Source organism: Ranitomeya variabilis, chromosome 2, assembly GCF_051348905.1.
Source record: "Ranitomeya variabilis isolate aRanVar5 chromosome 2, aRanVar5.hap1, whole genome shotgun sequence".
NCBI classification, from domain to species: Eukaryota; Metazoa; Chordata; class Amphibia; order Anura; family Dendrobatidae; genus Ranitomeya; species Ranitomeya variabilis.
Window position 1 is genome coordinate 1,006,639,410 of NC_135233.1, and position 144,179 is coordinate 1,006,783,588.

Genomic DNA, 144,179 nt, shown 5'->3' on the forward strand with positions numbered 1-144,179 from the left:
GACAGCGGCATCAGAGGGGTTAAATGCCCGCGATCGGCGACAGCGCCGATCGTGGGCATTGCTGCGGGGTGTCAGCTGTCATATACAGCTGACACCCGCACCCGATCACCGCGGCGCTCAGCGCGAGACCGCGGTGATCGAGCCGCCGTACTAGTACTGCGGCTGGCACTAATGCAGTGCCGGCAGCGCCGTACTAGTACGGCGCATGGCACGAAGGGGTTAAGGGCATGAATATTCAAAGTTGGAAAATTGCGAAATTTTCTAAATTTTTGCCAAATTTCCGTTTTTTTTAACAAATATTTGCAAGTCATATCAAAGATATTTTACCACTAGCATGAAGTACAATATGCCCTGGCCTTCAACCTTTAGCCCCTGTACAGGCTACAGGGATCTGGATGTACCACAAAGTCAGCTGCTGTTCGGTGGTGCAAGCTGGCAGAAGGATAGTCAGGCAGTCAGGTCAAATCCAGGCGGTACAGGAGGCACAAAATCATCAGGCATGAGAAATGTCAATAAACTGGCGGAGGTGAGGGAACATGATAAATCAGGAAGAAACACCATTGGCACAGCACACAGGTAAAACCAGGCAGCACAAACATTGATGGGCAGTGTAGACGGCCTCTATGGGGTTTATATGGTAACAGCCTCACACAGAGCTGACAGCAGATAGAAACCCAAACAGACAGGATTCATGTCATAGGTTCTGGACTGGCTCAAGCCACAGGTCCCAGGAATAATATGGGATTGATGCTGTCAAGCTTCACCTGCAACAAAGGCAAAGCGCCACCTAGTGGCTGAAGCAGAAACCAGCACAGATGTTACAGACTGCAGATCATATCGCATTATATGTACTCAGCAGAGGCGTAGCTAGGGGTTCAGCTCAGGGGGGGGGGGGGCGAAACATGTGAATGGGCCCCTAACAGGCGGACATATCATTAGTGCAAACTATGCGGCAGCACATGGGCCCAAGAGTTAAGGAGGCCCATTTCTACCTCTAAATAAGGTGCAATTTTGTATTTTTAGAAGTTCTTGGGCTGCAAAGGGCCCATATATTGTTCTTGCACATGGGCCCTTTTCTGTCTGTGTCCACCTGTGGCCCTTAACCAGGTAACCATGACTGTATCTACGGTGGGTATAGGGGAACCTCAGGAAATGACCACACTGTTATTGAAAATAAATCTCTATACAATAGCCAGCACTGATATTACCGCCATACGGTAATACCATATAGTGGTAGATACCAGTCCTGCATGACATAGAGATCACAGTACAGTTATAGATGGTGACTTACAGAGGACGCTCTTTCCGGTGGAGCCATTTACTTTTCCCATTTTTTCCACCTGGCCCAGACTGACAAACTGTGTATACTATTACTCCAACGTTTTTCAGTCACCGCTCTGTGTATAGAGAGCGGCGGCTGTAACTGATGCCCCGGGACAGACTGACAGCCGCTACAGCACTATCTGCCACCCAGTAGTTAGGCTTCAATGCTTCGTAAGTGCCTACTTAATATTTAGGAGTCCCCCTATGTACAGTAATAATGGCCCCAGCATCGCTCATGAGAGCAGGAGGTCATGTGACGATTTTCTTCTATTGAGAGAAGTCAAACTTGTCTAGTCAACACATGCAAATAGCAAACGTGGTCACATGACCGCCTGATCACACCGGTGGTCTTGGGGTCTCATGACGGCAGGTGCACCCCATCATGATTTGGCAGTCTGTAGAATGACTGCAGACAATTATCCCAAGCCTTTAACCCCTTCACCCCCAAGGGTGGTTTGCACGTTCATGACCGGGCCAATTTTTACAATTCTGACCACTGTCCCTTTATGAGGTTATAACTCTGGAACGCTTCAATGGATCTTGGCGATTCTGACATTGTTTTCTCGTGACATATTGTACTTCGTGATAGTGGTAAAATTTCTTCGATATAACTTGCATTTATTTGTGAAAAAAACGGATATTTGGCGAAAATTTTGAAAATTTCGCAATTTTCCAACTTTTAATTTTTATGTCCTTAAATCACAGAGATATGTCACGCAAAATACTTAATAAGTAACATTTCCCACATGTCTACTTTACATCAGCACAATTTTGGAACCAAAATTTTTTTTTGTTAGGGAGTTATAAGGGTTAAAATTTGACCAGAAATTTCTCATTTTTACAACACCATTTTTTTTTTAGGGACCACATCTCATTTGAAGTCATTTTGAGGGGTCTATATGATAGAAAATACCCAAGTGTGACACCATTCTAAACACTGCACCCCTCAAGGTGCTCAAAACCACATTCAAGAAGTTTATTAACCCTTCAGGTGTTTCACAGGAATTTTTGGAATGTTTAAATAAAAAATGAACATTTGAATGAACACTTTTTTTCACACAAAATTTATTTCACCTCCAATTTGTTTTATTTTACCTAGGGTAAAAGGAGAAAATGGACCCCAAAAGTTGTTGTACAATTTGTCCTGAGTACGCCGATACCCCATATGTGGGGGTAAACCACTGTTTGGGCGCATGGCAGAGCTCCGAAGGAAAGGAGCGCCATTTGACTTTTCAATGCAAAATTGACTGGAATTGAGATGGGACGCCATGTTGCATTTGGAGAGCCCCTGATGTGCCTAAACATTGAAACCCCCCACAAGTGACACCATTTTGGAAAGTAGACCCCCTAAGGAACTTATCTAGATGTGTAGTCAGCACTTTGACCCCGCGAGTGCTTCACAGAAGTTTATAATGCAGAGCCGTAAAAATAAAAAATCATATTTTTTCACAAAAATGATCTTTTCGCCCCCAATTTTTTATTTTCCCAAGTGTAAGAGAAGAAATTGGACCACAAAATTTGTTGTGCAATTTGTCCTGAGTGCGACGATACCCCATATGTGTGGGTAAACCACTGTTTGGGCGCATAGCAGAGCTCGGAAGGGAAGGAGCGCTATTTTACTTTTCAATGCAAAATTGACTGGAATTAAGATGGGACGCCATGTTGCGTTTGGAGAGCCCCTGATGTGCCTAAACATTAAAAACCCCCACAAGTGACCCCATATTGGAAACTAGACCTCCCAAGGAACTTATCTAGATGTGTTGTGAGAACTTTGAACCCCCAAGTGTTTCACTACAGTTTATAACGCAGAGCCGTGAAAATAAAAATTCTTTTTTTTTTTCACAAAAATGATATTTTAGCCCACAGTTTTGTATTTTCACAAGGGTAACAGGATAAATTGGACCCCAAAAGTTGTTGTCCAATTTGTCCTGAGTACACTGATACCCCATATGTGGGGGGGAACCACTGTTTGGGCGCATGACAGAGCTCGGAAGGGAAGGAGCGCCATTTGGAATGCAGACTTAAGTGGATTGGTCTGCAAGCATCACGTTGCATTTGCAGAGCCCCTGATGTACCCAAACAGTACAAACCCCCCACAAGTGACCCCATATTGGAAACTAGACCTCCCAAGGAACTTATCTAGATGTGTTGTGAGAACTTTGAACCCCCAAGTGTTTCACTACAGTTTACAACGCAGCCGTGAAAATAAAAAAATATTTTTTTTCTCACAAAAATGATTTTTAGCCCCCCAAATTTTTATTTTCCCAAGGATAACAAGAGAACTTGGACCTCAAAAGTTGTTGTCCAATTTGTCCCGAGTACGCTGATACCCCATATGTTGGGGTAAACCCCTGTTTGGGCGCACGGGAGAGCTCGGAAGGGAAGGAGCACTGTTTTACTTTTTCAACGCAGAATTGGCTGGAATTGAGATCGGACGCCATGTCGCGTTTGGAGAGCCCCTGATGTGCCTGAACAGTGGAAACTCCCCAATTCTACCTGAAACCCTAATCCAAACACACCCCTAAAACTAATCCCAACGGTAACCCTAACCACACCCCTAACCCTGACACACCCCTAACTCTAATCTAAACCCTAATCCCAACCGTAAATGTAATCCAAACCCTAACCCTAACTTTAGCCCCAACACTAACCCTATCTTTAGCCCCAACCCTAACCCTAACTTTACCTCCAACCCTAGCCCCAACCCTAACCCTAGCCCTAACCCTAACTTTAGCCCCAACCCTAACACTAACTTTACCTCCAACCCTAACTTTACCCTCCAACCCTAGCCCCAACCCTAGCCCCAACCCTAACCCTAGCCCTAATGGGAAAATGGAAATAAATACATTTTTTAAAATTTATTATTCTTCCCTAACTAAGGGGGTGATGAAGGGGGGTTTGATTTACTTTTATAGCGTTTTTTTATATCGGATTTTTATGATTGACAGCTGTCACACACTAAAAGACGCTTTTTATAGCAAAAAAGTTTTTGGGTCTCCACATTTTGACACCTATAATTTTTCCATATTTTGGTCCACAGAGTCATGTGCGGTCTTGTTTTTTGCGGGACGAGTTGACATTTTTATTGGTAACATTTTCGGACACGTGACAGTTTTTGATCGCTTTTTATTCCTATTTTTGTGAGGCAGAATGACCAAAAACTAGCTATTCATGAATTTTTTGGGGGGGAGGCGTTTATACCGTTCCGCGTTTGGTAAAATTGATAAAGCAGTTTTATTCTTCGGTTCAGTACGACTACAGCGATACCTCATTTATATCTTTTTTTATGTTTTGGCACTTTTATACGATAAAAGCTATTTTATAGAAAAAATAATTATTTTGGCATCGCTTTATTCTGAGGACTATAACTTTTTTATTTTTTTGCTTATGATGCTGTATGGCGGCTCGTTTTTTGCGGGACAAGATGATGTTTTCACCGGTACCATGGTTGTTTATATCCGTCTTTTTGATCGCATGTTATTCCACTTTTTGTTTGGCGGTATGATAATAAAGCGTTGTTTTTTGGCTCGTTTTTTTTTTTTTTTTCTTACGGTGTTCACTGAAGGGGTTAACTAGTGGGACAGTTTTATAGGTTGGTTCGTTACGGACGCGGCGATACTAAATATGTGTACTTTTATTGTTTTTCTTTTTTTTTTTAGATAAAGAAATGTATTTATGGGAATAATATTTTTTTTTTTTCTTTATTTAGGAATTATTTTTTTTTTTATTTTTTTTACACGTGGAAATTTTTTTTTTTACTTTTTTAGGCCATGTTCACACGATCCTTTTTTTTATCCTTTTTTTTTCAGGTCCTGATTTGGAAAACCCGCAGTGCAAAACTGCACTGCTGATTTTCCTGCAGTTTCTTCTGCAGATTCCTCTGCGGGTTTTCAACAGCACTTTCCTATTGGTGCCTGTTGAAAACAGGAGCTGAATCCGCAGAAAGAAGTGACATGGTACTTCTTTTTTTCTGCAGGCAAATCAGCGCGGATTTGCCTGAGAAAAAAAGGATAGTGGGCACAGCGGTTTTTGTTTTCCATAGGGTAACATTGTACTGTACCCTGCATGGAAAAAGGATGCGAATCCGCAGCCTGAAAAGCGCTGCGGAACAACAGCAAAAAAAGGATCGTGTGAACATAGCCTTACTTTGTCCCAGGGGGGGACATCACAGATCTCCGATCTCACAGTTTGCATAGCACTCTGTGAGATCGGCGATCTCATTCATCGCTGCAGGCTTACAGAGCTGCAGCTGCAGCCTGCTCCTGACCCGGAAGTCCTCCCTGCAGGACCCGGATGCAGCCCCGTGGCCATTTTGGATCCAGGGACTGCAGGGAGAAGACACTCGGTACAAGGTGAGTACATTCCCTTGTACCGATCGTCTCAGGGAAGCCCGCAGGGAGCCCCCTCCCTGCGCGATGCTTCCCTGTACCGCCGGTACACCGCGATCATATTTGATCGTGGTGTGCCGGGGGTTAATGTGCCGGGGGCGGTCCGTGACCGCTCCTGGCACATAGTGCCGGATGTCAGCTGCGATAGGCAGCTGACACCCGGCCGCGATCGACCGCGCTCCCCCCGTGAGCGCGGCCGATCGCATATGACGTACTATCCCGTCAGTGGTCATACGGGCCCACCCCACCTCGACGGGATAGTACGTCAGATGTCAGAAAGGGGTTAATAAAAGGGAACCTGTCACCCCCCCCAGGGCCTATTAAGGTGAAAGAGCCACCTTCTGCAATACTAAGGCTGCATTCTGTGAAGGTGGCTCTTATGTTTTTGATCCCTAGTAACGCTGAAATATTCAGTTTTGTAAATTGTGCGCCATACCTGTATTGAGTCCGGGGGAGTCCTGACTCAGCCGCCTCGCAGCCGTTCATCGTACCACCGAGCACCGCCTCTTTTCTGTCTTGTGCCGTCACTGGCACTCTCCAATTATGTCTCGGGCATGCGCCGTGCGCGCTGCCCTGGAACTTATATCAAGTGAAGTAAATCACACCTGCGCACAGCGCCAGATTCCCAGCCCCGCTGTGTGAATAAATCATAACACACTGCAGGCGGGATCTGGGTCCTCCGCTACACGCAGGCGTGCTATCAATACATCAGCTAATGTGAGTTCCAGGGCAGCGCACACGGCGCATGCCCGAAAAATGAGAGCCCAGGCATCGGCGCCCGGTGGGATGATGGACGGCTGGGAGGCGGTTGTGTCCGGGGACAAAAGACGTACCGCCCAGACTCAATACAGGTATGGCATGCAATTTATAAAAGTGAATATTTCAGCGTTATTAGGGATCAAAAACATAAGAGCTACCTTCACAGAATGCAGCCTTAGTGCTGCAAAAGGTGGCTGTAATTATAAGTAATGTATTCTTATAACATAGAATGCAGCCCGTGGTTACTGTATTGTTATACTTGTTAGGGGGCAGACAGACGGACATATTTCCCATGTGAGGATCACATCGCAATCCTCGGACTGACCGTCGGCTCTCCTGACCTGAGGCTGACAGTTGCATAGTAATTTATCACGCTGTCACGCTTATGTCAGGAGAGTTGTCAGGGCCAGTCCGAGGATTGCAATGTGATTGTCACATGAGTTATACAGTGTCTGTCTGCGCCCTTATGTTAATACTTATCCTTGTTATAGTAATATTAACCTTCTTTGCTATGCTTGTTTTACTAATACTTATAAAAGACCCAGCTCGCAATAATAAAAAGCCCCCGACCTCCCCTTCTCCAGCCCCCAAGACAGCAACTATTAGGGTAGGTTTCCAAGGGGTGTATTGCTTGGGTTTTTGCTGGGTATTGGACGCTATGTACATCCGCAGCTTCCAGATGTTACAGCATAGTGGAGAGGATTTTATGAAATCCCATCTCAACTATGCGTACATAGACGCAGGTGGCAGACCTGCGTAACCGGACATGTGGTGCGTCTTTCTAGACAGCAGCATGTCTATTTAAGGCTACGTTCACATTAGCGTTGCGTCAGGCGCAGCCGCGGCGACGCATGCGTCATGCGCCCCTATATTTAACATGGGGGGCGCATGGACATGCGTTGCACTTGCATTTTGTGACGCATGCGTCACTGTGGTGCGTGCATCAGGGCGCAGAGGATGCTGCAAGATGCAGTTTTTTCTGCGCCAAAAACCATGCAAAAGTGGACGCATGCGTCACAAAACGCTGCGTTGTGCATGCGTTTACATTTGCGTTGTGTCGCCGACGCTGCACCACACAACGCAAATGTGAACGTAGCCTATCTTGTGGAGATGCTCCGTCTCCACAAGATAAATAAAACAGTTCATGAATAGGATGCGGTGATTCCACCTGAATATACGCGGAATCACCGCGCGTACAACAGGGGGCAGCGCTTTGGGCGGAGCGGGGTATCTGCTGCGTACAAAGCGCTGCCAATACACCTGGAGGACACATACCCTCACATATGATGGAGTGACGATCTCATAACATTAAACAGTATAATACTAATCAGCCCCCCAGTGCCCCCTCACCCACGTCAGCCCTCACAATACCCTCAAACTCTCCCATTCACCCCAGTACCCTGTCCCCCTCCCACAATACCACCATCCTCTCACTCACCCCCACAGTGCCCTGTCCCCTGCACACCCACAATAACCCCCATCGTTTCACATTTACCCCACAGAGCCCTGTCCTCCTCTCCCACTTCAGCCCTCACAATACCACAATCCTCTCACATTCACCCCCACAGTGACCATGATATGCCTGAATTACTCTAATAAATTCCATCCCCACTTACTGATGAAGTTTTCAGGCAGACAGTGAGGAGAACCAGGAAGTGTCCAGATAGATGCAGGGAGGGCACTAGGACCCAGCGTGCCTCAGCCAAACCCAGCGTGCACACACTGCACAGCCAGAAAGGAACTGCAGCTGCTGCCAGCCGGGAAGAGACTCCTCGGGTGAGACCACATGCACTCTGCACAGAGGGAGGCTCTGCAGCCGCCATTGTGCTGCTCTCTCCCTGACACCTCACACTCGGCAGTGGATCTCCCGGTGGGCCCCTTCAGGTGACTGGGCCCGGGGCAGTGGCCCCCTCTGCCCCCCAGTAGCTACTGGTCCTCAGAGTTGTGATTGTGTTATATGTGATGTTATACAAGTCCCAGCTACTACACTGCCTGTACAGAGATAGTTATCACTGTGTTATCAGTGGTGTTACATAGGACTGCAGGTAACATCTACTGCAATGTTTGTACTCAGAACATGTAGGGTATGTGCACACGCTGCGGATTTTGCTGAGGGTCCGCAGCAGTTTCCCATGCGTTTACAGTATAATGTAAACCTTACGGAAGCGAAATCCGCAGTGCACATGTGGAAAAAAACGCACGGAAACGCAGCAGTTTACATTCCGCAGCATGTCACTTCTCTGTGCGGATCCCGCTGCGGGTTTACACCTGCTCCAATAGAAACTGCGATAAATCCGCAGGAAAAACAACAGCCCTCACAGATACGTGTGCACATACCCTTACCATATGTGTACGTTATCACTGGGTTGTTATCCTTGATGTTACGTGGGACTGCAGGTAACGTCGCCTACGGTTAGACAAAGGACACTGTGCCTTTTAAATTTGGTTATTGTTACTTTTATTTTAGGCATAACTGGTGAGGCCTGCCCTGTTTGTTCTGCCTCTGTAGGCAAAAACCCTGTTTCTTATTTATTTTTCTTCAATATTTCTATGCTAATATTTCACTAAACAGTTACAGTGAATCATAAAGAAAGCAATTTCAGTTTTAGTAAAAAAAAATTAAAAAAATGACATTAAATAATACAACTGTAATAGGGGCGGACACAGGCAGGAGAGGCCCCTGTGCAATAATAGGGGCTCTTTACAGTCCAATAGCTCCACATAATCAACCTTGTTATGTGTCTGGGACAGAAGCTCCTCTCTGCTTAGGGGGTGGAAGTGGCCCCCTTACCCCCTGGGCCCCTGTGAGGCTCCGTACGTTGCACCAATGATATGTCCGCCCCTGATCTGCATATGTGCACAATTTGATCACTTATTATTTACTTCTGTTATTTTCTTTCTATATAGATGTATGATAATGAATCCTTCCTGCAGTCTTGTTCACTGCTGCCCTCTAGTGGATTCATTAGAAGTTGTCATATTACTGGAGTTTTGTAGTGTTCACAATGTAGAATGCTACATTATCCCCTGTGCAGACTTGTAAAAGAGCGTTAGAGCAGAGTCTGCCACACTCTTACAAAATATCATTACTTGTGCTGCTAGCCAAACTCCAGTGTGTTCTGGACTGTCAAGTGCTTTCATACCCTTTGCTGATGTCTTACGACCTTACGCAACAAGCTCTTTATTTTTACTTTTTGTGTTTTGTGTTCCCCCTCTTTCCTCATAGATTTCCAGCTTGCGAGCAGGGCCCTCACTCCTCTTGTGGTTGGTCGAATTATGCGTTACGCTGTACTTTATTATCTTGTTTGTACAAGTCCCCTCTGAAATGTAGAGTGCTACGAAATATGTTGGCCCTATAGCAATAAAAATGATTATTATAAGTTACTTAGGGATGGACCGAGCCACCGGGAAACCAGAGAACAGTGCTGAGTTCAACTGAATGTCTGTCCTTGGACCAACAATTCACAGCACCCCATTTTTGCAAGTATCACAGCTTGTAAATGCTTTTTGTAGCCTGACAGGAGGGATTTTCATCAATTTTTCCTTGGAAAGTTCTTCCAGTTCTGTGAGATTCCTGGGTCATCTTACATGCACTGCTATTTTGAAGTCTAGCCACAGATTTTCAATGATGTTCAGATCAGGGGACTTTGAGGGCCATTGTAAAACCTTCAGCTTGCACCTTTTGAGGTAGTCTGTTGTGGATTTTGACTAGAGATGAGCGAATTTGATCGGGTCAGGGCTTATTTGGCAAGCTATAGCGCTTACCGAATAAGCTGCTGAGGGAATCTGGCTTCCTTGATTGCTCCTGCTGATCAGCTGTTCACAGCTCCACAGCTGCATGTGTCGCGGCTGTGTGACAGTCACGGCACATGCATGGAGAGCCCAGCAAATAGGCTCATCTCTAATTTTGACGTGTGTTTAGGATCATTCTCCATTTGCAGAAGCCAACCTCTTTTCAACTTCAGCTCTTTTACAGATGGTGTTATGTTTGCATCAATTTGCAGTATGATTGATCTACCCCCATGCTTAATAGTTGGCGAGATGTTCTTTTCCTTAAATTCTGTGCCCTTTTTTCTCCACACATACCTTAGATCGTTGTGGAAAAAAGTTATATTTTAACTTAATCGGTCCACAAGTCTTGTTTCCAAAAGGCATCAGGCATGTTTAAATGTTCTTATGCATACTTCTGATGCTGAATTTGAAGGTGAGGACGCAGGAGAGATTTTCTTCTGATGACTCTTCCATGAAGGCCATATTTGTGCAGGCGTCTCTGAACAGTAAAATAATGTACCTCAATTTCAGAGTCTGCTAAACTTTTCAGGTCTTTTGTAGTCAAGTGGGGGTTCTGATTTGCCTCGCTAGCAATCTTACAAGCAGCTCTCACTGAAATTTTTCTTGGCCTTCCAGAACTTATCTTGACCTCCTACTGTTCCTGTTAACTGTCATTTCTTAATTATATTTTGAACTGAGAAAAGGGCCACTTGAAAACGATTTGCTATCTTCTTCTAACGTTTTCTGTCACCAAAGAGGATAAATGGATCAAGGGTGAGACATCCGACCTCCCGCTCCATTTTAAAATGGGAACAAAAGTGCCCTGTCAAGGATATAAATTCCCCATTCTTCCAATCAGTGCAAGTTCCAATGGTTGGTCCCCACCAATAATCAATACGTTATTAACTATCCTGTGGATTGGTGATAATTTTTCATCAAAGAACCCTTTAATGCGAACTACCATAATTGTACATCAGAGTTATGATGAGGACACAGTAGATGTGCAGGAGCCACCTGCATTTTACAGTTGCTGCTGCACTATAACGGGGATAACGGCTAACAGGTATTTGCATATAGCTGTACAGTGGTCCCATAGAGTCTGTGTTGAGGCTATATAAAAAAGCTACATAAAGTAACAGTCAGAGAAGTAAATGGACGATAAACATCTATTCTCAGCTGTAGCCACTAAATCGTGTACAGAACTGCAATGTTCCACTTTGATCATTGCATAGATCAGACCTGGGCAAAGTGCGACCCGCGGGCCAAATCCTCAGGATACAGATAGTGGTGAATATAGCGATGGAGGATGGAGCCGCCAGCTCTTCCATCCACCATTCAGCGTGTGCAATCGAGACAACAGACGCTGTGAAGTCTCTACATCGTGTCAGTGAACACATCAAAGACGGGCAGAGCATCGGGGGCAAGCGAGCAAAGTCAGTATGTCGTTTTTGTCTTTATATATATCTGTGAATTTGTCTGGGATGTGTTTCTGTATACAGAGGGGTATGTGGGACTTCCTTCTATGTAGGGGACTATGTGGGGCCCATACTGTATACAAGGGCTACAGTTGTGCTCAAAAGTTTATATACATAGAATTTTTGCTTTCTTGGCCTTTTTTCAGAGAATATGAATGATAAACTTTTTCTCCACTCATGGTTAGTGCTTGGGTGAAGCCATTTATTGTCAAACTACTGTGTTTTCTCTTTTTAAATCATAATGACAACCCAAAGCATCCAAATGACCCTGATCAAAAGTTGACGTACCCTATTTCTTAATACAGTGTATTGCCCCCTCTAACATCAATGACAGCTTGAAGTATATTGTGGTAGTTGTGGATGAGGTTCTTTGTTTTCTCAGTTGGTAAAGCTGCACATTCTTCTTGGCAAAAGGCCTCCAGTTCCTGTAAATTCCTGGGCTGTATAGCATGAACTGCATGCTTGAGATCTCCCCAGAGTGGCTCAATGATATTGAGGTCAGGAGACTGAGATGGCCACTCCAGAACTTTCACTTTGTTCTGCTGTAGCCAATGACAGGTCGACTTGGCCTTGTGTTTTGCCGGGGTATGTAAACATTTTAGCACAACTGTATGTGAGTATTTATACTGTGTATAGGGAGTGCTGTGTGTGGGCTCAAACTGTATATAGCGAGGCTTTTTTTGGGTTCATATTGTATATTGGGAGACTTTGGGAGGACTCTTACTGTATGTTATATAAGGACTCATACTGCATATAGGGAGGCTATGTGAGGGCTCAAACTGTAACTAGGGGACTGAGTCTGGCTCATACTGTTTAGAGGGACAGTCTGCGGGCTCATACTGTATATAGGATGCTATGAGGGGGCTCTTACTGTATATATGGGGATTTGCGAGGCTACTACTGTATGTAGTGGGAATGTGTAGGGGGTTCATACTGTATACAGAAGGCTATGTGTGGACTCATAGTGCATATAGGGAGGCTATGAGGAGGCTAATACTGTGTATAGGGGAACTGTGTAGAAGCTCATACTCTATATAATGAGACTGTGTGCGGGCTTATACTGGATATAGTAAGGCTATGTAGGGATCATATCGTATATAATGGGACACTGTGGGAGTTCATACTGTATATAGGTGGCTGTGTCGGGCTTAGGCTGTATATAGAGAGGCTGTCTGGGGCTCATACTGTATATAGGGAGGCTGTGTGTGGGATTATACTGTATATATGGGACTGTATATGGGATCATATTGCATATAGGGGCTGTGCGTAGACTCATAGGGAGCTGAGCATGGCTTCAAACTGTATGTAGTGGGCTGTGTGTAAGATCACACCGTATATACAGAGACTAGATGGTGGCCCGATTCTAACGCATCGGGTATTCTAGAATATGTATGTATATAGCAGCCACATAGTATATAGCACAGGCCACGTAGTATATAGGGGCCATGTAGTATATAGCAGACAAATAGTACGTGACCTGTGCTGTATAGTATGTGGCTGCTATATACATACATATTGTAGAATACCCGATGCGTTAATACAGGCCACGCAATATATAACAGTGGCCACGCAGTATATAACACAGCCCAAACGGTATATAACACAGCCCACGTACTATATAACACAGGCCACGCAGTATATAGCAGCCACATAGTATATAACACAGGCGAAGTAGTATATAACACAGGCCACGCAATATATAGCACAGGCCACGCAGTACAAAACACAGGCCACATAGTATGTAACACTGGCCATGTAGTATATAGCAGCCATGTAGTATCTAACACTGCCCACGTAGTATATAGTACTGCCCACGTAGTATATAGCAGCCATGTAGTATATAGTACTGCCCACGTATATAGCAGCCATGTAGTATATAGTACTGTCCACGTAGTATATAGCAGCCATGTAGTATATAGTACTGCCCACATAGTATATAGCAGCTATGTAGTATATAGTACTGCCCACATAGTATATAGCAGCCATGTAGTATATACAGTCATGGACAAAAATTTTGAGAATGAGACAAATAATAATTTTTCCAAAGTCTACTGCTTCATTTTTTCTAATTTCAATTTGCATATACTCCTGAATGTCAGAGTGATCAGCTTAACAGCAATTACTGTACTTGCAAAGTAAATATTTGCCCAGAAAATGAACTTTAACCCCCAAAACACATTTCAACATCATTGCAGTCCTGCCTTAAAAGGAGCAGCTAACATCGTTTTAGTGATTGATCCATTAACACAGGTGTGGGTGTTGATGAGGACAGGGCTGGCGATCAATCAGTCATGATTAAGTAAGAATGACATCACTGGACACTTTAAAAGGAGGCTGGTGCTTGGTATCATTGTTTCTCTTCAGTTAACCATGGTTATCTCTAAAGAAACACGTGCAGCCATCATTGCACTGCACAAAAATGGCCTAACAGGGAAGAGTATCGCAGCTACAAAGATTGCACCTCAGTCAACAATCTATCGCATCATCAAGAACTTCAAGGAGAGAGCTTCCATTGTTGTCAAAAAAAGAAAGACCAGCAAGCGCCAGGACCGTATCTTACAACTGTTTCAGCTGCGGGATCGGACTACCAGCAGTGCCGAGCTTGCTCAGGAATGGCAGCAGGCTGGTGTGAGTGCTTCTGCACGCACTGTGAGGCGGAGACTCTTTGAGCTAGGCCTGGTTTCAAGGAGGGCAGCAAAGAAGCCACTTCTCTCCAGAAAAAACATCAGGGACCGACTGATATTCTGCAAAAGGTACAGGGAGTGGACTGCTGAGGACTGGGGCAAAGTCATTTTCTCTGATGAATTCCCTTTTCGATTGTTTGGGACATCTGGAAAACAGCTTATTCGGAGAAGAAGAGGTGAGCGCTACCACCAGTCTTGTCTCATGCCAACTGTAAAGCATCCTGAAACCATTCATGTGTGGGGTTGCTTCTCAGCCAAGGGAATCGGCTCACTCACAGTCTTGCCTAAAAACACAGCCATGAATAAAGAATGGTACCAGAATGTCCTCCAAGAGCAACTTCTCCCAACCGTCCAAGAGCAGTTTGGCGCCCAACAATGCCTTTTCCAGCATGATGGAGAACCTTGCCATAAAGCAAAGGTGATAACTAAATGGCTCATGGAACAAAACATAAAGATTTTGGGTCCATGGCCTGGAAACTCCCCAGATCTTAATCCCATTGAGAACTTGTGGTCAATCATCAAGAGACGGGTGGACAAACAAAAACCAACAAATTCAGGCAAAATGCAAGCATTGATTATGCAAGAATGGACTGCTATCAGTCAGGATTTGGTCCAGAAGTTGATTGAGAGCATGCCAGGGAGAATTGCAGAGGTCTTGAAGAAGAAGGGTCAACACTGCAAATATTGACTTGCTGCATTAACTCATTCTAACTGTCAATATAACCTATTGGTACTCATAATATGATTGCAATTATATTTCTGTATGTGATATAAACATCAGACAAACACTAATAAAAACCAGAGGGCAGCAGATCATGTGAAAATATAATTTTGGTGTCATTCTCAAAACTTTTGGCCATGACTGTAGTACTGCCCACGTAGTATATAGCAGCCATGTAGTATATAACGCAGCCCACGCAGTATTTAGCAGTGTGGGCACCATATCCCTATTAAAAAAAGAATTAAAATAAAAAGTTACATACTCACCTCCTGGGATCCAACGGCGCGCTGGCAATGTGCGCGCGGCTGCCGCCATCTTCCGTTCCCAGGATGCATTGCGAAATTACCCAGAAGACTTAGCAGTCTTGCGAGACCGCTATGTCTTCTGGGTAATTTCGCAATGCATCTCTGGGGACCGGAAGCTGGCGGAAGGCGCGAGCGCATCCTCGGAATACGGAGGGTGAGTATAGCAGGTTTTTTTTTTTTTATTATTATTATTTTTAACATTAGATTTTTTTACTATTGATGCTGCCTAGGCAGCATCAATAGTAAAACATTGGGGACACACAGGGTTAATAGCAGCGGTAACAGAGTGCATTACCCGCGCCATAACGCGGTCCGTCACCACTTGCATTAACCCTGTGTGAGCAGTGACCGGAGGGGATTATGGAGCGAGCGGGCGCCGGGCACTGACTGCAGAGGAGTAGGGAGGGACTAATCGGACTGTGCCCGTCGCTGATTGGTCGCGGCAGCCATGACAGGCAGCTGGCGAGACCAAACAGCGATGCGGGATTTCCGTGACGGAAGTTGCCGACAGAAAGACAGACAGACAGACGGAAGTACCACTTAGACAATTATATATATAGATGTCAGCATACAGTGCCTTGCGAAAGTATTCGGCACCCTGTAACTTTTCAATCTTTTCCCACATATCATGCTTCAACCATAAAGATACCAAATGTAAATTTTTGGTGAAGAATCAACAACTAGTGAAACACAATTGTGGAGTTGAACGAAATTTATTGGCTATTTTAAATTTTTGTGGAAATTCAAAAACTGAAAAGTGGGGCGTGCAATATTATTCGGCCCCTTTAACTTAATACCTTGTTGCACCACTTTTTGCTGCGATTACAGCTGCAAGTCGCTTGGGGTATGTCTCCATCAGTTTTGTACATCGAGAGACTGAAATTCTTGCCCATTCTTCCTTGGCAAACAGCTCGAGCTCAGTGAGGTTTGATGGAGATCGTTTGTGAACAGCAGTTTTCAGCTCTTCCCACAGATTCTCAATTGGATTGAGGACTGGACTTTGACTTGACCATTCTAACACCTGGATACGTTTATTTGTGAACCATTCCATTGTAGATTTCGCTGTATGTTTGGGATCATTGTCTTGTTGGAAGACAAATCTCCGTCCCAGTCTCAGGTCTTTTGCAGACTCCAACAGGTTTTTTTCAAGAATGGTCCTGTATTTGGCTCCATCCATCTTCCCATCAATTTTAACCATCTTCCCTGTCCCTGCTAAAGAAAAGCAGGCTCAAACCATGATGCTGCCACCACCATGTTTGACAGTGGGGATGGTGTGTTCAGGGTGATGAGCTGTGTTGCCTTTATGCCAAACATATCATTTGGCATTGTTGCCAAAAAGTTTGATTTTAGTTTCATCTGACCAGAGCACCTTCTTCCACATGTTTGGTGTGTCTCCCAGGTGACTTCTTTAAACAACACTTTTTATGGATATCTTTGAGAAATGGCTTTCTTCTTGCCACTCTTCCATAAAGGCCAGATTTGTGCAGTGTACGACTGATTGTTGTCCTATGGACAGACTGTCCCACCTCAGCTGTAGATCTCTGCAGTTCATCCAGAGTGATCATGGGCCTCTTGGCTGCATCTCTGATCAGTCTTCTCCTTGTTTGAGATGAAAGTTTAGAGGGACGGCCGGGTCTTGGTAGATTTGCAGTGGTATGATACTCCTTCCATTTCAATATGATCGCTTGTACAGTGCTCCTTGGGATGTTTAAAGTTTTGGAAATCATTTTGTATCCAAATCCGGCTTTAAACTTCTCCACAACAGTATCACGGACCTGCCTGTTCTGTTCCTTGGTCTTCATGATGTTCTCTGTGCTTCAAACAGAGCCCTGAGACTATCACAGAGCAGGTGCATTTATACGAAGACTTGATTACACACAGGTGGATTATATTTATCATCATTAGGCATTTAGGACAACATTGGATCATTCAGTGATCCACAATGAACTTCTGGAGAGAGTTTGCTGCACTGAAAGTAAAGGGGCCGAATAATATTGCACGCCCCACTTTTCAGTTTTTGAATTTCCACAAAAATTTTAAATAGCCAATAAATTTCGTCCAACTTCACAATTGTGTTCCACTTGTTGTTGATTCTTCACCAAAAATTTACATTTGGTATCTTTATGTTTGAAGCATGATATGTGGGAAAAGGTTGAAAAGTTCCAGGGGACCAAATACTTTCGCAAGGCACTGTATTTAATTCTACTCAATATTAAGTGATACAATTAATATTAATATAGAATAATAATAAAATGTAATAAATTAATATTAATATTGAGCAGTATTAATGTTAGCCTATTGGTTCAGCCCTCTACAGCAATCATGGTCTCTCATGTGGCCCCTTGTGAAAATGAATTGCCCACCCCTGGCATAGATCCACTTCCGGATTAGGTATCAGCTGATGGGTGGGGGTTTGGGAGTTTGGACCCCAACCAATCTCATTCATAGGATAGATAATAAATAGAAATGATCGAATTGATGTGATATGAAATGAATTTGTCCAAAATTTTTCGAATTTCACTGATCACGGCAAGTTTGAAAAATTTGTGATTCCCAAATACAGAAATTGCCTTAAATACCTGCTACCATATAACACAATGTAGTAGATTGCATCAGCCAGAACGCAGTAAAAGTGCAATTTGTGAGTGCTGCCTACTGATAGTGTGTGTGGCAGCATAAATTGTGAAGAATGTTAACATGTGGGGAAGAGAAAATAATGTCCTACATGTTTTTATATGCCAGGAGAGCTGGGCACGCTATACTGCCATGTGGGGGTCCATTATGCTTTAATAAAGAATAAAGATCACCGCGCTGCAATGCAGATATGTGAGCCTACGAAGTACCTGGGGTGCATATATAGTAATCGAGGGACTTGGCTAGGCTTGAAAGGATGCTGGTGTGCTACACTGATGGCTGGATAATGGGCGCACAGAGAGGCCAAGGTGTGAGGAGCGTCCACCCGTGGTGGCAACTCTCGCAAGCCTGGGATCCGGAGAAAGAAGGTGCACGTGTACCAGGTCAGAAGATAGCAGCGGGCTCTGGCTGGAAGCGCCGCCGCAGTGAAGCAAGTTTGCCGATTGCAGAGGGAACGTGACGTCATGTATAGCAAGGACGGGTGCGTGGAGAGGACAGCAGTCGACCAACGTGTTTCGAAAGACAGCGGTCCTTCATCAGGGTTTCGGCTGCTGTCTAAAGACTGTCCATATATTGTGAGTCTCGGCAAACTGGTGCAGCTGCTGGCTAATGATCTGCTAATGTGACTAGTCAGCAAGCTTGTTGGAACCTGGAAGCAGCACATGTTAGAAGGGGCTGGAGTTTATAATAAAGGTTTATTATGGAAAAAGACTTTATTGTGCTGTGTGTGATTTGGCCCAAGATGGATAGAGATAATAATAATAAAGGTGCAATGAAATTAAACTATTATATATTATATAAGACAGTGAATTGCTTGGGCTCACCTTCTTTCTCCGGATCCCGGGCTTGCGAGAGTCGCCACCATGGGAGGACACTCCCCACACCTTGGCCTCTCTGCGCGCCCATTATCCAGCCATCGGTGCAGCACACCAGCATCCTTACAAGCCTAGCCAAGTAAGTCCCTCGGTTACTATATATGCACCCCAGGTACTTCTGCATTGCAGCGCGGTGATCTTTATTCTTTTATTGCAACCACATTCATTGCTCCTTTCACCTGCAGCTTCAAAGCTCTAACTCTGTTAGTGCACCAGTGTGTCCTCTATTGTATCTTCATTTTTCAGTCACTCCCTAGGTGCGCCAGTGTGTTTTTCTGTTGCATTATGCTTTGTATTATTGACAACCCCCCAATCTATAAAGAAACAGGCAGGAGACTTTGTAAATACATATAAAGGTTTATATATAATTTACATACAAATATATTAACAGTTTACCAGTATTCGGTTATAAGTGAAAGCAGAACAGAATGACTGTAATATTTACCAGAGCTAAAACATGGGCTTTGTATCGCCCCAAGGGGTCCATATTCTACACACGCCCTGGTACACAGTATTTACAATGACATCTCTGCACGCAGGGAACGCCTTCACCTCTTTTTTTTTTTTCACTCTTATATATACACGCTGTAGCAATAATCCCGAGGTAGGAAACTTGTAACCTGGTTTCTGACGCAGCTGAAATGGACGGTTCTGTAAAATGTTATCCTGATGTGAGCAAAAAAACACATCCTGCATGTTCTATACAATAAAGGGGGAAATCTCCTGTTTCAGGATTTCCCCCATTTAATTCCTTTTTATGATTTCTTTTGATACAAGCACAACTGCAGCCCTGACGGAGCAATGTGGCGGAGCTGGATTGGCATGCTGGGTGGGCTGGAGGCGAGTTTTGGCCTGAACTGGCTCTTGATCTTGGAGAGTCACAAGGGCGCAGGCTGCGAATATTCTGTTGGAATGGTGAGAAGAATCAGTACAACCCTTTGGATGACTTTTTAGTGTATTTTACATAACCTATTGCAGATAATGTGGCACTGCTGGGTGTTCGCATGATGGGTATTTATTGCAGATGTGTGGAGCGTGATGCTTCACAAATGTTCAGAATAGATTTTTAAATGGAGTGTGTCACCTCCAAACTCCAAATTCAGCTAATTAAATACTTATATAGGCGACTTTGCCACTATAAAGGCACACCAGTAACATACAGTTTAGTTGAAGAAGAATTCACTTTTACTCCATATGCAAATAAGAGTGCTCTGATGCACCCTTGGCATGGCCAATAGTTGGTGCACCCTTGTCATGGCCATTAGCTTGGTGCACCCTTGGAGTGGCCATTATCTTGGTGCACCCTTGGCATGGCCAATAGTTCGGTGCACCCTTGGCATGGCCAATAGCTTGGTGCACCCTTGGCATGGCCATTAGCTCGGTGCACCCTTGGCATGGCCAATAGCTTGGTACACACTTGGCATGGCCAGTAGCTCGGTGCACCCTTGGCATGGCCAATAGCTTGGTACACACTTGGCATGGCCAGTAGCTCGGTGCACCCTTGGCATGGCCAGTAGCTCGGTGCACCCTTGGCATGTCCAATAGCTCGGTGCACCCTTGGCATGGCCAATAGCTCAGTGCATCCTTGGCATGGCCAATAGCTTGGTGCACCCTTGGCATGGCCAATAGCTCGGTACACCCTTGGCATGGCCACTGTCCCTCAGCTTGATTGACAGTGATTCTTACCTCACAGCAAGTGGTCACTAAAACCTGTTCCTGGCTTGGGCACTAACACTTGAGGAGCCAAGCAGCACACCTTCAGTGTGGATATGGGCATGCTCTTATCTCTGGCTCCTCTCTGATGCTGCTCTCTGCACCTCCATGTGTAGTGAGCAGCAAAGACAAGGAGGAGCTGGAGATCAGAGTCACACCTGGTGATTCAAAGTGATTTTTTTTTTCTGTAACTACACTTCTGAAATCTATTTTACCAGTATGTTTTTAGGGCTCACTCACATGATCGTATACCTGTTTGAAGTTTTGTCACATTTTGGCCCAGTCTTATACTATGGGGCAGTGCAGATCTGCGTTTTTTTTTTTACACATACCAATTCGGTATGAGAAACAAAATCGTGGACTGCAGCGAGAGACTCCGATAGTTGGATCAGGCGCACCTAATGGTAATTAGCTGAATTTTCAGTTTGGGGGTGACAGATTCCCTTTAAAAGTGATATCTAGCATGTATACTATATAACCTTTTTGGATTTCTTTGCACATTTACCGTGAACTTCTTTGCAGGGATTAGGTGGTCTGGTTTTGAGTTTTGTGACTTGTGCTTTATTTTCTACTTATTATTATCTAGGGTTCTTATAGTAGAAGCACCAAACCCTTAAAGAAATGGACAGAGAGCCATTCAATAAAGGACTTGTAACTGCAGAGAAGTCCCTCACAGCCTCACACTTTAGGTCTCCTATGGACTATGAGCCCTGACCGCAGACTTCTGAGTTCTTCTTACGTCACAATGACACAACCTGCAAGTTCGTCCATTGCACAATGTGACGTGCACTGATCTAGGGAATAATATGACATATATTACACATATTATATTTGTCTGTCGGTAATCTATCATCCATGTTTAGTTTTAATGGATCATTCATAGCGGTCAAAGGCCACACAGTGAAACATACGCGCTAATGATAGCACCGCTATAGGGCAGGGTGACAACGGCTTATGCACAAATTACGGGTGGTAATGTAGAAATAAGCAGAAAAGCACAATATTTTGTACGTTTCTATTATATGACACTTGCAAACCACGGGCCTGATTCAACAGTTACAATTTTTTAAGTTACTTTTTGTATTTGTGTTATGCGCAGATGGTTTTTTTTTTGCCACAAATTTATCAAAGTGGCACACACAGTTCATGAATTTTGCACAGAATGATAAAAATCATCTTTATTTTTGTCTTTAAATTATGCTGTGACTTTTTAAGCGCGTGAAGCATTAAAATGACATAAAATGTGTGCTAAAATTCTAACTGTATGTCAAATTACTCCAGCAGGAAGGACATTTGTAATAAACTGTACAACTTTTCAAAAAGTCGCAAATGATGATTTAAGCAAATACATTTTAAAACCCCTAAACTTGTCCCATGATGGCAATGAAAAAAATATATATATAAGAAATCACATGTAAAATAGACTTTAAAAAGGCACAAATGAAAAACAGGTGAAAAATATAAAAAATTAGACAAATACAATGATGAAAAAGGCCCCATGTGTTTTGTTTTTGATTTGTAGTTTTCTCTGATCCTATCATTATAATAAATATATTTTTACCTTTTAAGAATTCAGATGGTAAATTGCTTTTTTGTTAGTATTTACTCTTCTTTATTACAAAAGAAGAGAAAACCTTTTTCAGCCTGCCAGCCGAATATCATAGAGAAGGAGAAGCTAAGCAGAATGATCTATAGATTTATTGGAGAGTAGTCCAATGGATGGTGTCCGCCAATAACTGAAAGCTGGCCTGGATGAGTATGCCTACAGAAATGATAGCAATCGATTATTAGTACCGCCCACTGGACTCTTAAGCATAGACACTGAAGGGCTTTTAATCAGTAAATTACAAGTTATACTAGATCCAGCCTATAAATATATCTATCAATCTGCTCCGCTCTCTCTCTGCGCCATAACGTTCTGCTGGTAGGTTGCACATTATCCACAGCAGCACAAGACTCTTTCCTGCAGTCTCCGAGATTGTGATTACGGAGAAACCTTTCACGTTTCTGGCAGACGGAATCCTGAATACGAGCCTCACATCTGTCTTTCATAATTCCCCGGCTCTTGGTCTTCCAGGCTCAGCTTTGGTTACAGCCCAGCTTTTCTCCTTATTTTCTAGTTTGACCACAAGTCTGGATGCAGTTTTTCTGAGATGTATAAGAGCCTTAGATCAGACCGATCCTTCCATGTTTCCACTTCGAATGCTCATGAATTGTAGAATAATTTTGTGGCAATGACGGAATGAATCCAATTATTCCACCTCCTGCACCACAATTGCTCCCATTCACATACACTGGATCAGGATGGATGGCTTATATATACATATTTGCGACTACAAGTACAATGTCACTTGTACGTCTGTGCGTTCTTCTCGTCATATCATGTATACTGAGCTGCGGAAAGGAGACTTTTGTCTTATTTTCCAGGTTGGATTGTCATCTCCTTGTAATTGGGAGCATGTCGTGCTCTGCTGATCATAACCTCAGCTTTGTACTTTGTATTGCTAGGAGGGGCTCTGGCAGAGTCCGGCCCCTGAGGAGTACAGTTTTAAGGAAAAGGCTTTAGTCCAGCAGCCTGAGCCATGGAGGGGAGTAGCTATGCCACGCCAGAATCCTTCTCTTGTAAATCGTATTCTCTGCTCTTCTTTACTTTCCAGGCAATGCAGCTAAGCAGCAGTAATCCCAAGCCTTTGTATCCCATCTGAAGACCAAGATACCTATGGAGAGAGGATTATTAGCTCATCCTAACCCATATCTTTACATTCATGGTACATGCTTTCCACTAGGAGACATGGAGCAGCAGACGCTACGTTGCCAAATGAAGTCATTGAATTATTGGTAATGTCTGTTGCCTGCAGCCCAAGTGGTAGAATCGATGCTCCATCACTGGCATTGTACATTGCTAAGACAACATAAAGCCCTGTTATTTTTTGCTTATCTTGCCGCTAACTCCATGGGGCATTGAATCTTACATAGTATATCATTGGGTCTCAGACATATTGCAACTTAATAGAAATAACTTTTGCCCATTTATTCTGTTAGAAAATGTGAACTTCATAGAGTGGGGCTTACATATCGGACCCACCCCCGAGGAGTTAGTTGTCCTAGAATGGAGGTTATTTATGAAGAGCATTAGTTCAATAGTTAGTATGTAATAATGCAGGCCAAAGCATGGTAAATGTGTGGCCTGGCACAGCTTTCTCCAGCAATAACAGATGACTACGGAGGGCACCGTAGTTTTCATGGGACAATCCCTAAAAATGTATTTGGATGAGATATAATACATTGCCTATGAATGTGATATTTCTACATGGCATGGCGGCCACTCCTGACATATTAAGTTTAGTAAATACCTTTAGTCCCAATGAAATAATAATTCTGGAGCTACTTAACCTATTCCTACAAGAATGTATAGAAATATGCACAGCTGGGTGTTACCAGTAGGGAAGGGTGTCTTTACATTGTCCAATCAGCACGTACCATACTGTTTATGGACACACCTCTTTGACTATTTATCCATAACCTACACAATTATGAGAAAAGATGTTCTAGTATTGTTTGATGGGGAACACAAATATTTACCAAAACAGGTATGGCAGAAGTCGTGACTGGTCCTCTTTAAAGGGTTTTCCCAGTAAAATTATATTGATGACATATCCACAGGAAAAGCCATCAATATCGGATCGGTGGGGGTCCGACACCCTGCACCCCAAACAATCAGCTGTTTCCAGTTTGGCAGTATTTGGATGTAAACAATGTATCGTGCAGAACACCACAGCTCCAGTGTTTAGATACACTGTGTAGTGGCCGCTAGGGTTGAGCGACTTTTGCTTTTTTAGGATCGAGTCGGGTTTCGTGAAACCCGACTTCCTCAAAAGTCGGATCGTGTGAAATCGGCCGATTATTGTGAAAAGTCGGGGGGCCGACCGAAACACGAAACCCAATGCAAATCAATGGGGATTTTTTTTTTTTTTTTTTCTCTCTCTCTCTCTCTCTCTCTGTATAATTTTTTATATGTCATCATACTGAGCCTTAAATATGCTCACAAGGTGTAACAATTGTGACAAGGTTTTTGTGAGTAACGTACAAGGAGTCTAAAGTCCTCTGGTTGTGTTTAGAATCAGGACCTCCGTGCTGTATGGCCAAGCTAATGAGCATTGTATACTAAGTCATTATAGTACCTGTTCCTTAGAAGGTCATTGTCATAATATCGACATGCTCCTCTTTTCAGGCTGGAAGATGTAGACCACTGCATGCAGGTAGAATCAATGACCAGTCCAAAAATGGCTGGGGCTGGGAGCCATGCTGAGAAATAACAAATAAATACAAAGAGGTGAAGTCAGACGTGACATCAGATTATTTGAAAGCATATTGATACTGGATGTACCTTATTTATAATTTTGATGCATGTATTAATCTCATCCTTTTGTTATTGAACTTTTAAAGATTATCGCCTTGATAAAGGCCAATTGTGGCCGAAACGTTGGCTTATTTTGACTGTATGTCTGGTCTACAATAAACAAATATTTTTGTTGAAAAATTGACTTTTTTGATGTCCTCGGATTGATGTTTAATATTATAATTTTTTTCCTGAGGACAATATTTTGACAGCTCTCTGATTCATTGAATTTGATCCCCTTGATCTTTTTCTATCAGATTATTTGAAGTCCGTTTCGACTATAGTTATGGATGGATGACGTCTGCCCGATTGCTTTCAAAATTTTGATTGGCTGCTCATGGCCGCCGACCAGAGTACTGAACAAGTTCTCCTATCTGAAGGAATCGCTGGCACGTCTTCAGATTTATAGACAAGGAGTGATGTTGGCAAGTAGGAGGAAATTAGGAAGGCTCTGGTTCGGCCAACCTATTTTATCTTCTAGTTTGATTTTTAGAGGTTGGTTGTTGGCCATTAATAGTTGATTATCTAAATGTGCATGTCAAAGTAAAATCCGGAAATGATGACCTATTTAAAGGAGTTTTTATACCACCATAGGTTGGTAAAATTGCAAAGTGCTTGCAAAACCAAGCAGGAATAGAGGGCTTTTTAATTTTACGGATTAGAGCTTGTTGCCAAAGTTACCGGCTACCTCTGCGGTCTATGGCTTCCTAGGCAAGGCATGAGCTTGCAAGTTCTTTGCTATAGGGCTTGCAATCACGGGCTACTGAAGCTGGCCAAATCGCAGTGCTATAGAGATAAGGAGACCTCCAGGGTGGACAGTTTGTGGTCTGGGTGTGGTGCACGGAGTATATAGTGGTCTGGCTTCAGGTCAAATAGCTCTCAATGGTCCAAAATGGGATGTTCTCCAGCCCCATAGAAAGTAGTTCAAACTTAGCCTGATTAAAGGCTAAGTTTTATCTACTTTCCTTTTGTGCCGCAGAACATCCTTTTTGGAGGATTGAGAGCAGGGCCCCTGCTGCCAACCCACAAGGAGCACAAATCCTCTTCCCCCTCCCTCTGTCAAACAGGAAGTGGGGACTCCGAGGAGCAGTGTGTTCCAAAGATTGGATAATGAGACAAAGTTTTTAAAAAGGTTCAGTGAAGGAAGACTGAGCTTTGCTTTGTTCCTTTTTCACCATAACTCACCTAAAAGTCTCATCAGTAGAAACTGAATTCCGATTGCGAATGATTTCTCCTCCTGCGGTACGACCCTAAAAAAAAAGGGACAATGGAATTAAATGGGTTGTACGTTTTCATGAACATCCATTTTGTCCTCTATCTTTCCTACATACCTTAAGACCATCATATAAAGAGGATTATGGGACAGACAGGCAATAAGTCCAGCAAATGAGAGGAGGAACATTACGGGAAGCAGGAGATGGGCACAGCTCACGGGGCAGGAGCCGGACTGTGCTGTTCCCCCAGTATCACTGCCATCACTGATGCACGAGCAGTTTGTATATACCTGGATTAATAAAGAAGGCAGCCTTGTGATGACCAGGAACAGAGTAACATTTCTTTAGAAGCGAAAGCATTACACAGAGTAAGATTCAAACTCCCACGTAGATGGACAGCCCATGCATTTGTCATAAAACCACAAATTAGTAAAGGGAATTTGTCAGACGGTTTACGAATCCGGCGGCAGGAAAAAGTAGTGACGGGGGATCACTTGCTGGTTTTTTTAGTGCAGTTTTCATAAAAAGACCCTTTATCAGACACCTGACATTCCATCACAGACGGATAAATGAGTAAGAAGGATGGAGCATATTTAATTGAAATGCCCAATCCTTTTGTTCTCGGGGGAGATAAGCCACTCCCCTACACTCATTGAAAACGCAAGAACACTTAGGCAAATTTGCAGATTGGGGGCAAAATGTTGTATTTTGTATATGAGGCTTATTGTGCACAGTTTTTACACCTTCACAACCAGAGGTTTTTCCATTTTTACATTTTCATTTCTCGCTCCCCTCCTTCTCAGAGCCATAACGTTTTTATTTTTCAGTCAATATGGCCATCTGAGGGATGTTTTTTTGTGAGACGAGTTGTACTTTTGAAAGACACCATTAGTTTTAACATATTATGTACTAGAAAACGGGAACAAAAATCTAAGTGCAATAAAATTGCAATAAAAGTGCAATTCCACAGTTGTTGTTTTTTTTTTTTTTAGAATGTTCACCAAATGCTAAAACTGACCTGCCACTATAATTCTCCAGATCTTTGCGAGTTCATAGACACCAAACATGTCTAGGTTCTTTTTTTATTTAAGTGGTGAAAAAAAAGTGTGGTAAAAAAAATGGTTCCATTTTCTGACACCAGTAGCGTCTCCATTTGTCGTGATCTCGGGTTGGGAAAGGGCTTATTTTTTGCATGCCGAGCTGACGTTTTTATTGATACCATTTTTGATCACCCGTAATTGCATTTTATTGCAATGTAGCGGCGACTAACAAAGCGTAATACTGACGTTTTGACTTTTTTTCTCGTTATGCCGTTTAGCGATCAGGTTAATTCTTTTTTAATATTGATATATCGGTCGATTCTGAACTCCACAATACTAAATATTTCTATATTTGATTTTTTTATTGTTTTAGGGAGGTGATTTGAACTTATATATTTTTTATTCTTTTAATCTTTAAAAAAAAAATTTTTTTTACTTTTTGTCTGTTTCAGTAGTCTCCATGGGAGACTAGAAGCTGCAGTACTTCGACCGCCTCTGATACACACAGGTGATGATCAGATCGCCTGTGTGTAGCAGAAATGCTCACTTGCTATGAGCGATGACCACGGGGCAGTGCTCATAGCAATCCGGCAATGACAACCATAGAGGTCTGCTTCAGACCTCTGGTTGTCATGCCCACCAATCGGTGACCTGCGGTCAAAAAAGAGGGAAGTCTGAAATCGGCGTACTATTACGCTCGATGTCGGAAAGTAGTTAATCATTGTTTTTTTTCTAAAATATAGTGCAGACAGGTAGGGCATTTATGCACCAAATCCCCAAAAAAGAGGTTAAGACCAGGTGTCAGGTGGTTGAAACCCCAGAGTATTTGGCCATTTTTTTCCTTCCTATAATTTGGCCCTAAACCAAAAATCTTGGCATAGTAGTAAATATAATACTTAAAAACTTACAGGAATATAATCAGTGTGGTATGGGTCACTCACCGATGAATAAGTATTAAACGTACTGCATCCGGCATGGCAGGGGGACAGGTATTCCACTCCATTAGCCCCACACACTGGGTGAAACGCGTGCTCTGGGCAAGCACACTGCTGAATGCAGGTCATATTCGTACTGAAAAATATCACAATTTTTTGGTTGAACAAACTCATAAAAGTAACATTCATGACTAATTTATAAAAGTATGTGACTGATGTCTGTGTACTCATCACGGGGTATTCCGCCCAGTCCAAATTTTTGACAAGTAGTCCTGATTGCCTTATCGTAACAGTGAGCAAAATACACACTGTTATTTGGCTCTGGTTGCAGCGGTCGTCACCTGACTGCATACACTGTGCAGAATTATATTTGAATCATTTTATGCAGATTTTCCAACTCTACACTGTATAAACTTCAATGCTTATTGGATGAAGCAGACCAGGTGATGTGTATTTAGGTAATGACGAGAGTGAGGCCTGAGGATACAGCACCCTTTATCAAGGTGTGTAGAATTATTAGACAGCTAACTTTCCTCTGGCAAATGGGTGAAAAAAGAGATTTAAACGACCCTGATTAGTAAAAAATTGTTACCAAGTCTTATCGAGGGAAGCAGCCAAGATATTGGACTGTGATAACAGAACCATCAAAAGTTTTGTTGCAAATAGTCAACTGGGTCGCAAAAAATGTGTTGCGAAAAAAAGACAGACATTGACTGCCAAAGGTTGAAGAAGAATCAAAGGTGAAGTGACCAGGAAGCCATAACTCTCTAGTGCCGTCATATTCCAGGATGGCAACCTCCCTGGAGGCCAGAAGGTGTTCGATGTTCAGAGACGTGGCCAAGGTAAAGAGGCTGAAACTAGACCACTACTGAATTGGACACAGAAGGTGAAACGTTAAGATTGGGCCCAGAAACAACTGAAGCCAGATTTTTCAAAGGTTTTATGGACTGATGAGATGAGAGTGACTCTGGACAGACCAGATGGATGGGCCCGTCGCTGGCTCAGAACCAGGTACAGACCTTCACTTCCTCTCAGACACAACGAAGGTGGTGGTGGGGTACTGCTGTGGGCTGGTATTATTAAAGATGAGCCAGTTGGACCTTTTTTGAGGTTGAAGATGGAATCAAAATCAGCTCCCAAACTTACTGCAAGTTTTTAGAAGACTCTTTCTTCCATCAGTGGTTCCATCTGGGCCTTTCTTAAATGGGAGATTTACACTTTCTTAAAAATTCAGGCTTATTAGTCTTTGGATTGACCAATTGCACAGGAGTTGTTCAGAAATAAAATTATTCATTAAAAAAAATATATCGCCTTGAATTGTGCACGGAGTATGCTGTATATGTGACTTGTCATGTGTCGTCTAGATTCTCATCCATTTCTCTCAATATTACACGCTGCTAGGATTCCACATGCGGCTGTATATGCCAAAATCTGCACTGGGTTGGACAACCCCTTAAGTATATTCTTAGGTTAAAAAAACATGGAAGGGAATACAATTTTATTATAATTAATGTTAAGTATGGTAGATTGTGACTGCCAAATATTCTGAGGCGTGTTGCATTTGAACAAATATTGAAATGTTGAAGAAGAATTCAACCCATAAATATCATTTATAGTGTTTAGATAGGAGACAAGTATCTACAGATATCAACTTTTTAGCTTGTTTTGTCAGCTACTAGTTCACACGGCATAACCTAGGTTTATTCTCTAAAAGTATATTTACGCAAGGTTTTTTCAGTCGGTGAAAAATGGAAACTGGTTCAGGGAATGCTGACGAATTCTTGGTGGTTTTTTGTTGACATTTCCTGATATTTGCTAATGTATTTCTTACTCATTTTATGAAAATATTTTATACCACTTTTTGGGCATTTTTATCGCCAATAAGCAGAGAATAGCGAGAAGTGCGTATTAAACACGCAAAGTAACGCCCAGGCGTTTTTCTCCCTTTCCCTGTGGCTTCTACTGTAAAGTATGGAGTGGCTTCATAGCAGGAATCACCTGAAGAATGGGCAGGCCACTACTTTTAAACTCTGAGTCTTTATGGAAGCCCGAAGCTAATTAAAAAAGATCAAAAGCCGTAATGTATGACCAGCAGGTTGTTTTTCAATAGAAGTTAATAGAAAGAGTTTTTCAGGCGATTTTGAGAAATTTTTCAGGGTTTTATTTGGAGCTGATCCATTCTAAAACCACCTGAAAATATATTCCTTGGGAAAATCCTTATAAATAGTCCATCATCAAATATCATGTTCAAAACTGATCTAACATCAGATTCCCGAGATAAGTGACTTTATCTTTGTCCTACACTTTATGCTGACTTCTTCCATGGGTTGGCCCAGCGCCTCCTGCAAGCCGGAGAATCAAGCCCAACTCGTAATCCACACCTTGTGCTTTTCCCATAGATCTGAACTTCTTCTGGGCTTCAGCTCTATGGTAAAGCTCCAGACAGCATGGGGTGGATGATGTAGAGGTAAAGGGGCTGGATTCTCCAGCTTGGAGGAGGTGCCGAGGATGGATTTGGGCTATTGCATCTGACAATTCTATGTTGAGTTGCAAACTCATGTTGTATGCAGTCATATTTGGGAAGTGTCAGAAGTAACTGTTGTAACGAGAAGAAATCTCCTGTACTTGAACATTGCTGGAACATGAAGTAAGTTTCCCTGACTAGATCCCAAAATATTGAAGCCATCTGGTAAACCTCTCAGGGTTGGTCTCACCACTTAGACCATATTCATTTCTTCAATCATAGAGGGTTTTGTTTTTTTTCTTTTTCTCATCACTAGGGATCACACTACTAGGGACCCCCTCGAATCACAAGAACACGGACCTTTGTACCATTTTTGAATGTGGCTGCAGCTGATTCTTGGAAAAGCCCTTTAAGTGACATGGCCAATAAATGTCCCGTGTGATTGTAGTAGGCTTCAGTACCTGCCGCTATAGGATCCCAGTTTCTGTGTGGAGCAGCCCATGAAGAACAGAGGTACGAAGAGCAGGACCGAGGTGATCAGAACAGTCAGGGCAAAGCGAGGAATAGTCTTGGCAGAAAAACAACATTTCTTCATTATGATTCCTCCTATTAGCATTCCTAGGGCCGCAGCTGGCAAATTTACAGCACCTGTGTACACAAGACGTATAGGCTGAATTTATAATGGGTCACTTGAAATAAAGCATACATTAGATATGGGTATATCCTTCACAATCCTACAGATAAACATGGAGCGACGAGTATCCATGCTGCAGTGACATCTCCATCACCACCCTCTATGTGCCGATACGCCAGTCACAATCAGTGGACGGGCTACAGAGTTGCTTCCATTGGTTCTGTTTCTTCTTGTGGAGACCACAAAGCTGGGGTAAGGAAATGTGGAGGCAATGCTTCCTGGGAAAAAGTTATGTAAATAAGCTTTTCCCAAGAATCAATGATTGTTAAAGAGGATCTGTCATCAGGTTTTTGTTGTATAATCTGAGAGCAGCATGATGTAGAGGCTGAGACCCTGATTCCAGCTATGTATCACTTACTGGGCTGCTTGTTGTTGGTTCAACAAAATCACTGGAGATTATCACTAGAGGACTAGTTGTCTCATGTCATGTAGTCCTCCTGCTCTATGTAACCCCGCCCCCATCCCTGATTGCCAGCTTTGTGCCTATGCACAGTGTAAGGGCTTGTTCACACGTTCCTTTTTTTGCTGCGGATTTTTCAGCTGCGGATTTGGAAAAACCGCAGTGCAAAACCGCGGTGGTTTTCACTGCGGTTTTTTGTGCGGTTTCAACTGCGGATTCCACTGCGGGTTGCCAGCTGCACTTTCCTATTGGTGCAGGTGGAAAACCGCTGCGGAATCCGCAGAAAGAATTGACATGCTACTTCTTTTTTTCCGCAGAAAATCCGCGCTGATTTTCAAGCGGAAAAACGCAAAGTGGGCACAGCGGTTTTTGTTTTCCATAGGGTAACATTGTACTGTACCCTGCATGGAAAACGGCTGCGGATCCGCAGCTGCAAATCCGCTGCGGATCCGCAGCAAAAAACGCAAAGTGTGAACATAGCCTAAACAGAAAGCTGCCAATCAGTGGGACACAGACAGCTGTGGTGTGCGCCGGTTATACACAGCTCAACAACTGAGCTCTGCGTAATCTGCAGCAGAGAAAACTGTCACAACTGTTGTACCCAGTAATCTAAGTGATGCATCACTGGACTCAGGTTCTCTGTCCCTACATCATGCTGCTGTCAGATTACAAAACAAATTCCGTTTACCTTAAAGGGAACCTGTCACCCCCCCTTCCCCAGGCGTTTTTAACTAAAAGAGCCACTTGTGCAGCAGTAATGCTGCATTCTGACAAGGTGGCTCTTTTAGTTATTGGTGCTGTAACTGCAGAAATAATCTGTTTTGTAATTTGTCCTAAAATACCTTTCTTCAGTCCTGGAGGCAGGCCTTTCCCTCCTGCTGCAGACGCCACACAGCCGTCACTCAAGTCTTCTTGGCGCCGGGCGCCGCCTCCTCACCGCTGTTTTGAAATCAGCCGGCGCCTGCGCTCTTATCTCCTGCCGGCGCCTGCACCAGGCAGGGGAAAAGAGCGCAGGTGTCGGCTGATTTCAAAACAGCGCTGAAGAGGTGGCACCCGGCGCCAAGAGGATTTGAGTGACGGCTGTGTGGCGTCTGCAGCAGGGGGGGAACGGATTATTTCGGCAGTTACAGCACCCAGAACTAAAAGAGCCACCTTGTCAGAATGCAGCATTACTGCTGCACAAGGTGGCTATTTTAGTTAAAAACGCCTGGGGGGGGTGACAGGTTCCCTTTAAAGGAGTGTTTCACTACTATGATATTGATGAGCTATCCTAAACAGATGATTGACCTGTACTGTCCAGCTTCTAAACTGTTTACATCCGGCCACCCCCGGAGCTGATGACAGCTGGTCAATGGAGGTGTCACTTACTATTAGTCTATAGGAGGGTTTTAGAGCATCTTATATGAAATAATCAAGAGATTGGTCTAACACCTAATGGCGTGCAACAAGAAATGCACCCAACTTTTGCACACATTTCTGGTACAAAGGAAGTCAACGGTAAATTTAGACCGGATAGTCTACAGATGGTCTACAGATAGTCTACAGATGCACCATATTTATCATCTAGCATCAACACATATGTTACCTCTGGTGCAGTTTAACACTATCGAGTTTACCCTCTGAAATTCAGCAATTTTTAATAAACCTACCCCATTGAGTTCATGGATGGAAACTTACTTTACAGAAAAATGCATTTAGCTTTTATTGTCCTCCCTGGCAGACCACCACAGCGCATCTGACCCCAACAACATGTTATATCTGCCTCCAGAAAAGATGGAAATTATTATTATTATTCTGTTCTGACATTAACCACTTCTAAATACTAATTTGGAGAACAATGATGGGTGTTTTACTTGTTTAATCTTTTTTTGAACATGATTAAACTGCGTATTTTCTACTAAAAAGATATGTGCCTAGTAAAATGTGAACTTTCCCAAGATTATGAAAACGAGAACACACTGCCAGTTGGTCAAGGGTCAAAAAAGAATGAAGATCTAGCCCAAGAAGCCTGTTTCTCCCCATCCTGCCTCCTGCATGTTTATATAAGGAGAGACCTGTCATCTGTCCAGCTATCGCCCAATATCACTGCTCCCATTCGCTTCCAAACTCCTGGAGCAGCACGTCTACGCTGAACTTTCCTCCCACCTCTCATCTAACTTGCTCTTTGACAATCTACAATCTGGTTTCCATCCCCATCACTCAACTGAGACGGCTCTGACCAAAATTACTAACGACCTACTTACAGCCAAAGCTACTGGACAATACCCTGTACTCCTCCTTCTAGACCTCTCCTCTGCTTTCGACACAGTTGACCACTGCCTCCTACTACAGATCCTCTCCTCCTTTGGCATCAAAGACCTCGCCCTATCCTGCATCTCCTCATACCTTTCCAGCGTCTCCCACTCCCACACTACCTCCTAATCCCACCCTCTCTCTGTTGGAGTCCTCCAAGGCTCTGTTCTAGGACCTCTACTCTTCTCAATCTATACACTTGGCCTGGGACAACTCATAAAGTCCCATGGATTCCAGTACCACCTTTATGCTGATGACACTCAGATCTACCTCTCTAGCCCAGACGTCACCGCTCTGCTGTCCAGAAGCCCAGAGTGTCTATCAGCCATATCCTCCTTCTCCTCTCGCTTCCTCAAACTCAATGTGGTCAAATCTGAACTCATCATCTTCCCTCCACCTCATAGATCTTCCTTACCTGACCTATCTATCACTATTAATGACATCACGCTTTCCCCTGTACCGAAAGTCCACTGCCTCGGGGGAATTCTTGACTCTGCCCTGTCCTTCAAACCGCACATCCAAGCACTTTCCACCTCCTGTTGCCTCCAGCTCAAAAATATCTCCAGAATCCGTCCTTTCCTTAATTGTCAATCTACTAAAATGCTTGTGCATGCCCTCATCATCTCCCGCCTTGACTACTGCAACATCCTTTTCTGTGGCCTTCCTGCTGACACCATTGCACCTCTCCAGTCCATCCTTAACTCTGCTGCCCAACTAATTCATCTTTCTCCTCTCTACTCCTCCGCTTCCCCCCTCTGCAAATCTCTTCACTGGCTCCCATTCCCTCAGCGTATCCAGTTCACATTAATACTAACCTACAAAGCGATCCATAACCTGTCCCCTCCCTATATCTCTGAACTAATCTCCCGATATCTTCCCTCACGTAATATCCGGTCCTCCCAAGACCTCCTTCTCTCCTTTCTATGTAACCCCTGCTCATGTACAGCACCATGGAATCAATGGTGCTATATAAATAAATAATAATAATAATGCATCACTTACCAATGAGAAAGTTGGCATATGAAGTGCTGGATCCATATTCCTTCTCTAAGTATTTGTTGAGGAAGGTAGATAGAGCAGCAATGACCGAGGAGAAACTGCACTGAGACAGGACCAGGATCAAAAAGAGTGGATTCATGAGCAGACGTACAAAGTGTCGTGGGAACTCTACAAATGGGGAAAGCAAACATTCATATGTAAAGTATAATACATACGTTTATCCATAGACATATCTGGGACATATACAGATACAGCATATCTATATACATAATATGTGTATATATATATATATATATATATATATATATATATACCGTATTTTACGCTTTGTAAGACGCACTTTATTTCCCCCAAATTTGGGGGGGAAATGTGGGTGCGTCTAACAAAGCGGATATACCGCTTACCATTGCAGGCTGGGATGAGGGGGTGTCCGCCGCCGCTGTCGCCCGCCGCCGCTGTCGCCCGCCGCCGCTGTCGCCCGCCGCCGCTGCCGGGGATGTCCGCTGCTGCCCCGGGTGATGCTGGAGGCTCCGGTGCTGCGGGGGGCTCTGGCGACATTTTGTGAAAGAGCAGAGCCCCCCCGGCAGTTCGTCCATGCATTCCAGTATGACTAACTCCGGGAAAATGGCCGCCGGAATCTCGGGAGATGAGATTTCAGCACTGAGATCTCATCTCTCGAGATTCCGGCGGCCATTTTCCCGGAGTCAGTCATATAGGAACGCATGGACGAACTGCTGGGGGCTCTGGTCTTTCACAAAATGTCGCCAGAGCCCCCCGCAGCACCAGAGACAGCCCTGGAGACAGCCCTGCAGCACCAGAGCCAGCCCTGCAGCGCCAGAGCCAGCCCTGCAGCGCCAGAGCCAGCCCTGCAGCGCCAGAGCCAGCCCTGCAGCCCCAGAGCCAGCCCTGCAGCGCCAGAGCCAGCCCTGCAGCGCCAGAGCCAGCCCTGCAGCGCCAGAGCCAGCCCTGCAGCGCCATAGCCCCCTGCAGCCCCAGAGCCCCCTGCAGCCCCAGAGCCCCCTGCAGCACCAGAGCCCCCTGCAGCACCAGAGCCCCCTGCAGCACCAGAGCCAGCCCTGCAGCACCCCTCATCCCAGCCTGCAGCACAGCAGCCCCCATGCAGCACCGAAGCCCCCCTGCAGACCCCATCATCCCAGCCTGCAGCAATGCTCCACTCCTGCCTCCAGCAACGACCCTGGGACCCTGATCCACCGCAGCCACAACCCCTGGTAAGTAATAAGACGCATGGATTATAAGACGCCCCACCAATTTATTAAAAAAAGTTTTTTCCTATTTTTCTCCTCAAAATGTGGGGTGCGTCTTATAATCCGGAGCGTCTTACAAAGCGAAAAATACGGTATATATATATACAGTACAGACCGAAAGTTTGGACATACTTTCTCATTTAAAGATTTTTCTGTATTTTCATGACTATGAAAATTGTACATTCACACTGAAGGCATCAAAACTATGAATTAACACATGTGGAATTATATACTTAACAAAAAAGTGTGAAACAACTGAAAATATGTCTTATATTCTAGGTTCTTCAAAGTAGCCACCTTTTGCTTTGATTACTGCTTTGCACACTCTTGGCATTCTCTTGATGAGCTTCAAGAGGTCATTGGTCATTAAATGCTTAGGAAGCCTTTCCAGGTGTTTCTTGTTAATTATTCTAATTTACTGAGGTAATGACTTTTGGTTTTTCATTGTCTGTAAGCCATAATCATCAACATTAACAGAAATAAACAATTGAAATAGATCACTCTGTTTGTAATGACTCTATATAATATATGAGTTTCTCTTTTTGTAATGAAGAACTGAAATAAATTAACTTTTTGATGACATTCTAATTTTGCGAGAAGCACCTGTGTATATATACAGGTCCTTCTCAAAAAATTAGCATATAGTGTTAAATTTCATTATTTACCATAATGTAATGATTACAATTAAACTTTCATATATTATAGATTCATTATCCACCAACTGAAATTTGTCAGGTCTTTTATTGTTTTAATACTGATGATTTTGGCATACAACTCCTGATAACCCAAAAAACCTGTCTCAATAAATTAGCATATTTCACCCGTCCAATCAAATAAAAGTGTTTTTTAATAACAAACAAAAAAACCATCAAATAATAATGTTCAGTTATGCACTCAATACTTGGTCGGGAATCCTTTGGCAGAAATGACTGCTTCAGTGCGGCGTGGCATGGAGGCAATCAGCCTGTGACACTGCTGAGATGTTATGGAGGCCCAGGATGCTTCAATAGCGGCCTTAAGCTCATCCAGAGTGTTGGGTCTTGCGTCTCTCAACTTTCTCTTCACAATATCCCACAGATTCTCTATGGGGTTCAGGTCAGGAGAGTTGGCAGGCCAATTGAGCACAGTAATACCATGGTCAGTAAACCATTTACCAGTGGTTTTGGCACTGTGAGCAGGTGCCAGGTCGTGCTGGAAAATGAAATCTTCATCTCCATAAAGCATTTCAGCCGATGGAAGCATGAAGTGCTCCAAAATCTCCTGATAGCTAGCTGCATTGACCCTGCCCTTGATGAAACACAGTGGACCAACACCAGCAGCTGACATGGCACCCCACACCATCACTGACTGTGGGTACTTGACACTGGACTTCAGGCATTTTGGCATTTCCTTCTCCCCAGTCTTCCTCCAGACTCTGGCACCTTGATTTCCGAATGACATGCAAAATTTGCTTTCATCAGAAAAAAGTACTTGGGACCACTTAGCAACAGTCCAGTGCTGCTTCTCTGTAGCCCAGGTCAGGCGCTTCTGCCGCTGTTTATGGTTCAAAAGTGGCTTTACCTGGGGAATGCGGCACCTGTAGCCCATTTCCTGCACACCAGACTCAGTCCACTGCTTCCTCAGGTTCCCCAAGGTCTGGAATCGGTCCTTCTCCACAATCTTCCTCAGGGTCCGGTCACCTCTTCTCGTTGTACAGCGTTTTCTGCCACATTGTTTCCTTCCAACAGACTTACCATTGAGGTGCCTTGATACAGCACTCTGGGAACAGCCTATTTGTTGAGAAATTTCTTTCTGGGTCTTACCCTCTTGCTTGAGGGTGTCAATGATGGCCTTCTTGACATCTGTCAGGTCGCTAGTCTTCCCCATGATGGGGGTTTTGAGTAATGAACCAGGCAGGGAGTTTTTAAAAGCCTCAGGTATCTTTTGCATGTGTTTAGAGTTAATTAGTTGATTCAGAAGATTAGGGTAATAGGTCGTTTAGAGAACCTTTTCTTGATATGCTAATTTATTGAGACAGGTTTTTTGGGTTTTCAGGAGTTGTATGCCAAAATCATCAGTATTAAAACAATAAAAGACCTGACAAATTTCAGTTGGTGGATAATGAATCTATAATATATGAAAGTTTAATTGTAATCATTACATTATGGTAAATAATGAAATTTAACACTATATGCTAATTTTTTGAGAAGGACCTGTATATATATATATATATATATATATATATATATATATATATATATATATATATATATATATATATATACGTATATATATATGTATATTATCTCTCTCTCTCTCTCTCTCTCTCTCTCTCTCTCTCTCTCTCTCTCTCTCTCTCTCTCTCTCTCTCTCTCTCTCTATATATATATATATATATATATATATATATATATATATATATATATAGATACATGAGACAATTAGGCAATTGGCGTACTGTCAATAATATTGCAGTATTTCCAACCTAATACAATGGGAATCGAGTGGTTCTGTTGTCATGGTCTGGGGATAGGTCTTGTACACTATTAGCTCAAAAAGCACAAAAATATTCATCTGTCTTCCTAAGATTGCATCGGACTGTTACCTTTGAGTCCACAGTATTATCGGGAGGAGCGCTCAGTACAGTAGTGTTTTCCATGTGGGTTCTACAATTTTCTCATATATTTTATTAAATTAAGTCCTGCATAGGATAAATAGATTTTTCAAGTTTTACACGTTTTCTGACGGATATCTTGGATGCTAATATGACATATTATATATGGTTTTGTTCAAAATACAATTTTGCATTCTCTCCCTGTAATATTTTTATCTTTTGAAGCAGTTTTGCCTAAAATTATTGCAACAATATGGGAATTGAAAGCACAACTAAATATTGTGCAGCTCAGATCCAAAATTAGCCAATCACAGATGAGGTTCTTGTGACCAATCATAACCTGGATATGGCAGCCAATCTCATTGCATTACATTGCATCACATCTGCTGCTTTGTTTGTTTGTTTTATCTGTTGGTCTATCTAGTGAATCATACTGTAGAGTTTTATGATGGGAGCCTTCAGATTTTTGTCAGCGGAGGATCGTGTGCGAGTTGTGGTGCTACATGGAGAGGGTTATACTGGTCCCCAGATCGCAAGGAAGGTCGGCTGTAATCAGTACAGTTGTAAGAATTTTGCAGAAACATAAGTAGCTTGGAATTACCCAGGACAGGCCCAGATCTGGTCGACCCAGAAAGTCAACTAAAAGGGAGGATTGAGTACTGATAAGAACATCCCTTGCCAATTGAAAGCTCACCTCTCCTCAGCTTCTGTGAGAATGGCAAGAAAAGTGCAATAGTGAGGTAGCAACATCAACTGTTAGGAAGAGATGTTTGGAAGCAGGATTGAGAGGGTGCAAGGCCCGAAAGAAGCCATTGATGACATCCATACAAAGACAAAGGTGAAAACTGTGGGCATTGAAATATTTAAAATGGAGGAAGGAGGAGTGGGAAAAAGTGCTATTTAGTGATGAAAGCACTTTTTGCATTTTAGGAAATGATGGCAAGTCTTATGTGAGAAGGTTCCCACATGAAGAGTACAAGCCAGAGTGTTTGAGCTTCTCTGTGAAACATCCGATGAAAGTAATGGTCTGGGGCTGTATGGCAGCCAATGGTGTTGGAAGAACAAGGTGGCTACTATTGACTGGCCAGCTCAGTCCCCGGACCTCAATCCAATTGAAAATTTGTGGCACAAGGTATCATTAGAGATATCTAGAAAACAGCCAAGGACCAAGAGTTAGTTGATTGAGGCTCTGATACAGGCCTGGAACCACATCATCACTCGTGAACATCTGCAGAAGCTTATTCACTCAATGCCACAGAGATGCAAGCTGGTGCTCAAGAGCAAAGGCTGGCCAATAAAGTATTAGAAGCTAAAGATGCACTCAAAAGGCCCTTTGCAGGACTCTGAATTAAATAAAAAATAATAAATCTTAAAAAGTAAAATTTAAGTCTGTGTGAACTTGCATTGGAAGTTAATGAACTTAGAAACCTGTTCACCATTCTACACACTGTACTGGTGTAGGTATGGTTATGCTGCAAAAAAAATTATCAAAAATGCGCATACCATAACAATTTACAGTGGGGCAAAAAAGTAGTCAGTCAGCAATAGTGCAAGTTCCACCACTTAAAAAGATGAGAGGCGTCTGTAATTTACATCATAGGTAGACCTCAACTATGGGAGACAAACTGAGAAAAAAAATCCAGAAAATCACATTGTCTGTTTTTTTTATCATTTTATTTGCATACTATGGTGGAAAATAAGTATTTGGTCAGAAACAAAATTTCATCTCAATACTTTGTAATATATCCTTTGTTGGCAATGACAGAGGTCAAACGTTTTCTGTAAGTCTTCACAAGGTTGCCACACACTGTTGTTGGTATGTTGGCCCATTCCTCCATGCAGATCTCCTCTAGAGCAGTGATGTTTTTGGCTTTTCGCTTGGCAACACGGACTTTCAACTCCCTCCAAAGGTTTTCTATAGGGTTGAGATCTGGAGACTGGCTAGGCCACTCCAGGACCTTGAAATGCTTCTTACGAAGCCACTCCTTCGTTGCCCTGGCGGTGTGCTTTGGATCATTGTCATGTTGAAAGACCCAGCCACGTTTCATCTTCAATGCCCTTGCTGATGGAAGGAGGTTTGCACTCAAAATCTCACGATACATGGCCCCATTCATTCTTTCATGTACCCGGATCAGTCGTCCTGGCCCCTTTGCAGAGAAACAGCCCCAAAGCATGATGTTTCCACCACCATGCTTTACAGTAGGTATGGTGTTTGATGGATGCAACTCAGTATTCTTTTTCCTCCAAACACGACAAGTTGTGTTTCTACCAAACAGTTCCAGTTTGGTTTCATCAGACCATAGGACATTCTCCCAAAACTCCTCTGGATCATCCAAATGCTCTCTAGCAAACTTCAGACGGGCCCGGACATGTACTGGCTTAAGCAGTGGGACACGTCTGGCACTGCAGGATCTGAGTCCATGGTGGCGTAGTGTGTTACTTATGGTAGGCCTTGTTACATTGGTCCCAGCTCTCTGCAGTTCATTCACTAGGTGTCCCCCCCGCGTGGTTCTGGGATTTTTGCTCACCGTTCTTGTGATCATTCTGACCCCACGGGGTGGGATTTTGCGTGGAGCCCCAGATCGAGGGAGATTATCAGTGGTCTTGAATGTCTTCCATTTTCTAATTATTGCTCCCACTGTTGATTTCTTCACTCCAAGCTGGTTGGCTATTGCAGATTCAGTCTTCCCAGCCTGGTGCAGGGCTACAATTTTGTTTCTGGTGTCCTTTGACAGCTCTTTGGTCTTCACCATAGTGGAGTTTGAAGTCAGACTGTTTGAGGGTGTGCACAGGTGTCTTTTTATACTGATAACAAGTTTAAACAGGTGCCATTACTACAGGTAATGAGTGGAGGAAAGAGGAAACTTAAAGAAGAAGTTACAGGTCTGTGAGAGCCAGAAATCTTGATTGTTTGTTTCTGACCAAATACTTATTTTCCACCAGAATATGCAAATAAAATGATAAAAAAACAGACAATGTGATTTTCTGGATTTTTTTTTCTCAGTTTGTCTCCCATAGTTGAGGTCTACCTATGATGTAAATTACAGACGCCTCTCATCTTTTTAAGTGGTGGAACTTGCACTATTGCTGACTGACTAAATACTTTTTTGCCCCACTGTATATACTTGGAACATTCAAAAATGAGTATGGCATACAATGAGGGATTACAAAAACATATATGTTCCACCATAGTTTTCTTCACGCCTATGCAGGACTTTTGAACACCATTATATATATATATATATATATATATATATATATATATATATATATATATATATATATATATATATATATATATATATATATATATATATATATATATATATATATATTAGATAGATAGATACATGAGACAATTAGGCAATTGGCGTACTCTCAATAATATTGCAGTATTTCCAACCTAATACAATGGGAATCGAGTGGTTCTGTTGTCATGGTCTGGGGATAGGTCTTGTACACTATTAGCTCAAACAGCACAAAAATATTCATCTGTCTTCCTAAGATTGCATCGGACTGTTACCTTTGAGACCACAGTATTATCGGGAGGAGCGCTCAGTACAGTAGTGTTTTCCATGTGGATTCTACAATTTTCTCATATATTTTATTAAATTATCGCTATTTTCAAATTTTTGTTTCGCAAACATCTGGTGTAAGTTGTAAGTTACACCATTTTTTCCTGGCACAAATTAATTTTGACACACGTGTTACTGATTTTCATGATAATGAAAAGATGTGTGAGCTTCACTAGACTTAGCCAAAGTGAAAAAGAGCCGTGAAAATTAAAAAATACATTTTTCTCTAAAAAATCTTGATTCGCCACCAAATTTTTCAATTTCACAAGGGTAACAGAAGAAAATAGACCATTTAATTTGTTATGCAGTTTTTCCTGAGTACGCTACTGTTCGGGCACACGTCAGGGCTAGGAAGAGAAGGAGAGCCAATTGAATTCTAGAGCACAGTTTGGGCTGGAAAAGATTGTGGATGCTGTCACATTTGAAAAGCCCATGATATGACAAAACAGCAGAAACCCTCTCAAGTGACCCCATTTTGGAAACTATACCTCTTGAGGAATTCATCTAGGGAAGTAGTGAACATTTTTATGCCTCAGGTAATTCACAGAATCGTATAACATTGGGTTGAGTTAAGGGAAAATTACCATTTGTTTCCACTAAAATGTTGCTTTGGCCCCAGGTGTTTAATTTTCAAAAGAGGTAACAGGAGAAATTGAGAGGTACAATTTGTTAAACAATTTCTCCTGAGTACGCCAATACCTCGTGGTCAAAAACTACTTTTGAGGCACAGTGCAAAGCTCAGAAGGGAAGAAGCACCATATTGGAGTTCAGATTTTGCTGGAATGATTTGAGGGTGCCATGTTACATTGGCAGAGCCCGTGAGATGCCAGAACAGTGAAACCCCAAATAAGTGAACACATTTTACAAACTACACCCCCCAATTACATAATGTAGGGGTGCAGGGTACATAATGACACCACATGTGCCTCACAGAATTATATATCATTGGGCGGGGAAGAAAGAATAATTACATCTTTGTTGTTTTAACCCAACATTTTTAATTTTTATAAGGACCAATAGGAAAAAATTAACCTCATAGCTTCTTGTACACTTTTTCCTTAGTGTGCCAATATCCTACATCTAATACTTTTCAGGCATAGTGCAAAGCTCAGAAGGGAAGGAGTGCCATATTATCGTGCAGATTTTACTGTTATAGTTTGTGGGTGCCATGAACCACTGGAAGAGTCCCTGAGGTGCCAGAACAGAAGAACCCTCCACCCCATGTGTGATCCCATTTTACAAACCACCTCCCAATTCCCAATAAACTCATCTAAGGGTGCAGTGATCATACTGACACTAGGGGTTTGTCACAGAATTGTATACCATTGGATAATGAAGATAAAATAATAAAATTTTTATCACAAAAAATTATTTTAGCCCCAGATTTTACATTTTCACACTGGGAAATGGGTAAAAATGGCACCAAAATCTGCCTCACAATTTCTGCCAAATGTGGAAATACTCCATATGTAGCTGCACAGTACTGCTTAGCCACACAGCGAAACTCGGGAAGGACGGAGCGTTATTTGCCTTCTTGAGAGCAGATTTTCCTAAAATAGTTTGCAGACTGCATATACAGAGCTCCTCAAGTGACCGCATTTTGGAGGTTATACCCCCCTGGGGTATTTATATACAGGTGTAGTGACGATTTGACTCCATGGGTATTTTCCAGAAACAACCAGCAGTGGATGTTACTCAGTAAAAATTGAAAATCTGCCAATGTAGGGTCCAGTATGCTGTAGTACCCAGTACATTATGCCCAGCTCGTGCTTCTGGAGATATTCACCCATAAATTAAGCGGGCTGTCATTGCTACAGAAATGCCAAACATGTAGACACTAAATGTGGTTTCGGCACACTGGGGCTCAAAAGGGAGGGGGCATTTGGGTTTAGGAGCGCAGAATTCACTGGATTTATTTTGCGGGAAAGGAGCCATTTTGCTTTTCCGAAGCCTTTGTGCTACCACTAATGTGGACACCCACTATTTTTCTGTTAACAGATGACAGACTTGAGTGGTGATTTGCTTTTTTGTGGATTGATTTGATGATTCACTATAATGAGGCAACAGAGTTACTCTGGGCTCCATCTGGCCTCTGTTCAGTGGTGTCCTTCTTTTCAGAGGTGCACAAAACTGTGTCGGACCGTGCATTCATGCACACTTAAAAAGACAGACCCCACCGTATCATAGGCCAGACAGAGCCAAAGTGTTTCCATCTAGCCCATGATAGGGAATCTTTCCCTGTAGTTTTTGTCTGAATCATGTATTTCAGAGATTTACACAGAAATCCTGGTGTAAGCGCTCAGTGCAGAGCGCAGGATAAATGTGAGCCGAGCCTTTCTGCGATCTTTGGGACGGCAGAATGAACAAATAAACAGCAGGTCAAGAATTTGTTCTATTTATTTTTTACGCTTTTTATTGTGCAGCATAAGTGATTAGACTACTTTATTCTTTGCATCTGTGCGATACCAGATTTATATAATATTTTTATGTTTGGCTAAGAGACCTTTTTGCAAAATCAAGTTTTTGCTTCACCATATTATGAGAGCGATAATTTTTCTATATTTCTGCCATGTGATGTGAGAGCTTGTTTTTTGCTGAACGAAATGACGGTTTTACCAATTTCGGGTACATAACATTTTTTGATTGCTTTCTATTCTGATTTTTGGGAGGCAGAATGAACAAAAAACAGCAATTCAGGAACTGTTTCTTTTTTAATGCTATTCATAGTGTGGTAAAATTGACAAAGTAGCTTTATTCTCCACTCCTGGCAGTGAGAGCCAGGTGTCAGCTGTCATGTTAGCTGAACACCCACTGGCGATCGCACAGGCACTGCTCCTGGCTGTGAGAACCGTAGGTTGGCTATCACTTAAAGGGGTATTTCCATCTCCAAGATCCTAACCCAATATGTAGTAGGTGTAATAATAATAATATTAGCAAATACCCCCACCTAGAAATGTAGTTTAGTTTTTCTGATTTGCTATGACTCTTTCCTCATGTGCAGGCATTGCAAGACCTTAGGTATCCCAGGTTACGACCACTAGCAAATAGCTAACTAACTGTCACTATCAGTGGTCATAACCATGGATACCTAAGGTCCTGCAATGGTAAATGGTAAATCCATTAAGATGTGCACACCATTGTAAAGAATTTTACACATATATGGGCTGTCCGTGTGCCAGAAAAAAAAAATCTATGTCAGATTTCAGTTACATTGTACACCAGTTTTATGGCATGCATTATAGTAAATTGGTAAAATAAAGAGAGCCATGCTCCCTTTTGCTAAACCGGCACCCCCCCTACTTTCTGCTAATTGCAGAGTAAAGCAGAAAAGAGAAAACAAATCCAGAAAATCACCTTGTCTGTTTTGGCAAGATTTATTTTGCACATTATGATGGAAAATAAGTATTGGTCACCTAAAAACATGCAAGATTTCTGGCTCTCACAGACCTGTAACTTCTTCTTTTAAGAGGCTCCTCTGTCCTCCACTCATTACCTGTAGTAATGGCACTTGTTTGAACTTGTTATCAGTATAAAAGACACCTGTCCACAACCTCAAACAGTCACACTCCAAACTCCACTATGGTGAAGACCAAGAGCTGTCGAAGGACACCAGAAGCACGATTGTGGCCCTGCACCAGGCTGGGAAGACTGAATCTGCAATAGGCAAGCAGCTTGGTGTGATGAAATGGAAGACCACTGATAATCTCCCTCTATCTGGGGCTCCATGCAAGATCTCACCCCGTGGGGTCAAAATGATTACAAGAACGGTGAGCAAAAATCCCAGAACCACAAGGGGGCATCTAGTGAATTACCTGCATAGATCTGGGATCACCATAACAGAGGCTACCATCAGTAACACACTAAGCTTCCAGGGACTCAGATCCTGTGATGCCAGTCGTGTCCCCCTGCTTAAGCCAGTACATGTCTGGGCCCGTCTGAAGTTCACTAGAGAGCATTTGGATTATCCAGAAGAGTATTGGGAGAATACCATATGGCTGATGAAGCCAAAGTAGAACTGTTTGGTAGAAACAAAATTTGTCGTGTTTGGAAGAGAGAGAATGCTGAGTTGCATCCAAAGAACACCATACCTACTGTGAAGCATGGGGGTGGCAACATCATGCCTTGGGGCTGTTTCTCTGCAAAGAGGCCAGGATGACTGATCCATGTACATGAAAGAATGAATGGAGCCATGTATCATGAGATTTTGAGTGCAAACCTCCTTCCATAAGCAAGGGCATTGAAGATGAAACATGGATGGGTCTTTCAGCATGATAATGATCCCAAGCACACCACCAGGGCAACAAAGGAGTGGCTTCGTAAGAAGCATATGAAGGTCCTGGAGTGGCCTAGCCAGTCTTCAGATCTCAACCCCATAGAAAACATTTGGAGAGAGTTGAAAGTCCGTGTTGCCCAGCGACAGGTGCAAAACATCCCTGCTCTAGAGAAGATCTGCATGGAGGAATGGGCCAACATACACCAACAGTGTGTGCCAACCTTGGGAAGACTTACAGAATACGTTTGACCTCTGTCATTGCCAACAAAGAATATATAACAAAATATTGAGATGAACTTTTGTTAATGACCAAATACTTATTTTCCACCATATTTTGCAAAATAAATCTTGACAAATCAGACAAGGTGATTTTCTGGATTTGTTTTCTCATTTTGACTCTCATAGCTGTGGTCTACCTATGTTGTCAATTACAGACCTCATTCATCTTTTTAAGTGGGAGGACTTGCACAATTGGTGACTGACTAAATACTTTTTTCCCCACTGTAGAAGGGATGATTAGTTACTTCCAGCTCTGTGCGCCACTGCCATAACTTTGGAGCATTTTATAATTGCCACAGCCAAGTTTAGGCTCTCTAAATATTAGGCAGTATTACTAAATGTGAGCTACGGTAATTAATTTTTTTAATTCTCTGAGAAAACGTAACACCCCATAGCTGTTATTCTCCAACTGAAAGGGACGACATTTTGGTAGTTAAACAGTTCATCTGTGCAATTTCTTATCTCAGGTTGGATAAGGGGCACAATAATCTTCACAAGGGGCAGCCCTGCCCAATAAATTCTGATCTTCCAGTATAAAGAACTGCAGGGAATTAACTGTTCCAGATCAGTCTTATCTGTGATGGGCACTTGACTTCCACCCAACTTCCCGTCACTAGTCAAGGTGCTTGGTTAAATACTGATAACAGAATGGCCGACATCTGGCAGCTACTTGCCTGCTAGGTTCTGAAGTGCGAATGGCGTCCTGCCCAAAGAAAATACATTGTACTCAACGCATGTCAGAACTGGGTTCTGTAGGGTCCCTAGGATCAGAGCTTGTCCTGAAAAACCCTACTAATGTTTAACAAATCAGTTTACAGTAACTCCAGCCAAGTGGAAACCGAGCTGTCAAAGTATCATTGCAAGGTTTACAAAGTCATCTATAAAGTCTGACATGTGAGTGCAATAACTGCGTGTACTCGGAGCAGCCAGCCGAATGATGAGAGGTGTAGTTTTATTAGTTTTCAGCTTATTTATTTACTTCTATTTTATCTTGAGAAAAAAAGTCTATAATTCCACGTATTCTGTCCTGTAACTAAATGCTCCGGGACATCAGTCAGTGCTTACTGACTAACGCTGCCAAGTTGGATGCATATTTCAGAGCGTTCTTGCCAAAAATTCTTTTTATTAATGTTCCTGAGCGGCTGCGTGATTGACTATGAAGCGTGCCAAAAAATTCTTGGAAAACTTACGGTCATTGCAGCAAACAAGAGAAGCTTTGTGCGAGACCCGATACACTCGTAGTTGGAGGTAAAACCTTACACTTTCCTATCCTGCGCTAATCACTTCAATGCTCGGAGTAAATCTTCTCAAAACCGCTGCCAAGCTATAAACCTTACCTGTAAAGCCACGTAAATCAAAAAGCGTATTAACTCCTTAATCCCGGCAATGACCTGACTTCAGAGTTTACTCTATAAAGTTATACTTTCTACAATACAAGCTCAGTGCACCTATTACATCAAATATATGAGTATTTATCAAAATGGTTCAAATACCAGAGCACTGATGTTTTTCTGTATGCAGCTCCAATGCAGATCCATGTGTCTCTACGGGTATGGGCTAAAATCAAACGTGTGTTGTGTGATTCTACAATCCCATGTTTATCTGCCCATATATTAGTTGTCCCTCAACAATAATAATGGATAAGTTATTAGCGTATCTTGTCAATTTCAAAAACTGTTGGCTCTTGGCTCATTCATGGATAATCGAGTTTGTTTCGATGTGTTTTTATCCTGCCCCTTATTTTTTTTTCTTGGTATTAGCACGGCATTTGGCCTACTTTAATTAGTCTGTTTGGTGAGTTTTTGAGATTTGTTCGCCAGGTACTGGTGCTATGTAGTGACCATTTCTGCTGTGGTGCTGTGTCTGTGAGTTTGTGTGGTTTTACCTGCCACCTCTTGGCGATGGCCACCATGCAGCATCAAACGTAAACGGGTATTTCCATCCAATAATATTCGCAAATACCTCTAATGAAAAAAGCAGTATTGGTCTACTGATAGCTATGTCACTTACCCCATGTGCAGGGCAGTGCAGTAGCTTAGGTATCCTGCAATGCCCTGCACATAATGTAAGCAACAAAGCTAATCAGAAGACCTATACTACATTTCTAATTGGAGGTATTTGCTAATATTATTATTATTATTACACCTACTACATATTGGGATAGGATCTTGGAGATGGGAATACCCCTTTATTAGAATAGGCATCCATTACACAGTTCACTGTAATGCGTCAGTGGGTTTTTACGCTTTGATCAAAATGTTAACCAAGAACTTCATGTTCAGTTTTGAATAGTTTTGTTTAGCCGCAGTAGATCGATGCATAATATTGTCTTTTTTTCAACAGATATTGTGAAATAATGATGATGCTTGATGGAAATGATCGGGTCATGAAAATTACCATTTGGAAGTGTTTTGAAAAGTCAGTCTATGTAAGGAAACCTTTACAATGACCATAAATTCCAAACTCTTCCTAGTAAAAACCATGCCATTGGTGCAATCTGCCAATCTTCCAGCCGCACAGGGGTCTAAGAGGTAAGGGGGCCACAATCTCACCTAAAGCAGATGGAATTGAGCTATTTGACTCCAAAGGGCCCATATAGTGTTCTTGCATGACAGCCTTCTTCTGTCTGTGTCTGCCCCAGGTTCTACATGAATATTTTTGTTAGGGCCCACACAATGTTGACAAGAAAATGAATTCACTATTATTGGCCATGGCCAGCCATATCTAAAAAAAAAAACCATAAACCCTACATGATCGTTACAAAGTCACCACCAGTCCCAAAATATCAAAGCTTGGAGCACTCTGACAGTAATTGTATGATGATGAGTTAGATCACCATTGAAAAAAGGAAAATAACCATACAATCTCCACCAAATGTGACCAATTACGGTAAGTTTTGCATGTAAATTACAAAAAAAAGTTATAAATGGTGAAAAGAAATTAGAGTACAACTTTTCTCATCATCATACTCCAAAATTGAAAATTGAATTTGGTATCAAAGGAGTCATAATTTAGGAAACGTTTTTAAGGAAGCAGGTTCTTAATTGTGAACTTTTACAGCGCTGCATCCAGTCTTGTAGGTTGGGCAACATTTATCTTCCTAGTCATGAGATTTGTCTTATTGTTTGTCACTGAAGTGTCAAGGACAAAAATTCACAGCGCTCAGCATTTGACTTGAGGAATAACATGTGCTCAGCCCTTCCTGTGATATGGCTGGCCGTGGTGTCCCTGTGGTGTTGTCTCCTTACTTTTAATAAAACCGGATAGAGAACTTTCATCGCTGGTGGAATCCGGGACCTTTCTGAGAACGTTCTCTTCTGTATTTGACTTCTGACACCGAAAATAAAAAAGAAACACAGTTAGAATCTTTTTGCACTTGGCCAAAAAAATATGTGGAAATCTATGGTTAAAAAATGCAATCTCCATGTACAAACACTTGCTGGAGTAAAAGTGAGGAGTCCATGATGTTGTAGGACAAATTAGGAGCTCTCCAAAAAGGCTGATTCATGAAATTTCTCCATTTAATAGATCTGCTCCGATCCAAGCTATGTTCACACGTTGCGTTTTTGCAGCTTTTTTAATGCATTTTTTAATGTAAATTCAAAGCTGATTTTTACAGTAGCAGCAAAATCTATGAGATTTCAGGAATCTCCTGCACATGATTGCTTATTTCTTTTTCCTGACTGAATTGGAAAACTGCTGCACTTTGGAAAACTGTAACTTGTCAAATCTTTTAGTGTTTTTGCAGCATTTTTTCACCATAGAAAGCAATGAGTGCGAAAACGCTGCCAAAAAAACCCAACCATGCGATTTTGCTGCTTTTACGTCACTGAAAGTAACTTTATCAAGCCAGTATTGTAGATGAATGACACATATAATCTGCAGCAAAAAAGTAACAGCAGAAGCGCAGCAAAACCTGCTTTTCGTAAACAGCTTTTTCTTACTGCCAAAAGAGCAGAAAAAAAAGCAACGTGTGAACATAACTATAGAGATTGAAAATTACAGGAGAAAATATTTACAAGACCTCTCCATGGTTTATGCAAAATTATTAACTAGTCCGAAACTACACAAAAGCTGTTGTAAGTTTGAGACGTCATGGCTGAGTACACAAGTCATCATCAATCGTAACCATCAGCTAGAGTAAAAACAAAAATACATGGCTATTGTTCTCTGGGACAATAGAAAATAATTTTTAGGAGTATCATGCTTATTAATCTGGCTTCTCCAGCTCTAGGAAAGATCAGGAGAACATTTCCTACATGAACCTGTAGAGCTAAATGTAAAGTTTAGTTTATCCACACTAGGGAATTCTTTCCTTTCCACTTTTGGGCAACTGTGTGGAGAAGGACTGTCTTGGTATGACAATGTCTTATGTATAAAGTAAAATACCATATAAAATAGTCGGTGTGGACATTCTTGGTCGGATTGTACAAAGCTCTGACTTTTCTTCGTTGAACACCTCAATCTCGCAAACTAAACGTGTACGCACCAAAGAAATGCCAGTGATTTCAACCCCCCGAAATATGAGGTTGTGAGAAAAAGAAGGAATTAGACCTATTAAATTTAAATTAAATTTCATTGCCAAATGTTTTTAATCTTGGAGAAAATATTTCTGTGGTCTGAGGGAGTATTTGGATGATTATTCTAAGGTTTGGTCATCTTAAGGCTTAAGGAGGACATGTCACCAGGTCGAAAAAATGTGGCCAGTATTTGCTTTTATTTTATTCCTGCTGTTCCCATGAATGTTTTATTTTCCTTTTTTTTATATATAAATCTGCCATACAGTTGAATAGATATGGGTTTTTTAATTTTGTGCACCAAAGTTGCCAAATGTTATGGTCTTTACCAAGGAGGCACTGCTCACAGTCTTTAGGCTGTTATGCATACTTACCCTGTGAGCAACGCCTCATTAGAAATATCATGAAAATTTTCATATTGGGTGCACTAAATAAAATGTCCATATGGTGGATTTAAAAAAAAAAGTAACAGAACAGAATACTCAGAGAACAACGGGAGAAGACTAGGAGCTAATGCTGGAGAGATTTTGAGCATGTGACAGGTCTTTAAAGGGAATCTGTCAGCAGGTTTTTGCTACATCATCTGAGAGCAGCCTGATATAGGCAAAGCGAAGCTGAATCCAATGAGGTTTCACTTAGATTATTGGGTCCAGCCGTTCTGACACAATCAGAGCTTTTAGCTTCAGCAATACAGCAGAGTTGAGAAAGTTAACCCCGCCCACGCCAGACTCTCTGTGTACAAAGTCCATAGACAGTGAGGTGCTTATCACAGGAGGGGGAGTTGCCGGACCAAGAGGTATGGTTGCTGTGTCCCAGCAACGATAAGCTCCTGGTGCTAAAACAATCATTGCAAGCAAGCAAAACCATGGAGCTTGATAAGAGTTGATCCCTGAAATCTGTGTTTTAACCCCTACAGCATGCTGTCTTCAGATTGCATGGCCAAAAACTGCTGACAGATTCCCTTAAAGGCTGTTGTGTCTGATTGGGAGCCCGTGAAAGTATTAATCATAATGGACAGGAGAGAATCTAATAAATTGGATTCTTTTCCCATTATGATAGTAAAGAAGGGTAAACATTCAAAAAACACTTGGATATTTAGCTATTAGTGGGCCATACACACTAGATAAGTGTTGTATGACTTTGCACATTGAAAATGTTGCACTTCAGCATATCCAATCATTTTTCTCTTGTTGTTTGTTGTTGTGGGAGAGATGTCTGACCTCCATATGCTTTAGATTGCTGCCTGATCCTGCTGAGTAAGCTGTGACCACATCTTGTCTAATGTGTATGGGCAGCTTAAAGAATCACTCCAGTGCTTTTTTTGTTTAGTTTTTTTAATTGCACCCCAATTAGCCATTTATAATGTATGTACAGTGTGTGTATTAAAATACTTACCAATCACTTTCTTCTGCCATTTCCAGCACTGATCCAGTCCTCTCCTGCATCATGTGATCACAGCTCCTTCTTGATTGCTCACACCGTAAACCGTTCCTTTCTTAAGTTAAGTCTATGAGAGCCTCATTCTGAGTCTCATAGACGTATATTGAAAAAGTGACTTTCATTTCAATTTGAAACAATATGTCTTAGTTGAGGTCACATGATGCAGTAGTTGACTTGAGAAATGCTGAAAACAGCCGAAGACGGGAACCATCAGAATTTTAATAAACACACTGTACACACATTACTGATGGCTAACAAGGGGGGTTAAAAAAACCAAAAACGCTAAAGTGGTCCTTATAGTCAACCATTGGTTGACTATAGTCGACCAAAGGTTAATGGTCAAGAGCTCAGCATTAGACATCACTTGGTCATTAATACAAAATGAAAAGATCAAGAAATAGATTAAGTTTTAAATATAAAAAACTCTTTCAAGTTCAACCTAATTTTCTTCGTTGTTGATCAAGAGAAAATCATGATTCATTTTATGAAAGCAAAATTAAAATTTGTTGACTTGAAAAGTTAATTTTCATAAATCGCCTTCAAAATGAGTAAGTGTAGAAAATGTGAATATGTATTACCTTAGTTGTCATGTTCTTTGGAAAGAAAAAATAAGGGATGGATGTAATCACAAGGCATCCAGATGCTATGAGTAGACCTAGCCACCAAGCTCCTATCCAACGAGGGTCATGTGGGTTAATGTCAACCGCCCCTGAAACCATAGAAATAACAGTTAAAATTAACAAATTAGATAAGTAGCAACATGACAGAAAAATTCATTCATTTCGAAAATGAGAACAGAAGAGTTTGTGATATACAGTATGTGCAGTTGTTCCTGTTTCTGTTTATCTAGTTAAGAAATGTACCATTAGTACAAGTACATAGGGTATGTTCTCCATCTCTACTCACCAGGGTCAACTCTTCCAATGTCAACAAACATTCTCAAGACCATGGAACCCAGAAGATACCCGAACGCTGGTCCGAAGACTGAGATTGCAAACAGAATGGCTGTGGAGAGACAAGCAGAAAGGTTAGATACGTACATGAGAACAATATCTTTAATTCTACTTATATTTAATCACTTACCAATATACAAAGGTGAATTGTTTGGTTCTGAAAAATCATCTATGTAAGAGATACCAAAAGGTTGTATAGGAACAGTGCCAATTCCAGCCAGCAACTGCCCCACAACCATTATCGCCCACATCTTCCCGGAGTCAACGTTTTTCATTTGAGAAGGTTCTTGGCCTTTTGTCCTTGTATCATACATAGTCCTATTTTCTCCTGTGCATAGTTCATGATGAGTCTTATTTCCTGTCCAATAAAACCACATGTCAAAATAAGTCAAATTTTATTGACTATGCTGCCTATGAGTTAACTACCGGCCTTGTCAGTTTCTAGGTTAGGCTCTGATCTAGTCATGCTGTGTTTACTGCTCTAAATGTCTATTCCAGTAGTGAGGTTAGTTGGGGTGCAAGAGAACGTACATAATTGGGTCCTCTTAGTGCTCCAGATCCCCTGAGCGTTAATTTCATTTGTATAGGCATCAACAGGATACCAATGTAGTTGAACCTTACGGCTGAGCAGGAAACTGTTGTCTCTCTCCCCTAATATTCTCCATCTTGCAGGTAGCCTACAGCTGACAAGATTCTGAGGCCGTGATCAGGTCACTCCATTGCACCCCTATCCTATTCTGCCCTTATCAACATTGAGATCGACTGACACAAGGGGAGGTTTTAATACTAGAGACAGGATAGGACCATCCCGAATGGGTGCACCTTGTTGTCGTGGGATGGCTTTTAAGCTTTTTTGATTAAAATACTGTTAAATAAGTCCCCTATGTTATCTACATGTATTATTACTATTTATTTACTTACTACAGGATATATGCTTACTTTGGTTTTTTTTTTCTCGTATGCCAACTTATACTCCGGCTCATTTCTTTGGTTTTATTGACCTACCTGGGTTCGGATAGGAAACTCATGAGCGGATTCCTGTTGGTTGGGTTTAAGTTTTTTTATTTTTCTGTCTTGGGCACTCAAGAGGCATAATTGCTTTTAAGAGGGCAATAATACTTTTTGGGTGTGCATTATGGGGACATTGTTTTTTTTATGGAGCATAATTTTGAGAACATTATTGGGATAATAATTACTTTTAACAGAGCAATATGGGGACATATTAATATTTAAAGAAGGCATAATTACTTTAAAAAAAGGGAAGGAACTAAGGGGCACTTTATTCTTTTTTTAAGGGGCAAAAGTAGTTTGAGAGGGCACAAAAAGGTATAATTACTTTTAAGAGGGCACAATGGGAGCATTACTACTTTCTACTTTTGGGCAAGAGTTAGGAAATCCTCTCCACAAATTAGATTATGAGCGATAGTTGGAAACCACTTAAAGGGAATCTTGCAGCAGGTTTTTGCTATGTATTCTGAGGACAGCATAATGTAGGGGTTAAAACACAGAATTCAGTTTTGTGTCGCTTATTAGTCTGTGTGCTGTTAACTTACAGTGAAGGTTTTATTACCAATATATTATCACTTCTGGACTAGGTCTGACATGACTGCTAGATGCACGACACCCCCTCTTGTGATTAGCAGCTTTCTGAGCTCTGCTTCATGCTACATCTAAGAACTCTAATTGTGTCACAACTGCTGCACCCAGTAATCTAAGTGATACATCCCTGAAATCAGGGTCTTTTTCCTACATTATTTTGCTCTCAGGTGAGGGAGCAAAAACCTGCTGACAGATTCCCTTCACGAGGCTTGTTTTCTGTCTTCTTCTGGATCAGCACGGCATTCAGTGCAATTAAAAAGGTCTGATATTTTCCTAGATTTTTTAAGTCATAATATTAATAATAATATGCATTAAAATCAACTTATAGTAATACAAATAGGTTTTGAAATACTGAGCTTTCTCCTGACAGTGAACATACCGTGTTCTAGGGATGTGTACTGATACCTCTCTGAGAGGAAGTGGGGTACTGTCAGTAGGAATGTCCCAAGGGCGAGGAGTAAGGCACCAATGCCAATAATTCGAGGCCGATGTACCCGACATCCAAAATAGCTTATGAAGATAATCAGCACAGCATTACTAATCTGAAACAGAGGAAGTAAAGATCAGCACATTGTGAACATAATTATATTGATCAAACCACAAGTCACCCCTGTCTAACAAATTATAAGATGAAATCTACGATAATGGTAAAGTAGGAGGGTTCATACGGTTATGTCACGAGAGTCTATGATTACTGCTTTTCTTGTAGGAACAGTGCCCCTCCTGGGTGTGGGATCTGTCTGGTATTGCATCCCAGCCTCATTGATTTGAAAAACAGCTGAAAAATGTCTCTGAGACAAATACTTTGAATGTTGGCAAATTATGTTCGACCTACCTCATGGATACTTGAGAGAAGACCAGAAGAAGAGCTGGAGAGGCCAAAACGTTTCTCAATTGTGGTCAGGCTGCTCTTAAAGTAAGCGCTGTAGAGGAGCTGCGAGAGCTGCAGCAGAGCGTGGCAAAACACAAAAACCTAAGGATAAAAAATACATGCAGTCAATATTTTCATCCTGAAACAGAAGTTCCAGGTTTCTCTTTCTGTACATAGGAGGTCCATATAAGAAAAAAACTCTTTATGGTGTCTGTTTTTTCTAATTTCTGTTTTCTATTCTCCTCTCATGGTCTTTCTGCCAACTCATCTCCCTCTTATTTGCTAACAATGAAGTTCTTCTGATGAGGGGAATACTGCCAACTAATAGCAAAGGGCAACGCGCCAAGCAGGCTAGGACTTCTCTCTTCAAGGTCTCCACAACAGCCGCCTGGTCTTTTGATATTATGTTCTCCCTTATGCACTCTCTTATACTTTTATCATACAATACAACTTGATTTTTAGTCTCATTAGACAAAACAAATAGCATTCATATAAACGGTGTGGGTTTCTAGATGCATTGCGAAATGATTTATTGAAACTTTTCAGGAGCATGTGGGATGTTCTAAGAAGTCCGGTAGCTGTGGGGGGATGTGAGATATGTAGATGTCACACCAGGGGGTGTTTGATGTCACTCATCTAACGCCAGACATGGATATTCTATTTCTGGGACCATGATCAAAATCAGAAAAACAATACAGGCGGCTAACGAGTAGCATTGAGGAAACTTTCGGAAGTGTAGATCCAGAATTGACCATAGTAGATGTGCCCAAGAAGAACTACTAATGACTAATCAAAGGTGTACAATTCAACTGTAGATGAGATTTAAATGCAGTAAAGTATGTTTTTGCTGTCCTCATTTCCCACAGCAGGGTAAAAATGTTTTTGGTGCATACAGCAGTCTAACATGTCCAAGAACTGTTCTGGTTCTTATGATTTGTAACTTGCCATCCACTTTATTTTGAGTGGGTGATTCCTCTTTATCAGTTTAACTGTCCACACTTTAGGTACAGGAACTTTCTTTCCCTCATTTTCCAGCATGGTTGTCTAAGGGCTTGCTAGCCCTGATCTGAAAAAAGCCTGCCTACCTGACAGACAGGAGATGAAGAGCAGAGACAAAGACTTGCCCTGCCCCAACTCTCTGAAGGACAAAAGAGGAGGAGCAGAGACAGACACATGCCCTGCCTCACCTCTCTGACAGACAGAAGAGGAGGAGCAGAGACAAACACATGCGCTGCCCCTCCTTTCTAACAGACAGAAGAGGAGGAGCAGAGACAGACACATGCCCTGCCCCAACTCTGACAGACAGAAGGGGAGCAGAGACAGACACATGCCCTGCCCCACCACCCTGTCAGACAGAAGAGGAGGAGCAGAGACAGACACATGCCCTGCCCCTCCTCTCTGACAGACAAAAGAGGAGGAGCAGAGACAGACACCTGCCCTGCCCCTCCTCTCTGACAGACAGGTGAGGAGGAGACAGAGACACGCCCTGCCCCACCTCTCTGACAGACAGGTGAGGAGGAGCGAAGACAGACACACACCCTGCCCCTCCTCTCTGACAGACAGGAGAGGAGGAGCAGAGACAAAGACTCACCCTGCCCCACCTCTCTGACAGACAGGAGAGGAGGAGCAGAGACAAGGACTAGCCCTGCTCCACCTTTCTGACAGACAGGAGAGGAGGAGCAGAGATAGAGGCATGTCCTGCCCTCCCTTCCTGTAATCTGTCTGTGTCTCTGCTGCTGAAGACGGATTACAATTTACAGCAGGCAGTAGACAGGTTACACAGGGCAGCTAGTGACCATCACTTTGGAGTACTTTCTCAATGGAATGTAAAATCTAAACAAATTAATTTGCAGAGAACATTATTCGGGTAATAATTACTTTTAAGAGACTAGTATGGTGTTAGGGCTTGCAGAATGCACCAAATAATAGAGGTAGATATGAGGTGCGTTCGCAGCCCGGGGTCCACCGTGCAGAGATGACACCTGCTGCTGAGTAATGGCGGATGGACACTTGCTCACACGTGGGTTAGACTTGAACCAGTGTGTATGGAAGCGAACTCTGTTGCTTTACAGAGTCGCCAAAATATGCTGCACCCTAGTGGGGTGACATTAGTGGGATCCCTATGAATCACCCCCACTAAACTGGTGATTGGACTCGCTCTGACCCTCAGTGGCTTTTGAGCCTGCGCCTGAGGACGCCCCGAGTCAGATGCAGAGTCCAAGCGGGAATTCCCACCCTACACTGACAGGCTGTCAGGAAAGCGCACTGATTGAGCCGGGGCCGTACAGACAGGCACTGAAAAAAGGCACTGTAACGTGTGCTACGTGTGCAGGTATCACTGTCGGGCTCTAGATAGCTTCCACCATTCGCGAGCAGTCAACAACACAAGGAATGGGAATGATTAAGGAGCTTTCAACCATCGACAGTCATTCATCTACACACATGTTATCAAGTTCATACTAGCGCATGGCCGTGCAGCCATGAGAACCTTTTATAGCGGAAGCTCTCCGGGACCTTCCTAGTGATCCAATAGGAGCTGCTACAGGACCTGAGCATGTGACCCAGACCTCCAATGAGAGGTCGTCCCTTGGGCATGCTCAGTAGAGGAAAAGCAGGACTTCATCCCAGGAGCGTCTGCTCGCTGCTGATCAGTGCTGGTTACAATGGCTGGACCTGGAAGAGCAGCAGTAACCAAGTGCACAGTATCTGCCTGAGCCAGACGCTGGGACCGACGTCTCCGCTGAGCAGGCTCCACTGAGGCTGGAGAAGAATGGGAGACAGCAGCGGACATGGTTCGAGATTCCCCCTGTGCAGCGGCGGGAGCTCAACACCTAACATATGGGTTCCTATTAATATTTACAAGAGGCAAAATTCATTTTAAAAAAAGGGAAGGCACTAAAGGGGGTATTATTATTTTTTTAAGGGGCATAATTACTTTGAGAGGGCACAAAAAGATATTACTTTTAAGAAGGACATAACTACTTTCTACTTTTGGGCAAGAGTTAGGAAACCCCCATACAGGATAAAACTGTTTTTGGTGCATATAGCAGTCTATTTAGATAGATAGTCTATTTGCATATTGCCCGGCAAAATAGATCAGGTTGTTTGAAAGTGCAGAGGTCGTTACTTAACAAATCTAAAAATCTGAAAGCAATGTATAGCCCAGCATTAGTGTGAACATGGTGCAGGTGCCTACATGCAGCTCTAGAAGACACAGAGGTGCCAGTCTCATATGGATGAGCCCCTATCCCAATAGGACCAGGATCTCCTCATTACGACTCAGCTTTTATTTAGTCTCTGCTTTTACTCGGAGCTGATAAATGAACACTAAGTAGTCGGCAAATGACTAGTAGATGAATATCAGTCTACTGCAAAAATAGTATCTTCTCTCTCAAGATCTGACCTTGTGTGACGGCATCTACCCGCATTATGTTATTACACAGCATCATACCCCGAGGAGCCTCTTGTCCTCTTTATTTATTATCACCTACTTTATTTAGTTTTAATTTATTTCACATATTGTGCCCCCCTCCATAAGGCTATAACAGTCCTTTGGGGAGAATTTCAATGTTTATATGCTTTTACCTGATTTCCCCCGATACATTGACCCCAGTTACAAGGAAAATGAGTCACTTTTCAATTTCTGACAGTATCATCTAATTGATATGACTGCGTAGCACAATCTTTCCAGCGCTCACCCTTCATCCATCCCCCCCAGACACAATTACGGGAGCTAATGGCTGCCATCTGAATAATTTTAATATATATAAATATTAAATGAATTATATAAATAAAAATGAATTGAAAAATGTTTTAAAAATATCAAACTTTAAATCCCCCTTATTTCCCAATTCAAAGATAGAAACATTTAAAAAATATAGTATCATCACTTCCATAAAACACCGATATTTAGAACAATATCAAATTAGTTAACCTGCATGATAAAGGATGTAAAGAGAAAAAAAATGGCTCCTATAGGAAAGAGTTATACTTAAGTCTATGATGTCTATGTATGGGACACTGGTCTTTGTATATAAAAAACCTCGGTAGAGATGTATTAAGAAATGAATTGGTACAGAATCTGTCATCCCATGCATAGTCTATAATATCCCATGAGGATCCCCTGTCCGCTGGCTGCTGCCAATCACTGGTGACAGTGGTCATGTAACTGAAAAATGGATCTGTCTGGACTAATGGAAACTGTTGGAGCAGCCCAGTACTGGAGTGATGAGGGTTACAGCCGGTGAATATTACATTACTGCTCTTACAATTTTACAACATTCCCTGCTTTTTGAAAAGTTTATGTTATAAGTCGGACAAGTTTTATAAGCTCAGAAATGTCCTATGTCCATCAAGTTAACTCTTTCTCAAACCTAAGAGTAAAAATCGAACGGACTTTCATTCATGATTTCTTGCAGCTTGTGCTTCATTTGGTGCCTACATACAGACACGTGAGATACATGAACTATATACCTGTGTTCCAGGATTAATTATGGGGGGACTTTTCAGCATCTACAGCAGAACGTGTTAAAGATCAAGTAAAAATCAGCAAATGCAAAGAAATCCATCAATAGAAAATGTCATTCCTGCGCACAGTCCCCGGCACACAGGGCCTCTCTGGCAGGAGAAGAATCAGGTCACATGTTGCTGTTTGTTCACTTTTTCCCCAGCAAGAGCAAAAATCTTGTCCTCCTAAAATGAGGCCAAGACCTGCCTGGTACACCACCGTTTGGCACAGTGTAAGGCTATTAAACAAATAGATCCAAGGCAAATAATATCGCAGGACAAAATGTTCAGTTTGGACGCCAACATTAGTGCCCCCTCATGTGGATCCCGATGGTTTAACTCTAAATAGGAAAACCTTCCTGTTTGCATGAAGAAATGTTGTGTATATCCAATGCCAGAGGGCAGAAGATCCCTCTAAGGATTTTGTGAGCAATGCCCCCAGGACAAAAACAGAAAAAATAGCACCAATTTAAAAAACAAAATTAATTAAATACTTAGGGGAGCAGTGAGAATAAAATACGTCCACTTTTACCTGGTGACAGATCCTCTTTAATTACCTGATTATACGATGGCATGTAAAAGTTTGGGCACTCCTGGTCAAAATTGCTGTTATTGTGAGCAGTTAAGCAAATTGAAGATGAAATTATCTCTAAAAGGTCTAAAGTTAAAGATGACACATTTCCTTTGTAATTTAGGTAATATATGTATATTTTCTTCTTTTACATTTTAAAAATTACAAAAAGGAAAATGGGCTGATGCAAAAGTTTGGGCACCCAGCATAGTTAGTACTTGGTATCACCCCATTTTGAAAGTACCGCAACTTGTAAATGCTTTTTGTAGCCAGACCAGAGTTTTTCAAGTCTTGTATGAGGGATTTTCATCCATTCTTCCTTGGAAAATTCTTCCAGTTCTGTAAGATTCCTGGGTCGTCTTGCATTTACTGCTATTTTGAGGTCTGGCCACAGATTTTGAATAATGTTCAGATTAGGGGACTGTGAGGGCCATTGTAAAAACCTTTAGCTTGTGCCTTTTGTTGTAGTCTAGTGTGGATTTTGATGTGTGTTAGGCTCATTATCCATTTGTAGAAGCCATCTTTTCAGCTTCAGCTTTTTTACAGATAGTGTTATGTTTGCATCAAGAATTTGTTGAAATTCATTGAATCTATTCTTCCCTCTACCCATGAAATGTTCCCCGTGCCATTTGCTGCAACACAACCCCAAAGCATGATTTATTCATCCCCGTGCTTACTGGTTGGTGAGATGTTCTTTTCCTGAAATTATGTGCCCTTTTTTCTCCACACATACCTTTGATCATTTTGACCAAAGAGTTTTATTTTAACCTCATCGGTTCACAGGACTTGTTTCCAAAATGCATCAGGCTTGTTTAGATGTTCTTTTGCATACTTTGATGCTGAATTTTATGGTGAGGACGCAGGAGAGGTTTTCTTCTGCTAATTTTTCCACGAAGGCCATATTTTTGCAGGTGTCTCTGAACAGTAGAACAATGTACCACAATTCCAGAGTCTCCTTTTTCAGTCAAGCGGGGGTTATGATTTGCCTCTCTAGCAATCCTACGAGCTGTTCTCACCAAAATTTTGCTTGGTCCTCCACACCTTATCTTGCTTAACTGTTCACAATAACAGTAATTGTGACCATGGGTGTCCAAACTTTTACATACCATTGTAGGTTAAGGTTAATTCCAGATTATACAGTAGATGGCAGTGCCATTTGGTAAATAAATTGCAAACTGGTGCCATCTTCAACATTTTGTAGAATTCACTAACGTTTTTAGGATGACTAAATAGAAAATAAGTAACAATAAGATTAGGACAACGTGGCGACTTTGGCCCTAACAGCCGTTGTGTAACTGAATTTTGTTTGGTGCCCCTGTTACATCACAGCTCTATAGTAGTAAACGGGGTTGTATTGCAACACCTACACTACTGGGATAAGCAAGTCGTAAAAATGTGACCTCATTTACTGATTTAGTGCCGCGATGTAGCAGTAGTACCCAGCAAACTTTGGTCATGTGATGACTTTTGCACCCAAAGTCGCCATACAGCCCTAGCTTAAGTAAAAATTAGAACTTCTATGTACATTTCTTTGGGTGGTTCTATGTCTATGGATGTTCTTAAAGACAGGCAGTAAAAGAAACCTACTTTGCACTGATAATCCAACACTATTGAAGAGGATGATAATGTCACTGGACATCTACTGAATTTTCACAGAACTGTATTGTTTAGGGAACATTTTTTAGATACTTGACCTGTCATAAATACTAAGACATGTCTGTAAACAATTTGCAGACGTCACTCACAAATACTCTCCCTCGAAGCAAATATCTGAGCTTCAGTTGCACATTGATTTTCTTCAATTGGATGGGAATAATGCTCTTGTGAGAAAGGATTTTCTCTGATGGTCAAGGTCATCGGTGGAGAATCTGGATATCCACCTTAAAGATCAGATCAGTGCTTCCCACATTGTTATGTGATCTTCACTCATGAGGAGCCTCCTGTTGTTGATGAGGTGCAGCTTAGGAAGCAATTTGGCTAACTTTTCAGTTAGCCAATAAAAGATAGCAACCACTGAGGACTCTCAATTCTAAATATTTTTATATGCTGCTAAACTTTCTTTTTGTTCTGTGCTTCACTTAACGTTCATTCAGACGTCAGTGATTTTTCTCGCATGCAAAAAACGGTCCGAGTCTCATTAGTGTTTTTGATCAGTGTCATCAGGGTTTGGTCAAAGTGTCAATTTTTACCATCAGAGTTTGGTCCAAGTTTCATCAGTTTTTCTTGGATGAAAATGATATGAGAAGTTTTAAACAGTCCATGAAAAAAGGGCAGCACATGGAAGGCATCCGAATACCGTCTGATTTTTTTTTAAAGAACCCATAGACTTGCATTGGTGAGATTGATCAAAGATTTCGATAAAAATTGGATATGTCCCTGTGATTTTGTACTGAACACTCGGTCTGTGAAAATACAAGGACGTGTAAACAGTGCCATAGACTATAATAGTCATGATAAACACGGATAGAACTTGTACGTGAAAAACTGATGTCTGAATGAGGCCTTAATGTTATGGGTTCAGAAGGTAAATGAAAGGAAAAGAAAACTACAAACTGGCTATTGTATTCACTCGAAGTTGTACAACGTACAATATGTTCTCAAATACCTACGTCACAAATGAGTCAACATCACTACTATGACTCCCAGGTGAAACTTGGTAGTATTTCAGTTAATTATCCATAAAAATATTTTGCTGTCATTTTTCAGGCATTGTGACAATAGAAAATTCCATTGTGGGGCATAGCGGGCTTGTGTGCTCACATTTACTCAATTGTAGATCTTTCATGAAGGCGCCTTGACACCTATTTCATCATAATAATGTGCCTCAGGGTGCTATATAAACACTGCATGTTTCCTTTAAAAATAGTCCATATTTTCCATATTTTCTCCTAACTGTAAACTCCATTGAACTTTATCGAAACTCCCAGATGTAGAGTTTTCATTGCTAGATCCTTTCTCATGGTAGAACGCATGTTGAGATTGCGTTATGTGGCTAAATCATGGAACAAACTTAGAAAAGATTAGCAAGTACTATGTAGTAGAGACCAAAAATAAGTATGTATTCAGGGATGGTGTTGGTAGGAATCCATAGTTTGCTATAATGACTGAATACAATGCAAAAGGCTGATACCAATAATCTTTTTTTTTCTATACAAAATTGCATTTATAACATGTAATACAATTTTCATATTTTTTAGTTGCCATTTGCCACGCTTAGGATGGAGATTCTGGACTAAGTCAGTGTACTTCCCCTTCTGGCAGCTGACAATATTTAAAAAATAGTGGCTTGCAGCCAAATTTTAAGATTAACTAAACATTTTAAAAAATATGAATAACAGTGGGTTCATCCCAATGAAAGGCAACCTCCCCATTAGTATTCCAACATTATATTTATTCTGATAAACATAACATAGATAACTCTCCAAATATATAAGTAAATGTGCAAAAATATGTAAAAAGTGAATACCCAATTAGTAAGGTGAACAAAGAAAACTGCTTGGTATCACAGTGCAAAAAAAATGTAATTACTGGATGAACTGTACTCAGAATTGTATATGATACTGACATCCTACAAATAAATACATAAAGAAAAAATATATTTACTAGGGACAGAAAAAAGTATGACGCCATATGGAGATAGAAAGGAAAGCTTTTATCACCTTTCCAAATGGCGACTTTGTCAGGGATAATCTAATGTGACTACAACCAGTCTTTACTAGGTCTTCTATATAATTACAATTATCAAAGTCATTTGTGGTATTGTTTGTACATATACAATTCTGACCCCTCCAAATAGAGATGCTTTTAGTCTGAGAAAGATATAAACTTGACTTGTTTATTTTGGACTTAAATTTTGTTCTATGACATAATCACTTTTTTTAAAAACATATTTTTGGGGGGCAAATGTCAGGTACTGCAGTGGGGGCATGATGTGCCCCTTTCTATGGCAGTCTTTTACTGGGTTGATGGGAATGGATACACATGTTCATATCATCTTACTATAAATGGGGACTCATGAAATGGTTACATTTTATAAATGAATTTTGTTTTTGTGGACAGGCTGAACAGGTTGCTCTTTAGATATACAGATTATTTTTTAATTAATGACTATTCCTTTAATTTCTAATTCACACATACTATTTCTGATTCCACAGCAGAGATTTTTTTGGATCTTAGTCTGAGATTGATTCACTTTTTACTTCTTTTTTGTTCCACTCTTGTGTTCCAGTTATTTTCCAGGCTTCTATAGAGTTTTTGCCTCTCCCTTGACAAACAGGGCAAAAAGCTATTAATAATGGCTGCTAATTAGCTGCTATTGGCTGCAATAAGCAGAAGGTCATTAGGCAAAGAACCTTGGAGTGGGGAGAGTGGCTGAGCATGTGTATCTACCAGTACTTAGTTTATTAGGTGGACTAGTACATTCCTTACATTTTGAACATCAGGAGGAACTTTGTTAAAAAAGTCACACTTTATTTGACTCTTTTTGACTGTATGTATATGTCCAATATTGCATTTTTATGATTTATATAAAAAAGTATGACTTTGTGATAGGTGCAAGTAAAGGAGAGATGTTATGGACTGGTAATTTAGGAGCGACATGCGACTAGCTCTGAGCAGGTGGTAACTATACAGACCGCAGTTCCTGATCTTAACACAACACTAGCAGTAGCCGTGGGATGTTCCTGTCACTCCCTGGACACCTCGTCACAGCCGGAGAACTAGCTACCCCTAAAGGTAGAAACAGGAAAGCTATCTTGCCTCAGAGAAAATCCCCAAAGGATAGGACAGCCCCCCACAAATATTGACTGTGAGAGGAGAAGGAAATGACATACGTAGTATGAAACAAGATTTAGCAAAGGAGGCCAGTTCTAGCTAAATAGATAGTAAGGAAAGAACACTGTGCGGTCAGTAATAAAAACTAGAAAAAGTCCACCGCAGAGATATGCAAAAATCTCTACACCTGACTAAATGTGTGGAGGGAAAAATCTGCAGCCCAGAGCTTCCAGCTTAGCTGAATAGATCATTACTGATAAGCTGGACAAATGAGCAAAACATAGAATGTGCTGAACAATCAAGTCCACAACAAGTGGACTGCAAAAGGACAAGCAAGGACTTATCTTTGCTGAACTGGACAGAGTGTCAGGGAAATCCAAAATAGCAGTGGCTCCAAGCAGGAACAATTGACAACTGGCATTGATTGAGGAATAAGGCCAGACTAAAATAGCCGAGCCAGAAAGACGATCAGTGGAAGCAGCTGCTCATGCTAAATCCAAGAAGCAGCTATACCACTCAAAACCACAGGAGGGAGCCCAAGAGCAGAATTCACAAAAGTGCTACTTACAACCACCGGAGGGAGCCCAAGAGCGGAATTCACAACAGAGAGAGTAGTGTGGTGGATCTTGGGCGTTGCCAAACTTCCAATTTATTGCAACGTGATTCGGAATATAATCTACTACTTCCTCAGGCATGATACCTGAAGAAGTAACTTCTATTCCGAAAGGCGTTGCAATGTAGTGACTTTTTTTAATACTTACCAACTGGATGAAACTTTGTCAGAGGCATCGCCCGGGATCCACCGCACTACTCTCTCCTTTACTTATAGAATATAACATTATGACCAGTTAGCTCCAATCCCAAAAACCAAGGTAACAATGTTTTTCTTTTGGAATTTTGGTGATCTGATCAATCTTCTGGCTAGGAACAACAGCGAATTCAAGTGAATGAGGATTTGCTGCAGTTCCCAACATAGTTTATGTCCAATAGTGATCCTGTGCAGGGGAACACTGCAGAGAGGTCACATCACTATTTAGATTCCATCTAGGGATCATTGGAATTCTGGTGGTCTGACCCCCACCCACCAGGATGTGATGCTATATCCACTGCCACCACCTTCTACTGTGAAAAAAACACACTTAAGTATATAAACACTCACAGTCTGCTTTGGTATTCAAAGAGCTCGGACCGTGACCAAGTAAATTGCAGAGTTTGATTAGCATTTAATTTTTGGACCTTTCCTTTTATTTTCTCCATTTCTGTTTTGTAATGCATTATGTTTTGCACTCACTTGACCCTTGTCTTTCATGTACACTAATTCAATCCCACCCATATGACTCACTGAACAGCTTAATGTGATGGAAAAGGCAAAATCCTCCAACAAACCGCACAAGTCTCACATCTTTCAACCAACTCATTTACGTTACATTTTCTATCATCATTTCTTTTAATTATTGTAATTCATGGTTATATCATGTTATCAGAATAATTAAGAAGGGCCTCGAGGGCAGACGAATTATGCAATAGTTTTATCATGAGTATTGCAGCCTTCCATTATAACATTAGGTCACAAAAATGAATGAGTCTTTAAATGTGTCGGAGGCATTCCTTCAACATCATTTGGAATTTTAAGGCGTAAAATTACGTTGATGTCTTTGACAACTGAACAATGGGTTCTAAGAGCCTGAGAAATTATTTGACACATGTACCTGTGGTTTTCTTGACCCCTTGGGTTGCATTTGCTGATATTTCTAAGACAACCAGAATGAAGGGTCAAAGGGCAAGCCTAGTTAATGCTTTTATGAGAAATGGAGCATATAATTTTACATTTGGACTACAATTTAAGGTCTGGAAGTCACATACATTCTCTGCTTGAATGAAATATGACAAAGTCAAGTCAACAGTGAAGGTCAATCAACAAGATTCCGTCTGATGAATCGAAATCTTTTGCAATGCAGATAATGTTTTAGCAAAAAGATTCTCGTAACACACATATTTGCAAAAATAATTGGTAAAATTCATATCTCAATGCTCTCTACGAACCAGACAGATTCATGGCACTATAACAATGTGGTAACTCTCCAACGCTAATATACATAGCCTAGAAGAAAAAGCAACCACTAAATTATTCACAAAAAGATCAAGTTATTAGAAACATATCTAAAAAACCCTATCAAATGTATATTAGGTCTTCTATAGAGAGATTCCACAAAATTGCAACCACAGAAACACTATGCCAGCACATCCCTTTAAATAATAATAAAAAATAAATTAGGGTAATTCATAATAATGAGTGCTAAGGTAACCACATATAACAGGAAAGTTCCATATCAAATCTACCATAAAATGCCAAAATTAAGTTAATAAAGCATACAGAGATAATACTATAGCCTCAAAGCACTTACCCATAACAAGAATTATGTGACGTCCCCTGAGGAAGCTATTAGTCTCGAAACACGCAACTCTATATGCTTCATTAATTTTAATTTTGGCTATTTCTGGTACAAGTTGTGATGGAATTTTCTTTTTATATGTTGTTACATTAGCTCTTATTGTTATGCTTTATTCATATTTATGTATTACTATTTAAAGGGAATTGGTGTCCTAGGGTCTCTGTGGTTGTAATTTTGTGTAATCTTTTTATTGAAGAATTGGAAGGAATTCAATGCAGCATTTTCATATGTGTTTCCACAATATTGATCTTTTTATAAATAGGGAAGGTACGTTTATTTTTCAGCCTAGATAAATATGTTTGCTAACTTGTCAACTCGAGCACATTATAACTCAGTACGAAAATTATAAAATAATTTACTTGCCCCAAACCAAGATTTGTTTGATCTATTAATAACATCAGGGGTTCCTATCAGTGGTTACTTTAAAGCAATAATTAAGACAGAAATTACTTAGTAATGCTTAAAATACCGTACATTGTTTTATTAAAAATAGAAATAGACAAAACTACCAAGTGACCAATAGTCTGAAAAATGTAAGATCCCAATGTTTGGAAACATTGAGAACTTTTTATGGGACCTTGAGATAATAGTGGTTTTAGTTACAATTGGATACACTGGTGGGTGTTAAAAGGGTCACATTCGAGGGATACATTTTGTGTATTAATATTTAAGGGGGGCTGTTAGTTCATTCTGTACAATCTGTTATGCAGTATTGGACTTAATTTTAGAATCCATAGCTGAATAAAGCACATGATTGTTCTTTGTTTTTTTTTATTGCCAGTTATGCTACTTGTACTACCAACCTACTCCTCACATGATATCACGATCGACATTTCTTCCATGTTAAGGAGGATCTGCTATTTTTCTCAAGAAAAAGGAAGAGCTACCACCCACTTTTCAGCAAGTGAAGATATTTTCTGATGTCTGTGCGGCCACTCTCCATTTCCGCAGACTCATGTATCCTATCAGCACAATATTCAGGGAGAACTCATCGTGGTTCCCCATGAAGCTTCTCATCAACTACAAGAATACTTGACATGCCATTACATCGTTCGAGGACGGCAGAAATCTTTTGCGTAAATGGAACCTCATAGTGCCTGAACACGTTGCACCCTCAACTTGTGGGAAAGGACTGGCAAGTCGTTTGCAAATGGGTGTTTGTTGAACCCATTAATTCTTCTCGGCTACCCCAGATTAACATTTACTGTTCTGTGTTACTGATTACTCAATCTCACAGAATAAGTTGGTCCAATAGTAGACTTGCAAGTCAGTTATTTGTGTTTCTTTGGGGGGTTTTATGCAGTTTCTCGGGAATACACTGTATTCAAGATTGGCCGGTTCAAGCAATGCCTTGTGGGCTTAGCCTGTACCCGTGTCTCAGGCTGCTCTAACATTCCTGCCTCTATATGATGGTAATCGAAATCTGATCTTTAAATGTTAATGAACTAAACAGTCCCCAAAAGCGATCATCCATGTGGAAAAGGGCAGTATTTTCTGCGCAGAAGAAACACATATTACAGAGAAAGATGTTCATGGTTTGAAACCTTTTCCCACATTCACACAAGCCAATTTCAAGAAAAAACAGAGAGGCATTATTTTGGCGGTGAGCAACTCTGTGGCTTTTTCTCCCATTCGTTGGAGACTGACCCATAGAGGAGTTATATCATCCAAACAGGCCCCATCAACAACATCATCTATATGATTGTGGTAATCTATGAGCCTAACAACTTCCAGATTGGGTTTCTTCATAAACTCCAGAAAAAGGTCAATAGAGTGAAACACAGTCATGAATTATATTGTGGGGATTTCAACTCTCTTCATGACTGCACACTAGATATGTCGACACAAAACTGTAGACATTCCCCTCAATTCTCGTCCGTAATAAACAAGGAAGATTTATATGACATTTGGCGTATCCAGCTCGACAACAAAAAGGATTACACCTTTTATTTCTGTTCATGACATATACTCCCATATAGATATATTCCTCATATGTAGGTACCTTCTAGACAATGTAGTCTCCTCCTCTATAGGATTAATTACTTGGTCGGACCACGCCCTATTAACGTTACTCATAGAGGAAAACCATTCCATCCCACCTATATTCCCTTGTAGAGTTAACTCCTACATTTTAGACACTCCGCATCATGCATCCTATTCTCAAAATAGCCTCCATGAATTCTTACAGATGAACGGAGGCTTGGTGGAACTTGCATAAAGAGTACATATGGGGCATCTTTATTAAACTGGGACATAGAGCCAAACAAGAGAGAGGAAGAAAATGTATAGACATTCTCTCTAAACTTCAAAATCTAGAAACTTTGGATAACGCTCTTTCAAGGCAGACCAAGCAGACACTCTCCGTAGTCTCATTCAGCTGAAAGACTTTTTACTATATAAATACAGAGAAAAATTTGCAAAAAATCTAACTCAGAGCCCACTGTTACAAGACAACAAAGTGGGGAGACTGTTAGCCAACAGACTAACATCTCATACAACTAAGGCTAAAATTCCTTACCTCCAAAATTACTCATAGCAACAAAAAAAGAAATTGCATGTAAATTCAAGGAATATTATGCTTCATTATACAACTTAAGCCCAGATTCACCACCCCTGGAAATTCAATCCTTTCTATTTAAACTCCACCTCCTCTCTCTCTCAATCTCAGATTCTCTAAATGCCCCTCTTGCCAATTCCAAGTTATACAAGGCCATCAACTCTCTGCCAATGCATAAGGCTCCGAGCCCAGATAGCTTGTCTAATATATACTGCAAGATGTTTATGGATCAATTAACCCCATTTCTCCCAGATGCCCTACAACAAGCAATCACTCAGTCTCATTCCCTAAAGAGATGCTTGCTGCAACTGTCATCACACTTCCAAAATAGGGCAAACAACCAGACATACCTCAGAATTTCATACTTATATCTCTTCTGAATACCGATCTAAAGATATAGGCCAAGTGCCTTGCCTCCCGCTTGGTCCCTATTTTACCGTCATCAGTGTCACATGACCAGGGTGGTTTTGCACAGGGCAGACAAACCACCGACAACACTAGAAGAGTCAAAAATCTGGTTGACACTATTAATAAATGAAATGTTCCCGCCGTTCTGGTCACCCTTGATGGTGTTTCACAAAGTAAAATTGTCTTTCACCTCCTTGGTGCTGGATCAGATGGCGTTTGGGGGTCCGATCATGTCTGCCACAAAAGCATTTTATTCCTCTCCCTCATCGAGGATTTTGGTAAATGGCATTATGTCAGAAGAATTTCAAATAACTAACGGCACGAGTCAGAGGTGCCCTCTGTCACCCTTCATATTTGTGCTCTCCATTGAGCTGTTAGCTCAAGCCATGGGGCAAAATCCCCAAATGTTGGGGGTTAATGTCCAAGATTGCTCACATTGCATCTCCTTATAGGTGGATGATGTGATTTTGTTTTTGGAGAAGCCCGAAACGTCCCTGGAAGAGGCCTTAAAAACTATAAAATTATTTAGTAGCCTGTCATAATATAAAGTTAAGGAAAGTATAACTAAAATCATCCAAATTAATATTCCTGATAAATCTTTCAAACACTTACAAGAGCAAATCCCCTTTGAATGGCAAAAAGAACACAATGCGTACCTTGTGATGCCAGCTACCCCTCCACATTATCCCTCTATAAGTCAAAATAGTTCCTTCTACTAAGCACAATAGACAAAGACCTGAAACAACCAGAAACTTTTGCAATATGAAATTTCATGCATAGGGCATATTGCAGCTTTTCAAACATTTATACTTATTTTGCACAGTCCCAATATGTCTAAACCAGGCCTTCAGTGAAATCCATAAACTATTAAATACAACCATCTTCTTAAAAGACAAAAAAACTAGGAGGGTTGGGTCTACCTAACATACTAGACTACTACACAGCGTCACAGCTAGATCAAATTAAGGGATGGTGTAGAGGAGACAGAACCTGCCATTGGGTTCTGACTGAATCTAAAGGCCCCGTCTCACACAGCGACGCTGCAGCGATACAGACAACGATGCTGATCGCTGCAGCGTCGCTGTTTTGTCGCTGTGTAGTCGCTGGGGAGCTGTCACACAGACAGCTCTCTCCAGCGACCAACGATCAGGAGAACGACTTTGGCATCGTTGAAACTGTCATCAACGATGCCGAAGTCCCCCTGCAGCACCCGGTAACCAGGGTAAACATCGGGTTACTAAGCGCAGGGCCGCGCTTAGTAACCCGATGTTTACCCTGGTTACAAAAAAAAACAAACAGTACATACTCGCCTTTCGGTGTCCAGGTCCCTTGCCGTCTGCTCCCTGCTCTGACAGTGCCGCTGTACACTGAGAGCAGAGCGCAGCGGTGACGTCACTGCTGTGATCTGCTCTCACTTTCCGGCCGGCAGTCAGAGCAGGAAGCGGACGGCAAGGGACCTGGACACCGAAAGGCGAGTATGTACTGTTTGTTTTTTTGGTAACCAGGGTAAACATCGGGTTACTAAGCGCGGCCCTGCGCTTAGTAACCCGATGTTTACCCTGGTTACCAGTGAAGACATCGCTGGATCGGTGTCACACACACCGATTCAGCGATGTCAGCGGGGCCTCAACGACCAAAAAAAGGTCCAGGCCATTCCGACACGACCAGCGATCTCGCAGCAGGGGCCTGATCGCTGGTACGTGTCACACATAGCGAGATCGCTACTGAGGTCGCTGTTGCGTCACAAAACTTGTGACTCAGCAGCGATCTCGCTAGCGATCTCGCTATGTGAGACGGGGCCTTTAGTTCGCGACTTCAAAAAACCTCCAAGACTTGTTCAGTGCTTCTTTAATGGCGCCATTAAATTCTATCGATACCTTGCCTCTAACAGCTTCTTTACTCTCGTGCTGGAAGCTTTTTCATAAAAAACGCTCCAACTCCTCTACTCCGATTATATCCATAGACCCTTTGGAAACACTGGAATTATTATTGCCTGACCTCAACCTACAGGCGTGGGGTGGACATGGAATTACATTAATCAAACATGTTTTGGAAGCCACCATTCTCCGTCCATTTGAATATTTCCACCACAACTTCCAAATACCTAATCACTAGTGATGAGCGAGTGTACTCGTTGCTCGGGATTTCCCGAGCACACTCGGGTGACCTCTGAGTATTTTTTAGTGCTCGGAGATTTAGTTTTCATTGCGGCAGCTGAATGATTTACAGCTACTAGCCAGGCTGAGTACATATGGGGGTTGCCTGTTTGCTAGGAAATCCCCACATGTAATCAAGCAGGCTAGTAGCTGTAAATCATTCAGCTGCCATGATGAAAACTAAATCTCCAAGCAGTCATAAATACTCGGAGGTCACCCAAGCGTGCTCAGGAAAACCCGAGCAACGAGTATACTCGCTCATCACTACTAATCACGAGTCCTATCAATATCTCCGCACACATTACAACACACTCTTCTCACTTCAACTAGAGTCAACTCAGGCCTACTCCAAGCTCTGTCAACTACCCTGCCCACAAAAAGGCCGTAATCACACCACTTGATGCAAAAAAACTATTTTATCAAATCTACCCCATTTCTGTCATGGGAAGGTGACCTTAAAAATGACTTTTTTGAATTCAGACTGGTCTTGCACACTTTCTTTTACAACAAGCACATGCGTCTTCCATTTTACATGCCATATGAAAACAGTCTTACGGTGGTACTACACTCCCGCACCACTCCGTTACAGGTTTCTAAACACCTCCCACCTTTGTGTAAACATGGACGTGTGAAGGAGGCCTTAACTAGATGTTTTTCCTTAATCAGGAGAAGAAAGGAATAAATCGGGTGGAAAGTTCTAACTATATAACAAGATGAAACATTAAGCTGCAATATTGATGTTTGCCATTGGACAGATGTGGGTATGTCCCAGAAGAATAGTCATTTGGGAGTTGGGCTAATATCTTTATGTTCTTTTACACTGATGTCTAGACATTCTCAGTGTCTAGTTACTAAATAAATGAAATTAGTTCCTGGAGTGGTGAAACTTGCTCTTAAAGTCCATAGTATTCTCTCCACTCGAGCTGTTTGTTAATTAGTGAAACCTCTGCTCTACTGCCAGCTATTCTTTAGCAGTGTTCACATTTGGAAATTGTAAGAAGTCGATGCATTTTTTGCAACGATTACAACCCCTGGAAAAATGTAATACAGCCACGATATGTAAACGCTGTTTTAAAAGGAAATTTTCAACAGGTTTTTGCCACCTAACCTGAGAGTGGCATGATGTAGAGACAGAGACCATGATTCCAACGATGTCTCGCTTGCTGTAGTTTTAATAAAATCACTGTATTATCAGTAGGAGGTTATCACTGCAGGTCGAATTAACCTGTTGCCATATTCTTGCATATTCTGTATAACCCCACCCCTTACTCCTGATTGGCAACTTTCTGCCTATGCACAGTGTACATAAAATCTGCCAATCAGCGATGTGGGCGGGGTTAAACAGCTCTGCTAGATCTGCAGCAGATACAACAGTGATTTTATCAAAACTGCAGCTAGAAGCCCAGTAAGTGACACATCATTGGAATTAGGGTCTCTGTCTCTACATTATACTATTCTCAGAAGGGTTAGCAAACACCTGGGGAAAGATTCCCTTTAATGACCACATGTAATTAATAACTAGTAGCTATAAATAACAGCTTGCATAGAATATTTAGCCACCGTAGACCATTCGATGGTCAGCCGGTCTAGCTGAAATCAGCGGGCTTGGCCAACATTCAGAGTATCTATAAAAGTGGTCATACCTTACATTAATTTTGCCCAATTCTGACAACTTTAGTCTGACCAGCCAACCGTTTTTATGTGTACAAGTCTGTCACTACTTTTCCCCAATGACTGAAGTCAGGGTAAAGGATCAGAACAAGAATCATTTTTCTTCTTAATGGGGTTGTCCACAATTGAGTCCAATATTAACTAAAAAATAGGGTCCCTCCTCAGAGACCCACAACTATCACTATAACAAGGGTCCTCCGACCTCCCATTCCAACTGACAAGTGTGTTGGGTTGTATTTGTGACCCCCATATCAGAGAATGGAGAGCGCTGCCACCTATTCGGTCTCTATGGCCGGGCACCCTTCAGAACACGGGTTCTGAGGACCACTTTTTTGAAGATAGATGCATCCCTCAGGAGTGGAACTTGCATCTAATACTCATTCATGCCAAACCCTGTGGATATGTAATAAATATATGTCGTGAGACACCCCTCTTAAGACAAGATAAAGTGTCTGGCAGTAGCTTTCTCCCCTCTCATCATTCAGAATACATACACGCTCAGTTGAGCCAATCGTGCATGTGTATGAAGGTCAAGAGAAATCTAAAAAGTAATGGCCAACTTAATGAAGTGTAGAGTAGGTGACCTGAGCTAATATTGACTAAAAAGAAGTTATACGGAAAGTCGTTAACTGATACATTGACACTTTATAGGAAGTCAGCCATGTGGTAAGGGAGGAACAGTTTGAGGTCCACACACAGATCCACAATTTACCTGTTCACCGCCACTGAACTTGTTCTTAAGTACACAGAATACAAAGAAATTACAACACTGACTTGTAACTTATTGGAACAGATCCTATGTAAATAAATCAACAGAAAGCTAAACTAATGTGTATGATGCTTCCCAGGAGGTTGGGCAACATCCCGTCTTTTCCTATGTGTTGTAGTTACAGCTCACCGCATAATGATCATTTATATAATCTCATTGCACCTACGTCCTAGTAACAAATCAAACAAAATCTCCGTTTTCCCAATCAGATGTTCTCTTGGTAGCCATATGTCGTGCCACCATGTGGGAGATGGAAGACTAATCGGTAATAGGTAGAGGGGCACCGGAGAAAAATCCAGAACTATTATTTAACTGCAGCATTTTTTCCATCATTTGAGCAGGATGTCCATGCAGTGGCTGTCCCATCATCCTTCTACTTATTTCCCTTTTAGATGTTGTGTCCTAACTTATGTAGAATGGGCATAATAAGGCCTTTGGCCGGGATCACACTTGCGAGTGCAATTCGAGAAACTCGCATGAGTCTCTCGTATCAAACCCGGCACTGCCACCGGAACTAGGGGCCTGAGCGTTCAGCTGCATAGAAGTACATGCAGCCGCACACTCCGGTCTGAGTGCCGGAGGCAGTGCCGGTATTGATGCGAGAGACTCGTGTGAGTTTCTCGCATTGCACTCGCAAGTGTGACCCCGACCTTTCACAGACTCACTGAGGCTCAGGGGTTAGCATCGTCTCAGCAATAGAGTCCTCGATTCTAATCCCTCCAGAGACAAAAGACTCGGTCCATTATTACATTTGCACCTTTTTTATCTAGTTTTTGGTGTTTTTTGTCTGTTTTTCATTTGCACCCTATTTTTATTTTCTTTTAATCTGCACCTTTTGCAAAGCGTATTTTTGCATGTGTTCGCCTGTTTTCTTATGTTTGTTATTGTGGATTTTTGGTTTATTCATCATTTATGACTTTTTAAAAAGTTGTTAAATTTGTACACAAATATTCTCCAGCCTTTACACCCCCTATTCCCTGGATTGATTTTATGTACTCTTACATTTTTTTGCCCAAATGTTGCCATATTTGGGCAAATATGCCAAAATCTTGTATGGCATATCTTGCCATACAAGATTTCTCTCGCGTATCACCCCTACTCTGGAACCCTGTACCACAACATATCAGATTCTCGTCTACCATCGAAACCTACAAAAAGAGCCTGAAGACCCACCTCTTCCGACAAGCCTGCAGTAACCACCGATCGACCAAACCGCTGCATGACCAGCTCTATCCTCACCTACTGTATCCTCACCCATCCCTTGTAGATTGTGAGCCTTCGCGGGCAGGGTCCTCTCTCCTCCTGTACCAGTTATGACTTGTATTGTTTAAGATTATTGTACTTGTTTTTATTATGTACACCCCTCCTCACATGTAAAGCGCCATGGAATAAATGGCGCTATAATAATAAATAATAATAATAATATTTTAGAGGAATGTGTAACCTAAGGAGAGGTCATCAACATTAAAGTAGTGGAGAAACTCTATAAAGATAAAAATGCAATTGATGAATCAGTCCCATTTTCTCCAAGCCACAAAGTCTGTCTTCTCCCCGTGTTATAAGTTTCACTTATTGAGTTTTTAGCTGGATTTCCCTGCAAACATGTGATGAGTGACTTCATATCCCCCGTGGCTTTTCTGCATCATGTATGATATTAATGTGTACCAGACTGCTAATAATGAGGTCTGCATTCTGGGGTCTGAGTGCAGAGAAACACCTCCATTGATCTAATTTAACACTACTCGTTATCATACAAAAAGCAGTTCTTGAATTACATGAATTATAAGCATGCAATATTAGGGTTTTGTCACTTATACCTATGCCATCGCTTTTGGGGATGATTCTGACAACAGTATTTAAAGGATTTGTTTGAAATTATAAAAACATTCCTGGTTTCTCCAGAAACACTGCTTCATCTGGTGTTACAGCTCAGCTCCATTGAAGTAAATATAGTTTCGCTGCGATACGAAAAAATAGCAGTTCGGTAATGGAGAAAAATGTAAGATTGGTAAAAACAAATGTATGAGATGTGTTGGAAATGTGTCATGAGTTGTCTGACTTCTGAACACTACACTTTGGTTCTGTGCATAGCCATTCCATGCCCTTCACGCCAGTCAAGGGGCAAAATCTTGAGCTACACCATATGCGCGGCATTTCATATTCCTGGTAATAAAGGCTAGTTAAACTCATTATCTATCTTCGATTACTTTCTTACCCTGAATATAACAGATAAGGGAGTTAAATATAGCAGACTTGTCGTGCCAATGTGTTATTACGTGGGATATTACATCACAGGATCACGGCTTATACTCCGGTGCGAAGTGAACCCAGGACAGGAATCAGGGAGGGTCCAGCAGCCCATTATCAGAGCGTTAATGACTGTCACTAATGCACAATGTGTTATCAGCTCGGTTTCTGTAAGCACACAAGCACTGATAACTTTGCACTGATATCATGCTGTGCTGTTGGGAGAACATATTTGCATAGGTTTTGTTCTATCAATGTAGGTAAAACGCTAAAAAACCTTAGAGGGCCATCTATGGAGTGATGGGAACAAAACTGAGCCATCAAGTCACGACTGTGGAAAGCGATGTAAGCAACTATGGAGGAGACGAAGTGAAGCACAATCATCTGGTGAAATAAAAACGTCTTTATTCTTAACCCATAAAAACAAGAGGATACCTATAAGGAAAGTGTAAAGACTGAAGATTTTCTGGTTCATACTATAATTAAGGGAGTTTTGCTCCACAAGTGCATCAGTTTTTACACATACTTGTACCGATCCACTTGTTTTAATGGATGAAGAATAAAGAAGTTTTTATTTCCCCGGATGGTTATGCTACACTTTGTCCATTTCTCATCCATGGTTGCTGTGCTTCACCAGCAGGACGCGGCACCTACCGGCACCAGGTATCTCAGCTTCGAGCATACTAGCTAGCATGGTGAGCTCATTACTTTTTCGTTTCACTACACAAAGTAAGCAAGTCGGTAAACGTAAAAAAAAAGTGGTCATATGTGTACAATAGAAATTATTCTATTTCTAGCTATTATACAACTTGTATTCTGCATTTTCACCAATTTTCCCCTCTCGAGTTTTCACTTGTGCGTGGAGACTAGCTGCTATAATTTCTCCCATAAATATTAGACACACAAGAGGGTTTCCTCCTCTTTTTCCTCCATAAAATTTATAGAGAAGCAAAAACAGTGTAGGGAAAATTATAAAGCACTATGGAGCAGTGTGGATGTGAATCCAGCACCGAACTGAAATAACTTTTCACCTGCTACACTCCATAGAGTTTAATAGAAACTGTAACCTGATACCGGAGCAAACTGGTAGCCCATTTTTCTTTGTCCATAACAGATTTGAGCAGTTTTTCACAGTACAGTGGTGAGTTTAGGAGGCAGGTGGGTGGAGATGAAGTGGCTCATAAGTGAAGAAAGAAACATATTTGTCTGATAAAATATGTTACAACATTTCTTACATTTGCTTGTACAATCAGTTTATGCAAACACCCATGACCATTTAAGCTTACTCATACATTAGATGCTCATTTATCCAATAGATATCTCTTTCCTTACCCCTCCTTTCCCTCATACACATGCCCACTCAGTTCAGCTGAGCATACATGTGATTTGAATAGGGAGAAGGGGGTAAGCCGCTGTCAGACACCTCTAGCAATGGATAATTAGTCCACAGGAACAGAAGCCCATTCCTTCCCACCCCGACAGAGCTGTGAGGTCCCTATACCCATTAGTCTGCCGGTCCCATAGACAGATGTTCTAATTGCAGATATACTCTGTCTTCCAGCTCGGTTTCTCAGGAAGCACAGCTGGCGGGACGGGGTACTGTCTGTTTACATACATACTCACGGAAAAGAGATATATACATAAGTTCCTAATCCATATCCATGCACATAAGTAAACAGAAAACCCACAGCCTGCAGCTGCAAAAGAGAATATGTGCAAATATTTTGAGCTTCTCTAATTGAGACATAATTCTGTAGCCCTGTAATTCCCATTAGACATATTACCCTATCAGTATAATGAGCGTCTATGGTTGATGTTAGCAATAATTCTATATATATTTTGAAATTGGGGCCAAAACCCAACCATATTCTCGTATATCTAGTTCTACACATATACATCTCCATTATTCAGAAGCCAATAAAACAGTGTCATGGACATAAACCACCAGCCATACCGAGCTCTGCTTATTGTGAAATGACACAGCTGAGATTATCAGCCTGTTCCTACATATTATCCTTCTGAGGAAGAAAACTCCACGAAAAGAGACGGAAAGCAGATCACCATGTGTTCCCCAGACCAATATCTGCAAAATCACGCTGAATTCAGGTCACCTCTGCAATGCTAGAAGCTTCATATATGGAAACCATAAAACACAGAGACCCCTGAATGACTCCTTCCAAGGACCTTACAAAGGACCAGGGGCCATTCATTACCTGTGAAAGAAAGGCGATTCCGGCAGCTAGATAGGAAAGGGTTCTTTACAGTTAGAGCAGTCAGACTGTGGAATGCCGACCACAGGAGGTAGTAATGGCCGACACTAGAACAGCATTTAAGAAAGATGCTTTTCTCAGATAAATAATCTAGATATAGAGAGGGTATAACTGCTGGTGAGCTTGATGGACCTGTCTTTTTTTAACCCATGGAAACTGTATTATAGACAGTACTTAGATGATCTTCTCGAAGAAGATGGGTCAGCTGTAATATAGGTAGCAACTGAAAATCTATCTGGTCTGGATAAGGGGTCTTCTTATCTTACAATTTTCTTTTGAAGAAGTTTTTACCGTATTTTTTCTTCTATGGAAAACTTGCGACAACATGTAATATCACAGGAGGGGTGTCTGAAGTTAAAATAAGTCTAGTAAAACTGTAGCAAAACTTCACGAACAAGAAGATGTAGGACGTTCATCTTACCTTGATGTTGGTGAAGATCCCCTTGCAGCAGCTACCTATGGACCTCGCTTGAGATTTGTTATCTCCCAGTTTCACTCCCATTGTGAGAAGTGTGAAGAACTCCAGCAGATGTGTCTAGGAAGAGATAGTGCTACAGGTCTTTGGACTTCTACCTCTGCGGTGGTCTCTGGTGGCCTTCACAGAGTGTCTCTTGTGCATTCCCTAGGACAGGCAGCTGAGCAGAGCCTTCTTCTTCCCTCACAGCTCAGGTGTCTGCAGAGGTTTAAGTAAAAGTGGGAGGATTTATAAGTTTTCCACTATGACAGATTCCTTCTCTCTCCCTCCTCCCACTTTTCAAACAATTGGGAGAAGAGAAAAATGGGACGAGAGTGAAACCCAACAAACAATGAATGTGAAAATAAAATTTAAAAAAAAGTTGACTGAGAGAACCGGATACAAAGTCCTGTTATTGTGTCACCATTCCCGGCAATGCTGGAGGGAGCGTGGCACCTTGGACTGGTGACATTGCCTCCGGCACCGTCTTATATACTGTTTACAGCCTATACGACATCCCTGGCTTCTCTCCCAGCTGCGGCTGAAGTATATAGCACACAGTGTACACCAGAAGCACAAACCTGTCACTGCAGGAAAGGAGACTTATAGCAATAACATACTGTCAGACCAGCCAAAGACGTTGCCTGCAGTCTGACAAAGGGAAATTAGTGAGCAGGAACATGTGCTTATTGTATGTAAAGTGAAATATAAAATCTGGATATTAAATAAAAATTACAAATATCTAATCATTTTAGAATAGGCGTCAAGTGGGACAGGATGCAAGTTTCTTTAGAAATGCGATATTCCACTCTTTTCCTCCAGGTGGCGCTCTTATGCGGTGGACTGAACAGCAAAGTTACAATCTCTCCTAATTGCTGCCAGTTTACGAGCACACTGTTGCACCAACTTTCTGTATGATATGATACATGCTGATTTTAAATATCTACAGAGCCGGCAAAATCAAAATCTTTACACTCGTGTGGTAAAAAAAAACTACATGTAAAATCCACCTCATGATTTCACTTCTTAACAGTGCACACAATGGGGGACATAATCCAAAACGGTCTAATAGCAAAACTGCCTCAGTAAAATGCAAATACTAATTAATGAAATTAATGACGAATTACTAATTGTAATGAAATAGCCACAATAAAACACTTGAATGTTAAGATTTTCTGGTTTAGTTTAACTTGCAAAAATTTTTTTTGCTGACACTGCATATACCTTTTATACATTATCTATGACAGTATTATACAGAGCAGCTGGTAGCTCATGTAGTGCCTTAAATCGCCACCATAACTTTAAATAATAGGACCAACCAATATTCCTATAACCAAAAAGTACCTGTCTGAATAAGAGAGATAATAATAATAATAATAAAACCTTATTCTAATATATTATAATAATCATATATAATAAAAATAGACTCTAATAATAATAATAATAACCTAATAATAAATAATAATGCAAATGTAATAATAATATCTAATAATAATAATAATAACTCTTCTTCTAATAATAATATAATATAATAATAATAACACAATCTTAAAAAATCCTCCCCCCCAAAAATAAAATTCTATAAATGATTCACTAATCAATTTACATCCACAAAACAAAAACTAAAGTAACTAAAATTCATGAAACATGACCCTAACATGGCAAAATAAAAGACAAATTAAGACAAGTCAATTGGCAAAACCTGAAAAATGGTTCTGCGTCACTAAGGACTGAACAGGCACAGTCTTTAAAGGGTTACATTTTACTGTTTCCTTGTTCTTAGAGTTGTCTTGTGCCCTGATGGCAGCGCTTTAGTCAGCAGTATATTTGCTGTTGGTATCCAGGTTTACCTGGCAGGTGAGCCTGCGGTTTATAAGTGTACTCAGTGTTTGTTCTCCCTCCTGGATCACTTACATATCGTGTCAAACACAAGTGTACAGCACCTAGGTCCTCCATGATACGGTCAGGAGAGCGGAGACAGAGTGTATGGTACACAGATATAAAGCATATGATATATCTCTATAGGACACAGACAGGAGAGGCCCCTGTGCTAGGACACTATGTGGGCACATCACAGTCCAATAGCTCCTCATAATGCACAATCCCACCTGCTTTTGAAGTGGTAGTGGCCCCCTCATCACTTGGGCCCATTGCACTGGTTTCACCAATGATATGTTGGCCCCTAATTGAATGTATAGCAAAGCAAATTTTCTATATCCAAATGAACAAAATGCAGTTTTTGTAATCAGTATGCCCAGGGTGGATTATTAGGACATATTCAGTATTTGGTGAGTTTTTTTACCTCAGTATTTGTAACCCGGAGTGGATGATAAATACAGAAGTGGTGACATGTTTCTATTATACTTTTCCTCTGATTGTTCCTCTCCTGGTTTTGGCTTACTGAGGTAAAATACTGACCAAATACTCAACGTGTGAACGTGGCCTAAATGTCTTAAGGTACCGTCACATTAAGCGACGCTGCAGCGATAACGACAACGATGCCGATCGCTGCAGCGTCGCTGTTTGATCGCTGGAGAGCTGTCACACAGACCGCTCTCCAGCGATCAACGATGCCGAGGTCCCCTGGTAACCAGGGTAAACATCGGGTAACTAAGCGCAGGGCCGCGCTTAGTAACCCGATGTTTACCCTGGTTACCAGCGTAAAATGTAAAAAAAACAAACAGCACATACTTACATTCACGTCCCCCTGCGTCCACTTCCTGACTGACTGAGCGCCGTACAGTGAGAGCAGAGCGGTGACGTCACCGCTGTGCTGCTTTCACTTTCACTTTGCGGCGCTGAGTCAGAGGAGGAAGCAGACTGCAGGGGACGCAATGTGAGTATGTGCTGTTTGTTTTTTTTACATTTTACGCTGGTAACCAGGGTAAACATCGGGTTACTAAGCGCGGCCCCGCGCTTAGTTACCCGATGTTTACCCTGGTTACCAGTGTAAAATATCGCTGGTATCGTTGCATTTGGTGTCAAACACAACGATACACAGCGATCAAACGACCAAATAAAGTTCTGGACTTTATTCAGCGACCAGCGACATCACAGCAGGATCCTGATCGCTGCTGCGTGTCAAACTAAACGATATCGCTAGCGAGGACGCTGCAACGTCACGGATCGCTAGCGATATCGTTATAAAGTCGTTTAGTGTGACGGTACCTTTAGTCCTTCAGAAGCCTTGCTCAGGATGCACATGGCAATGTTTATTATCGCCTGACAGCACAGGTGTTTGCTTGTCCTAGTGCTAACATTAGGGTTTATCACCTGGCCAGTTGGTCCACATTCTGTAGGATTAATGCCATGTGCTAACAAATGATAATCAGATTGTCACATAAAAGGCTAATTAAGGGAAGATATATGGCTTTATGATCTATTGTATGCATATTGGAGGGATAATCAGGATTGTTGTTATTATTGGAGAGTGAAGCAACCAGCCAGTTGGCCTCAAAACAAGGGGAGAGATGGGATGTTCAGGTTGGAGGGGAGCACATAGCAGGAGGGCTAGAATTGGGTATAAAATAACCAGGCATGGGTCAGTAAGGGGAGCATTAAGGAAGTCCTCCTTGAGGAATGGGGTCCCAGGAACAATGAAGAGGGCCCATCCAAGGAAGGAACCATTCTAAGAGAACACTCCAGAGAGATAAGAAGGTCACACCAAGGTAGAAGAACAAGGAGGCACCAAACATGATACCAGGGAGCTGTAGATCTGGATGTGTGAATGGTTCCTTTCTGGTAGCGATGACAGTAGTTCCTCAAGTTTACACCCATATCCATTCTCTCTTTGTTACATCATGTCCATTTTCTTATTTATCTGCTTTATGAATTATATACTGCCCATTTAACTTTGGAAATAGAACAATTTCTATTTATGCAACATGTAGGTGTGATTTCATTGCTGAGCGTCCCCTAAAATTTACGTAAGGATGTTGTTGTTCGATATTCTTAGAGATTGGGATTGTCAAGAATACTATTTCTTGATGTTGTTTTACGGTATCCTTGTCAATGAATAATCATACTGTCCACAGTAATAGTATTTCTTACAAGAAGGTGTCACCTGACATCTAAGACTTTGTTCATACCACCCTTGAGGTTTCCATTTTTAATGGAATAGTTAATGGGTTCTGTCATTTGGACAAGAAGAATAATGCTTCATGGTGTGCTGTTCTTCCTATCGTATTTGATAAATCTGTGCTGGGGCTACTAAAAGAGCATGAACATGGCCTCAAATGTCAGGAAATCTCCTGGTACAATTTCAAGTGTTTCTGGTTGTTCCTTCCTGTTCCCACAGGTCATTCATGGTCTGATTTGGTCACATATGGCCTGTATGAGAAGGAGGGAACAATTCGGAAAGACTAACAGGAAAAGGAAGAGATAGTAGATAATGGGGGGAAAAAGCCAAAAATAGCACAGAGATAATATGAGAAGAACAGGGAAGACAAAAAATAGAATACATGAGATAAGAGCATCACATAATAAGCCGAGCACTATTGAGAACCAGTAGGACATTGTGTGACCGTGACTTACATAATGGTAAACACCCATCTTATGATGCACGCCTCACTCCATGTGCCTTATTGGTTTATATCAGACCAAGTGTAGCCTACAGCTTGTGAGTAAGGCTGTGTTCACACTTATGTTTGGATATTCCATTTGTCAGCTCTGTGTTTAGGAACAGACAAATGGAATTATACTCCAAAACGGATTTGTTGTTTAAAACAAAAAAGAAGGGCATGATGCATTTTTTCTTCTGCACCAAAACTGGATAAATAAAAGAACCCAGACAAATCCCACAATGGTCAATCGGTCCCTCCGCTTCCATTTGTATCAGTTATGCGATGGATCCATTTTGGCCATGAATTCTATTTGTCCATTCCTAAAAACAGAGCAGACAAGCGAATTTTATTCAGTCCCATTGCCACATGTGGATAAAATATAGTCGCTAACCATGCAGTACTAACATTTGTGGAAGACAAGTGTGAACGTAGCCTAAGGCAATGTCCACTTGCAGTGTTTTTGCATTTTTTTTCTGCAGTAAAAACATGCTCTCTTGGCATTTAAAACACTGCATTTAAAATGCCCCTTTTGCTGCATTTTCGCTACCATTTTTCACAGCATTTGTGACTCGTTTCTTTCCACCTGTGGATTACATGTGCGCTTTTTCTACAGGGCAATTAATAAAGATAGTTTTATTCACCAAAAATGCAGAAATGTTATTTTTTGCGGGTTTTTTTCAGCGTTTTTTCCCTTTCTTATTGTTTTTTCTGGATTAAAAAACTCCACACAGACACAGCAAAAAAGAATTGACGTGCTGCAAGTTCTCGAATTCAGTCAAGGAGAAAAAAAGCAAGCTGTGTGCATGAGATTTCTGATATCTCATTGCTTTTGCTGGTACTGTAAAAAGCAGCTTTTAATTTGCATTAAATAATGCTGCAAAAACTCTGCATGTGAATGCAGCGCCCCAGAGTCCTGGTCGTTGCAGTACTGTGGCTCCGCCACTATGGGGAGCCATGGTGCGTTCGATGGCACTGAAGGAGTTCATCTGATCAGGTATCACAGACACCAATACATTTCACCGCAGGGCCTCCGGGGGGAGCTAAGGGTGCTATTCATTAGGCCACTCCCCACCATAGTGGGTAAACCGGGGGTCAGGCAGGAAGTTAGATCAGAAAGCTGACTGGATTGGACGAAGCAACACTCAGTGGCAGAGGGTGTTGTGGAGGAAGAGACAGTAGGGTCTCTGCCAGGGGTGGGATCCTGGCAGAGGCTTGGCATTGGAAAGAACGTAACGGGACCGTGCCTGCTCAGAATAGCGGCGGTGCCCTAAGAAAGGACTAGAAGCGAGATAGATTGTGCTGAGTGAGAAACGAGATCAAGCAATAGGAGAATTCCAGTAGGGGTCGTGCTGTAAGACCGAAGCAACACCCTACTGAGGCGCACTACCGGTGGCCGGAACGCCGAGGGAGTAGAATAACATTCAGCTTCAAGCAATACTCCAAACAGCGGCAGGACAGTCAGTTTAAGGCGGGCTGTCTAACACATATCACCTATGAAGTCTTGGGAGGCAATTGCGGGAGAGGGGCGTCTCTAGGGTCCCGGAAGAACTCCAGGCCTACCCGACAAACGGGTGCCGTTCTAACCGTAACATCAGGGAGGGACGGACGATTAGAAGAACATCATTTAATCGAGTTGTGAGGGAACTTAAGAAACAGACACAACAGTTGTGGGGTACTTTCCGTAAGCACAGCAGGGGAGGACTACAACACATAGCGCTAAGAAGGAAGGCACCGATTTCCACCTGTGAAGAGAACTCTGGAAGTGCCATTGGACCGGCCGGACTTGCGCAGCCTGGTGAACCGTATTCTGGACTGAGGACTCAGAGATCTCCAGTAAAGAGGTAAAGAGACTGCAACCTGGTGTCCTCGTTATTTACCGCGACCTGCACCCCACAACTGCACCGACATCCACACCGATCATTCACTGTGCGCCCCACGGCAGGGTCACGGACCGGGGCCTAGCCGCCGTGACAACCCCAGAAGCAGAGACTCAGAGGCCCGGTACCGGGTACCCCTCGGCCCTGCGGCAGTGGGGGCGCTACAAACTTGGCGTCACGAACAGGATCTACTTAAGCCTGAAGAACCAGGTCATGTGTGCCTAGAGACTGTGATTTGTTGTGCTTGGACTGTACTTTATTGAGAGGACTGTGTGTTGTGCCATTTGCCGCCAAACTCCGCCGCCATTGTAGCGCTGAGGAGAGCGCAGGAAGAGAAGAGGGGCGTGAAGGGGGCGTAGGCAAGCTGGAGAGCGCGAACAGCAATGGCCGCCCAGTCTAAGTATTTCTGTGTCCTGAGGACGTGCCCGTCAACAGCCGAGGTCCGCCTCCTGATCCTGGTCGGAGGGTGGAGACCATGGGGACGGGGCCGCCCACGAAAGAGACCGCGGGAAGAAGACACTGCAGAAGGAGCAAAGATGGCGACACCAAGAATCCCGCGGGGGACTGATCCGATTCAGCCTGAGGCTGCACCGTCTGACACAGCCTCAGATGCACCAGCGTTGTGGGGACTGACCCTCACGGAGCTACCAATGGGCCGACCCCCCTTGCCACCATCGGAGGAGTGTGTAGCCGCAGCCGAGGCCCGCCAGATAGCGCGCCGCATGGAGGTCGATGCCCGCGTGCTTGCTCGGCTGGGTCGGCCCACGGAAGTCCACCTATCTCCGGTGTCCCCTGCTCCTTCCCACCCGGCCGCGGCTGAAGGTACGCTGCAGGCACCGGGCATGAAGATCCTGCCAGAGGCTGAGCACCTGCGGCGCTTGATGGCTGCATGGCGGAACCGACCACAACCGGCAGCCCAGATCGAATTAACCGCCGTTGCGGAGCCCCCCTTGTCTCATTGGGGTGTGGTGGTCTCTTTCAACCCTCAACATGGACGCGGGGTCATCCAGGAGATTGGGGAGCCGCTGCCAATCCATGTGGAACGGGAAGAAGTGGAGCCCTGCAGCGGAAGATTTCCCCGCGACCTGGAGCCAGGTGATGCGGTGACGTACACCCGATGGAGGAGGGCTACGGGAGAAGCTGGCTGGGTGGCGCGAGGTGTTCAGCGGTGCATTGCCCTTCAGGCTGCTGCTGAAGCACCGGAAGAAGGTGATCCCAAGGGAAAAGCAGCGGAGCCCGGCCCCGCGGAACCACAAGAAACCCGACCCCGCCGTGCCCCGGAGGAACGTGTGCGCCTGCCAGTAAGAAGGGCCTCCCGGCGAGGGATTTTATCACTGCTGGGACCGGAACGGCGTCCTGGCTCACCAGTGCGATCTGTTGGCCTGGTGAGGCCGGATAGGAGACCACCTTCCGCTTCACCACAGTAAGGTTTTACTGTTTCTTTTGAAAATGTAAATAGTTCTCCTTTTAACTGTTTGTTTACTGTTTGCCGCTAAACCCGTCCAGGGTTAACTTTTTATGGATCCCTTAGTTGACCCGGGATCCTTATTGTTTGTTTTTCTACAAGTTTTACAAACTGAGAAATCATGAACAGTGCATGATCCAAACTTTCTTGTAAATAGTTTGCACCTTATTAAAGGCGCTTCCTACTGGTTTTATTTAAAGACTCTTTGCGAAGATACCGTTCTGGAACCTTTGCTGAACAAAGACTGGTAGGCTGAGAAGACGAGCTACCTCAGAAAGACTTGATCCTCTTTTAAAGGGGATGTCCAACAGCGTACTTACGAGAGATACTGTTTTAAGAACAGTAATGCCATGGTAATGTTGGAATGAGAAAAGTTGTATGTGTTTTAACTAGTTAAATGTGAAGAAATGCTGATGATGATGCTCTGGAAGAAATGTAACTGCTTTGCATATAGGAAAGTTATGTGTGTTCAATTTGTTTAAGATGTGAAACCTAGATAATGTTCTTTAAAAGGAAAGATGCAGAAAGCCCGTAGGGGTAGATTTAGAGTTCTGCTTAAGTGAAAGTAAGAAAGTAATAATGAAGGTGAGGATAGAAGGTAAACCCTGAGTCCCCATAGAAAGTTAGAAATGTGTTACTAAGGACAGAAAGTGGACCCGTAGGGGTTAGTGAGTGAGTCCTAATAGGAGCCAAGTAGAGCCGGCTCCATGTTCTCTAATTGAAAGGAATGTTATGTCTATACCATGTATAGTAGAGAAAGGCAGTAGGCCCTGGCTGAACGGGGCGGTCCTGTAAAAGAAAGGAGAGGCAGTAGGTCTGGTGCCATAGGGACAGGCGGTCCTGCAGATTCAAAGTAGGAGAATGTAAAAGTTAAAATACCTTATAATGTGATTATAGGAAGGTCTTTAGCGGATTAAGAGTGTATATCCTTAAAGGCAAAGTTAAATTATTGGTCAATAATGTTTGCACTTAGTAGAATACCCGGTTGGGTAAGAAAAGCTAATTATAGCATGTTGCTATGATATTTAATTATGTTTGTAACGTTAAAGTGTCCTCACCTCCCATAAAGGGAAGCCTGTTCAAGTATACTTATTGTTTTGCACTCAACAAAATTGTATGTCTTTTTGCTAACTTGTATTGTTGTTTTCTTCCCTGTCCCGGAGTACTGTGTTTAACCAGGGGGGAGTGCAGCGCCCCAGAGTCCTGGTCGTTGCAGTACTGTGGCTCCGCCACTATGGGGAGCCATGGTGCGTTCGATGGCACTGAAGGAGTTCATCTGATCAGGTATCACAGACACCAATACATTTCACCGCAGGGCCTCCGGGGGGAGCTAAGGGTGCTATTCATTAGGCCACTCCCCACCATAGTGGGTAAACCGGGGGTCAGGCAGGAAGTTAGATCAGAAAGCTGACTGGATTGGACGAAGCAACACTCAGTGGCAGAGGGTGTTGTGGAGGAAGAGACAGTAGGGTCTCTGCCAGGGGTGGGATCCTGGCAGAGGCTTGGCATTGGAAAGAACGTAACGGGACCGTGCCTGCTCAGAATAGCGGCGGTGCCCTAAGAAAGGACTAGAAGCGAGATAGATTGTGCTGAGTGAGAAACGAGATCAAGCAATAGGAGAATTCCAGTAGGGGTCGTGCTGTAAGACCGAAGCAACACCCTACTGAGGCGCACTACCGGTGGCCGGAACGCCGAGGGAGTAGAATAACATTCAGCTTCAAGCAATACTCCAAACAGCGGCAGGACAGTCAGTTTAAGGCGGGCTGTCTAACACATATCACCTATGAAGTCTTGGGAGGCAATTGCGGGAGAGGGGCGTCTCTAGGGTCCCGGAAGAACTCCAGGCCTACCCGACAAACGGGTGCCGTTCTAACCGTAACATCAGGGAGGGACGGACGATTAGAAGAACATCATTTAATCGAGTTGTGAGGGAACTTAAGAAACAGACACAACAGTTGTGGGGTACTTTCCGTAAGCACAGCAGGGGAGGACTACAACACATAGCGCTAAGAAGGAAGGCACCGATTTCCACCTGTGAAGAGAACTCTGGAAGTGCCATTGGACCGGCCGGACTTGCGCAGCCTGGTGAACCGTATTCTGGACTGAGGACTCAGAGATCTCCAGTAAAGAGGTAAAGAGACTGCAACCTGGTGTCCTCGTTATTTACCGCGACCTGCACCCCACAACTGCACCGACATCCACACCGATCATTCACTGTGCGCCCCACGGCAGGGTCACGGACCGGGGCCTAGCCGCCGTGACAACCCCAGAAGCAGAGACTCAGAGGCCCGGTACCGGGTACCCCTCGGCCCTGCGGCAGTGGGGGCGCTACATGAACACAGCCTTAGCCCGAAATAAGGCTGCTGTTAGCCGCAATGATATCTGAACCTTGCACACATCCAGTTTTACGCTGTGTCAACATGACATGAACATCACCGCTGCTCTAATCACTGGTACAATGTTCCTCCTCGTGTTTGTAGTGTTGGCCAACACCAAATATCGATAAGATAATGGAATGTGTCCACCTCATTCAGGGCCCAAAATGTGCCCAAACATACACTCCAAATCAGGAAGCTGCTCTGGATTCAGAACATCTCTGTAGACCTCATTTATCAAAACAGGAAAAATTGGCCTTGTGCCATTAGCAAATTATCATTGTACAGTTCTCTCCATGATTTAAAGGGGTTTTCCAAGTTTAGAAAGTTTTTTTTATGCAAAGCTAATGTCACTCTTTTTGTCTTCATGGACAACATTTTTAAAATATACCTTTTGAGAATAATCTGATGTGTGTGTAGATGAGAAATGTCACTATTTATGGCTTTTATATGACTTGTATGACACTTTTCTGCAGGCTCTATCTCAGCTGTCTTTGAGCTAGAGAGAGAAGACTAGCTGCTGTGATGTTACTCATTCAAAGCCCATGTTGCTTACCCCATGTGCAGGGCAGCAGAGCATACCAGTAGCTCAGGTATTCATTCTTACGGACACTAACTACTAACTGTCACTATACGAGTGGTCGTAACCATGGATACCTAAGCCACTGCAGTGCCCTGCACATGGGGTAGCAACATAGCAAATCTGAAGAACTATACTACATTTCTAATTGGAACTATTTGCTAATATTATTATTGCACATACTACATATTGGAATAGGATGATGGAGATGGAAATACCCCTTTAAACTTGTGAGCATCCGATACTATGATATTGCTATATATAGCAAAAAAGCTTGGTCTCCTATGAACACCAGTCAGAAGCTGGCATTCACAGGAGTACCGTCATAACAAGTACGGACATCTTCAGTGGACCCCTGGCTGTCATGGCAACTCATCGGCGACCTGTGATCACGCATAGATGCACCCACTGGCCGGAGTTCTGTTAATGCCGTTGATATAGATTGATAGTGGCTATAAAAGGCAAGTGAATGCTTAATATCACAACGATCATCGGTCGGGAAAGAGACTTGCTCAGCTGTACATCATATTTGGAAGGGGTTAACATGTACTGTAGACAAATCACACATGTCATCTGCCTAAAAAATGAAGCAAAAATGCAACAGAAAATGCAGCATATTATATGCAGCATTTTACTGCCAGGAGTAAAAGTTTTGTCTGTAGAAAAAAATTCTGCAAAATCACCATACGTGAACATAGCCTTATTCTACACCTCTACCTTCCCCCTTACTCCTTCCCGCTTGATGAAGCCCCTTCATGAATCTGTAGCACCTGATGAGTGTCGTGAACCTCCATGCTCCATGACAAAAATCTGACTCCAGTCAGAGACTGGAGTCAGATTTGTGGCATAAGGAACGCCACAGCTTGCCATGAATAAGATGAGCTGTGGCATCATACCCTTCCTCCTTCATCACACCTTGCCTCAGGTCTTCCCAGTTCAATGAAGCTGGGAGAAATTAGTGTAAAAATGCTAAAAGTCGCCAAATTTTTGCGAAACTCTAAGTTGAGTGAATCAACTCTGAGCTTAGACAGAGATTTTTTTGATGACCATCGATTTCCCATAGTCTACTGACTTTTGGTGACTCTGTGTAATGTGACAATTCACCATTTATCTATTCATTTTTTGTAAAAATTGCATCTGAAAATAATTTCTACGTGACGACAGCGTTAGTCATGCTGGCCTTCTGACTTTTGGGTTCCTGACATCAGCTGGAACTTCTTCACTAAGTAATGAAAATCCCCTAACATGCACTTGTCTTGTGGCTCGCTTACGCTTTCGCAGGGTGGTAGTAGACTGTGCGCAACTCAGATATGAGAGTCAGCCCTTCATATTGTGACTGACTGAGGTATGCCAATATCACAGCAATGTGCCAAAGGTGTCATCATACAAACTAGGTCAGTAGGAGTGATGCCACATGTTTAGTAAATGAATTTACAACCTTTGTTGGTAGAACCATATATTGTATTATCATCAAATAATGTTACACAAACTGGCAAAAAACACAACAGTAATAAAAAAAAATTGTGTGGCGCAATCAATGGAAATCATCTGACATGTATATAGAACATTTGCCACACGCACCTGAGTCAGACAGCGAGACTGGCAGCTGCAGTAAGATACACATGTGACGTGGGTATGTGTGTGGCGCCTTCTGGTAATTATTTCCATTTCCTTTTTTATGAATAAAAAAGAATAATAATAATTAAGGGAGTGTACTTTTAAAGGGAACAGTGTTAGTCATACAATGGTCTGTCTCCTTAAAAGAAAAAAAGTAACATTTAAGCAAATGTCTACTTTTGCCTAATATTAGCTCTTTAGTTCTCAAATCTCCCATTGACTTCCGGCGTTGTCGCTGTATCTTGAGTGATCATTGAGCTGAGTAGATTGAAATTATTCACAACTTGCAGTTAATCACCATCCATCTCAAATGTGTCCCTGTCGTACCTGGCAGTAGTCAATATCTTTGTCTTCTATGTATTGAGTAGCAGTCCCATGTTTGAGCCTTCCATCTTGACATTCCGCAATAAGTCCTTCTTTCCATCTTTGTTTGTTGCTATCAATGTTGTATAGTCTGCGTATTTAAGATTGTTGGTAGTGATGAGCGAGTATACTGGTTGCTCGGGTTTTACTGAGCATGCTGGGGTGGTCCTCGAGTGTTTCAGCGTGCTCGGGGATTTAGTTTATGTCGACGCAGCTGCATGATTTGCAGCTGCTAGACAGCTTGAATACATGTGGGGATTGCCTGTTTGTTTGGGAATACCCACATGTATTCAAGCTGTCTAGCAGCCACAAATCATACAGCTGCGTCGACATAAACTAAATCCCCGAGCACGCTGAAATACTCAGAGACCACCCAAGCATGCTCGGGAAAACCCGAGTAACCAGTATACTCGCTCATCACTAATTGTTGGTGATTTGTCCAGCAATTTTGATTTCATCTTCTTGTTTGTCAAGTCCAGCCTTCCTGAAAATGGCTTCTGAATATAAATTGAAGAGAAATGGTGATAGAATGCAGCCTTGTTTTTTGCCTCCCTCTAATTCGAACCGTGATGACACCGGAAGTTAATAGAAGAATTGCTATGGGTAAATCAACATTGAAGTCACTAAACAAGGTCTTCAAGTTGAGGCTCTGGCGATGAAGACACGACTCCTACATAGTTTCGTTCTTGCTGTAGTGACATATCGATGCGAAACCTGGACGAAAAATAAAGACAGAAAGAGAATCAACGACTTTAAAATTTAGTGCTGGAGAAGGATGTTATCAATACCATAGATGGCAAGAAGAACAAACAAATCAATCCTTGAACAAGTCAAGCCAGACATGTCACTCAAGGCAAGGACCATCAAACTACGACTTGTCTACTTTCGACACATTATACGAAGAGAGCAATCACTGAAGAAGGACATCATGATAGGAGAAATAGAAGGAAAAACGTGAAGAGGAAGACCAGCAACCCAATGGCTAGATACAATCAAAATAATTGCGGTGAAGACCTTGGTGGACCTAGATAGGTTTGTGCAAGATTGATCTTCCTACAGGTTGTTCATCCATCAAGTCACCATTGCTCGAGATCAAACCAAAGTCGAAATCTGTCACTATTTTTTTTAGATTTCAGGTAAATCTGTAGCTACCTAGAACCCATCCACAAGTAGGATAGAAATGGCTGACCGGATTATCTATTTGTTTTCGCTAATATAATTTGTATTCTTTAAGGCTAGGGTTACACGGCGACTTCGGCTTCAACACAGGCATTACGGACAAAGATTGCTGTATACTGCTGCTACGTTGCAACATGAACAAATGAGAGGGTTCACATTGCCCCCATGAAGGCACCGCAACAATCAAATTGCAAAAAGTTAGAAACAGTTGAATTTTTTTCAACTTGCTTGTTATAACAGCATAGAACAATCCTTTACCACGTTACCTGTTTCACAGACAAAATTTGCTGTGTAACTTCAGACTAAAAGGTAATGAATCGGAAATTTTTAAAAAAGTAAGAAACTTACAAATGGATACAAATGGATCTTTTTAGAAATCTCTTATGCATCTGGATGGATAATTACAGACTACAAACTTTCATTTGTCCTCTTCTTTCTCCTACTATACAAGTACCATAATTGGTTGTCAGGAAGTTTGGGAATTATGCTACTGTGGAATCAAAGTACACAGGGTTTGTTTGTAGTCTGTTACCATGCAGATGTGGCACCCCAGGGTCCTGGTCGTCACAGTAGCATTGCTTTCCTCACGAGGAGAGTGATGTTACGTTTGGAAGCGATGAAGGATAGCTTTTATCAGGTAATCACCATACACACAACATGTTCACACTCCAGGCCACAAGGGGGGCTTTTGATCCTATTCCTAGGTGACTCCCCTATATATATTGTGGTTTGGAGGGAAATAGAAGGCAGATTGTCAGAGAGACAGAAGAGAGCAGGCCGACAGAGTGTCAGAAGGTCTGAAGGGGCCGTGTAGTCTGAAGTACTACAGCCCCTGGAAAGAGATGTACATAAAGCCAAACATTGTTCAGTAAGTGTGCAGGAGAGCAAAGCACAGAAGAGGAGACACCAGGGGGAGGACAACAGCGAACAGACTGTCTCCCAGGCAAAGCGCAGATAACCGGTAGCCGGACCACCAAGGTTGTAAGGGACTCTACGAATTACATCAAAAACCGGCAGGACAGCTGAACTGCAAGTTACCCGTCCACAACACACACCTGAGACACAGTGACATATTAAGCCCGGGGCGAGCATGGTAGAGTCCCTGTAAAAAGGCTCAAGTTACCTGTCATGCAGGTATTGTCCTATCCTATATGGGGGACAGAGAGAAGAACTGTGAGGACCTTATCTGAAGCCATAGGCAGTAAGGGACTACAACACCACCACGCTAGAGGAAGGCTTTTAACTCCACCTGGTAAAGGGGACTCTGGATTCGCTACCAAGCCGGCCGGACCCTGCCTACCCAGTGGTCTGGTACCCTGGACTGTGGCTGCCTGAAGTCTTCAGTAAACCAGGTAAAGAGACTGCAAACCTGTGTCCTCGTTCTTTACTGCACCATTCACCATCTTCCATCTACACACTGGGAGCCCTGGGGATATACTTCATCTGTGGGAAGTTATACCATCTAGCTGCCATAACATCACCCCAGAGGACCCCTTAAAGCAACATCGGTCCCCACTGACCAAATACCACAGGTGGCGTCACGAACATAAACTTTATTCAATTTCCCCTTTTACATGGGCGCCCAGGGCCACGGACCGGGTCACCACCATGACATCCCCCTGTGAACACCGGACTCAGTACAGGGTACTCCGCGGCCCTGGCGGGCGACTCATAGACACATAGTCTGGATAAGAGGACTTATAGATATATGGCAGTAGAATATTTAAATCAAGACTATTTGCAAATGGCCTAATTTTTTTTATTTTAGGTGAATTAAAGGGGTATTCGCAGGTTTGGAAGTTAGACCCTATTCGCAGGTTATGGGATAAGTTCCCAAATGATAGCACCCTTAAGATCACAAGAACCAGGGTTCGGAAGATGCCCATGTGAATGGAGCAGTGATCAATTATATGTACTGCCACTGTATTCATTGAAAACGGAGTGCCGAAGATCAGATAAGACCAGAGATCTTGGCTATCTTCAGCGGCCCTATTAAAAATGAATTGAGCAGCATTATGGCGCATGATCGACATCAGCTCTATTTACATGGGGCTACAGTTCTTTAGATCAGTGGGGGTCCGAGCGGTGGGGAATTTATCCCCTATCCCAGGTATACCCCTCTAAAGTAATATAAATGGTTGGAAATAATTATCAAAATAGTCTGATGAAGAGTCCTGGATAATCAGGTGTTAAGGAGCAGATCATAAAGAGTACAATCGCCAGGAACCCCAACACCAAGGCTCAGTGAAAAACCTCCAGAAAACGACATCTTAGATTCCGTACTTTAGAATTTGATGGGATTTGTTTTCTCTAACTGCGTGCCAGAAAGTTTCATCACGGTACCACATTGTGAATCTTGGATTTCCCTTGGGATTTTGAAAGCTTCTCTTCGTCCCAGTGAAGTTGATTAAGAAAATTTGCAATAAAATTAAAATTAAGGCCCCAATTCATTAAGATGATTACGTTAGAATTCTGGTGTAAATTGCTTTGAATAAGGCGGAGTTGAGCAAAGATTTGCGACTTTTGGTGTTTTTATGCCAGTTTTGGCAAAATGGAGAGAGCTGGGGAGGGACACGGCTATAATGATGCCTGCTTGGCTAATTCATATCGAGCTATGATGTCCCTAATTCCAAAAATCTTACTCTGGAGTATAATTTGTGGCAAGGCACGCGGCGGCGGTGCATCGCACTTGCCGGACACTCCTGATTCATTAAGAGGCACGTGCTTCCGAATGAATCAGGAACATCTGATTCCAACATGCACCCTCATCAATTACTGCCGTGAATATAGCCAGTTTTGATTAATCGGAGCCAAAATATCCAAGATTGGGCATACAGAAACTTTCTTAGAGCAGCGCTCCCTTGTGGCTTTCATCAGTATGGCACGAACAGGATTTTTTCTGAAATATCACATCTTCCCATTGAGTAGTGGACACTATTACCATGTAGCAGGCATCTGCACATATAGCATACAACACAAAGTCATGGAGATGCACAGAGCAGCAGAGGCATAACTTGAGGCTCCTTGGCCAAAATCTGTAACGGGTCCCCCACCCAGTAATGTGTTATTTATACTACTGTAGGAATTTTCGTTATTCGGTAGAGGAACCACTTGGACCCTCGGTGTAAATGCGACTTCTGTGCCTCATATAACCACTGTTCTGCACAGTACAACGCTATTGTGAACACAGAGTACCAAGGTAAGCAGAATACATCCATCAACAGCAACATGCTGACATTTTCCAAAGTTTATTTTTCTACACGAGCTGAAAAATAAGTGCAAAGGAAATAAAATCAAATTACCAAGCTGCCTGTTATTAACCTTAGTATAACATATGATCGTACTCTAGATCCCATTATATATCTTCTTTGAGTAACTACTTATACAATATCTGGTTTACCATGAGGATCTTCTGGGCCATATACTCGTCATCCTGGGAATCTGGTATGTCAGCTATGTCTTTTAGGTATACACATCTAGCATCTGTAGAAAATCAGGTTGGGCCAACATAATCATAAGACATGGCAGAATGAGAGAAGATAAACATATGCTCTTTAATAGGTTATAACTTATATGTTAATTGGTTATAGGTCTCTAGAGGCCAAAAATGCTTTAAATTTAATTTTCTGCAATTTTTTTTTAATATAGGGCATTAATGTGTGAAAATGGAGATGACTGCACTGCATCGTGTTCTCCGGCAATCATCTAGATCATATTTGTACATTGTTTAAGAGTTAAACATAATCTGGCACATAATTCTGTCATTCCCGTTAACATGAGACCGGGTGACACTTTGGGCGTGTGATTATTCAATCAAGACACTAATCAGTGCAAATATGAGGAAGAGAGGTGTTTGGGGAAGTCGTGAAGGAAAGGATGTAGAACAAAGTCCCTCAGGTTCTCGGTTGGGATGTAGAAAGTCTGCATGGCACCAAACATATCAATTTAAAGGGAATCTGTCACCAGGATTTTGCTTACAATGTGAGAACAGCATAATGTAGGGGCAGAGACCCTGATTCCAGAAATGTGTCACTTACTTGACTACTTGCTGTAAATTTAATAAAATCACTGTTTTATCAGCAGGAGATTATCACTAGAGGTCTAATAAACCTGCTGCCATGTAGTCCTCCACATTCACAAGCTCTGAAAAAACCCTGCCTCAACCATTGATTGGAAGCTTTCTGCCTATGCACAGTGTACACAGAAAGCTGTCATTCAGTGGTGTGGTCGAGGATATTAAGAGCTCAACGTTAGAGAACTGGTTGGTCTGCAGCAGCGAAAACAGGGATTTTATCAAAACTCCACTAAGTAGCCCATCAAGTGACACATTGCTGGAATCAGGGTCTCTGTCACTACATCATGGTGATCTCAAATGTGGTGAAAAAACCCTGGTGACAGATTCCCTTTAAAAAAAGCTTGATGAGGAAACACACTTAAAGTAATCTATGTGTTAAAGATGTGTCTGAAGATAACATTGATGGATCCAAGCAGGGCCTGATTCTGGTGAGGCGAAAGAGGTATATGGCCCAGGGATGGTCTTCTCCATCTTGGCGCCCTGATCACCTTCCTCAGGTTGAATTGCAGAAGGGTCTAACTTCAAGGAATCGCTTTCTATTAGGGCACAGTATGGCATCATTATTTTAGCAATATCGAGATCTACTAGATGCACATTGTGTGGCGCTATGTAGACTCCACTTGTCACTGTTATTTGCTAATTTGAATAATTATAGGTTGAATTCCATAACATATAGATAGGATTTGCATCTGGAACATAAGTGTTCATAGTAAAGTTGGCTGAACCCCTGATCTAGATGAAGGGGGGGAAGCTTCCAGACTCTTCCTTTGATTGATGATGTTGGGGGAGAGCATAATCAAGCATTTTGAATTTAAAGGACACTTTTCAGCTACCTCAGGCCCACCAAACTCCCTCCATAGCCTTCAGGGCTTTGCAAATCTCTGCTTCTCTGGCAATGCAATGGAATCAATAATTACATGGCGGTGGTTTGGGATACCTGCAGAAGATGACAAGTTTCTATTAAGCGCCCAACCGTTTTGTTCTCCCTGGAAAGGCGCTTACTCCTCTCTGCCCATACAGAAAAATATACAATGGTGTTTGGGGGGATGAGGAGAGATGGCAGTCAGCAGACTACCGCTTATACGTATGGCCATACCAACAGGTCAACCGATTATTTCTGTCAGTTCATAGGAGCCTATGTATATATTTGTTTTCTTGTCTGACAGGAGATGTCAAATATATGATGGTTTGAAAAATCCATGAGCGTTTTCTGGTTTCACCTGGTTTGACGTGTGGTGTATGTTAAGCAGCTAATTGATGAAAGAAAACTTCTGATCTTTTATAGGGTTAAACACACTACTCACCCTTACACAATGCTGGGAACACCCTGAAGCTGAAGCCTCTATAACCTTTTGATCCAAGTTTTGAAGCTCACAAAAAACTAGGTGTTTTTCTGCATCTAATCCTCAAGGGACACTTGATACACACCCAGGACCTCCGTCAAAAGTCTCTCACCAAGCCAACCAATATCCTACACTGCACTAATGGGGGTGAGAAACAGCTGTCTGCAGATGAGGGTCTTCTTCCTTTGGAGAAACCCCAGATTTTAATGAATATCCTAAATGGTAAGGCATGTTATTTTTGCAGATTTCAGCTTTTAGAACAATCACCAGCAATAAGGCATTGTTGGAGAATGAACTGTTTTAATTAGGACATTATCTATATGGAGGATTGCAAGAGAGAACTGACACTAAATAAGAGGTCATACAATACAGTGCTAACAAATGCTAACATTTAACAAAGCACCATCTGCTGTCTGCTCAATATTGTGCCTCCACAGTATAAGTCTGCAGCTGTTACATACTGCAACATTTATAAATTCAACATTGACCTGAAGGATGGCTACCTCAAATAGTAAGCACTAAGAATTAGCCTTCTTCTTCCTGGGAGAGTGCTTACTTGCATGTTTTTCTCAGCCTATAAATGTTCCTACACCATCTTGGTGCTCTCCAAAACTACAAACTTTACCCCCCTAGTCCTCTGTCAAATGCCTATTGCTGAGCCAAACAGTATTGGGCTGATAAAGGAGTCGGACCCTGAAGCAAATGTCTACAAATAGATGTCTTCTTATTTTGGGCAGTATTTTGCCTTGGCTAAATATCCTAGTTCATGGGCAAGGCTTAGTACATGGTCATCATTGCCCTATAGGGTGGCTTTCTTAATTTTGGAAAAGGCTCATTAGGATCCCTTTCTAGAGACATGACGCCATTATTGCTCGTTATTTAGATCAGTTCTGTAGGCCAAAAAACTTCTTCAGTGCAGATTGGCACTAAACACGATGTTGCATGACAGATCTGGTAAGTCCTTAGGTAACTCTCTGCTCTCAGCTACAGCACAACATGGACCAGTAAGGGTTTACTGATTGTGGTACAAGTAAACTATGGCTAGCACAGACTATCCTTGATATGGGGACTCTGACTATGACTGAAACCATTATATGGACAGGGATTGTGGCTAACTGAGCATGTGGGAGTCAATTAAACCTTAACGTTAAAAAAAATCCTTCATATAACGCTGTCGAGGATCATACTGTTATCCATAGGCCCATAAAACTGAGTGTTGAATTTTATCACAGATTAGGTAAAAAATATGTTATTGGTGCCACCATGCAATACAACACGGTCCAGGGAATCACAATGGTTCAGATACTTTCCATGGATTGGAATGTGAGGTTTCAACCATATATCTTGTTGCGACATCAGCCCACGTGAGGACATTGTAATTTGAATAAACAATTAAACTTGATTAATGAGTTTATAATTAGCACACATTAAAGGATATCAATTAAGACATCAATGTCTATGAGAGTTTACAAAAAACGACAGCGCTCCAATTTATTGCAATGAAGAACAGCTTTGATAGGTCAACATGTGAAATATTAAGAAAGGATTACATGAATGTAGGGAAAAACATTACTTTCTTATATAGCGCTTTTGTATTCCGCAGACATTACAGACATCATCATCACTGTCCCTAAGGTAAATTCCTTATCAAGATGTCTTTGCAGTGTGGTAGTCAGCCGGAGCACCCGAAGGAAACCTACATGGGGAGAACGTGGCAATCCTAAGTTTATATGCACAGTTTAAAAAGAAATTAGGTATGGTTCATACTTGTATTTTCAGGTAGGTCTGGCCCTCTTCTACGTGCACAAGACTTCCTACAAGGAGGAACGATGTTAATTAAAAAAAAAAAAAAAAATCTTAAAATTATCTAGGACTTAGCCTCACCTGCCGTCAAGTGGGAATTTGAGGACCAGAACCTGTGGACATTATACAAGAGAGTGGAAGAAGAATTCTGGTGTATCCAATATTTTGAGTAGTGTTTTGGATGGCGAAGTAAACATCTATGGAGGCGAGTGGTAGTGAAAAACACATCTATGAAGAATTCAGAGCTAGCTCCAAAAATGTATTGTCTTTATGAAGACACCACAAAAGAGAAGAGATGAATAATGATTATTGCATGGAGACATTTACAAGTGAAGACATAAAAGATAAGAGACCATTTCCTTTTAATGAGGCCCAGGGGATCTGACTGTGCATAATCTTCCTAAGTTTCCCAACTTGGAGACAGGAATAATGGAGGGTGGAGAAGACATTGAGATGCATTGTATTTACATAGATTTACTATCAGGAGGAATCGTTCTCAAGGTGTATACAGGAAATGGACGCAGATGGGCCGAGGCCTAACAGCGTGAGGAAAAGTGTGCTATGAATAGAAAGTAATTAGTCTAGAAATATATAATTATTCCTTCACCAATGCAGCAGACAGTCATAGGAAAGGCAGGAAAGAATGGAAACCCAGATATGGAGACTTCAAGTAAATAGGGATAGTGATGGGATGCAGGAATTGTACAGGAAGATACTGACGATGAAGAATCGGACAGGCAGACAAAATGCAGTTTCCACTACAGATCCTGCAATATATAAGGGGACATGAAGGGATTATGATAATCAGTTAAATAAAAAAGCAAACCTCAGTTTCTTCTCTCAAAAATCCCAAAAAATGGGTGTGAATGAGAAAACGTATGACGAAAATTCATTGACGCAAAGAGTAATCATTCTGAATTAAAATGTCTGTAAATTGATTACTGATTATTCTGCCAACTCTGTCACCAGATTACACAATATTAATTGCATACATTAATAAATAGATCTATTAGATCTGATGAGGCTGGTGTAATTTCTTCGAAAATCCACATCAGAATGGCTTTATGAAAGTTTAAGCTCAGACTCTGCTTTATCAAAGTGTTTATGCCCGAAAACAGACGTAAAGCACATTAAAATCTATGTGTAAATATTGCACGATCAATGGTGATTGCATTTTTTACACCAGAAATATTACTCCAGTCCCTGACTAGGGTAGCATTTATGGCACGGTGCAAGGAGGCACGCGCCACTGATGCGCCAAGTTCATTAAAAGTTATGTGTGTCTTATTGAATTTGGTGCATCCTACTCCAAAATTATGCTTCACTAAGACTGGCGTGTACAATGTCAGTCTTAAGGAACCGTCCGTAGTCTTTTATATAATCATGTTTTTCAATTGTTTATAACACTATACAGCTCTGGCAAAAATTAAGAGACCACTGCAACATTTTCAGCTTGTCTGATTTTTCTCTTTATAGGTATATTTTTGAGTAAAATGTAAATTGTTCTTTTATTCTATAAACTACTGACATTTCCAAGCAATAAATTTTGTACCTATTTTCTGAAAATGAGAAATCATCTTGATTGATCTAGATTGATCTAGCTGTGTGGCATGGCGCATTGTCCTGCTGGAAAATCTTGTCCTCAGAGTTGGGGAACATTGCCGGAGCAGAAGGAATCAACTGTTTTTCCAGTATAACCTTGTATGCGGCTTGATTCGTACGTCCTCCTGCCCAATTCCAGCCTTGCTGAAGCATCCCCAGATCATCACCGATCCTCCACCAAATTTCACAGTGGGTGCATGACACTCTGGCTTGTACGCCTCTCCAGGTCTCCATCTAACCATTAGATGACCAGGTGTTGGGCAAAGCTGAAAATTACACTCATCAGAGAAGATTACCTTACTCCAGTCCTCTATGGTCCAATTCTTATGGTCTTTGGGAAACGTCAGCCTTGCTCTCCTTGGCTTCTCATTGATGAAAGTTTTTTTTCTACCTTTACATGACTTGAGTCCTGCCTCTAGGAGCCTGTTACCATCTCTTCTTGCCATGCACTTCACCCCAGCTGTCATTTGCCATTCCTTTTGTATGTCACTTGATGTCATTCTACAGTTGTTGAGTGTAATTCGAATAAGATGACGGCCATCCCGGTCAGTGAAGTGTTGTTTTCGCCCTCTGCCGGTCTGTAGCTTTGTTGTCCCCTATGTCTGATGCTTGACCTTGTTGTAATGGACTGCCGTCATTGAAATGTTAAGGATGGAGGCAACATGACGCTCACTGTGTCCCTCTGCTAGTAAAGCCAGAATTGAGCCCTTTGTTTCCTCATTCAAGACTTTTCTTTTCAACTCCTTTGGCATGGTTAAAATTTATTTTTCCCTTCCTATTACTTTTGGGATATTACTAGCACTTGTTTTGCCATCCAGCTTGTCCTATTGCAAGAGGATTGTGAACACCACAGCAGTGTTTTTTATACTTTCCTTCGTTAAATAAGATTTGGTTCAGGTGATCACCTAATCAGAAGCACATTAAGTAGAATGAGGTGTACTCTGGTTGGAATTCAACTGACACTATAATGGAATGGATGTAGAGAAGCTGATTTTTATTAAACTGTGCAGTGGTCTCTTAATTTTTGCCAGAGCTGTATGTGTTTCTGACATTCAGGGTCTGAACTAAACAACCTCAAATATGTCCATGAAGTTGTTACGTTTGAGTCCGGAGACTCATAGTCAGGTTGAGCATCATGGTTCTTACTTGGACTTTGAATGTCAGCCATGTGAAACCAACCTACGGGAACATTTCAAGCACCACAACATTGGATTGCAACTGGGATCTAGTAATCCTAATATACGGAAATGTTTAGGGGGTATTCACTGCAGACATCTCCGATGATGAAAGATGGATGTAAAATAGGAGAACCACTGCTTGGCACACCACTTCTCATAGCCACAGCTGACAGTCGCTGCATAGAGAAGCTCTTTCTTTGGAGGACACCATTTGTCCTTATATTACATAGACATTCCATTCCTATTGGAGGCTTCTCCTGGACTTAGTTAATCTATAGGTGGGATGTTCACACTTTACATGAAATGGATGTAATGGGGATTGGAGTATCAATTATCACACCTTAGCTCAAGTAGGAAATGACTTCTTTCGGCCATGATATATTGTAGAGTATTAGAGGCTCGTCACGTTTTTTCAATAGCAATAACTACTTCACCTTTGCACTTTTTTAGATTTGCCATTGCTGTTAAAGACGAGCAATGAAATGATGGCATCTGATGCCAGCGCAGATCAGAGCAGCCTACACCAAATCTATGGGGGTGACAGCTATTATTATGTTACATCATTATGTTATTTTCATCCTTCACTTGCAAAGTTTTTAGTGAGGCCAGACAATCCCTTTAATGCTACCTACTGTATGGGCAGGCTGCTGCTTGTCTTCTACCCATGCAAAAGGAAGAACATTAAAAGGTAAAGACCTGTTTAAACTATATACAAAACATTCAATTCACGTATAACAAATATGATCAACTTTCCCACATAGGACGTACAAGTATGTTGGGTGCAGGCTTAACCTGCCACGTGAAAAATGCTATTAACCTGCAGATATCGGGTTAATCTGCAGGTTAACAGTGTTCTGAACCTGCCCAATACCTGCACTTAGACCCCTGCTGCCAGGAGGAAATTAGCTTTATTCCTCCCGGCAATGTTCGGGTTTCAGTCACAGAGGCGGCACCAGCGCAGGTTCAGTCACCGCTCTGTGCATAGAGAACAGTGGCTGTAACCGCTCCCCCGGCACTGACTGACAGCCGACCCTAATGCTGATCCTGATGTCAGTCACTGCCGGGGTGCAGTTACATCTGCCACTCTCTAGACGCAAAGCGGCGATTGAACCCATGCCGATGCCGCACCGTTACTGAAACCCTAAAGCTTCTGAGAGGAATAAAGTTAATTTCCTCCTCGCAGCAGGGGTCTTAGTGTGGGAACCGGGCAGGTTCAGAACGCTATTAACCTACAGATTAACCCCATGTAAACAGGATTTTTTTACTCAACAGGTTCCTTTTAATTGCTGAGCCTGTTACATACAGAGTGGGGGGCTGGCTGTGTTAGGCTACTTTCCCATGTAGCAGAGATATCACTGTGATATCCGCAACATTTACTGCTGCAGATATCAATGTGAAAGAAAGGGGAAGCCGCACATGTCATCCTCTGCATCGCAAATAAAATCCATTATTACATCAATAGCACAAACTGACATGCCGTGGATCCCACAGCTCCTGTCTATTTACACTTTCAATGTATTTTGCAGCATGTGTTATTCACTATGCTTCCACTGTAAAACACAGCATATTTTCCAAAAGGTTATATGCATCGTGGAACTTAGTTTACATCAGCCATCTAATATGTAAGGCCACATTTTCTTTCAGTATTCCATGGGACATGTGCAGTTACATTAATATCATTAATTAATAGCTATCCTATTGTAGGGGGGCCCAGGGCTGTAGTCTTATAATACACATAACATTTAATAATTATATACAAGATAGCAGCAATGCATGCTAAACACACCAGTTTCTCAGGGAGGTAAAACACAGACCAGGGTACATGGGCACAGCTAGTCCTTGTGCACCCCTTACATCCTTCCCTCCTTTAAATATGGTCATCCCTGACCATGTATTTCCGGAGGATATAACTTTAATATGTACAATATAATAATCCACGCAGGGAGGCAAACAATTAAATGAGGTAGGACATATTTCAGCTAAGCATAGGGTGCCGGAGATCACCCACCGCAAAAAGTCTTTTGGCCCATATAAGAGTCCAGTAAAAAAAAAACATAGTCTATTGTCATAGAAAAACTACTTGCAGCCGGAGAAAGTTTTTTTGCTCCACAATAAAGTCCGTTTTCCTATGGCAACCTTAAAACAGGTGCAACACCAACCTAAATGATTCCGGTCCCATCTGCCTCCAGGACCCGACCTCATACACAGTCCATATGTAATTTTAAAACAGTCTATATTGGCTCATCCTGACCTGCTCATCAGGTCCTCAGTCCTTGAGGGATCTCCCCCTCCCTCCTTTGCATGGAGTACGGCCCTTTAAAAAACATGTGTGCTGCACTTTCCTAAAAGGAAAGTTCAGGTGAAATACATTAAAACACAGTCTTTTTTATCAGCCACACACAGTTCTTTTCTTCAATCCACAGGTCCGTAACTCCGCAGGGTTAAAATCCTGCAATCCAGCAGGAGAAGCGCAACGTGCGCAAAAGAACTGGGATAGGGGAAACTCAACGGTCAACTTGTAACTGTGGCCCGTCCCGGACACATTGCACCTGACTTCGGTGCAACAGTGCTCCCTTTGCCCACAGTGACGTAGAACGGTCCCGTTTTATCAGTGATTTGGTGCAACAAGCACAGCATTTACAAAAGGGGTTAAATGGCATCCACTCAGCGACATCCGTCCCGTGCCGCTTTATCTCCTTTTGGGCTCCATGCCCGTAGTCGGGCCAACGACGACTCTGCAACCGCAGGCTTCGTGTTCTGCAAAGACACGACAGGAGCAGGCCTTGGCAGGGCAGTGGCCAGGGAACAGGTGGCTGACTGAGCCTGTTCCAGGCCCGCATAAAGTCCCAATTCACCTACTTGACGTAGACTAAAGGCCACAGCATAGTACCCCGAGGGCCATCCTTCTTATAAAAGTTGACCCAATCTCCCTCCCTCAGGGCCTGCTGAATATTACTGAGGCAGCATTTACATAAACTTTGGCATTCATATCCACCTCTCAATTGAAGCATAGCCATGGTCCACATCTGTGTACACCAACTGCCCACTGGTGCGACGTCCGGCCATAGTGCCCCCTCCTGGCCAGCGCAGCTCTGTCCACATCTCCTTCTCCCACTGCTTCTTATGCTCCATGATCCCTGCAATCCAGGCGGCCTGCCCGGGGGATGGAAATGGGCCCTTTGTCTTCAGGTGGAAATGAGACAGACCGAGGGATGAGGTGCTGCTATGCATGGGCCTGCTCTCCGAGGTTTGGGGCCGAGGTCTACTCACCAGCATCCACACGAGCATCCTGGCCTGTTATGACCTGGTGGTTACGGAGTGGTACTGAGATGACCTGGTGGGTAAAACCAAACATGGACAAGCTCAGAGGAGGTGGCAGTTCCACCGACAGTAATCACCAATATGACCTAGTGATTACAGAGCAGCACTGAAAAGACCTAGTGGGTAAAACAAAATAATGTACTAGCTCTGAGGAGGTGGTAGCTTTACTGACCGCAATCCCTACTCCTAACGCCAACACTAGAAATAGCCGTGGAGCGTTCCTATCTCTGCCTAGACGCCTCTTCACAACCTAAGAACTAGCTACCCCTGAAAATGGAAACGGAAAACTATCTCGCCTCAGAGAAACCCCCAAAGGAAGGATAGCCCCCCACAGATATTGACGGTGAGTGAAGAGGGAAATGACAAACTCAGAAATGAAACTAGATTTAGCAAAGGAGGCCAATACTATCTAAATAGACAGAGATAGAAAAGGCTACTGTGCGGTCAGTATAAAAACTAAATGTCCACGCAGAGTTTACAAAAATAACCTCCACACCGACTCACGGTGTGGAGGGGCAAATCTGCAACCCCAGAGCTTCCAACTAGCCGGAATATTTCATAATGACAAGCTGGACAAAAGAGACATAATTTAAACTGAACAGAAGGTCATAAGCAGGGAAACACCCAAAAACTAGCAGAACTTATCTTAAGCTGAAATGGACTGGCCAACAGAGAACTTCCAGGAAAGGACTGAATCCACAGGAAGAAACATTGACAGCTGGCATCAACTACAGCCAAAAGCCCAGTTAAATAACAAGGCAAGGGAACCGATTAGTGAGAGCAGCTGCTAAGTTCCACTTGAAACCACCAGAGGGAGCCCAAGAGCAGAACTCCCAAAAATACCATTCGCAACCACAGGATGGAGCCCAAGAACATAATTCACATCAGTACCTCCCCCCCCCTTGAGGAGGGGTCACCGAACTTTCACCAGAGCCCCCAGGCCGATCGGGACGAGCCAAATGAAAAGCACATACCAAATCGGCAGCATGGACATCGGAGGCAAAAACCCAAGAGTTATCCTCCTGGCCATAACCCTTCCACTTGACCAGATACTGAAGTTTCCGCCTTGAAAGACGAGAATCCAAAATCTTCTCCACCACATATTCCAGCTCCCCCTCAACCAACACCGGAGCAGGAGGGTCAACGGAGGGAACCATGGGCACCACATATCTCCGCAACAAAGATCTATGGAACACATTATGAATGGAAAACGAAGCTGGAAGGGCCAAACGAAAAGACACCGGATTGATAATTTCCGAAATCCTATAAGGACCAATAAAACGAGGTTTGAACTTAGGGGAAGAGACCTTCATAGGAACATGACGAGAAGACAACCAGACCAAATCCCCAACCCGAAGCCGGGGACCAACGCACCGACGGCGGTTAGCAAAACGTTGAGCTTTTTCCTGAGACAATGTTAAATTGTCCACCACATGAGTCCAAATCCGCTGCAACCTGTCCACCACAGAATCTACCCCAGGACAGTCCGAAGGCTCAACCTGTCCTGAAGAAAAGCGAGGATGAAAACCAAAATTACAAAAAAAAGGCGAAACCAAGGTAGCCGAACTAGCCCGATTATTAAGGGCAAACTCGGCCAACGGCAAGAAGGTAACCCAATCATCCTGATCAGCCGACACAAAGCATCTCAAATAGGTTTCCAAGGTCTGATTGGTTCGTTCCGTCTGTCCATTTGTCTGAGGGTGAAACGCCGAAGAAAAAGACAAATTAATGCCCATTCTACCACAAAAGGACCGCCAAAACCTAGAAACAAACTGGGTACCTCTGTCAGACACAATATTCTCCGGAATACCATGCAAACGAACCACATGCTGGAAAAACAAAGAAACCAAATCAGAGGAGGAAGGCAACTTAGGCAAAGGTACCAAATGGACCATTTTAGAAAACCGGTCACAAACCACCCAGATGACAGACATCTTCTGAGAAACAGGAAGATCAGAAATAAAATCCATGGAAATATGCGTCCAAGGCCTCTCAGGGATAGGCAAAGGCAAAATCAACCCACTAGCACGAAAACAGCAGGGTTTAGCCCGGCCACAAATCCCACAGGACTGCACGAAGGAACACACATCCCGTGACAAAGAAGGCCACCAAAAGGACCTGGCAACCAAATCTCTGGTACCAAAGATCCCAGGATGACCAGCCAACACCGAACAATGAATCTCAGAAATCACCTTACTAGTCCATCCATCAGGAACAAACAATTTCCCCACAGGACAGCGGTCGGGTCTATCAGCCTGAAACTTCTGAAGCACCCGCCGCAAATCAGGGGAGATAGCAGAAAGAATCACCCCCTCCTTGAGAATACCAGTCGGCTCACGGACTCCAGGAGAATCAGGCAAAAAACTCCTAGACAGGGCATCAGCCTTCACATTCTTAGATCCCGGAAGATACGACACCACAAAATCAAAACGGGAGAAAAACAAAGACCGCCGAGCCTGTCTAGGATTCAACCGCTTGGCCGACTCAAGGTAGATCAGATTCTTATGATCGGTCAAGACCACAACACAATGCTTGGCTCCCTCAAGCCAATGTCGCCACTCCTCGAACGCCCACTTCATAGCCAACAACTCCCGATTGCCGACATCATAATTACGCTCAGCAGGCGAAAACTTTCTGGAGAAGAAAGCACACGGCTTCAACACAGAGCCATCAGAACTTCTCTGAGACAGAACAGCTCCTGCCCCAATCTCAGAAGCGTCAACCTCAACCTGAAAAGGGAGAGAAACATCTGGCTGACGCAACACAGGGGCAGAAGTAAAACGACGCTTAAGCTCCGGAAAGGCCTCCACAGCCTCAGAGGACCAATTCACCACATCTGCACCTTTCTTGGTCAAATCGGTCAGAGGTTTAACCACAGTAGAAAAATTAGCAATGAAGCGGCGATAAAAATTAGCAAAGCCCAAAAATTTCTGCAGGCTCTTCACAGATGTGGGCTGAGTCCAATCATAAATAGCCTGGACCTTAACAGGGTCCATTTCAATAGCCGAGGGAGAAAAAATGAACCCCAGAAAAGAAACCTTCTGAACACCGAAAAGGCACTTAGACCCCTTCACAAACAGTGTATTAGCATGAAGAATCTGAAATACCATCCTGACCTGCTTCACATGAGACTCCCAATCATCGGAAAAAAACAAAATATCATCCAAATATACAATCATAAATTTATCCAGATACTCCCGGAAAATATCATGCATAAAGGACTGAAACACAGATGGAGCATTAGAGAGCCCGAAAGGCATCACAAGATATTCAAAATGGCCTTCGGGCGTATTAAATGCTGTTTTCCATTCATCACCCTGTTTGATGCGGACCAGATTATACGCCCCTCGAAGGTCAATCTTGGTAAACCAGCTAGCCCCTTTAATCCGAGCAAACAAATCAGAGAGCAAAGGCAAAGGGTACTGGAATTTGACCGTGATCTTATTGAGAAGGCGATAATCTATACAGGGCCTCAAGGAGCCATCCTTCTTGGCAACAAAAAAGAACCCCGCTCCCAACGGTGACGAAGACGGGCGAATATGCCCCTTCTCCAAGGACTCCTTTACATAAGTCCGCATAGCGGCATGCTCTGGCACAGACAGATTGAAAAGTCGACCCTTAGGGAACTTACAGCCAGGAATCAAATTAATAGCGCAATCACAGTCCCTATGAGGAGGCAGAGGACTGGATTTAGGCTCCTGTTGTGAACTCTATTTTTGGGCTCCCTCTAGTGGTCACAAACGGTACTGTGTAGTGTTGTCTTTCTGCAGGTTGGCAGCATCAGCTGGTTCGTTATCCTTGGTTGGTTTCCTATTTAGCTCACCTGGATACTCAGTTCCTTGCCTGCTCTCAATGTATTCAGTGCTCTTCAGATTCCTTGTGACTACCTTGCTCCCAGTCTCTCCAAGACAAGCTAAGTTTTTGTTTGTTTATTTTTTGATTATCAGCATTCATCATGTTTCTTGTCCAGCTTGCTAAAATGTGATTTCCTCGCTTGCTGGTTGCTCTAGGGGACTGAGTTTCTCCCCCCACACCGTTAGTTAGAGCGGGGGTTCTTGAAATCTCAGTGTGGATATTTTGTAAGGGTTTTTTACTGACCGCACAGACCCCTTTTCTATTTTCTGCTATCTAGTATTAGTGGGCCTCATTTGCTGAATCTGCTTTCACCCCTGTGTATGTGCCTTCCTCTTACCTCACCATTATTATTTGTTGGGGGCTTCTATATCTTTGGGGATTATTTCTCTGGAGGCAAGTGAGGTCTTTCTTTCTCTCTAGGGGTAGTTAGTTCCTCAGGCTGGCTCGAGACGTCTAGGATTTTAGTCACGTTCACCGGCTACCTCTATTGTGTTGGATAGGTTCAGATTTGCGGTCAGTCCAGTTTACCACCTCCCTAAAGCTTGTCCTATGTTTTGTTACTTAGCTGGAGTATTTTGTGATCCTCAACCACTAAGGATCATAACAGGCTCCTCAAATATATCCTGGAAATCCGACAAAAACTCAGGAACTTCAGAAGAAGGGGACGAGGAAATTGACATCAGAGGAATGTCACTATGTATCCCCTGACAACCCCAACTAGTCACAGACATAGATTTCCAATCCAGCACTGGATTATGTACCTGTAACCATGGAAACCCCAGCACAACCACATCATGCAAATTATGCAACACCAAAAAGCGAATATTTTCCTGATGTGCTGGAGCCATGTTCATGGCTAACTGTGTCCAGTACTGAGGTTTATTCTTGGCCAATGGCATAGCATCAATCCCACTCAAGGGAATAGGATTCTGCAAAGGCTCCAAGGAAAAACCACAGTGCTTGGCAAATTCTAGGTCCATTAAGTTCAGGGCAGCGCCAGAGTCCACAAATGCCATTACAGAGAAGGACGACAATGAGCAAATTAGGGTAATAGACAAGAGAAATTTAGGCTGTACAGTACTGATGGTAACCGACCTAGCAACCTTCTTAGTTCGCTTCGGGCAGTCAGAGATAGCATGAGTAGCGTCACCACAGTAAAAACACAGCCCATTCTGATGTCTAAACTGCCGTTCTGCTCTCGTCAAAACTGTATCACATTGCATAGGCTCAGAACTCTGCCCAGAGGACACCGCCATATGGTGCACAACCTTGCGTTCACGTAGGCGCCGATCAATCTGAATGGCCAGAGACATTGATTCGTTCAAACCAGCAGGCATGGGAAACCCCACCATAACATCTTTAAGAGCTTCAGAAAGACCCTTTCTGAAAATAGCCGCCAGGGCATCCTCATTCCATTTTGTAAGCACAGACCACTTTCTAAATTTCTGACAATATATCTCTGCCGCTTCCTGACCCTGACACAGAGCCGGCAAAATTTTTTCTGCCTGATCCACAGAATTGGGTTCGTCATAAAGCAATCCAAGTGCTTGAAAAAATGAATCTACATTGAGCAATGCAGGATTTCCTGGCTCAAGGGAGAATGCCCAATCTGGCGGGTCGCCACGCAGCAGAGAAATAACAATCTTCACCTGCTGAATGGGGTCACCAGAGGAACGGGGTCTCAGAGCAAAAAACAATCTGCAATTATTTTTAAAGTTCAGAAACCTAGATCTATCCCCAGAAAACAAATCAGGGATAGGAATTCTAGGCTCAGAAACAGGAGTTTGAACAACATAGTCTTGGATACTCTGTACCCTTGCAGCGAGATGATCAACACGCGCAGACAGACCCTGAACCTCCATATCAGCACCAAGCTCCTGCACCATCCAAAAATCAAGGGGGGAAAAAAAAAGACGAAACAAGCAACAAGAAAAAAAAAAAAACAATGACTCAGAACTTTCTCTTCCCTCTTTTGAGATGCATTTAACACATTGTGGGCCAGCTGTACTGTTATGACCTGGTGGTTACGGAGTGGTACTGAGATGACCTGGTGGGGAAAACCAAACATGGACAAGCTCAGAGGAGGTGGCAGCTCCACCGACAGTAATCACCAATATGACCTAGTGATTACAAAGCAGCACTGAAAAGACCTAGTGGGTAAAACAAAATAATGTACTAGCTCTGAGGAGGTGGTAGCTTTACTGACCGCAATCCCTACTCCTAACACCAACACTAGAAATAGCCGTGGAGCGTTCCTATCTCTGCCTAGACGCCTCTTCACAGCCTAAGAACTAGCTACCCCTGAAGATGGAAACGGAAAACTATCTCGCCTCAGAGAAACCCCCAAAGGAAGGATAGCCCCCCACAGATATTGACGGTGAGTGAAGAGGGAAATGATAAACTCAGAAATGAAACTAGATTTAGCAAAGGAGGCCAATACTATCTAAATAGACAGAGATAGAAAAGGCTACTGTGCGGTCAGTATAAAAACTAAATGTCCGCGCAGAGTTTACAAAAATAACCTCCACACCGACTCACGGTGTGGAGGGGCAAATCTGCAACCCCAGAGCTTCCAACTAGCCGGAATATTTCATAATGACAAGCTGGACAAAAGAGACATAACTTAAACTGAACAGAAGGTCATAAGCAGGGAAACACCCAAAAACTAGCAGAACTTATCTTAAGCTGAAATGGACTGGCCAACAGAGAACTTCCAGGAAAGGACTGAATCCACAGGAAGAAACATTGACAGCTGGCATCAACTTCAGCCAAAAGCCCAGTTAAATAACAAGGCAAGGGAACCGATTAGTGAGAGCAGCTGCTAAGTTCCACTTGAAACCACCAGAGGGAGCCCAAGAGCAGAACTCCCAAAAATACCATTCGCAACCACAGGATGGAGCCCAAGAACAGAATTCACAACACTGGCCCCAATGTTCCCGCTACCATAGTAGTATCCTTCCGCCAGTGCTGCTGCACACTCCAACTCCTCCACTTCTGGCGCGAGCTCCTCCAGGGCAGTCTCTGTTTCTGGTTCACCGTCTTCCAGCTCCCGACGATGACGTTCCGGCTCCGGCAGCTGCCAGCACCGCTCCTCTGTAGGTACAGGGAATCAGTCGATACAGGATTCGTCGGCAAATCCCCTCAGCCTTCTGTGTCGGGCCTATTCTTCCTCCTGTCACCATCTCCACTTGATGCAGCCTATGCCGCCGCAACTCCGTGTGCATGAGTGGTCCATTGCTGCTGGTGCTGTATCTGGCAATGGCGCCACACAGCTGCACAAGGGGTCCTCTTCTGGACCCCATCCGTTTCAAGGTGGCGGTCACTTCCGACCGCTCCACCCATTCCTTAGAGATTTGTTGTAAGGGCGAGGTCTTCTTCTCCTCCATCGCACCCACCATGGGCAGTGTTATGACCCCAATGGCAGAGGGTCTCAGGAATCAATACCAAGTCTGCAAACACAAAAAAACAGCTCATAGGGCAGTGGTAACTGGGCTGACCATATATCTAATCCTAGCACCACAAATAGAAGTAGCCGGGGAACGTGCCTACGTTGGTTCTAGACGTCTCGCGCCAGCCGGAGAACTAACTAACCCTAGAAGGGAAAAGAAAGACCTTTCTTGCCTCCAGAGAAAAGACCCCAAAAGCTGGATACAAGCCCCCAACAAATAATAACGGTGAGGTAAGAGGAAAAGACAAACATAAGAATGAGCTAGGTATTTAGCAAAGAGAGGCCCACTAGCTAATAGCAGAATATAGTAAGATGACTTATATGGTCAGCAAAAACCCTATTAAAATATCCACGCTGGTTATTCAAGAACCCCCGAACCGTCTAACGGCCGGGGGGAGAACACCAGCCCCCTAGAGCTTCCAGCAAGGTCAGAAATCACATTTAGTACAAGCTGGACAAAAATAGTAGCAAAGCAAGTAACTCAAAAAAACAAGAAGCAAGACTTAGCTTAATTTTGCAAGAGCCAGGACCAGCAGACAGGAGCAACAGAAGGATCTGATTACAACGATGCCAGGCACTGGACTAAGGATCCAGGAAGTTAATATAGTGACACCCCTGGACTAACGACCCAGGTGAGTGCCAAACAGAAAAAAGACAATCCCAGAGTCATACCACTAGTGACCACAAGAGGGAGCCAAAAAGTCTAATTCACAACAGTACCCCCCCCTTAAGGAGGGGTCACCGAACCCTCACCAAAACCACCAGGGCGATCAAGATGAGCAGCGTGAAAGGCACGAACTAAATCGGCCGCATGCACATCAGAGGCAACCACCCAGGAATTATCCTCCTGACCATAGCCCTTCCACTTGACCAGATACTGAAGCCTCCGCCTGGAGAGACGAGAATCCAAGATCTTCTCCACCACGTACTCCAACTCGCCCTCAACCAACACCGGAGCAGGAGGCTCAACAGAAGGAACCACAGGTACAACGTACCGCCGCAACAAAGACCTATGGAACACGTTGTGAATGGCAAACGACACAGGAAGATCCAAGCGAAAGGACACAGGGTTAAGGATTTCCAATATCTTGTAAGGACCGATGAAGCGAGGCTTAAATTTAGGAGAGGAGACCTTCATAGGAACAAATCGAGAAGACAGCCATACCAAATCCCCGACACGAAGTCGGGGACCCACACCGCGGCGGCGGTTGGCAAAACGCTGAGCCTTCTCTTGTGACAACTTTAAGTTGTCCACCACATGATTCCAGATCTGCTGCAACCTATCCACCACAGAATCTACCCCAGGACAGTCAGAAGGCTCCACATGTCCCGAGGAAAAATGAGGATGGAAACCAGAGTTGCAGAAAAATGGCGAAACCAATGTAGCGGAACTAGCCCAATTATTAAGGGCAAACTCAGCCAACGGCAAGAAGGTCACCCAATCATCCTGATCCGCAGAAACAAAACACCTCAAATAAGCCTCCAGAGTCTGATTAGTTCGCTCCGTTTGTCCATTAGTCTGAGGATGAAAGGCAGACGAAAACGACAACTCAATGCCCATCCTAGCACAAAAGGATCGCCAGAACCTGGAAACAAACTGGGATCCTCTGTCAGACACAATATTCTCAGGAATGCCGTGTAAACGAACCACATTCTGAAAGAACACAGGAACCAGATCGGAAGAGGAAGGCAGCTTAGGCAAAGGTACCAAATGGACCATCTTAGAAAAGCGATCACATACCACCCAGATGACAGACATGCCCTGAGACACCGGGAGATCTGAAATGAAATCCATGGAAATGTGTGTCCAAGGCCTCTTCGGGACAGGCAAGGGCAAGAGCAACCCGCTGGCACGCGAACAGCAAGGCTTAGCTCGAGCACAAGTCCCACAGGACTGCACAAACGACCGCACATCCCGTGACAAGGAAGGCCACCAAAAGGACCTAGCCACCAGATCTCTGGTGCCAAAAATTCCCGGATGCCCTGCCAACACCGAGGAATGAACCTCGGAAATGACTCTGCTGGTCCACTTATCAGGAACAAACAGTCTGTCAGGTGGACAAGAGTCAGGTCTAGCAGCCTGAAATCTCTGCAACACACGTCGCAAATCCGGAGAAATGGCTGACAAGATAACTCCCTCTTTAAGAATACCAACTGGTTCTGCGACTCCCGGAGAGTCAGGCACAAAGCTCCTTGAAAGAGCATCAGCCTTCACATTCTTTGAACCTGGTAAATACGAGACCACAAAGTCAAAACGGGAGAAAAACCAGCGGGCCTGTCTAGGATTCAGGCGTTTAGCAGACTCGAGATACATCAAATTTTTGTGATCAGTCAAGACCACCACACGATGCTTAGCACCCTCGAGCCAATGACGCCACTCCTCAAATGCCCACTTCATGGCCAACAACTCCCGATTGCCAACATCATAATTCCGCTCAGCAGGCGAAAACTTCCTCGAGAAAAAGGCACAAGGTCTCATCACAGAGCAACCAGGGCCTCTCTGCGACAAAACGGCCCCTGCCCCAATCTCAGAAGCATCCACTTCAACCTGAAAGGGAAGTGAGACATCAGGCTGGCACAAAACAGGCGCCGAAGTAAACCGGCGCTTCAACTCCTGGAAAGCCTCCACGGCTGCAGGAGCCCAGTTAGCAACATCAGAACCTTTCTTGGTCATATCCGTCAAAGGTTTAGCAATGCTAGAAAAATTAGCAATAAAACGATGGTAGAAGTTAGCAAAACCCAAGAACTTCTGAAGACTCTTAACTGACGTGGGTTGAGTCCAATCATGAATAGCACGGACCTTGACTGGGTCCATCTCCACCGCAGAAGGGGAAAAAATAAACCCCAAAAAGGGAACCTTCTGTACTCCAAAGAGACACTTTGAGCCCTTAACAAATAAAGCATTCTCACGCAAAACCTGAAACACCATCCTGACCTGCTCTACATGCGAGTCCCAGTCATCAGAAAAAAACAGAATATCATCCAGATAAACGATCATAAATTTATCCAGATACTTCCGGAAAATATCATGCATAAAGGACTGAAACACTGAAGGAGCATTAGAGAGCCCAAAAGGCATCACCAAGTACTCAAAATGACCTTCGGGCGTATTAAACGCGGTTTTCCATTCATCTCCTCGCTTAATGCGCACAAGGTTGTACGCACCACGAAGATCTATCTTGGTGAACCACTTGGCACCTTTAATTCGGGCAAACAAGTCTGACAACAGAGGCAAAGGATACTGAAATTTAACAGTGATTTTATTCAAAAGCCGATAGTCAATACAAGGTCTCAAAGATCCGTCCTTCTTGGCCACAAAAAAGAATCCCGCACCAAGAGGGGAAGAGGAAGGACGGATATGCCCCTTCTCCAGAGATTCCTTGATATACGAACGCATTGCGGTATGCTCAGGTACAGACAGATTAAATAGTCTTCCCTTAGGAAATTTGCTACCTGGAATCAAATCTATGGCACAGTCAATCTATGGCACAGTCACAGTCCCTATGAGGAGGCAGAACACTGGACCTGGACTCGCTGAACACATCCTGATAATCAGACAAATACTCAGGAACTTCCGAAGGAGTAGAGGAAGCAATAGACACCGGCGGGGAATCACCATGAACACCCTGACAGCCCCAACTTGACACAGACATTGCCTTCCAATCCAAGACTGGATTATGAGTCTGTAACCATGGCAAACCCAAAACGACCAAATCATGCATTTTATGCAGAACAAGAAAACGAATCACCTCCCGATGTTCAGGAGTCATGCACATGGTCACCTGTGTCCAAAACTGCGGTTTATTTTCCGCCAATGGCGTAGCATCAATACCCCTCAGAGGGATAGGATTAACCAACGGCTCAAGAACAAAACCACAGCGCTTGGCAAATGACAGATCCATAAGACTCAGGGCAGCACCTGAATCCACAAACGCCATAACAGGGTAAGAGGACAATGAGCAAATTAAAGTCACAGACAAAATAAATTTAGGTTGCAAATTACCAATGGCGACAGGACTAACAACCCTTGTTAGGCGTTTAGAGCATGCTGATATAACATGTGTAGAATCACCACAGTAAAAACACAACCCATTCTGACGTCTATGATTTTTCCGCTCATTTCTGGTCTGAATTCTATCACATTGCATCAAATCAGGTGTTTGTTTAGACAACACCACCAGAGGATTAGCGGTTTTGCGCTCCCGCAAACGCCGGTCAATTTGAATAGCCAGCGCCATGGAATCATTCAGACTTGTAGGAATGGAGAAACCCACCATCACATTCTTAATGGCTTCAGAAAGGCCATTTCTGAAGTTTGGGGGCCAGAGCACACTCATTCCACTGAGTAAGCACGGACCATTTCCGAAATTTTTGGCAATACACTTCAGCTTCATCCTGGCCCTGAGAAATAGCCAGCAAGGCTTTTTCTGCCTGAACCTCAAGATTGGGTTCCTCGTAAAGCAATCCGAGCGCCAGAAAAAACGCATCAATATTTGCCAATGCCGGATCTCCTGGCGCTAGCGAGAAAGCCCAATCCTGAGGGTCGCCCCGTAAAAAAGAGATAACAATTTTAACTTGCTGAACTGAGTCTCCAGATGAACGGGGTCTCAGAGATAGAAACAATTTACAATTATCCCTGAAATTCCTAAACTTAAATCGGTCTCCAGAAAACAGTTCAGGAATAGGTATTTTAGGTTCAGACATAGGACTACTGGTAACAAAATCTTGTATGCTTTGCACACGAGCAGCAAGCTGGTCCACACTTGTAATCAAGGTCTGGACATTCATGTTTGCAGCAAGCTCAAGCCACTCAGAGGTAAAGGGGAGGAAGAGAGGGAAAAAAAAAAAATTCAGAATTTCCTTTCTTATATCCCACTTCTGCAATGCATTAAATATTCAATGTTGGTCCTGGCATACTGTTATGACCCCAATGGCAGAGGGTCTCAGGAATCAATACCAAGTCTGCAAACACAAAAAACCAGCTCATAGGGCAGTGGTAACTGGGCTGACCATATATCTAATCCTAGCACCACAAATAGAAGTAGCTGGGGAACGTGCCTACGTTGGTTCTAGACGTCTCGCGCCAGCCGGAGAACTAACTAACCCTAGAAGGGAAAAGAAAGACCTTTCTTGCCTCCAGAGAAAAGACCCCAAAAGCTGGATACAAGCCCCCAACAAATAATAACGGTGAGGTAAGAGGAAAAGACAAACATAAGAATGAGCTAGGTATTTAGCAAAGAGAGGCCCACTAGCTAATAGCAGAATATAGTAAGATGACTTATATGGTCAGCAAAAACCCTATTAAAATATCCACGCTGGTTATTCAAGAACCCCCGAACCGTCTAACGGCCGGGGGGAGAACACCAGCCCCCTAGAGCTTCCAGCAAGGTCAGAAATCACATTTAGTACAAGCTGGACAAAAATAGTAGCAAAGCAAGTAACTCAAAAAAACAAGAAGCAAGACTTAGCTTAATTTTGCAAGAGCCAGGACCAGCAGACAGGAGCAACAGAAGGATCTGATTACAACGATGCCAGGCACTGGACTAAGGATCCAGGAAGTTAATATAGCGACACCCCTGGACTAACGACCCAGGTGAGTGCCAAACAGAAAAAAGACAATCCCAGAGTCATACCACTAGTGACCACAAGAGGGAGCCAAAAAGTCTAATTCACAACAGGGCAGGCACTGTTCACTGGGACATGTATCTCTAACTTAGGCCACCTACTCTGCTGGACAGAGTTTCGCTCCATTTTCGAGTCATGATGCCCACGAGAGGTGGGGTTGAAGTTGTCCTCCATTTTCGCGTAATTTTCTGCCATTTTCAGAGTCGTCATCTTTGCCACAGTTAAAGTGTCTGTCACATCCAGGTTATCTTCATCTTTTCTTATCACATCAACGGCATCTGCACTTTGCAAGGTTACAGGATCCAGCCGCACTTCGCCAAGTGTAATGGGGCCCAGGGCTGTAGTTGTGGCCCTCACTCGTGGCTGCTTTAGCACACCCTGGCCCTCTGTCACATGCACACAATGTCCCAGCGGTAGCGTACCTTTTTGTCCGCTTTCCAGCCATCTGGATCCTCTCTGATCCACTAGGGGTTTCTTTCTTTAGATTCCAGATAAAGAGAAGACAGAGTCAAGTTCCAAACAATTTTACTTACGGTAGTTCCTTTCTCAGCTCGTCCAATTCACATTTAGGTACAGCACAAGTTACTTAACGAAACACGACATTTTCTGTCTCTGTGCTGTTCTTCTCTTCTTTAGGAATACCTCTGGGTCACACCATTGTCCCTGGTACCGCAGCATTTGGTCTGACTAGTCTGACTAACTGTACGAGTTCCCAGTCCGTTTCGCACCAGACACGCAGGCATCTTCCCAAGTAGCTGACCGCCATCTTGATACAGCTGTCCTGTATTTCTCTGCCTCACCGGCAAATGTTACTCTTAGGCTCTGGACGATCCGGGCTCCTTTGCTTGTAGAACATTACGTGGCTCAACTGCCTTGCACGAGCTCTAAGGCCCTTCTGACTAAATGGAGGAAGCTCTCTACACCTTACACAGTTGGCCCCTCCTAATTTAACTAGTTCCTATCATACTAAAGTCTTATGTTATTGTGACCCTCTCTAGCAGGCCAATCTGAATACTGCACTTTCCCTAGACAATAACATATGTGCATGACATTGGCACTCTTACACACATATTTAACAATTATATGCAATATAGCAGCAATGCATGTTAAACACACGAGTTTGTCAGGGAGGTAAAACACGGGCCAGGGAAAGTGGGCACAGCTAGTCCTTGTGCATACCTTACACTATTACTAGCGCCATATTACCATTTGGTCTGTTTTCTGCACCACCTGGATTTCCCCTGATGTTTGTTTTTTGGTTCAGCCTCTCTTATATTTATCTGCAGTAAATTTAGTTATTGTATGTTTTTGTGATCATGAGTTTATCCAATAAATGTATCATCTGTTTTATATTACTCTGTATTCCACTATTTTTTATTTTGTGAACGGTCCAGCATTAACTGTTTTCGTCCCAAATGATTGTTAAAGCTTAGTTAATTTTATCAGGGGCCTTACAATATATTTTGGAGAATTAATGTAACTTACGGTAAATGCATCAAAGAAAAAGATGAAAAGCCCAAATTGACATTTTTGATCATCTTGCAGGCCATATACAGTGGGGCAAAAAAGTATTTAGTCAGTCAGCAATAGTGCAAGTTCCACCACTTAAAAAGATGAGAGGCGTCTGTAATTTACATCATAGGTAGACCTCAACTATGGGAGACAAACTGAGAAAAAAAAATCCAGAAAATCACATTGTCTGTTTTTTTATCATTTTATTTGCATATTATGGTGGAAAATAAGTATTTGGTCAGAAACAAAATTTCATCTCAATACTTTGTAATATATCCTTTGTTGGCAATGACAGAGGTCAAACGTTTTCTGTAAGTCTTCACAAGGTTGCCACACACTGTTGTTGGTATGTTGGCCCATTCCTCCATGCAGATCTCCTCTAGAGCAGTGATGTTTTTGGCTTTTCGCTAGGCAATACAGACTTTCAACTCCCTCCAAAGGTTTTCTATAGGGTTGAGATCTGGAGACTGGCTAGGCCACTCCAGGACCTTGAAATGCTTCTTACGAAGCCACTCCTTCGTTGCCCTGGTGGTGTGCTTTGGATCATTGTCATGTTGAAAGACCCAGCCACGTTTCATCTTCAATGCCCTTGCTGATGGAAGGAGGTTTGCACTCAAAATCTCACGATACATGGCCCCATTCATTCTTTCATGTACCCGGATCAGTCGTCCTGGCCCCTTTGCAGAGAAACAGCCCCAAAGCATGATGTTTCCACCACCATGCTTTACAGTAGGTATGGTGTTTGATGGATGCAACTCAGTATTCTTTTTCCTCCAAACACGACAAGTTGTGTTTCTACCAAACAGTTCCAGTTTGGTTTCATCAGACCATAGGACATTCTCCCAAAACTCCTCTGGATCATCCAAATGCTCTCTAGCAAACTTCAGACGGGCCCGGACATGTACTGGCTTAAGCAGTGGGACATGTCTGGCACTGCAGGATCTGAGTCCATGGTGGCGTAGTGTGTTACTTATGGTAGGCCTTGTTACATTGGTCCCAGCTCTCTGCAGTTCATTCACTAGGTCCCCCCGCGTGGTTCTGGGATTTTTGCTCACCGTTCTTGTGATCATTCTGACCCCACGGGGTGGGATTTTGCGTGGAGCCCCAGATCGAGGGAGATTATCAGTGGTCTTGAATGTCTTCCATTTTCTAATTATTGCTCCCACTGTTGATTTCTTCACTCCAAGCTGGTTGGCTATTGCAGATTCAGTCTTCCCAGCCTGGTGCAGGGCTACAATTTTGTTTCTGGTGTCCTTTGACAGCTCTTTGGTCTTCACCATAGTGGAGTTTGGAGTCAGACTGTTTGAGGGTGTGCACAGGTGTCTTTTTATACTGATAACAAGTTTAAACAGGTGCCATTATTACAGGTAATGAGTGGAGGAAAGAGGAGACTCTTAAAGAAGAAGTTACAGGTCTGTGAGAGCCAGAAATCTTGATTGTTTGTTTCTGACCAAATACTTAATTTCCACCATAATATGCAAATAAAATGATAAAAAAACAGACAATGTGATTTTCTGGATTTTTTTTCTCAGTTTGTCTCCCATAGTTGAGGTCTACCTATGATGTAAATTACAGACGCCTCTCATCTTTTTAAGTGGTGGAACTTGCACTATTGCTGACTGACTAAATACTTTTTTGCCCCACTGTAAATGGAATTAAAAAGCAATCAAAACATTGTAAGTACCCCAAAATACTGCCAATAAAACCTACAGCTCGTTACTCAAAACTCAAGCCCTATACAGCTCCATCAACAGGAAAATTAAACAGTTACGTGTCTAAGATATTGGCGACACAAACCAACATTTTTTTTTTACAGCTCGTCTCAAAAAAAACCCAAACAAACACGTATATGGCTATGTTGACTTGGAAGGAAAAAAGAATACACAAAAGCCCAAAGACAAAAAAATTGCACTGTCATAAATGGAGCTGAACAATCTGACTCTAATGTGCCTGTAGAAGTTTTACCTGAATATAGAAACCAAGTCACCTTGGAGAAACCCCTATGACCATGAGTGACACTTTACAAAGATAACATGCAGAGCTTTGAAGTTTACTTTTTTTTTTTTTACATTTTTACAAATACGGGCTTTTCACTGTCAGACCAAACAATTACATATATATTCTTCAAAGTGTACGAGGTTAAGGACAGAGCAGATACAGTCTGGTTACATGTTCCAGCAGGCATACGTAAAGCAATAAATAATCCAAGTAGAAGAAAAACAAAGGAAGTGACATTGTGTTTAATAGCAGCGGACACCATGTATCTGATCGTGAAAAATACTCAGGGACAAATGTTTAATAAGTGGGGACTGTCCATGAAAATCAGGGACATTTGGCAGCCATACAAATGAATGGTGGAACTAATAGGAACAGTGAGTCCTCTATGATGTTTGCATTGTTCTTCAAGAGTTTTATGATGTGCATCTGCGGACACGTGGTCGTGCGTCTGCTTCTCCTCTCTTTATGAATATAGCATGTATGGATGGGTTGCCATAGCAAACAAAGTTATGGAATCTCAGACTATATATTTGGATCTGCTTTGAATGCTTTTTAGTGGGGTGTTTAGAGAATGAGTGGTTTAGAAAACATTAAAATTGACCCTTTTAGGTGCTGCTTGATAACATTGAACTCCTAACTAGAGGTGCGCGAACATTTTAAGGTTCACTTCTGTTCAATTCGCCGAACGTCGAGACGTTTGCCAAAACGTAAGTGTAGCGCCCCCACTGCCGCAGGGCCGAGGGGTACCCGGTACCGAGCCTCTGGGTCTCTGCTCCGGGGTTGTCACGGTGGCTAGGCCCCGGTCCGTGACCCTGCCGAGGGGCGCACTGTGATAGGTATGACGGATGGTGGTGGTGGTGAGGCTGTAGTGGTGCGGTGCAGGAAGTAACGAGGACACCAGGTTGCAGTCTCTTTACCTCTTTACTGAAGATCTCCGGGTCCTCAGTCCAGAATCTGGATAACCAGGCTGCGCAAGTCCGGCCGGTCCAATGGCACCTCCAGAGTTCTCTTAGCAGGTGGAAATCTGTGCCTTCCTTCTAGCGCTATGTGTTGCGGTCCTTCCCTGCTGTGCTTACGGAAAGTCCCCACAACTGCTGTGTCTGTTTCTTAAGTTCCCTCACAACTCGATTAGATGATGTTCTGCTAATCCTCCGTCCCTCCCTGATGTTACGGTTGGGACGGCACCCGTTTGACGGGTAGGCTCGGAGCTCTTCCGGGACCCTAGAGTCGCCCCTCTCCACAAGTTGCCCCCCAAGACTGCATAGGTGATTTAAGTGAGACAGCCCGCCTTAGACTTACTGTCCTGCCGCTGTTTAGAGTATTGCTTGAAGCTGGATGTTGTAATACTCCCTCGGCGTTCCGGCCACCGGTAGTGCGCCTCAGTAGGGTGTTGCCTCAGTCTTACGGCACGACCCCTACTGGTATTCTCCTTATTGCCTTGATCTCGTTTCTCACTCAGCACAATCTATCTCGCTTCTCGTCCTTCCTTGGGCACCGCCGCTATCTTGAGCAGGCACGGTCCCGTTACGTTCGCTCAAGTTGCCAAGCCTCTGTCAGGATCCCACCCCTGACAGAGACCCTACTGTATCTTCCCCCACAACACCCTCTGCCACAAGGTGTTGCCTGGTTCCAACCCAGTCAGCTTTCTGATCTAACTTCCTGCCTGACCCCCAGTTTACCCACTATGGTGGGGAGTGGCCTAGTGAATAGAACCCTTAGCTCCCCCCGGAGGCCCGACTGTGAAATGTATTGGTGTCTGTGATACCTGATCAGATGAACTCCTTCAGTGCCATCAAACGTACCATAGCTCCCCATAGTGGCGGAGCCACAGTACTGCAACGACCAGGACTCTGGGGCGCTGCACTCCCCCCTGGTTAAACACAGTACTCCGGGACTGAGAAGAAAACAACAATACAAGTTAGCAAAAAGACATACAGTTTTGTTGAGTGCAATAACAATAAGTATATTTAAACAGAGCTTCCCTTTATGGGAGGTGAGGACACTTTAACGTTACCAACATGGTTAAATATCATAGCAACATGCTATAAATAACTTTTCTTACCCAACCGGGTATTCTACTAGTACAAACTTGTTGAACAATAATTTAACATTGCCTTTAAGGACGTACACTCTGAATCCGCTAAAGACCTTCTTATAATCACATTATAAGGCAATTTAACTTTTACATTCTCCTTCTTTAAATCTGCAGGACCGCCTGTCCTAACGGCACCAGACCTACTGCCTCTCCTTTCTTACAGGACCGCTCCTTTCAGCCCGAGCCTTCTGTCTTTTCAACTACTATACACAGTATAGAACATAACATTACTTCCAGTTTAAGAGCACCGAGCCATCTCTACATGACTCCTATGAGGACTCAGGGTTTACCTTCTGTCCTCGTTGTCTATCAACATTATCAAACATTTTCTATAGAACATTAAACCTTCTCATTATTTTTCCTACTGACATGTATGCTGGGCACTACGTCTACCCCTACGGGCCCACTGCATCCTTCTTCTAGCTTTCACTTTCTTTCAGGGAACATTATCAGCATTTCTTTACAATTAACTAGTTGGATACATATAACTTTCTCATACAAACATTATCATCACTTTCTTTTCGTCAAAACATTATTGCTACCTATCTTAAAGCAATATCACCATTTAAGTGCAACAAATGAACATCCCCTTTAAGAGGGGACCAAGTCTCTATGAGGTAGCATATCTTCTCAAGCTACCAGTCCGTACTCAGCAAAGGTTCCAGTGTGGTATCTTCACAAAGAGTCCTTTTTGAAGTAAAACCAGTAGGGAGCACCTTTAATAAGGTGCAAACTATTTACAAAAAGTTTGTATCATGCACTGTTCATGATTGCGGCAGTTCTTCTCAACAGGAAACAAAAAGTGGAAAAACAACCAAAAGCAATAGGGATCCCGGGTCAACAGGGGATCCCTTTAAGAGTTAACCCTAGACGGGTTTTAGCAGCAAAATCAGGAAACTAACAAACAGTTAAGAAACTATGTACATATTTTAAGAGTAGTATTATCTTACTCATCTTTCAGTAGCCCCCACCGAGGCTTCACCTGGCAGGTGGCCCTCTGCAAGCCAGGCAGGTCGGACTCCAAGCTCACTCCCGCGGCCAGGTGCACCCCGTGGGTTCGGGTTTCCTGAACGACCAGGTCGTGTGCTGCAATGAGTGTCTGCGTGGGCCGATGGATAATGCTGGCAGCAGCAGAGGCGACAGCAGCGGCTTCAGCGGCGAGCTCCTCCCCCTCGGTGCGGGATACTGCCAGAACGGCAGTGCAGCGCTGCATATCCCGGGCCCACCAGCCGCTCCCCTTGAGGTGCCGGCGGTATGTGACCATGTCCCCCGGCTTCAGGAAGGATTTGGCGCCGTCTCCACACAGGCAGGGCTCCACTTCTTCCCGGGTGATGCGGACCTTCAGGGCCGTCCCGATCTCCTGCACGAAGCCTTTTCCCGTCTGGGGCAGGTACACAACCACAACGCCCCACTTCGGCAGGGAGCCCTCCAGCAGTTCTCCTCGCGCCTCCCGCTCCACTTCTCGCTGGAACTCCGCGATCAGGTGGTTTCGATATTCCCCCCAGGGGAAGGGCCCGAGGTCATGCCCCCCCGGTGCATTGGTGCCAGACGGCGGGGACGGCGGGGCGCCACTGGTCGCAGCAGTGGCCGGGTCGTGTGTAGAGGTGAGGTGGCCTCGCCGGGAGTCGCGGCATTGGGTACCTTCACTCACGGTAGCTCCTTCGGTGCCGCTCTCCTCTCCTGCGGAAGGCGTACGAACCGGAGACCATTCAGGCACGGGATGCCCCATCGGCAGCTCCCAAGGATCCAAATCCTCCAGCGGGGGCATATCAGAATAATCCGCTGGTGACGGGGGTCGATGTGGGGCCATTCTTTTCTGCAGGCCTGTCCTGATCTCCAGTCCCACCTCATCTGAGTCATAGTTTCGTTTCTTCGGTCTCCGCCCACCATAGAAGATCAAGAGGCGGATCTCTCCTGTCGACGGGCCCGCCCTTAAGATGCAACAATATTTAGACTGGGCGGCCATTGTCCTTCACGCTCTTTAGTTTGTCTACACCTATTCCACGCCCCTCTTCTCTTCCTGCGCTCTCCTCAGCGCTGTAATGGCGGCGGATTTTGGCGGTAAATGGCGCGGCACAGTCTTTGCAATAAAGTACAGTCCAAGCACATTGAATCACAGTTCCAAGGCACACATGACCTGATTCTTCAGGCTTAACTAGATCCTGTTCGTGACGCCAAAAATTGTAGCGCCCCCACTGCCGCAGGGCCGAGGGGTACCCGGTACCGGGCCTCTGGGTCTCTGCTCCGGGGTTGTCACGGTGGCTAGGCCCCGGTCCGTGACCCTGCCGAGGGGCGCACGGTGATAGGTATGACGGATGGTGGTGGTGGTGAGGCTGTAGTGGTGCGGTGCAGGAAATAACGAGGACACCAGGTTGCAGTCTCTTTACCTCTTTACTGAAGATCTCCGGGTCCTCAGTCCAGAATCTGGATAACCAGGCTGCGCAAGTCCGGCTGGTCCAATGGCACCTCCAGAGTTCTCTTAGCAGGTGGAAATCTGTGCCTTCCTTCTAGCGCTATGTGTTGCGGTCCTTCCCTGCTGTGCTTACGGAAAGTCCCCACAACTGCTGTGTCTGTTTCTTAAGTTCCCTCACAACTCGATTAGATGATGTTCTGCTAATCCTCCGTCCCTCCCTGATGTTACGGTTGGGACGGCACCCGTTTGACGGGTAGGCTCGGAGCTCTTCCGGGACCCTAGAGTCGCCCCTCTCCACAAGTTGCCCCCCAAGACTGCATAGGTGATTTAAGTGAGACAGCCCGCCTTAGACTGACTGTCCTGCCGCTGTTTAGAGTATTGCTTGAAGCTGGATGTTGTAATACTCCCTCGGCGTTCCGGCCACCGGTAGTGCGCCTCAGTAGGGTGTTGCCTCGGTCTTACGGCACGACCCCTACTGGTATTCTCCTTATTGCCTTGATCTCGTTTCTCACTCAGCACAATCTATCTCGCTTCTCGTCCTTCCTTGGGCACCGCCGCTATCCTGAGCAGGCACGGTCCCGTTACGTTCGCTCAAGTTGCCAAGCCTCTGTCAGGATCCCACCCCTGACAGAGACCCTACTGTATCTTCCCCCACAACACCCTCTGCCACAAGGTGTTGCCTGGTTCCAACCCAGTCAGCTTTCTGATCTAACTTCCTGCCTGACCCCCAGTTTACCCACTATGGTGGGGAGTGGCCTAGTGAATAGAACCCTTAGCTCCCCCCGGAGGCCCGACTGTGAAATGTATTGGTGTCTGTGATACCTGATCAGATGAACTCCTTCAGTGCCATCAAACATACCATAGCTCCCCATAGTGGCGGAGCCACAGTACTGCAACGACCAGGACTCTGGGGCACTGCATAAGGAAAGTAACACAGGTTGTTGACTGATCAACTGACCCACAGTAGAACATTTTATAATGGTTTAAGGAGGAAGACCGGGCTGAGGGTACCTGTGCTGCGCCGGTTCCGGAACTGTCGAGGCTGCGCCGCAGTTTGCCCGTGGTAAAGAATAGAGAACCAGACAGACCCGGTGACCCGGAAGCAGGGGGCATGGCAAAGGAGAAGTGCGCCGGCAGCAGTCAGTCTTGGCACAAACAAGCAGCATGCAGCAGGGTGAGTGGCATGCTCCGTCCTCTGAGCACTCGCACTGTGTCTTGCTGTATTTGCTGCCTCCCGTCACCACAAGCGGGGCTGTGAGAGAGAAGGTACCGGAGACCGACCGCTGCCGCCAGAAGATGGACCATCGTTTAAAGGACCCCATTTATGGACATCTTCCCGGCCACTGCAAACCCTGCGGGATCATCTGCGGAGGAGGACCATAAAGGACACGATAAGTTTGAGAATTGGACTGCTGTTATTCTGCATTTGTTGCTCATTTAATTTCCCTTTTATCCATTCATCTCCCTGCGAGGCGTTTACTACTCTGCTAGATTAAACTGTTAATTTTGTTAACTCTTCCTCTGCCTCCTGTCCGTCACTGCATCCCGCAACCTGCTTACAATTGCACAGAAGCAGTCAGCCATGGGCCATCCATGAGGTATCAGGGCCTGGCCCAGCATTTAGAGCTTTGAAATGAAGACCTGGTGGTTAAGGGAACGGTGTAAGCCTTCTAAGGTGGGAACCCTGAGTCCTCATCCAACAGCTCCTTTTTTCCCAAGCCAAACTCAGATGTCACAAATATCAGTTTCATAGAGTACTATTGGTAGAAAAATGTAAGGAAAGTAACACTGTCAGTTGAGTGGAACTAAGTGCAGTCCTGCCTGTTTGGGAGCCCTACTTACTCAGGCAACTCACCAGATGGAGACTCAACTTGGATTCTCCACATTTCAACCAATGATTGTCACAGCAATAAGTGGCATCAATTTCCAAAGAGTAGAAACAGTATAATAGGCCTCTGACACACCTTCCACTATAGGCAACCCACCAGATGGAAACCCAACTTCGAGTCTCCACATTTCAAAAAATTGTTTGTAACATCAGCAGCAAATAAACATATATGAAGGATTAAAATATAACTTTTACTGGATCAAGATAAAATACTCTACAAAAAATAAGGTGCAAAAATCAAACAGACAAACAAACAAGAGGTGGGTGGCGCTCTAGATCTAAAGGTACCTTCACACGAAACGACATTATAACGATATCGCTAGCGATCCGTGACGTTGCAGCGTCCTCGCTAGCGATATCGTTTCGTTTGACACGCAGCAGCGATCAGGATCCTGCTGTGATGTCGCTGGTCGCTGAATAAAGTCCAGAACTTTATTTGGTCGTCCGATCGCTGTGTATCGTTGTGTTTGAAAGCAAAAGCAACGATACCAGCGATATTTTACACTGGTAACCAGGGTAAACATCGGGTTACCAAGCGCAGGGCCGCGCTTAGTTACCCGATGTTTACCCTGGTTACTAGCGTAAAATGTAAAAAAAACAAACAGCACATACTCACATTGCGTCCCCTGCAGTCTGCTTCCTCCTCTGACTCAGCGCCGCAAAGTGAAAGTGAAAGCAGCACAGCGGTGACGTCACCGCTCTGCTCTCACTGTACGGCGCTCAGTCAGTCAGGAAGTGGACGCAGGGGGACGTGAATGTAAGTATGTGCTGTTTGTTTTTTTTAGATTTTACGCTGGTAACCAGGGTAAACATCGGGTTACTAAGCGCGGCCCTGCGCTTAGTTACCCGATGTTTACCCTGGTTACCAGGGGACCTCGGCATAGTTGATCGCTGGAGAGCGGTCTGTGTGACAGCTCTCCAGCGACCAAACAGCGACGCTGCAGCGATCGACATCGTTGTCGCTATCGCTGCAGCGTCGCTTCGTGTGAAGGTACCTTAATGCTTGAGTAGCACCTCTAGGTTACAGCATACCATCCACAGAAGTACTACTAATGTTTCTAGGTATATATAAGTTCACAGTCAGAACAACAACCTAGCATGTATTGTGTACTTATAAACACGGGTATGTACTCCCAAACCTTCTTAAACCTCTGTAGGGTTATTAACCCCAGAGTAACTCAAAGAGCCCCTATTATGGGAACTTCAGAATTGGGATTTAATCAGTGGATACTTTCCTGCAATATCTAACGGCATCTAGTCCACAAAATTTATATACTGCATAGCGTCATTATGTATCCATTGATATGACTGGAACACAAGCAAAGAACGGTCTCACCCGGAGCTGTCTCGATCAATTTCATTCAGCTCTGCTCATGGCCGTGGACCTCTTCCCCTCCTTTCCTGACGCGTTTCGATATTTCTCATCAGGGGATAGCGTTGGGGTCATCTCATACCTAGTGTCCAGCCGACGCTGCCATACATGTGTGCAGCGCCCCAGAGTCCTGGTCGTTGCAGTACTGTGGCTCCGCCACTAAGGGGAGCTATGGTACGTCTGATGGCACTGAAGGAGTTAATCTGGACAGGTATCACAGACACCAATACATTTCACAGCCGGGCCACCAGGGGGAGCTAAGGGTTCTATTCACTAGGCCACTCCCCACCATTGTGGGTAAACTGGGGGTCAGGCAGGAAGTTAGATCAGAAAGCTGACTGGGTTGGAACCAGGCAACACCTTGTGGCAGAGGGTGTTGTGGGAGAAGATTCGGTAGGGTCCCTGTCAGGGGTGGGATCCTGACAGAGGCTTGGCAACTTGAGCGAACGTAACGGGACCGTGCCTGCTCAGTATAGCGGCGGTACCCAAGAAGGGACAGGAAGCGAGATAGATTGTGCTGAGTGAGAAACGAGATCAAAGCAACAAGGAGAATACCAGTAGGAGTCGTGCTGTAAGACCGATGCAACATCCTACTGAGGCGCACAACCGGCGGCCGGAACGCCGAGGGAGTATTACAATATTCAGCTTCAAGCAATACTCTAAACCACGGCAGGACAGTCAGTCTAAGGCGGGCTGTCTCACCTAAATCACCTATGCAGTCTTGGGGGGCAACTTGTGGAGAGGGGCGACTCTAGGGTCCCGGAAGAGCTCCGAGCCTACCCGTCATACGGGTGCCGTCCTAACCGTAACATCAGGGAGGGACGGAAGATTAGCAGAACATCATCTAATCGAGTTGTGAGGGAACTTAAGAAACGGACACAACAGTTGTGGGGACTTTCCGTAAGCACAGCAGGGAAGGACCACAACACATAGCGCTAGCAGGAAGGCGCAGATTTCCACCTGTTAAGAGAACTCTGGAGGTGCCATTGGACTGGCCGGACTTGCGCAGCCTGGTTATCCGGATTCCGGACTGAGGACCCAGAGATCTTCAGTAAAGAGGTAAAGAGACTGCAACTTGGTGTCCTCGTTATTTACTGCACCGCACCACTACAGCATCACCACCACCATCATCTACCCACATCTATTACTGTACGCCCCTCAGCAGGGTCACGGACCGGGTCCAGCCACCGTGACAACCTCAGAGCAGAGACTCAGAGGCCCGGTATCGGGTACCCCTCGGCCCTGCGGCAGTGGGGGCGCTACAACTTGGCGTCGCGAACAGGATCTACTTAAGCCTGAAGAATCAGGTCATGTGTGCCTTGGAACTGTGATTTATTGTGCTTGGACTGTGACTTATTGCAAAGACTGTGTATTGCCACTTGCCGCCAGAAGTTCCCGCCAAAACCGCCGCCATTACAGCGCTAAGGAGAGCGCAGGAGAAGAAGAAGGGCGTGGAGTGGGCGTAGACAAGCTGGAGAGCGCGAAAGACAATGGCCGCCCTGTCTAAATATTTCAGCCCCTTGAGGACGTGTCCGTCAGCAGCCGAGATCCGCCTACTGATCCTCAATGGGGGGCGGAGACAACGAAAGCGAAACCGCCCACGAAGGAGAGAGCGGGAAAAGGACCAGGAAAAAGAATTCAGCGACATGGAGGACGCCATGGCCAGCCGCCCGGAGCCGGAGCGTGGGGTCGGAGCCGAGGACTCCCCCAGTTACCCGGAGAGACACCGCAGCCAGACCTCCATAGTTGACGCTGACCTCCTGCAGACCGGAGCGGACGAGCTGATCCACCAACTCCGGCGGACGCAGCGGAGCACTGAGGCCGAGTGGAAGAAGACCTTCATCGGGAGCCTCACCAGATGTCTGTCGGTAGCCTCGTCTGGTCTGGAGCAAGAAAAAAGTTCCAGCGCTCTGAAGCCAGAAGGCAAGGCTCTGCCGGAAAGCGAGATGCTGCAAACGGAGATGACAACGTCGCAGCACGAGGCCCTGCAGCCAGCATTCCAGACCCCAGCGGAGGCAGAGCAGACCGGCACCGGAGGGACCGCATCTGAAGCAGGTATGAAGGACGACCCTGCCCTGATGACTGACACCACTCCCGCGACTGCTAGTGCCACAGCTGCTGACTCCGTTCCAGTGACTGATCTTGCAGCAGCCGCTACCTCTGCTGCAGCAAATGCCCTTATTCAAGCTGCGCAGACCTCCATCGCTGTGCATGACCTAACCGTACATGAAAGACGGATTAACGGCGTTTGTCCAGCACTGGGTGCAACCCTGGACTTCACCCTTCCCGGGCCAAGAGGGGTTAAGTGCCAGGTGCAGCCCTGGAAGCCGTCCAACTAAACCTCGGAAACCTGAAACTGTAAATAGTTAACTGTTTGTTTCCTGTTATGTTGCTGCTAAACCCGTCCAGGGTTAACTCTTAAAGGGATCCCTTTGTTGACCCGGGATCCCTATTGCTTTTTGATTGAGTTTTACTTTTTGTTTCCTGTTGAAAAGAACTGCCGCAATCATGAACAGTGCATGATACAAACTTTTTGTAAATATTTTGCACCTTCTTAAAGGTGCTCCCTACTGGTTTTACTTAAGGAAGGACTCTTTGTGAAGTTACCGCACCGGAGCCTTTGCTGAGTACGGACTGGTAGCTTGAGAAGATATGCTACCTCATGGAGACTTGGTCACCTTTTAAAGAGGACGTTCACCTGTTGCACTTAAAAGGGTGAAATTGCTTTAAGACAGAAAGTAATAATGTCTTGACAGAAGAAAATGATGATGATGCTTATATGAAGAAGTTATGTGTATTTAACAAGTTAATTGTGAGAAATGTTTAATAATGATGATAGAAACCTGGGGACAGACAGTGAACCCGTACGGGGTTAGTTAGTGAGTCCTCTTAGGAGCCATATAGAGATGGCTCATGGATCTAAAACTGAAAGTAATGTTATGTTCTATACTGTGTATAGTAGTTGAAAAGGCAGTAGGCCCGGGCTGAATGGGGCGGTCCTGTAACAGAAAGGAGAGGCAGAAGGTCTGGTGCCGTTAGGACAGGCGGTCCTGCAGATTTAAAGAAGGAGAATGAAAAGTTAAAATTGCCTTATAATGTGATTATGAGAAGGTCTTTAGTGGATTCAGAGTGTACGTCCTTAAAGGCAAAGTTAAACTATTGTTTGAACCTTTGTACTAAGTAGAATACCCGGTTGGGTAAGAAAAGTTACTTATAGCATGTTGCTATGATATTTAACCATGTTTGTAACGTTCAAGTGTCCTCACCTCCCATAAAGGGAAGCTTTGTTCAAGTATGCTTATTGTTATTGCACTCAACAAAATTGTATGTCTTTTTGCTAACCTGTATTGTTGTTTTCTTCCCAGTCCAGGAGTACTGGATTTAACCGGGGGGGAGTGCAGCGCCCCAGAGTCCTGGTCGTTGCAGTACTGTGGCTCCGCCACTAAGGGGAGCTATGGTACGTCTGATGGCACTGAAGGAGTTAATCTGGACAGGTATCACAGACACCAATACATTTCACAGCCGGGCCACCAGGGGGAGCTAAGGGTTCTATTCACTAGGCCACTCCCCACCATTGTGGGTAAACTGGGGGTCAGGCAGGAAGTTAGATCAGAAAGCTGACTGGGTTGGAACCAGGCAACACCTTGTGGCAGAGGGTGTTGTGGGAGAAGATTCGGTAGGGTCCCTGTCAGGGGTGGGATCCTGACAGAGGCTTGGCAACTTGAGCGAACGTAACGGGACCGTGCCTGCTCAGTATAGCGGCGGTACCCAAGAAGGGACTGGAAGCGAGATAGATTGTGCTGAGTGAGAAACGAGATCAAAGCAACAAGGAGAATACCAGTAGGAGTCGTGCCGTAAGACCGAGGCAACATCCTACTGAGGCGCACAACCGGCGGCCGGAACGCCGAGGGAGTATTACAATATTCAGCTTCAAGCAATACTCTAAACCACGGCAGGACAGTCAGTCTAAGGCGGGCTGTCTCACCTAAATCACCTATGCAGTCTTGGGGGGCAACTTGTGGAGAGGGGCGACTCTAGGGTCCCGGAAGAGCTCCGAGCCTACCCGTCATACGGGTGCCGTCCTAACCGTAACATCAGGGAGGGACGGAAGATTAGCAGAACATCATCTAATCGATTTGTGAGGGAACTTAAGAAACGGACACAACAGTTGTGGGGACTTTCCGTAAGCACAGCAGGGAAGGACCACAACACATAGCGCTAGCAGGAAGGCGCAGATTTCCACCTGTTAAGAGAACTCTGGAGGTGCCATTGGACCGGCCGGACTTGCGCAGCCTGGTTATCCGGATTCCGGACTGAGGACCCAGAGATCTTCAGTAAAGAGGTAAAGAGACTGCAACTTGGTGTCCTCGTTATTTACTGCACCGCACCACTACAGCATCACCACCACCATCATCTACCCACATCTATTACTGTACGCCCCTCAGCAGGGTCACGGACCGGGTCCAGCCACCGTGACAACCCCAGAGCAGAGACTCAGAGGCCCGGTATCGGGTACCCCTCGGCCCTGCGGCAGTGGGGGCGCTACATGTGCACAGTAAGTTAGCCTTTTGAAATCGCGCCTTGTATGCCTACATCCGGTCAGAGTGACGCGCTTTGCCGATCACACGACCGGAAGTGAGCTCATCAGGACATATCAGCTGACCGAGACTTCAGCCCGCTGAATGTCCCTACTCCTTTGGAGCGCAGAAATCTACACTGCGCCTGCACTACCAAATGGGTAAATACAAAAAGACTCTAGAGTACGCTACCAGTTACCCAGGACCCTGATACATAGTACTATGCGTCTCTTCATGTACGAGGCATATGGCTTTATTGCTACCTATCCAGGAGCAAATCTATATATATAATTGTCTAAGGGTTTTTCCGTCTGTCTGTCTGTCTTTCTGTCTGTCTGTCTTTCTGTCTGTCTGTCTGTCTGTCCTGGAAATCCCGCGTCTCTGATTGGTCGAGGCCGCTAGGCCTCGACCAATCAGCGACGGGCACAGCATGGCGACGATGATGTCATAATGGAAATCCCGCGTCTCTGATTGGTCGAGGCCACCAGGCCTCGACCAATGAGCGACGGGCACAGTATCGACGTAGATGTCATAATGGTTGCCATGGCGACGATGATGTCATAAAGGTTGCCTCGACCAATCAGCGACGGGCACAGTCTGCCGCGAATTCTGGAATCATCATTGTCCATATACTACGGGGACATGCATATTCTAGAATACCCGATGCGTTAGAATCGGGCCACAATCTAGTACATCCATAAGTCCCTAATTTGTACCACCATTTTCTGTACAGGTTTACAATATTATTGGTAAGACATTTTAATCATCTCAATACCAGAGACTAATTATGTCGGACATGCAAAAAGTACAGATCAAGTACACCCTCACTATGCGATCAATCATGCGAATTTCATGAACATACAGTGGGGCAAAAAAGTATTTAGTCAGTCAGCAATAGTGCAAGTTCCACCACTTAAAAAGATGAGAGGTGTCTGTAATTTACATCATAGGTAGACCTCAACTATGGGAGACAAACTGAGAAAAAAAAATCCAGAAAATCACATTGTCTGTTTTTTTATCATTTTATTTGTATATTATGGTGGAAAATAAGTATTTGGTCAGAAACAAAATTTCATCTCAATACTTTGTAATATATCCTTTGTTGGCAATGACAGAGGTCAAACGTTTTCTGTAAGTCTTCACAAGGTTGCCACACACTGTTGTTGGTATGTTGGCCCATTCCTCCATGCAGATCTCCTCTAGAGCAGTGATGTTTTTGGCTTTTCGCTTGGCAACACGGACTTTCAACTCCCTCCAAAGGTTTTCTATAGGGTTGAGATCTGGAGAATGGCTAGGCCACTCCAGGACCTTGAAATGCTTCTTACGAAGCCACTCCTTCGTTGCCCTGGCGGTGTGCTTTGGATCATTGTCATGTTGAAAGACCCAGCCACGTTTCATCTTCAATGCCCTTGCTGATGGAATGAGGTTTGCACTCAAAATCTCACGATACATGGCCCCATTCATTCTTTCATGTACCCGGATCAGTCGTCCTGGCCCCTTTGCAGAGAAACAGCCCCAAAGCATGATGTTTCCACCACCATGCTTTACAGTAGGTATGGTGTTGGATGGATGCAACTCAGTATACTTTTTCCTCCAAACACGACAAGTTGTGTTTCTACCAAACAGTTCCAGTTTGGTTTCATCAGACCATAGGACATTCTCCCAAAACTCCTCTGGATCATCCAAATGCTCTCTAGCAAACTTCAGACGGGCCCGGACATGTACTGGCTTAAGCAATGGGACACGTCTGGCACTGAAGGATCTGAGTCCATGGTGGCGTAGTGTGTTACTTATGGTAGGCCTTGTTACATTGGTCCCAGCTCTCTGCAGTTCATTCACTAGGTCCCCCCGCGTGGTTCTGGGATTTTTGCTCACAGTTCTTGTGATCATTCTGACCCCACGGGGTGGGATTTTGCGTGGAGCCCCAGATCGAGGGAGATTATCAGTGGTCTTGAATGTCTTCCATTTTCTAATTATTGCTCCCACTGTTGATTTCTTCACTCCAAGCTGGTTGGCTATTGCAGATTCAGTCTTCCCAGCCTGGTGCAGGGCTACAATTTTGTTTCTGGTGTCCTTTGACAGCTCTTTGGTCTTCACCATAGTGGAGTTTGGAGTCAGACTGTTTGAGGGTGTGCACAGGTGTCTTTTTATACTGATAACAAGTTTAAACAGGCGCCATTACTACAGGTAATGAGTGGAGGAAAGAGGAGACTCTTAAAGAAGAAGTTACAGGTCTGTGAGAGCCAGAAATCTTGATTGTTTGTTTCTGACCAAATACTTATTTTCCACCATAATATGCAAATAAAACAATAAAAAAACAGAAAATGTGATTTTCTGGATTTTTTTTTCTCAGTTTGTCTCCCATAGTTGAGGTCTACCTATGATGTAAATTACAGACGCCTCTCATCTTTTTAAGTGGTGGAACTTGCACTATTGCTGACTGACTAAATACTTTTTTGCCCCACTGTACATTTTTATTGTGTGTATAGTGGACATCGAGGAGGAAATCCTCAGGAGATCAGCGGCTAGAAATTATAGATAAAGATTAGAATAAGACCCAGAGAGGAAAGCCTATTAATAACCTAGTGTGCCCTATTCTTACTTTCACCTACCTAACGCGGAGGTTGGCACCCTAGGACCTACGCAGCGGCGCCCCCACTCATCGGCGGCTACCCCTCACTAACACCCTGGCTCGCCCTACATCAGAGGAAGGAAGCAAAAGAGAGCTGGTCATTAAGACCATACGGATGGACTGTACGTAACCAAAAAATCCATTTGCATTATCTCTGTAATATGATTTGATCCCAGTTGCCTCCTCTCGTAGGGGGTCTAATTCTATCGATGCCAACAAACTTGATCTTCTTTTCATTCCCCTCATGCTGTCTATTGACGTGGTTGGCTATAGATGTATCTCTCTTATTTTTGATGTCACGTATATGCTCTCCTATTCTCCTGCAGAAATTTCTCCTCGTTTTTCCTACGTATTCTAAGCCACACTCACATGTAGCTTTATACACTATTCCCTTTGTTTGGCAGTTGATAAAATGCCTAATCTGATATGTCCTGCCTGTGTTATTACTGACAAAAGTCTTACTTGTCTGTATCGAGGCACACGCTTTGCACTTGCCACACTTATAGCAGCCTACTGGTTGCGTTCCAAGCCATGAGTGACTCTTCGGACTTTGGTAGTGACTATGGACGAGTCTATCCTTTATGGATTTTCCTCTCCGGAATGTAATTTGGGGTGTGATATTAACGGTGTCCTTGATGTCTGGGTCCATACACAAAATTTGCCAGTGCTTCTGTAAAATTTTTCGGATCTCATTAGCTCCATTCGAGAAACGTGTTATGAAGCGTGTAGTACCCTCTTCCAATTTAGGGGGTTGTTGTACTAGGAGATCTGTACGTTCCTTCCCAAGTGACGATTTATATGCTTCATTCAATATATGGTCAGGGTACCCTCTTTCAAGGAACCTATCCCTAAGATCATCAGCTTGCTCTTTGAAATTGTTAATATCAGAGCAATTGCGGCGTAATCTTAAATATTGACCTTTGGGAATACCTCGTTTAAGAGGTCTGGGGTGATTACTTTCCCATCTTAGGAGAGAATTTGTTGCAGTAGGTTTACGATAATTTTTCGCCACAATCTCTCCATCATCACTTTTCTGGACCAAGACATCAAGGAAGGACAAGCTATTTTTATCAGTCTCACATGTAAAATGTAGACCCAAACAATTGAGATTAAGATTATCAACGAACCCCCGAAATTCAGATTCGTCACCCCTCCATATCACAAAGATGTCGTCTATGTATCGTAACCATAGCGCCACCTTGTCCTCCAAGTCACTTGACATGTCATTAAAGACGATCTTTTCCTCCCACCAGCCCAGGAGCAGATTTGCGTAAGTTGGTGCACAAGGGCTACCCATCGCGGTGGCCATGTTGCGCCAGAAACGTGTCAGGCAGAGAGTCTCTCTCTCTCTCTTTTTTAAAAAACTGTTTTTTAAAATGTTCTAATAAACTTGGAAATTTTACCTACACTGGATGGACGTGCTGGAAATCCCCTTCCTCCTTTCCTACTTCAGCTGAAATCACCAGCAGGTACGGCACCCACCAGTTACATTCATTTGCAACGGCTTATAAATGCATGTCTCAGTGTGTCAAACTCCAACTTTTCCCTTCCCCTCCTCTCTCCCTCAGACATTTATGCCCTGAAAGATAGTAGTGTCATTATAATGCTGCCAATTAAAGATATCTGCCCTAAGCTGCCTCCCTGAATAAATAATTGCCCCTCACTATATTCCCTGCACAGAATATGACCCCACATTGTCCCTCTTATGGTACATGCCCCCACACTGCCCATCTTATGGTACATGCTCTCCACACTGCCCCCTCTATTAGACACGATTACAATTGAACACTGGTAGCCGGTGCGCTGCAGCTTCTGTGTGCCAGCTGTCAGCTTGACAGATGACTCAGAGAACTGCTGACTCCCTGTCCAGGGGGCGGCAGAATGCAGGAGAGACACTTCGTACTGTCGCATTAGGTGGCCCGACTGCACCCCCTACCGGCTGCGTGTGTGTGTCTGTGTGCATGTATGCCTATGTATGTGTTCATGCGTGTCTTTGTGCATGTCTGTGCGATTCTGCATGTCTATGTATCTACGTACCTGTGTGTCTGCATGCTCTTCCGAAGATTTATTATAGTTGGGGAGAGATGTGGAGAAAGTTGAGAAGACAGTATTGGAAGAATGTGTAAAGAAACAGTATAGAACATAATGGGGAGGGGGGATGAATGCAGAGACAGCATGTAGAGCAAGGTGGGAATGTGGGAGGAGACAGTATGGAGAGTGGTGTGTTATGTGTGAGGAGACTATAGAGGGGAATGGTGTGAGGAGACAGAATGGGGAAGAAAAGTGTGAGGGAGCACAGAACAGAGATTGGCTAGTGTGGGGGGTGGCATAGAGAGGGAGTAGCATGGTGAGACAGAGTGAGGACACAGCAAGGAGGGGACAGTATGCTGAGGAGGGGGAATGTGATAAGAAGACACAATAGTTTGCAGTATAGGGGGGACACAGTGTGAGCGGACAGTGTGAAGAGAGGGACAAGCATAGATAGGAGAGGATAGTGTGGAAGGCAAGTACCAGGCAACATGGTGGCTCAGGACAACATCTGCAAGGAGTTTGTATGTTCTCCCATGTTTGTGTGGGTTTCCTCCGGGTTCTCTGGTTTCCTCCCACACTCCAATGACATACTGATAGGGAATTTAGATTGTGAGCCCCAACAGGGACAGCTATAATAATGTGTGCAAACTGTAAAGCACTGCGGAATATGATAGCGCTATATAAAAATAAAGATTATTATTATATTACTAGATGGTAGCCCGAGTATTCTAGAATATGTATGTAGTTTATTTATGAAGATTTTAGAATAATACATTGAATACACAGGATTCGGCCGGCCGCGACCAATTAGCAAAGCGTGGTTCAAATCCCACCCCAATTCGCAGCTGGACTGCGCCTGTCGCTGATTGTTCGCGGCTGGCCATGTAGTATATAACAGGCCATGTAGTATATTGCACAGCCATATAGTATATTGCACAGCCACGTAGTATATAGCACAGCCACATAGTATATAGCACAGCCCACGGAGTATATAGCACAGCCCACGGAGTATAAAGCACAGCCACATAGTATATAACACATCCCACGGAGTATGTAGCACAGCCACGTAGTTTATAACAGCCCACGTAGCATATAACACAGCTCACGTAGTATATAACCAGGGCCGGCGTCAGCACCCGGCATACCCGGGCAACTGCCGGGGCCCTGAACAAATGGGGGGCCCACTGGTGGCCGGGACACCATGGAGCCCTGGCTGCTCCCCCAGCAGCTTCGGAACTACTTCAGCTCAGCCGTCACTTAAACAAACATGGTCGTGCACAGTGCACTCTGCAGCTGTAGTAATGACGCGGCCGGGCAGACACACAAGCAAAGTTAAAGGCACAGTGCCGGCCCGACCGCATCATTTACTAGCAGACACAGCTGCAGAGTGCACTGTGTGCGGCCATGTCTGATGGCCATCAAACAGCGTGCCCTCCATAGCCACATACCAGAACAGCCTGATGAGCGACAAGCCAGGGGGAGGTGAGTGAGGCTTGTGTCTGTGTATGCATGTATGATGTGTATATCTGTGTGTATGACTGTATATATTTATGTATTTTTGTGTATTTGTCTACTGTGTGTGTGCATGTCTGCTTACTGTGTGTGTGTGCATGTCTACGTACTGTATGTGTGTGCTTGTCTGCGTACTGTATGTGCATGTCTGCGTACTGTATGTGTGCATGTCTGCGTACTGTGTGTGTGCATGTCTGCGTACTGTATGTGCATGTCTGCGTACTGTATGTGTGTGCATGTCTGCGTACTGTGTGTGTGCATGTGTGTGTGCATGTCTGCGTACTGTATGTGTGTGCTTGTCTGCGTACTGTATGTGCATGTCTACGTACTGTATGTGTGTGCATGTATGCGTACTGTGTGTGTGCATGTCTGCGTACTGTATGTGCATGTCTGCGTACTGTGTGTGTGCATGTGTGTGTGCATGTCTGCGTACTGTATGTGTGTGCTTGTCTGCGTACTGTATGTGCATGTCTATGTACTGTATGTGTGTGCATGTATGCGTACTGTATGTGTGTGCATGTCTGCGTACTGTGTGTGTGTGCATGTCTGCGTACCGTGTGTGTGTATGTCTGCGTGCTGTATGTTTTATGCATGTC

At 43.5% G+C, this 144,179-nt stretch overlaps 1 protein-coding gene across 1 annotated transcript; it reads right to left on the reverse strand.

Moving 5' to 3' along the window:
* Nucleotides 1-21,812: 21,812 nt before the first annotated feature.
* SLCO2A1 (solute carrier organic anion transporter family member 2A1) lies at nucleotides 21,813-81,508 on the reverse strand. Its single transcript, XM_077291273.1, has 14 exons — nucleotides 81,253-81,508; nucleotides 56,415-56,552; nucleotides 55,959-56,121; nucleotides 54,111-54,338; nucleotides 53,934-54,032; nucleotides 53,606-53,736; nucleotides 50,319-50,400; nucleotides 35,089-35,253; nucleotides 31,162-31,348; nucleotides 28,243-28,372; nucleotides 26,379-26,551; nucleotides 26,233-26,297; nucleotides 24,830-24,953; nucleotides 21,813-23,365 (listed from the first exon to the last, which is right to left on the reverse strand). The coding sequence occupies exons 1-14, from the start codon at nucleotides 81,331-81,333 to the stop codon at nucleotides 23,245-23,247; spliced, it is 1,887 nt and encodes a 628-aa protein (XP_077147388.1). The 5' UTR covers nucleotides 81,334-81,508; the 3' UTR covers nucleotides 21,813-23,244.
* Between the last annotated feature and the right edge of the window lie 62,671 nt (nucleotides 81,509-144,179).

What these genes read in the sequence shown, in the direction of transcription:
- SLCO2A1 (XM_077291273.1), bottom strand. Translation starts at nt 81,333, where the DNA reads ATGGGAGTGAAACTGGGAGATAACAAATCTCAAGCGAGGTCCATAGGT. An exon ending in TTCTCTCAAGTATCCATGAG is followed by an intron (nt 56,122 to 56,414) that starts GTAGGTCGAACA and finishes CCTCTGTTTCAG; the next exon opens with ATTAGTAATGCTGTGCTGAT. An exon ending in CGTTTAATACTTATTCATCG is followed by an intron (nt 26,552 to 28,242) that starts GTGAGTGACCCA and finishes TTATTAATCCAG; the next exon opens with GTATATACAAACTGCTCGTG.